The 140,657-nt window shown below is 49.6% G+C and overlaps 7 protein-coding genes across 14 annotated transcripts; 2 read left to right on the top strand and 5 right to left on the bottom strand.

Annotated features, from left to right (window-relative positions):
* Nucleotides 1-13,619: 13,619 nt before the first annotated feature.
* On the top strand, nt 13,620-29,621 carry PLXNA3 (plexin A3; the record flags this gene model as incomplete). Of its 2 annotated transcripts, none has more annotated exons than XM_080719061.1 (32): nt 13,620-14,216; nt 14,602-15,141; nt 15,846-16,028; nt 17,239-17,367; nt 17,438-17,538; nt 17,815-17,938; nt 18,024-18,180; nt 18,272-18,371; nt 18,631-18,745; nt 18,890-19,090; nt 19,313-19,409; nt 19,549-19,739; nt 19,824-19,969; nt 20,039-20,159; nt 20,261-20,397; nt 20,510-20,680; nt 20,868-20,961; nt 21,035-21,043; nt 21,365-21,508; nt 21,588-21,822; nt 21,910-22,052; nt 22,131-22,387; nt 22,499-22,565; nt 22,659-22,805; nt 22,890-23,049; nt 23,187-23,290; nt 23,516-23,612; nt 23,831-24,021; nt 24,287-24,456; nt 24,941-25,153; nt 25,303-25,453; nt 29,526-29,621. In XM_080719061.1, the coding sequence occupies 32 exons, from the start codon at nt 13,620-13,622 to the stop codon at nt 29,619-29,621; spliced, it is 5,388 nt and encodes a 1,795-aa protein (XP_080575187.1). The 2 variants fall into 2 exon arrangements, with proteins under 2 accessions (XP_080575187.1, XP_080575186.1); XM_080719060.1 differs by having other exon boundaries at nt 21,035-21,274.
* Nucleotides 29,622-34,541: 4,920 nt separating this feature from the next.
* LAGE3 (L antigen family member 3) lies at nt 34,542-35,431 on the bottom strand (the record flags this gene model as incomplete). Its single annotated transcript, XM_080718889.1, has 3 exons — nt 34,542-34,656; nt 34,793-34,921; nt 35,262-35,431. 3 exons carry the CDS (start codon nt 35,429-35,431, stop codon nt 34,542-34,544), a joined length of 414 nt encoding a protein of 137 aa, XP_080575015.1.
* Nucleotides 35,432-44,268: 8,837 nt separating this feature from the next.
* On the bottom strand, nt 44,269-45,271 carry UBL4A (ubiquitin like 4A; the record flags this gene model as incomplete). Its single annotated transcript, XM_080718527.1, has 4 exons — nt 44,269-44,379; nt 44,493-44,701; nt 44,945-45,050; nt 45,224-45,271. The coding sequence occupies 4 exons, from the start codon at nt 45,269-45,271 to the stop codon at nt 44,269-44,271; spliced, it is 474 nt and encodes a 157-aa protein (XP_080574653.1).
* An 893-nt stretch (nt 45,272-46,164) lies between these two features.
* Nucleotides 46,165-47,598, bottom strand: SLC10A3 (solute carrier family 10 member 3; the record flags this gene model as incomplete). The annotated part of the gene is made up of 1 exon (XM_080718475.1): nt 46,165-47,598. The coding sequence occupies one exon, from the start codon at nt 47,596-47,598 to the stop codon at nt 46,165-46,167; it is 1,434 nt and encodes a 477-aa protein (XP_080574601.1).
* Nucleotides 47,599-54,130: 6,532 nt separating this feature from the next.
* FAM3A (FAM3 metabolism regulating signaling molecule A) lies at nt 54,131-64,767 on the bottom strand (the record flags this gene model as incomplete). The annotated part of the gene is made up of 8 exons (XM_080718888.1): nt 54,131-54,226; nt 55,787-55,913; nt 55,995-56,079; nt 56,627-56,677; nt 57,046-57,104; nt 57,234-57,357; nt 64,024-64,047; nt 64,635-64,767. The coding sequence occupies 8 exons, from the start codon at nt 64,765-64,767 to the stop codon at nt 54,131-54,133; spliced, it is 699 nt and encodes a 232-aa protein (XP_080575014.1).
* A 28,456-nt stretch (nt 64,768-93,223) lies between these two features.
* Nucleotides 93,224-112,158, bottom strand: G6PD (glucose-6-phosphate dehydrogenase; the record flags this gene model as incomplete). Its single annotated transcript, XM_080719260.1, has 13 exons — nt 93,224-93,314; nt 93,422-93,514; nt 93,618-93,694; nt 93,793-94,028; nt 94,141-94,327; nt 94,424-94,517; nt 94,783-94,908; nt 95,151-95,309; nt 97,259-97,476; nt 98,756-98,864; nt 98,952-98,989; nt 111,345-111,472; nt 112,077-112,158. 13 exons carry the CDS (start codon nt 112,156-112,158, stop codon nt 93,224-93,226), a joined length of 1,638 nt encoding a protein of 545 aa, XP_080575386.1.
* Nucleotides 112,159-118,763: 6,605 nt separating this feature from the next.
* IKBKG (inhibitor of nuclear factor kappa B kinase regulatory subunit gamma) lies at nt 118,764-132,079 on the top strand (the record flags this gene model as incomplete). Of its 7 annotated transcripts, none has more annotated exons than XM_080719125.1 (9): nt 118,764-118,950; nt 121,504-121,715; nt 126,667-126,782; nt 129,106-129,258; nt 129,795-129,870; nt 130,866-131,009; nt 131,274-131,416; nt 131,617-131,678; nt 131,937-132,079. In XM_080719125.1, 9 exons carry the CDS (start codon nt 118,764-118,766, stop codon nt 132,077-132,079), a joined length of 1,236 nt encoding a protein of 411 aa, XP_080575251.1. The 7 variants fall into 7 exon arrangements, with proteins under 7 accessions (XP_080575251.1, XP_080575249.1, XP_080575250.1 ...); XM_080719123.1 differs by having other exon boundaries at nt 129,795-129,891; XM_080719124.1 differs by having other exon boundaries at nt 126,664-126,782.
* Between the last annotated feature and the right edge of the window lie 8,578 nt (nt 132,080-140,657).

Below are 140,657 nucleotides of genomic sequence, written 5' to 3'. Positions count from 1 at the left end.
AAATTAATTTATTCATTTTTTGCGGGTCTGGGGATGGAACTCAGGGGCATTCTACCTCTGAGCTACAACCTCTGCCCTATTTCTTACCCTTTATTTTGAAACAGGGTTCTCACGGAGTTGCAGAGGGCCTCACTAAGTAGCTGAGGCTGTCTGCAAACTGTCTCAGCCTTCCAAATGCTGGGATTACAAGTGTGCGCCACCACGCCCAGCTTAAAAATAAAATTTTAAAAAAGCTTTAAAACGGGTCTTAACAAGATCATGCTGATCCATAAGTACTTTAACTGCCTGCCAAAGTTTTTTTTTTGTGTGTGTGTGTGTGTGGTACTAGGAATTGAACCCAGGGACATTCTACCTCTGAGCTACACTCCCAGTCCTACTTTTTAAATTAATTATTAATTTATTTTGTGGTACTGGGGATGGAACCCCAGGGGCATTCTAACTCCGAGCCACACCCCCGCAACCCTGTTTTTTTTGTTTTTTTTTTTTTTTTTTTTTTTGCAGTACTGGAGATGGAACCCAGGGGCATTGTACCTCTGAGCTACACCCCCAGCCCTATTTTTAGCTTATTTATTTATTTATTTATTTATTTATTTATTTATTTATTGTGGTACTGGGGATGGAACCCAGGGGCCTTACACCTCCATGCTACACCTCCAGACATATTTTATATTTTATTTTTTCACTAAGTTGCTGACAGTCTCCTTAAGCTGCTGAGACTGGCTTCGAACCTATAATCCTCCTATCTCAGCCTCCCAAGTACTGGGATTACAAGCGTGTGCCACCAAGCCTGGCTAGCCTTTTTATTTTTGAAACCTAGTCTCACTGAGTTGCGAAGGGCCTCCCTAAGTAGCTAAGGCTGCTGGCAAAACTGTGATCCTCCAGTCTGCCTCCCGAATGCTGGGATAACAAGCATGTATCACCACAGCTGGCCCCTAACCCTCTATTCTTTATTTTGAAACAGGGTCTCACTGAGTTGCAAAGGGCCTCACTAAGTAGCTGAGGCTGTCCGCAAACCGTGATCCTCCTTTCTCAGCCTCCCAAATGCAGGGATTACAAGTGTGTGCCACCATACCTGGTTTATTCTTTTTTTAAATTAATTTATTATTTTTTAATACAATTTTTTTGGTGGTACTGGGAGTGGAACCCAGAGACTTTCTACCTCCGGGCTACACTCCCAGACCTATTTTCTATTTTATTTGGAAACAGGGTCTCACTAAGTTGCTGAGAGCCTCACTAAGTAGCTGAGGCTGGCTTTGAACCTGTGCGATCCTCCTGTCTCAGCCTCCCAAGCACAGGGATTACAAGTGTACGCCACCACGCCCGGCTTAATACAAATTTTTTATTGAACATAAACGGTATGCATTTAAACTATACTTGGTTCCCTCTCCCCCCCGCCCCCATTTTCCCTTCCCCCCTCCCACCAATGATTGTCCAGGGTAACCATGCCATATTCATACTTTTACACATATTCAGATGTAGGCCCTCATTAATCAAGTTCAGCCTTCCTCCTCTCCTATCTTTCCATTCAAACTTTGCTGAGATTTCCCCTCCATTATCTGGAGTCCCTCTGGTATCCCTAATGGTCCCTAGTTTGGTCACATTAGAAGAAACATATGTCCCTTCTCCTGTGCTTGGCTGATCTCACTTAACATAATGCTCTCCAGGACTTTCCATCTTCTTGCAAATAACATGATTTTGTTCTTCTTTATAGCTGAATAGAATTCCATTGTGTGTATTTTCCATAATTTTGCAATCCATTCAGTTGACAGAGACCTGGGTTGGTTCCATATTTTGGCTATTATGAATTGTGCTGCTATGAACATAGGTTTTTTTTTTTTTTTTTTGCGGGTCTGGGGATGGAACCCAGGGGCATTTGACCTCAGAGCTACACCCCCTGCCATATTTTTTGTTCTTTGTTTTGAAACAGGGTCTCACTGAGTTGCAAAGGGCCTCTCTAAGTAGCTGAGGCTGGCCGCAAATTCAGCCTCTCAAATGCTGGGATTACAGGTGTGTGCCACCACGCCTGGCTTTATTCTTTTTTTTTTTTTTTTTTTTTTTGGTGGTACTGGGGTTCCTGGAAGCCCTTCAACCTCCGGGCTACACTCCCAGACCTATTTTTATACTTTTTTATTTTGAAAACAGGGTCTCTTAAGCCAGCGCAGCTGGCTTCGAACCTGCTCGATCTTCCTATCTCCGCCTCCCAAGCACGGGGATTACAAGCGTGCACAACCACACCCGGCTAGTCTTTATTTTTGAAACAAGGTTTCACTAAATTACAGAAAGCCTCAGGAAGTAGTTGAGGCTGGCTGCAAGCCTGTGATCCTCCTGTCTCAGCCTCCCAAGTACTGGGATTATAAGCATGAGGCAACATGCCCTGATTCAACAAGGTGAAATGAAAGCATAAAGATCAGAAAGGAGTCAAACTATCTCTATTCTCACACGACATGATCTTGTAAATAAAAAAATCTTAGCTGGGTGTGGTGGCATCTGCCTGTAATTCCAGTACATTAGTACTTTAAAGCCAGCTTTAAAAATTTAGGGAAACCTGTAATCAGTACTTAGTAATATGAGATAAGAAGATTGCAGGTTTGAGGACAGCTTCAGCAAGTAATGAGACTCTCATCAACCTAGTGAGACCCTGTTTAAAAATAACAATAAGCCGGACGTGGTGGCGCACGCTTGTAATCCCTGCGCTTGGGAGGTAGAGACAGGAGGATCGCGCAGGTTTGAAGCCAGCCGTACTGGCTTGAGAGACCCTGTTTCCAAATAAAAATATATAAAATAGGTCTGGGAGTGTAGCCCAGAAGTAGAAGGGTTTCCAGGAACCCTAGTACCACCAAAAAATAAAAAAATAAAAAAAATAAAAACGGGTGTAGAGGCACACACTTGTAATCCCAGCATTTGGAGGCTGAGATGGGAGGATCACAGTTAACAGACAGCCTCAGCTACTTAGTGAGGTCCCTTGTAACTCAGTGAGAACCTGTTTCAAAATAAAGAATAAAAAGCAGGGCTGGAAAGCCAGACATGGTGGTGCATGCTTGTAATCCCTGCATTTGGGAGGCTGAGACAGGAAGATTACTGTTCACAGACAGCCTCAGCTACTTAGTGAGGCCCTTTGCAACTCAGTGAGACCCTGTTTCCAAATAAATAATTAAAAAATTAGGACTGGGGGTGTATCTTGGAGGTAGAATGCCCCTGGGTTTCATCCCTGGTAGTGCAAAAATAAATAAATAAATAAAAAATAAAACTGGGAGCCTGGTGTAGTGGCACATGCTTATAATCCCAGTACTTGGGAGGCTGAGACAGGAGGATAGCGATTCATGAACACCCTTAGCTACTTAGGCCTTTTGCAATTTAGTGAGACCTTGTTTCTTTCTATTTATTTATTTATTTATTTATTTATTTATTTATTTATTTTTTGCGGGTTTGAGGATGAAACCCAGGGGCATTTGACCTCCGAGATATACCTCCTGCCCTAGTTTTTTTTTTTTTTGAGGGTTTGGGGATGGAACCCAGAGGCATTTGACCTCCAAGCTACACCCCCAGCCCTATTTTTTATTCTTTATTTTGAAACAGGGTCTCACTAAGTTGCAGAGGGCCTTACTAAATAGCTGAGGCTGTCCACGAACCGCGATCCTCCAGTCTCAGCCTCCCAGATGCTGGGATTACAAGTGTGCGCCACCACGCCCGACTCCTGCCCTATTTTTTTATTCTTTATTTTGAAACCAGGTCTCACTGAGTTGCAGAGGGCCTCACTAAGTAGCTGAGGCTGTCCACGAACCTTGATCCTCTGGTCTCAGCCTCCTGAATGCTGGGATTACAAGCGTGCGCTACCACGCCCGAGAAGAGACCTTGTTTCAAAATAAAGAATAAAAAATAGGGCTAGGGATGTCACTCAGAGGTAGAATGCCCCTGGGTTCCATCCCCAGTACCACACACACACACACACACACACACACACACACACACACACACAGAGGCTGAGAGTGTAGTTTAGAGGTAGAATGCTTCTGGATTCAATCCTCAGTACAACAAAAAATAAAATAGGGCTGGGGGTGTGGCTCAGAGGCAGAACACCTCTGGATTCAATCCCCATTATGAAAAAATAATTAAAAATAAAAAAGCTAGCCATAGTGGTACACACTTTAATATCAGTACTTGAGAAACTAAGACAGGAAGATCACAGGTTCAGACAGGAGGATTGTAGGTTTGTGGCCAGCCTCAGCTACTTACGCCCTCTGCAATTTAGTGAGACTCTATTTCAAAATAAAGAATAGAAAATAGGTCTGGAAGCCTGGTATACATGCTTGTAATCCCAGTGCTTGGGAGGCTGAGATAGAAGGATCAAGGTTCACGGCCAGCCGCAGCTACTTATACCCTCTGCAACTTAGTGAGAGCTTGTTTCAAAATAAAAAATAAAAAATAGGGTTGAGGGGTGTAGCTCGGAGGTAGAATGCCCCTGGGTTCCATCTCCAGTGCCGTAAAATAAAATAAAATAGGGCTGGGGATGTAGCTTGGAGGCAGAGGGCCCTGGGTTTAATCCCCAGTACAAAAAAAAAAAAAAAGCTGGGTGTAGTGGTGCACACCTGTAATTCCAGTACTTGGCAGTCTGAGAGGAGAATCACAGGTTTGAGGCCAGCCTAAGCAATTCAGCAAGACTCTCAGAAATTCGGTGAGATCTTGTTTCAAAATAAAAAGGGTTAGATGTATAGCTCAGAGGTAGAAAGCCCTTGGGTTCAATCCTCAGTACCAAAGGGGGGACATTATGTTTCTATACACTAGAAATGAACAATCCAAATGAAATGAAGACAACAATCCCATTTACAAGTGTGTCATAAAGAATAAAATGCTTAGGAATTAATTTAACAAATAAGTGCAAGTCTCAAACACTGAAAACTACAAAACATCATTAAATGAAATTAAAGAATCTGGGCATGGTGGCACATGTCTATAATTCCAGTACTTGGGAGTCTGAGACAGGAGGATTGAAGGTTCCAAATTTAACAAGGTGTGTGTGTGTGTGTGTGTGTGTGTGTGTGTGTGTGTGTGTGTATTACTAGGGATTGAACCCATGGGCATTCTACCTCCTAGCTACAACTCCAGACCTATTTTTTATTCTTTATTTTGAAATAGGGTCTCACTAAATAGTAGAGGGCCTCACTAAGTAGCAGAGACTGGCCGCAAACCTGCAATCCTCCTGCCTCAGCCACCCAAGTACTGGGATTATAAGCATGTACCACCATGCCCAGTTTTTTTATTTTGAAACAGAGTCTCACTAAATTGCTAAGCCTGGCCATGAACCTGGGGTCCTCCTATCTCAGCCTCTGAAGTACTGGGATTACAGGTGTATGCCACCATGCCTGGCTTATTTTTTCTTATTTGGAAACAGGGTCTCATCTCACTAAGTTGAGGAGGGCCTAAGTTGCTGACGCTGGCTGCAAACCTGAGATCCTTCTGTCTCAGCCTCCCAATTACTTGGATTACAAGAACGTGCCACCACTCTGAGTTAAGGAGACCCTTTCAAAATAAAAAATAATGGGAAGCCGGGCGTGGTGGTGCACACTCGTAATCCCAGCATTTGGGAGGCTGAGACAGGAGGATTCGGGTTCGCGAACAGACTCAGCTACTTAGACCCTTTGCAACTCAGTGAGACCCTGTTTCAAAATAAAGAATAAACAAGTTGGGCTAGGGGTGTAGCTCGGAGGTAGAATGCCCCTGGGTTCCATCTCCCAGTACCACAAAATAATGATGATGATGATGATGATGATGGGATGTGCTCAGAACAGGAGGCCAAAGAATGACTCCTGTGTTTATAACACATCCAACAGGAGTCTGGGACCTTTGTGATGAGGGGCACAATCTTCATGGTCTCCCTATGAGCAGATGTCCTACATGTGTCCTCTCAGGCAATCCTTAGAAGAAGGTGGTGGAGAGGAAGAGGTGATGGGGTATACTGGAGAGTGAAATTGATCAAATTGTGTTCTTATGTATGTGAATATGACACACTGAAACGCAGCATTCTGTATAGTTGAGATGCATCAATACAAATAAAATAACAAAGTAAAAAATAAAATAAGGTTGGGATGTAGCTCAGAGGTAGAAACCTCCTGGATCCAAAACCTAGTACCAAGCTGGGCATGGTGGTACACGCTTATAATTCCAGCATTTGGCAGGCTGAGACAGGAGGATTATGAATTCTCGACCAGCTTTGGCTACTTAGTGAGGCCCTTCGCAACTTAGTGAGACCCTGTTTCAAAATAAATAATAAAAACCAGAGCTGGGAGTGTAGCTTGGAGGTAAAATACCCCTGGGTTCAATCCCCACTACTGCCAAAAAAAAAATCCGAGAAGATGGCTATTGTTTAAATATCCCCTCCCAGAGCCATGTTAATTTCCATGTGAGGGTATTAAGAGGTGGGAATTAGCCAGGCGTGGTAGCACATGCTTGTAATCCCAGCATTCGGAAGGCTGAGACAGAAGGATTGGGGTTCACCCACAGCTTCAGCTACTTAGTGAGGCCCTCTGCAACTTAGTGAGACCCTGTTTCAAAATAAATAATAAAAAATAGGGCAGGGGGTGTAGCTCAGAGATAGAATGCCCCTCCTGGGTTCCATCCCCAGACCCACAAAAAAAAAAGTTAATTTTCATGTGGTGGTATTAAAAAGTGGGAACTAGTCGAGTGTGGTGGCATGTACTTGTAATCCCAGTACTTGGGAGGCTGAGACAGGAGGATTGCATAGGTTTGAAGCCAGCCTCAGCTACTTAGTGAGGTTCTTAGAAACTTAGTGAGACCCTGTTCCCAAATAAAATATAAAATAGGTTTGGGAGTGTAGCCCAGAGGTAGAAAACCCCTGGGTTTCCTTTCCAGTATCACACACATACACACATACACAAAAAAAGAGGTGGGAATTTACTGGGTATGGTGGCGCAGGCTTGTAATCCCAGTACTTGGAAGGCTAAGACAGGAGGATCGCAGGTTTGTGGCCAGCCTCAGCTACTTAGTGAGGCCCTCTGCAATTTAGTGAGACCCAATTTCAAAAGAAAAGAGCCGGGTGTGGGTGGCGCATGCTTGTAATCCCAGCATTTGGAGGCTGAGAAAGGAGGACCATGCAGGTTCGAAGCCAGCCTCAGCTACTTAGTGAGGCTCTTTACAACTCAGTGAGACCCTGTTTCAAAAAATAAAGAATAAAAATAGGGCTGGGAGTGTCGCTCAGAGGTTGAATGTCCCTAGGTTCCATCCCCGGTACCAAAAAAAAAAAAAAAAAGTATAAAAAATAGGGCTGGGGGATGTAGCTAAGAGGTAAAATGCCCTTGGGAAACTTCACTGGGTGTGGTGGCGCACACTTGTAATCCCCGCGCTTGGGAGGCTGAGACAGAAGGATCGTATAGGTTCGAAGCCAGCCTCAGCTACTTAGTGAGGCTCTCAGCAACTTAGTGAGACCCTGTTTCCATATAAAATATAAAATAGGTCTGGGAGTGTAGCCCGGAGGTAGAAGGTCCCTGGGTTCCATCCCCTGTACCATCAAAAAAAAAAAAAAAAGGAATGCCTTTGGGTTCAATCCCAAGAACAACAAACAAACAAAAACAAAATAAGAAAAAATAGAGCTGGTGGTATAGCTGGGAGGTAGAATATCCCTGGGTTCAGTTTCTGATATGGCTAAAAAATGTCATAATTGAAATAATGCTATGAATATATACAAAATTACCAATTCTCTTTTTTAAATCTTTATTTTTTTGGTGGTACTGGGGATGGAACCCAGAGGCGTTCTTCCTCCGGGCTATACTCCCAGACCTTTTTTTAATATTTTATTTGGAAACAGGGTCTCACTAAGTTGCTGAAAGCCTCACTAAGTAGCTGAGGCTGGCTTCAAACCTGTGCGATCCTCCTGTCTCAGCCTCCCAATCACGGGGATTACAAGCGTGCGCCACCATGCCTGGCAAAATTTACCAATTCTAATCTCAAAGAAATGCATAGGGAAGGGGAAAGAGAGGGGATAGACCCAGTAGGGAGGTCACCAAGAGCTGTGTGCATGTATTTTTCTGACACTACACCTCAATATGATATAAAGTTACAATGCACCCCCCAAAATGGTGATTAGGTTAGCCAGGCATGGTGGCACACACTTGTAATTCCAGCATTTGGGAGGCAGAGACAGGAAGATCACGGTTCGCAGATAGCCTCAGCTACTTAATCAGGCCCTTTGCAACTCAGTGAGATCCTGTTTAATAAAAAAAAATAGGGTTGGGGTAGCTCAGAGATAGAATGTCTCTGGGTCCCATCCCCAGACCACAAAAAGAAAAAAGAAGGGGTCTTGAAGACTTTCCCATCGCCAATGGATTAATGCGATTATCGTGGGCTCCCTAATAAAAGGCTAAATTTGAGCCAGGGCATGGTGGCGCATTCTTGTAATCCCAGTATTTGGGAGGCTGAGACAGAAGGATCCCAGGTTCCCAGCCAGCCCCAGCTACTTAGTGAGGCCCTTAGCAACTAAGTGAGACCTTGTTTTAAAATAAAGAATAAAAGCCAGGTGTGGTGGCGCACGCTTGTAATCCCAGCATTTGGGAGGCTGAGACAGGAGGATCCAGATTCGTGGACAGCCTCAGCTACTTAGTGAGGCTCTTTGCAATGCGATGAGAACCTGTTTCAAAATAAAGAATAAAAAGTATTGCTGGGCTGGGCATGGTGGCGCACGCTTGTAATCCTCGCGCTTGGGAGGCAGAGACAGGAGGATCACGCAGGTTTGAAGCCAGCCTCAGCTGGCCTAAGAGACCCTGTTTCCAAATAAAATATAAAATATGTCTGGGAGTATAGCCTAGAGGTAGAAGGTCCCTGGGTTCCATCCCCAGTACCACCAAAAAAAAAAAAAAGTGGGGTACGGTGTAGCTTGGAGGTAGAATGTCTCTGGGTTCCATCCCCAGCACCACAATACATACATACATACATACATACATACATACATACATATATACATACATAATAAAGCTGGCCATGATGGCTCACACTTGTAATCCCAGCACTTGGGTGGCTCATACAGGTTCGAAGCCAGCCTCAGCTACTTAGTGAGGCTCTCGGCAACTTAGTGAGACCCTGTTTCCAAATAAAGTATAAAATAGGTCTGGGAGTATAGCCTAGAGGTAGAAAAGCCCCTGGATCCCAACCCCAGTACCACACACACACAAAAAAAAATCGGGTTGGAGCCGGGCGTGGTGGCGCACGCTTGTAATCCCTGTGCTTGGGAGGCTGAGGCAGGAGGATCGCACAGGTTCGAAACCAGCCTCAGCTACGTAGTGAGGCTCTCAGCAATTCAGTGAAACCCTGTTTCCAAATAAAATATAAGATAGGTTTGGGAGTATAACCTGGAGGTAGAAAGCCCTTGGGTTCCACCCGCAGTGCCACAAAAAATGTAAAACAAAAACAAAAACAAAAACAAATCGGGTTGGGGTTGTAGCTAAGAAGTAGAATACCCCTGGGTTCCATCCCCACCAAAATAAATAAATATATTAACTAATTAATAATTAAAAACTGGGGCTAGGGGTACAGCTTGAAGGTAGGATGCCCCTGGGTTCCATTCTCAGTACCACAACAAAGAATAAATTTGGCCCTCTCTCTCTCTCCCCCCTCTCTTTCACATATATATACACATATGTGCTCTCTTGCTACATGATGCCTGCCTTCATGTTATGACATAGCAAGAAGGCCCTCACCAGCTTCGACCCTTCTTCACTCTTGGACTTCCCAATTTACAAAACCACGAGCCAGCCAGGCGTGGTGGCGTACGCTTGTAATCCCTGCACTTGGGAGGCTGAGACGGGAGGATCACACAGGTTCGAAGCCAGCCTCAGCTACTTAGTGAGGCTCTCAGCAACTTAGTGAGACCCTGTTTCCAAGAATAGGTCTGGGAGTATAGCCCGGAGGTAGAAAGCCTCTGGGTTCCACCCCTAGTACCACAAAAAAACAAACAAAGAAACAAAAAACCCCAAAATACCATGAGCTAAAGAAACAAATATTGTTTATGAATTAACTAGTCTCAGATAATCTATTATGGCATCAGAAAACAGGCTAAGACAAGGATCTCAAAGATTTAAATAAACATATAGACATCTATATTAGTCATGATTCTCCAGAGAAACCGAAGCAATAGGACACACACAATTTAAGAATCTGGTTCACACAATTATTGGGTCTGGCAAGTTGGCAAGTATAAAGTTTGAAAGACACACCCAAAAACTAAAAATCCAGGCAGGATTTCTCTGTTACAGTCTTGAGGCATAGTTTTTACTTTTTTTTTTTTTTTTTTTTTTTTTTGGCGTACTGGGGATGGAACCCAGGGACATTCTACCTCAAGATACACCCCCAGCCCTACTTTTTTATTCTTTATTTTAAAACAGGGTCTCACTGAGTTGCAGAGGGCCTAAGTAGCTGAGGCTGGCTGCGAACCCAGATCCTCCGGTCTCAGCCTCCCAAATGCTGGGATTACAAGCGTGTGCCACCCTGCCCAGCTAGTTTTTACTTTTCTGGGAAACCTTACCTCTTGCTCTTAAAGCCTTCCACTTCACCACCTCCCTGTCATGGTGGTGTACAGTTGTAATCCCAGTACTTGGGATGCTCAGTTGGGAGGATTGCAGGTTCCCAGCCAGCCTCAGCAACTTGGAGAGGCCCTCTGCATCTTAATGAGACCCTGTTTCAGAATAAAACATAAAGTAGGGTTGGGGGTATAGCTTGGAGGTAGAATGTCCCTGGCTTCAATCTCTAGTACTAACACACACACACACACACACACACACACACACACGACAAGACAAGAAAAAGAAAAAAGTATATGAATAATGAATAGTTGGTAGGCCTGAGGGAGAGAGGGAGAACATGGAGTGACTTCTTCATGGTATGAGGTTTCTTTCTGGAGTAATAAAAATGTTCTGGAATGAGATAGTGGTGATGTTTGCACAACTCTATGAATATACTAAAAGCCACTGAATTTTATAATTAAATGAATGACTTATATGATAGATGAATTATGTCTCAATAAAGCTGCTTGAAAAGAAAAGGAAAAATAAAGCAAAGGAATACAAATCCCTGATTCAGGGTCATGGTTGCTGGTTAGGGAAGCATCCAGGTGTTAAAGGCTGTAAGTGGTGTGCTGCGCACTTGCACGTTACCAACTTGAAGGCCCTACAGGTTATGGACCATTACGGGAGTCTGAGCTAGGACTTTGAGTTTTCTGCTGGTGTGCACCTGACCGGCCAGGACAAGGGAGACCTTGGTGACTGCAGCAGGTGGCTCCTGGGCGCGTCCTCGAGCTCCCGGGCGGGGCTGGCGCGCACCCCGGCCCAAGGGGGGTGTGGCGCGGGCGCGCGCAGGTTCCAGGTTGCCCGAGGCAGCTGGCGAGAAGTTGGGGGGGCGGGAGGCGCGCGCCGCGGACGCAGCCATTGAGCGAAGGGGGTCGGCCCTCAGGGAGGGATACCCAGCGGGTCACCAGGAGTTGGCGCTGCGCTTTGGGGTCCCCATCCCGGAGAGGAGAGGCCCAGTTCCTGCGCGCCCCGCTGCTCCTGAGCCCCCGCCCGGCCCTCCCTCTGCGCCCCCGCCCAGCACGGTGGTACGGTCCGGGTTTAAAAGGCCCGGGCGGCCGCGGGCTGGCCCAGTGTGTGGGCGGCGGCGACGCGCGCGGGGCGCAGGGCGAGGCAGCGGGGGCGCGCGAGTGGGGCTGGTGCGGGACACCGGGACGCGTCCACGTGGCCGGCGGGCGGCCACCCGGAGCCTACGGCGGCAGAGGGACAGGTAGGTGGCTGCCAACCCCCGTTGACCGTACCGGGACAGCCTACTCGGTGGCCTGTGGTTTGTGCAGCCTGGGGGTCCAGTTTGTCTTTTCGAGGATCAGATCCTGCCCCTTCCTCTTGAGGACCGGCCTGCCAGGTCCTCTGTGTCCTGCATGGGGAGGGACAGCCAACCTGAGCCCAGCCCCCTTGCCCTATAGGACCCTTTGTAGTGGGGTTTACTGCAGAACCTCCATTGACTAAGGTCCCCTCCGGGCTGCCGAGGGTTGCCCCTGGAGGGGGCAGGGCATTGGGGAGTGGGTGATAGAGCCCCTGTCTGTGCATGAGGCTGTCCCCATCATTGGGATCTCAGCTTGCAGGGCTATCGTGCAGGGCTGGGTGTGCCTGTGATGCCCAGTAGCCACTTACAGGTGGGGGCTGGGGTGGGGTCTTGGGCTGCAAGTCCTGCTTCTCCACATCTCCCTTCCTACCTGTCTCTGGTTGGATCCTACACTCTGGATCCTACACTCGTCTTCCAGCAGGGTGTAGAGAAGGTGAGGGCAGCCTCTCTCCTCTGTCGCCTTCCTTTCTTCTGTGGGTTGTTGCATTAGGGGTCCAGGATGCAGACCTGACAATAGAATCCCAGAGAGATGATCAATCTGAGTGGAAACTTTACAGTTTCTAGCTGGGCCTGCTCCTTGTTCTATCAGATACAGTTTTTTCTTTTCTCTTTTCTGTCCCTCCTTGGTTTGATTTCCTGCAACCCCCCCCCCACACACACACACACATTGCTGGGTACCTCCTCTCTCCCTGGGGGCTTGGTCACTGAGAGAGTAGCGCTGAGCTCAGCCACACTGGCTGCCACGACACTGCTCTGCTGTCTTTGCAGCCTGGGGCTGGCTGGGTGTGGCCTGGGGGCGAGGCGCCAGCCCTGGCACTAGCCCTGTGGCCCCCACCCCATCTCCCCAAAGCCTCAGCTATATTTTGGGGCTTTTGCTTCCCATTCACAGGGCCCCTAGGACTCTCAAAAGTGGTCCCCCTCAAGAGAATCCCCTCTCCCTCCCTCCTGCACACATCTCCTTCTCCAGCTAACCTCTGGATCTGCAGGGAAAGCCACGCAGGGCTGCCTGGGCATCTGTCTGGCTGTTGCCTGAGTAAAGGTTGACTTATGTCTGTCTCAGCGCGTGGCTGTGGGGGCAGGCGGAGAACTCGGCTTTGTGTTGCAAGGAGGCCAGACAACAGGCTCCTGGACAGCCAGCCTAGGCCCCGGGGCGGTGGGGAGGGGGAGAGGCAGCTGGGGCCTTGAGCGGGAGCTGGTGGCGGCACTGAAGGCAGCTTCAGGCCTTGATTCCCCAGAGCTCTGTCCCAAGGCTGCTGGTGGCAGTGCCTTTCTGGGGTGACAACCCCTCCCCTCTCCCGGCTTGTGATTGTTCTCTCCTGGATTTCTCCTCTCCCCAGCTCAGACACAGGGTATCTGTGGCCTAGTGTTTCCCCATGGTTGCTCTCCCATGGGGCTGGCTGCCCTCAGATCTGGGACATGGGGTTTAGGGTCTCAGTTCCAGGAGGGCCTTGTGCCCTGTCTTTCCAAGCATCTGACTGTGCTCCCCCCTTGGGTGTGGCCCAGCTGAGAGGAGGCCTCCTGGCTCCTTTCCAGCATAGGGGGGTGGGGAATGATTGATGGCCCCCAAGCCCGCCTGTGCTGGGCTGCTTGCTCTGTGCCCTGCTGGAGGCCCCTCCTCTTTCTCAGCTGTGGTCACCATCTGGGGTTCTGGTATGGTGGTGGGTGAGTGGCCCAGACAGCCTGGGCCTGTGGCCTCTGACTTCTAGTTCCGTCTCTCCTCAGGCTCGTCCCCGGCGCAGCTGCCGGCCATGCCCACTGTTTGCCTACTCCCACTGCTCTTCCTCACCGTGGGTGGGGGTCTGGGCAGCAGCAGGCCCTTCCGTGCCTTTGTGGTGACAGACACTACACTCACCCACCTGGCTGTGCACCGAGTGACCGGGGAGGTGTTTGTGGGTGCAGTGAACCGAGTCTTCAAGCTGGCCCCCAACCTGACGGAGCTGCGGGCCCACGTCACAGGGCCTGTCGAGGACAACGCTCGCTGCTACCCGCCCCCCAGCATGCGTGTGTGTGCCCACCGCCTGGTGCCCATGGACAATGTGAACAAGCTGCTGCTCATAGACTATGCAGCCCGGCGCCTGGTGGCCTGTGGCAGCATCTGGCAGGGCATCTGTCAGTTCTTGCGCCTGGATGACCTCTTCAAGCTGGGTGAACCTCACCACCGAAAGGAGCACTACCTGTCGGGCGCCCAGGAGCCTGACTCTATGGCTGGAGTCATCGTGGAGCAGGGCCAGGGGCCTAGTAAACTGTTCGTGGGCACCGCAGTTGACGGCAAGTCAGAGTACTTCCCCACCCTGAGCTCCCGGAAGCTCACAGGTGATGAGGACAGCGCTGACATGTTCAGTCTGGTGGGTGAGCCGCACTTGGCCCTTCCTCTTTCTTTCCCCTGCCTCTCATGAGCCCAGCCCCTGCCCCCTCCTTCTTTCTCTCATTCTTGGCTTTGCCTCATCTGAGAACTGTTGGTCCTTCACTGTCAAGGAGATGCAGACAGACTGCTGAGGATGGGGGGACAGGCTGAGCCCTCCTAGGGGGTCCCTGTCTGTAGGGAAGCTAGTCATGCTGGCCTCTGTGGCCTTTCTGGCCTGGGTTCCTGCATTATCTGGGTAGAGCAGGTGGGGCTCGTGAGGGAAGCCCCTGGTGGACAGCGTTTGTTGGGTCAGCGCTGGGAGGGGAATGTGGGGTGAGTAGTGGGCCTGGGTTTCCTCCTGTGCTTATACTTCGGCTCACTTCCAGGTGTACCAGGATGAATTTGTCTCCTCTCAGATCAAGATCCCCTCTGACACGCTGTCCTTGTACCCTGCCTTTGACATCTATTACATATACGGCTTTGTCAGCGCCTCCTTCGTGTACTTCCTGACGCTGCAGCTAGACACCCAGCAGACTTTGTTGGACACAGCAGGCGAGAAATTCTTCACGTCTAAGATCGTGCGCATGTGTGCAGGGGACTCAGAGTTCTACTCCTATGTGGAGTTCCCCATCGGCTGCTCCTGGCGAGGCGTAGAGTACCGCTTGGTGCAGAGTGCCCACCTGGCCAAACCCGGCCTGCTGCTTGCCCAGGCCCTGGGGGTACCAGCTGACGAGGACGTCCTCTTCACCATCTTCTCTCAGGGCCAGAAGAACAGGGCCAGCCCTCCTCGGCAGACCATCCTCTGCCTCTTTACCCTCAGCAATATCAACGCCCACATCCGGCGCCGCATCCAGTCCTGCTACCGCGGGGAGGGCACACTGGCCTTGCCCTGGCTGCTGAACAAGGAGCTGCCCTGCATCAACACCGTGAGCCCCTTGCCCACCTCACAATGTCCCCAGGCTGGGCTTGGCAGCTCTGCTGGCCCTTTGCTCCTTTCCTGGGCCATATGTCCGGTCTCAAGCTTGGCATTTAACCCTAACACCCATTTCTTCCTTTGGGGGACTCCCTTCCTCTCTCTCCTTTTTGCCCCTCCTTTTTCCTATTGTCATTTTTTTTTTTTTTGGTGGTACTGGGGGTAGAACCCAGAGGCTTTCTACTTCTGGGCTATACTCCCAGACCTATTTTATATTTTATTTGGAAACAGGGTCTCACTAGGTTGCTGAGAGCCTCACTAAGTAGCTGAGGCTGGCTTCGAACCCGTGCGATCCTCCTATCTCAGCCTCCCAAGCGCAGGGATTACAAGCATGCGCAACCACGCCCGGCTCCTACTGTCATTCTTTTGCCAGGTGTTTTCTGTTTAGTAGACTGCCGCCTTCCTCTTCTTGCCCCCCCTCATTCCCAGCTTGTTTCTCCTTGCCCCATCTCAAGTCAGTGACAGTCTTCCAGCCTGGCCCCCTCTTGCAGGCCCGCCCAAGCTTCTCCCCCTATCCTTGCTCTCTCTCGTTGGCTCGTAGTTTCCCATGGGGGCTTGGCTGGAAGGCTGTGGCTTCAGATCCTTCTCCCTGGCAGAACATGGGATCTCATGGCCTCTGTCTGTCTGGACTCTCACATACCTCTCCCATTTCACCAGCCCATGCAGATCAATGGAAACTTCTGTGGGTTGGTATTGAACCAGCCACTGGGTGGCCTGCATGTGATCGAGGGGCTGCCCCTGTTGGCTGACAGCACGGATGGCATGGCCAGTGTGGCTGCCTACACCTACCACCAGCACTCTGTGGTCTTTATTGGCACACGCAGTGGCAGTCTGAAGAAGGTGGGCCCTGGAACCCTTGGCATGTAGGGGTCGGGGTGGTCTCTGAGTCCTGGGAGACCCTGGACAGGGCAGGGTGACTTCCCCTGCTAGACCCCAGGAGCCTAGCCCTGCTCCTTGAGTGGTTTCTCAGCCACCTACCCTCACTGGTACTAGCCCTGTGCCTCTCAGGACAGAGACCACACGTTTTATGGGGGCTCTCTGCCACAAGAGCAGGGGTTAAGGCCACCCTGTCATTGCTGCGTCCTTGCGCTCTGCCCCTTGAGCCTCCTGCTCTCTCCCTGGTTTATTCTGCCTCATCCTTTTGTTCTCACCCCAAATGTTGCCTTCCTGGAAGGGGCTTCTAGACCCCCCATTCCTGCCCCTACATTCTGTCCCTCGTGGGCACTGTGGCTGCAGTGGTGCCCAGGAGAGATTAGATCAGGTCACAGTCTCTTCCAGAATTAGGGTGGTTCAGCACGAAGGAACTGGAGTCAAAGTGACCAGTGTTCTCATACCACAAGGCTGTCCCTGGGAAATGGACAAATCAGTCTGGAGTAGGGTTTGGGAAGAGCGGCACTGAGATTTTGGGGGCTTAGTGTGCTTCACTATCAGGACCCTTTTTTCATTTGTAGTGGATTTATTGAACTATAATATACATGCTGTATAATTTGCTCCCTTCCTTTTTGGTGCTGGCGATGGAACCCAGGGACATTCTGCCCTCAAGCTACACTCCCAGCCCTATTTCAATCTTTATTTTGAAACAGGGTCTCATTACATGGCTGACGGCCTCACTAAGTTGCTGAGGCTGGCTTCAAAATCCTCCTGTCTCAGCCTCCCAAGTACTGAGATTACAGATATGCACCTCCATGTACACCTCAATGTGCCCCTTTGCAGCATACAATTCAGTGGTTTTTAGAATATTTGCAGAGTTATGCAAATATCTCTGCATAACTCTGCAAATAACTACATCACCACTGCCTCACTCCAGGACATTTCCATCACCCCCAAAATGCCATATTATTTAGCTATCACCCCTGCCTTTCTCCAGTCTGGGGGCTGTGGGCAAGGGTGCCATGGCATACAGGCCAAGTCTTGAGCCCAAGCAGGCTCTGGGTTCAGCTCAGCCACAAGATAGGAAGTTCCCAGCTCCAGAAGAGGATGCCCTGGGGGCGGGGGCCTGCAGAGGCATCAGGCCGGCATGTCATCCCTCTGCCCTGGTCTTGTGGCTCAGGTGAGGGTTGATGGCTCCCAGGATGCCTACCTGTATGAGACAGTCCCCGTGGTGGACGGTAGCCCCATACTCCGAGACCTGCTCTTCAGCCCTGATCACCAGCATATCTACCTCCTGAGTGAGAAGCAGGTGGGCCCACGGTGGGTGGCGGTGGCGGGTGGGGTGGGGACAGGCTGGGTGTTGACACAGCTCTTCCCAGGTGAGCCAGCTCCCGGTGGAAACCTGTGAGCAGTATCCGAGTTGTGCAGCCTGCCTAGGCTCCGGGGACCCACACTGCGGCTGGTGTGTGCTGCAGCATAGGTGAGGGCTCGGGGAGGAGGCAATGGCTTTGCTGGATTTCACCAACCTGCCTGTTTCTCCCTGGCCATACCCTCCCTTTTCCATTTTCCCCAGCTAATGAGTGGAGCTTCCACCCTGAGTGACGTCCCTTGGTTCCTAGGGGACGAGGCTGAGGCATGCGGTTGCCTGGCATTGGAAGGCAGGCAGTCTGTCCCCTGTTCCCCCAGCTTCCCACTGCACCCCGACCTGGGCCCTCTGGGGCAGCAGTAGGACCGGCTCTGGCCCCTCCCTCTACAGGTGCTGCCGTGAAGGGGCTTGTCCAGGTGCCTCTGCCCCTCGTGGCTTTGCAGAGGAACTGAGCAAATGTGTACAGGTGCGGGTCTGGCCCAACAACGTGTCAGTGACGTCGCCCGGGGTGCAGGTGAGTGGCGTGGAGGGGACTTGGGCCCATGTGCGCTGCACTGGGGCAGGGGGCATGCCCTGCCCTGAGCCCTCTGCCTCCCCAGCTGACTGTAGCCATGCGCAACGTGCCAGACCTCAGTGCGGGCGTGAGCTGCGCCTTTGAGGAGGTGACAGAGAGCGAAGCTGTTCTGCTGCCCTCCGGCGAGCTGCGCTGTCCCTCGCCCTCTCTTCAGGAGCTCCAGGCTCTTACCAGGGGGCACGGTCAGTGCGCTGGGGCTGCCTGGGGCTGCGGGTGGGATGGGGCCAATTCCCTGTTCCTGGCTGGTTCATGGCTACCCCGGGTTTGCTGCAGGGGCCACCCGAACCGTGCAGCTGCAGCTGCTCTCCAAGGAGACTGGTGTGAGGTTTGCTGGGGCTGACTTTGTTTTCTACAACTGCAGTGTCCTCCAGTCGTGAGTACCTGGTCTAGTGCCTGTCTCTAGCCCTGGGGACAGAAGGGAGTTCTGGGGTAGGCAAGACCCACAGAGTGGCTGTTTTGTGGGGGCCTCAGGGTTGGCTGTCCTCATCTCTGTTTCCATGTCTCTCTGCCACCGATGCAAGTAAGGTTCAGGCCCTGGCTGCCTTCTTCCTTTATTCCCAGCGTCTCCTGTGGGAGGGCAGTACAGGGCAGCACAGCCTTTTTATTTCTGAAGCCACGCTTCTCCCCACCAGGTGCATGTCCTGTGTTGGCAGCCCTTACCCCTGCCACTGGTGTAAGTACCGCCACGTGTGTACCAGCCACCCCCACGAGTGCTCCTTCCAGGAGGGCAGGGTCCACAGCCCCGAGGTGAGGCGGGTGCCGCGTGCTGTGTAAGGGGGCTGGCCTTTGGCTCTTCTGTGTTTGATCTCTCGAGTTTCTTTGGGCCTGGAGAAGGGTAGAGGGGAGAAGTGTAGAGGCCCAGTGTGCCACTAACAGCTGCTCTCCCCCCAGGGCTGTCCTGAGATCCTACCTCGTGGGGACCTCCTGATCCCTGTGGGTGTCATGCAGCCTCTCACCCTGCGGGCCAAGAACCTGCCACAGCCCCAGTCAGGCCAGAAGAACTATGAGTGTGTGATCCGGGTGCAGGGGCGGCAGCAGCGGGTGCCAGCTGTGCTCTTCAACAGCAGCAGTGTGCAGTGCCAGAACGCCTCGGTGAGGCCCTGCCATCCCTCCTCTGCAAGTCCAGGCCAAGTGTAGGGATGGGTTTTTTCTGTACTCAACTTGCTCGTCTGGAAGCCTCAGGTGGCCATGGTGGGGAACCTTCTAAGTCTTCTGCTGGGGATTCCTGAGTTGGTAAGGGGTGGATGGCAAGAATCCTGGGAGGGGGAGTTTCTGCTCATCTTACCTGGGGACATGTGGGCCTATTTTCCCCAGTACTCCTATGAAGGTGATGAGTATGGCGACACGGAGCTGGACTTTTCTGTGGTCTGGGATGGAGATTTCCCCATCGACAAGCCTCCCAGCTTCCGAGGTGAGGGGGTGACATGGGGCTGAAGACCTGCATCCCAGGGCAGGGTAGGCACCACTGAAAGCAGATCTGGGGGTGGTCCTGGTGCTTTCCACTTCTTTGCCACTGCCTGCCCCATCAGCAGTGCCCCCTATGCCTACAGCCCTCCTGTACAAGTGCTGGGCTCAGCGACCCAACTGCGGTCTCTGCCTCAAGGCCGATCCCCGCTTCAACTGTGGCTGGTGCATCTCGGAGCACAGATGCCAGTTGCAGGCCCACTGTCCAGCCCCCAAGACCAACTGGATGCACCCGAGCCAGAAGGGTATCCGGTGCAGCCACCCCCGCATCACTCAGGTTTGCCTCCTCCGTCACCTGCACCCTTCCCATTCAGCACCCTGACAGTGGGCTGACCCCTTCGCCTTTTGTCCTGCTCTGCAGATCCACCCACTCATGGGGCCCAAGGAGGGAGGCACCCGGATCACCATCGTGGGTGAGAACCTGGGCCTTGCCTCCCGAGAGGTGGGCCTGCGAGTGGCTGGTGTGCGTTGCAACTCTATCTCCACTGAGTATGTCAGTGCTGAGAGGTGAGCCTGGCCCTGTGGGTGCCCTGTCCCTGTCCACCATGGCATGTTCTGACCTTCTCTGACCTCTAGGATTGTTTGTGAGATGGAGGAGTCGCTGGTGCCCAGCCCACAGCCAGGGCCTGCAGAGCTCTGTGTCGGTGACTGCTCTGCTGACTTCCGCACGCAGTCTGAGCAGCTCTACAGCTTTGTGGTGGGTGGCCCACTGGCCCCTTTCCCCTACTGGCCTCTCCCTTCCCCATCCCAGGTGCACAGGCTGGCTTTTCCCTCACCTCAGGGCTGCTTCTTCTGCAGACCCCGACGTTTGACCGTGTAAGTCCCACTCGGGGCCCAGCTTCAGGGGGCACGCGGCTCACCATCTCTGGCAGCTCTCTGGATGCCGGCAGCAGGGTCACGGTTACCGTGAGAGATGGCGAGTGCCAGTTTGTGAGGTGAGCTAGGGCCCTGCAAGGCTTGGGCTGAGCCTGGGGTGAGGGGTCTATAGGGGCAGGCTGTCTGAAGACCCCAGGTTGCCTGCTTCAAGCGCCTTGCTTGTCCACGTAGAAGAGATGCTGAGACGATCGTGTGTATCTCGCCTGTCTCCACCCTGGGCCCCAGCCAGGCCCCTATCACTCTTGCCATTGACCGTGCTAACATCTCCAGTCCTGGAGTCATCTACACCTATACTCAGGACCCCACCGTCACTCACCTTGAGCCCACCTGGAGCATCATCAAGTAAGAACTCAGGGAGAATGGGCTCAGGAACAGGATAGAGGGGGCAGGGTTGCCCTGATGACACAGTGCCTGGCACCCACTGGGTGACCCAGAGTCAGAGAGGCTGGGGGCTCTCACGGCAGGCGGTCGTGATGACTCTGCAGGGCTGGGTGGGGAAGATGCCTGAGGTCCCTTACCCCTGTCTCAGTGGAAGCACTGCCATCACTGTGAGTGGGACCCACCTGCTGACGGTCCAGGAGCCTCGGGTCCGGGCCAAGTACCGTGGCATCGAGACTACCAATGTGAGTACTGGCTGCCCCCCACCCCTGGTGCCTGTGACTTCACGCACTGGGCTGTCCACCCTTGTTCTTACAGACGTGCCAAGTGATCAATGACACGGCAATGCTGTGTAAGGCTCCTGGCATTTTCCTTGGGCGGCCCCAACCGCGGGCCCAAGGCGAGCACCCTGATGAATTTGGCTTCCTGCTGGATCATGTACAGACAGCCCGTTCCCTCAACCGCTCCTCCTTCACCTACTACCCTGACCCCAGTTTTGAGCCGCTCGGGCCCTCTGGTGTCCTAGATGTCAAACCTGGCTCCCACGTGGTGCTGAAGGTGATGGCAGGAGGGCCGGGAGGGGATGGAAGAGGGAGAGAGAGGTAGGGAGTTGAGGAGCCCTGTGCTGACCTCGTCCCCTACCTTTAGGGCAAGAACTTGATCCCTGCAGCAGCAGGAAGCTCCCGCCTCAACTACACAGTGCTGATCGGAGGCCAGCCTTGCGCGCTCACTGTCTCAGACACACAGCTCCTGTGTGACTCTCCCAGCCAGACCGGCCGGCAGCCCGTTATGGTGGGTAAGGGATGAGGAGGCCTCCTGTTCAGCCCGGCATGGGTATGGGGGCTGACTCACCTTGGGCTCCTCCCTACAGGTGCTGGTTGGCGGCCTGGAGTTCTGGCTGGGCACCCTGCATATCACAGCTGAGCGGGCGCTGACCCTGCCAGCCATGGTGGGGCTGGCAGTGGGGGGCGGGCTCCTGCTGCTGGCCATCACTGCCGTGCTGGTTGCCTACAAACGCAAGACCCAGGATGCAGACCGCACCCTCAAGCGGCTCCAGCTGCAGATGGACAACCTGGAGTCCCGTGTGGCCCTGGAGTGCAAGGAAGGTACTTGAGGCAGGGGCTATAGTGCAGCCTGCAGGGACTCCACTCTGCTCCCCACTCAGCTCCTTGCCTTGTCCCACCTCTCTCCAGCTTTTGCAGAACTGCAGACTGACATCAATGAGCTGACAAACCACATGGATGGGGTACAGATCCCTTTTCTGGACTATCGGACCTATGCTGTGCGTGTGCTCTTCCCTGGCATTGAGGCCCACCCGGTGCTCAAGGAGTTGGATGTGAGTGTCCCCTCCCCATAGCCTGCCCATCCCCTGTTCCCTCTGCCCCCACCCTCTGAGACTCCCTGCTCCCCACAGACTCCCCCCAATGTCGAGAAGGCCTTGCGCTTATTCGGGCAGCTGCTGCATAGCCGCGCCTTTGTGCTCACCTTCATCCACACACTGGAGGCCCAGAGCAGCTTTTCCATGCGTGACCGCGGCACCGTGGCCTCGCTCACCATGGTGGCCCTGCAGAGCCGGCTCGACTATGCCACCGGGCTGCTCAAGCAACTGCTGGCTGACCTCATAGAGAAAAACCTGGAGAGCAAAAATCACCCAAAGCTGCTGTTGCGCAGGTCTGTACTGTCCTGCCTGCCCCCTCCCATCTAAGTCACAGCCTGCTTCTGCCCCTTGCCAAAGCCCTGCCCTTGCCAGGCCAGGGACCGAGCATCCTTCTCCTGCCCTAGGACCGAGTCAGTGGCTGAGAAGATGCTTACCAACTGGTTCACATTCTTGCTGCATAAATTTCTGAAGGTGTGCTTGGGGGGCCGGGTAGCCAGGGAGGTGCTGTTAGGGCCCAGCTGGCTAGGGGATGGGCAGTGAACCTTGCACCTGACCCGGCTGCAGGAGTGCGCCGGAGAGCCGCTCTTCCTACTCTACTGTGCCATCAAGCAGCAGATGGAGAAGGGCCCCATTGATGCCATCACGGGTGAAGCGCGCTACTCCCTGAGTGAGGACAAGCTCATCCGGCAGCAGATCGACTACAAGACATTGGTGAGCATGGGGACAAGTGTGCAGGAGATGTGGCTGTGGGAGAGCCAGGTCTCGCACTGACACTGGCGTTGCCTTTATTCTTAGACCTTGTACTGTGTGTGCCCGGAGAGTGAGGGCGGCACCCAGGTCCCAGTGAAGGTTCTCAACTGTGACAGCATTACCCAGGCCAAAGACAAACTGCTGGACACTGTCTACAAGGGCATCCCGTATTCCCAGCGCCCCAAAGCAGAGGACATGGACCTGGGTAAGGTCCCTCCTCCTCCCGGACCCCACCCAGACCTCCAGAGGGGGATCTCCTGCTCCCCCCTGAGCTCTGTTCTCTTAGAGAAGCAGGTCCAGGGTGTCAGGGGCAGGGCCCTAAGGGCTGACTGTGGCCCACAGAATGGCGCCAGGGCCGCATGGCCCGCATCATCCTTCAGGATGAGGACGTCACTACCAAGATCGAGTGTGACTGGAAACGGGTCAACTCGTTGGCCCACTACCAGGTGAGAGGCTGGGAGCACAGTCCCCATGGGGCCACCTGGGAGCTAGGGCCCTGCCCCGAGCCACAGCAGGACACAGGAGCAGTGGCCCTGGCTCCTCACAGCCTTTGTACCCTAACCCTTACACTCACTGGCCTTGGAGTCACCTATGTGCATGCTAAAGTGTTTGGGTGGGTGGTGGTCCCTTGGAGTCCTGCACTGCCCCATTTCTGTCTTTGGGACCTCCAGGTAACAGACGGTTCCTTAGTAGCACTGGTGCCCAAACAAGTATCTGCTTATAACATGGCCAACTCCTTCACCTTCACCCGCTCCCTCAGCCGCTACGGTAGGTGTCCTGCTGGGCCTGTGCCCTTTGAGGCTGCATAGGGCACCCTGGGGGGTCCTGAGCAGCTGAGGCCTCTAGTTTTGTAGTGTCTAGGAGGAGGGTGGGTGAGCAAGAGCAGATAGGTCTCCTGCAGGCTGCTGGGCTCCTGGAAGAGAGTGGGGTAGGAAGCTGGGTGATGGCCCCGGTAGCCTAAGGGCCATGCCTGTCCTCTGCCCCAGAGAGCTTGCTCCGTACTGCCAGCAGCCCTGATAGCCTCCGCTCACGGGCACCCATGATCACGCCTGACCAGGAGACAGGCACCAAGCTGTGGCACCTGGTGAAGAATCACGACCATGCTGACCACCGAGAGGGGGACCGAGGCAGCAAGATGGTGTCAGAGATCTACCTAACACGACTGCTGGCCACCAAGGTGTGGGTCTGCCCTGTGCCACCTTAACCTTTGCACCAACATCTTTGAGCCCAGCTTTGGCCCCAAGGCCAACCTGGCCTTCCCTGGTGGGGGCCACTTTCTTAGGGCCTTTGGGATACTGGGCCTGAGGTAGAGGCTAGGCACATCTTAGGGGTACTGGCCCTGTGTGGGGGGATGCCCCTCACCTTTCTGTCCTCATTTTCTGGGCTCTGGGAACATTCTGACCTGGGATCCTCCTGGCATGTGCCCTCGCTGTCACCCATAGGGTACACTGCAGAAGTTTGTGGATGACCTCTTTGAAACGGTGTTCAGCACAGCCCACCGGGGTTCAGCCCTCCCCTTGGCCATCAAGTACATGTTCGACTTCCTGGACGAGCAGGCCGACCAGCGGCAGATCAGTGATCCTGATGTGCGCCATACCTGGAAGAGCAACTGGTACCACTCCATGACTGGCTGATGCTGGTCCCTCTGGGGATGGGTGGGCAGAAGAGGCTAGCAGCTTTGCCAAGACCTTGAGCCCATGGAGGCAGGAGAGGATGGTGGCTTGTCCTGGAGCTGAGGATGAGTCTAAGGGTGGCTATTGCCAGGTGTTTGGAGGTGGGATGTGGTCCTTGGCCCTCCGTGGCCTTGTACAGGATAGAGATGCTGATAGCTTGTCACAGATGGTGAGAGTCATGGCAGTGGATGCTGCAGAGCTGGCTGAGACCTGCTGAGGGCAAAGGGGCCATTTTCTCTTATTTCTCACTACCTGAGGTCCCCAGAAATTTAAAGCAAAGGCCACTTTTCCTAGATGTGTCTCTCTTGCCACCTCAGGATGAGACGGGATCTGGCCAGACAGAAGCAGGATGTGAAGAGGGCAGTGATGGGAGGGGGCCCACGGGGCCACGAGGGAGCCTTGGATGTATGTCCCTCTGTTCAGCCTGCCTCTGCGCTTCTGGGTGAATGTGATCAAGAACCCGCAGTTCGTGTTTGACATCCACAAGAGCAGTATCACAGATGCCTGCCTGTCAGTGGTGGCCCAGACCTTCATGGACTCCTGCTCCACTTCTGAGCACCGCCTGGGCAAGGACTCACCCTCCAACAAGCTGCTCTATGCCAAGGACATACCCAACTACAAGAGCTGGGTGGAGAGGTGGGCCCTGAGAGGAAAGTTCTGTGGGAAGCAGGCAGCCTATCTGAGGCAGGCCACCTGCAGGACCAGGCCCCAGAGGCTGGCCAGACAAGGCCGAGGGTTTTGGTTCTTATGCCTCTGCTCAATTGACTTACTCAGGGTCCCAACAGGTACTACCGAGACATTGCAAAGATGACCTCCATCAGTGACCAGGACATGGATGCCTACCTGGTGGAGCAGTCCCGCCTCCACGCCAGTGATTTCAATGTTCTCAGCGCACTCAGTGAGCTCTACTTTTACGTCACCAAGTATCGCCAAGAGGTGCGTGGCACACCCCATAAGTCCCAAGTTATTCAGCACTGAAGGTGCAGCCAGAGGGGTTGATGGGGACTGGGGAGCGCTACGAGCAGGTATACAGGACAGAGGGAACACAGAGCTCATCTCTTAGATTGGTTATGATCCCTCCCCTGACCAGGCCACAGGGCCATGGCAGATGATACTCTCCCTAGATGCTGGCATTTGAGGGCCACAGGAGAGAAGCCACTGGCGACAGCACAGAGTTACCACTGGGCAAGAGATAAGGGGCTGAGCCAAGGGAGGTAGCTAAGACAGTAGCATTGCAAGTTCAAAGCCAGCTTCAGCAATTTAGCAGGAACCTCAGCAATTTAGACCCTGTTTCAGCCGGGCATGGTAGCACACGCTTGTAATCCCAGCATTCGGGAGGCTGAGACCGGAGCATCCCGGTTCGCAGACAGCCTCAGCTACTTAGCGAGGCCCTCTGCAACTCAGTGAGACCCGGTTCCAAAATAAAGAATAAAAAAATAGGGCAGGGGATGTATCTCGGAGGTCAAATGCCCCTGGGTTCCAACCCCAGACCCATCCCCCCCAAAAAAAAAATTAGACTCTGTTTCAAAATCAAAAGAAAGAAAAGGACTGGGGGTATAGCTTGGAGGTAGAATGCTCCTGGTTTCAATCCCCAATACTGCAAGGCAGGGGCACTTGAGCTCCAGAAGGGAGGGGTTGAGGGGTGCTGGGTAGGATTAGAGGTATGTATGTAGAGCCACCTATCTGCAGGACCTGTGGGATTTGTGGGGTTTTTTGTTTTGTTTTGTTTTTTGTTTCGGTACTGGGGATTGAACCCAGGGACATTCTGCCTCCAAGCTAAACCCCCAGCCCTATTTTTTTCTTTATTTTGAAACAGGGTCTCACTAAGTTGTGGAGGGCCTCACTAAGTAGCTGAGTCTGGCCTTGAATCTGTGATCCTCCTGTCTCAGCCTCCCAAGTACTAGGATTACAAGCGTGTGCCACCATGCCTGGCTGCCTGTGGGATTTGTGATTGGACATGTCAGTAGGCAGAGGAATGTAAAGGTGTGGACTTCAGGATTTATTCTTGAGTGAAGAATTGAATGTGGGCCAGGAGAGAGAGAAACCAAGGATGACTGCAGGGTTTTTGCCTCAGCAACTGGCAGATGAGTTCTACTGTCATCAGCATAGGTTGGAAGACTGTGGGTGGAATAGTCTCATGGGGTTAGGGCACAGAGATCAGGAGTTCTCCAGAAACGAACAGACCTTCCATAGAAAATCAGAATGCAAAGCTGGGCGTGGTGGCGCACGCTTGTAATCTCTGTGCTTGAGAGGCTGAGACAGGAGGATGGCACAGGTTCGAAGCCAGCCTCAGCTACTTAGTGAGGCTCTCAGCAACTGAGTGAGACCCTGTTTCCAAATAAAATATAAAATAGGTCTGGGAGTATAGCCTGGAGGTAGAAGGCCCCTGGGTTCCGCCCCAGTACCACCAAAAAAAAAAAAAAAATCAGAATGCAGCAGGGGATGGTGGTGCATGCTTGTAATCCCAGCATTTGGGAGCTGAGACAAGAAGATTGCCGTTCATGGACAGCCTCAGCTACTTAGGTCCTTTGCAACTCAGTGAGACTCTGTTTCAAAATAAAGAATAGAGCTGGGCATGGTGGCGCACGCTTGTAATCCCCGTACTTGGGAGACTGAGACAGGAGGATCGCAGGTTCAAAGCCAGCCTCAGCAGCTTAGTGAGGCTCTCAGCAACTTAGCGAAAACCTGTTTCCAAATAAAATTAAAAAATAGGTCTGGAGGTGCAGCATGGAGGTAGAAGGCCCCTCGGTTCCATCCCCAGTACCACAAAAAATAAAAAATAAAGAATAAGCCGGGCGTGGTGGCACATGCTTGAATTCCCAGCATTCAGGAGCCTGAGACCGGAGGATTGCAGTTCGCAGACAGCCTCAGCTACTTAGTGAGGCCCTCTGCAACTCAGTGAGACCCGGTTTCAAAATAAAGAATAAAAACTTGGGGGCAGGGGGTGTAACTTGGAGGTCGAATGCCCCTGGGTTCCATCCCCAGACCTGCAAGAGAGAGAGAGGGGGGGGGAAGGGAGGGAGGGAGGGAGGGAGGAAGGAAGAAAGAAAGAAAGAAAAAAAGAAAAGAGCCAGGCATGGTGGGGGACGCTTGCAATCCCAGCATATGGGAGGCTGAGACAAGAAGATTATGGTTCACAGACAGCCTCAGCTACTTAGTGAGGCCCTTTGCAACTCAGTGAGACCCTTTTCAAAATAAAGAAAAAATAGGGCTGGGAGTGTAGCTTAAAGGTAGAATGCCCTTGGGTTCTATTCCCCAGTACCACACACGTAAAAAAGAATAAAAAATAGGGCTATGGGTATAGCTTAGAGGGAGAGTGCCCCTGGGTTCCATCCCCAGTACCATAAAAAAAGTCAGAATGCCTGCTGGGCATGGTGGCATACACCTGTAATCCCAGTACTTGGGAAACTGAGACAGGAGGATTGCAGGTTTACAGTCAGCCTCAGCAACTTGGTGAGGCCTGCCACAAGTTAGTGAGACCCTGTTTCAAAATAAAAATAAAAGCCAGGCATGGTGGCAACACTTGTAATCCCAGTACCCGGCTGAGATAGGAGGATTGCACAGGTTCGAATCCAGCCTCAGCTACTCAGTGAGGCTCTCAGCAACTTAGTGAGACCCTTTTCCCAAATAAAAAATAGGTTGGGGGTGTCACCTGGAGGTAGAAAGCCCCCGGGTTCCATCTCCAGTACCACAAAAATAAATAAATAAATAAATAAATAAATAAATAAATAAAGCTGTGGCTGTAGCTCAGAGGCAGAATGCCTCTGGGTTCAATCACCAGCCCTACAACCAAAGATAGTTGAAAAGCACTGAGGAATTTCAGAGCCCTCTTGGGAAGGGTGGGTGGATTGGTGCCCAGATAGACTGGATTGGACTCAGAAAGTTGAGCTCAAGTCCAATTCTACAGCCAAGCAGACTTCAAATGGATATAGGTGTCTGGAGTTTAGGGCAAGTCAGGGATGAGATACATTGTTGTGGGCCAGTAAATGGCATTTAAAGCTCTGAACCCTCTGGGTGTGGTGGCACACGCTTGTAATCCCAGTACTTGGGAGGCTGAGACAGGAGGATCGCAGGTTTGCGACCAGCCTGATTTACTTAAGGCCTCCAACATTTAGTAAGACCTTGTTTCAAAATTAGCGAATACAGCCAGGCATGGTGGCACACACTGTGTAATCTAAGCATTTGGGAGGCTGAGACAGGAGGATGATGGTTTGTGGCCAGCTTCACCTACTTAGCCCTTTGCAACTCAGTGAGTTTCAAAATAAAGAATAAAAAACAGGGCTGGGGGGTGTAGCTCAGAGGTAGAATGCCCCTGGGTTCTATCTCCAGTGCCACATAAAAAGGGGAGGAGGCTGGGGAATGTAGCTTGGAGGTAGAATGCTTCTGGGTCCAATTCCAAGTACCAAGAAATAAAAAAAAGCCCTGAACGCGGGTGGCTGGTTGGCCTCACTGAGGGAAGTCTTAAGGGGTGGAGGGGGAGGCATGGCTCAAGATCTGAGCCTAGGGCTCTGGGCTACTCAGAGGTCAGAGAGGAGAAGAGGAGCTGGGGCTGTGGGACAGAACCCAAGAGGGCCTTGTGGAGTCCTGCAGCCCCAGTGAGAGCCCCTTACAGGTCAAGGAGGAGGGCGTGGCTAGCTCCGCAGCTTCCTGTCAAGGGAGATGGAGACCAGCTCCAAATGGACACCCGGACCAGAGGGCTTGGGAGGAGGAGGTGGGAGCTAAGGAGAGAATGGGAAGGGGCAACTGATTGGGACAGTGAATACAGGGCACTTTTGGGAAAGACTGCATGCCAACCACGGAGAGAAGAAAGTTCAGTAACTGCAGAGTGTTGGGAGAGGCCAGTGGATTTGCTCATTGGGGAAGCTTTGAACTGTGAGCTGTACATGGGGGCTGTGGCTGTGGTGTGTGGAAGAGAGAGGCCAGCTGGGAAGTGGGGTGGGGGCAGCGGTGCACAGGAGGAGCTGGGCTCTCCAGCCTACTGCAGCTCCAGGGCCCCCTTCTCCTCCAGATTCTCACCGCCCTGGACAGAGACGCCTCTTGTCGGAAGCACAAGTTGCGCCAGAAGTTAGAGCAGATCATCAGCCTCGTATCCAGCAACAGCTGAGGGTGGCGGAGTCGGTGAGGAGGGGGCTTGCAGTACTGAGCCAAGCTGTCCTCCTTCAAGGACAGTGACTGGTTCCAGCCTGGGTCCCTGGGGCCCAGCCCCAGACCGGGTGTCATGGGGGAGGTCACCGGGCCAAGACGCCCCTGGCACACCTGGGCCCCCTTCCTTAGTGCCTTGCTTTGGGCCCTGCAGGGGGAGGGGGTGATAGGACCAAGCCCCCACCCTAGCAGCAGCAATACCCCCACCCTCCTGCCCTCACGGCCACCCAATGGGATAGCCCTACCCTCCTAGCTATTTATATCCCAACCACCTATTTATTAAATTTAACTTCACCTCAATCGCCATCTGTAAATATGTGTCCCCATGGGATGTTGACAACCTCACTGACCTTCCTCCCCTTGAGTTGTTCTGGGTTTACCACCTGTCCTGGCTCCTTTGTGGCATTGCCAGACCTGGCCCTGTGTCTGGCACCTCATCCTTGCAGTGGCTGGTCCATCCATCCCAAGAAGGTCTTGGTGCCAGCCAACTGGGGGGAGATGATGTACGTGGCTGTGCTGAGCCAGGCCACAGCATCCTTCTCAAAGCAACTTAGGATCAGTCTTCGTTCTCACAGGAACCTGTTCTGAGCATCTGTAGAACTGTGACCAGGCTTGTGCTGGGCCTGACCTGGGCCTGGGCACTCTGGAACACTCCTTCCCACCCCACTGCCAAATTTCCTCAGTGTTGTCTGTGCCCTGGACTTCCTCAGCCTCAGCTGTCCTGTCGTGTGCCCGCCCCGAGGGGCCGAGGCAGCAGTGCCTTACTGCTTCGTGTCTTCTGCCTCCTCTCACAGTCCCAGACCCCCAGTTCTCTTCCCTTTTGTTGCATGAGGTTTTCTTTGTTCATGTCATACTTTTTCCTAATTAAATGTCAGAAAAAATGGGGTTTGTGTGCGGCATTGTCTTTAGGGTGGGTGGGTAGACCCGTTATGGGAAAAGAGGTAACTCCTTACAGGGTTTCTGAGGATTCAAGGAGGTCTAGGGCCATGACCAATCTATTGACCAATCTGATGGCTCCAGCTTCAAGATATATTCAGCAGCTGTGTGTGGTGGCACATACCTGTAATCCCAGTACTTGGGAGACTGAGACAGGAGGATCACAGGTTCAAGACCAGCCTTGGCAACTTAGTAAGACTCATAGCAACCTAGCAAGACCCTGTTTCAATAAAAGAATAAAAAGGGCTGGAGGTTTGGGAGGCTGAGACAGGAGGATCGTACAGGTTTAAAGCCAGTCTTAGATACTTAGGCTCTCAGCAACTTAATGAGACACTATTTCCAAATAAAATATAAAAATAGGTCTGGGAGTGTAACTCAGAGGTAGAAAAGCCCCTGAATTCCATCCCCAGTACCGCAAAAAAAAGGGCTGGGGGTGTAACTCAGAGGTAGAATGCCCCTGGGCTCAATCTCCAGAACCACACACACAGATGTATTCAGAATCAGCTCCTTTCTCCTTGCCTCCGTTGCCCCCACCCACCAGATGTAAGGCTTTTGACTGGATGCCATCCTCCTTCTTCTGACCTGACTACCTTCAGCCCATTAATAGTGTGGGAGGCAGAGAGGTGATGTTAAGATAAAGGCAGATAATGTCTGTACCATGGTCAAAAGCCTCAGTGGCTTCAACTGTACTTAAACTCCTTAAAATCTGGGTACTCCTTACTGTTTTGGCTGTAACTCCCATTGTGGTACCTACCTATGTCTCATCCCCTACACCTGTTAAGTGATGCAGGCGGGGAGAAGCGAGGATGCCTTTTTTGTTTTTGTGAAACTGGGGATTGAACCCTGGGGCATCTACCTCACTGAGTTGTCTAGTACCTCACTAAGTAAGCTGAGTCAGGCCACGAACCTGTGACGTCCTGTCTCAGTCTTCAAAACCTATGCCACCACACCCAGTTTGAAAGGATGCGATTTTAAAGTAGGTGGCCAGGAACCAATTTGGTGGAACATGCCTGTAATCCCAGTACTTGTGGCAGATTTTAGGCCAGCTTCAGCAACTTAGTGAGACCCTGCTTCAAAATAAAGAATAAAAAATAGGGCTGGGGGTGTAGCTTGGAGGTAGAATGTCCCTGGGTTCCATCTCCAGTACTGCAAAAAACAAACAAAAAAAAAACCCAAATAAAAATTAGAGTTGGGCATGGTGGCACACCCTTGTAATTTTGGTATTTGAGAGGCTGAGACAGGAGGATCCCTGGCCCAAGTACAGCCTCAGCAATTTCAATTTAGTGAGGCCCTCTGCAACTTAGTGAGATTCTGTTTCAAAATAAAAAGTAAAATAGGATGGGGGTTATGGCTCAGAGGTAGAATGTCCCTGGGTTCAACTACTAGTACCACACACACAAAATACATAAAATAAGCCAGGTGTGGTGGCCCATATTTGTAACCCCAGTATTTGGGAGGCTGAGACAGGAGAATTGCAGGTTTGTGGCTAGCCTCAGCTACTTAAGCTCTCTGCAACTTAGTGAGGTCCTGTTTCAAAATAAATAATAAAAAATAGGGTTGGGGGTATAGTTCAGAGGTAGAATGCCCCTGGGTTCAATACCCAGTACTGCAAGCAAACACACACACACACACACACACACACACACACACACACACACACACGATAGAGCACAATATGCAGAATTGGGATTCTGGGTCAGAACATAAGCCTGTCCCAGGATGTCACCTATGCAATGTATCAGCCTAGAAGGAACCAGCCTGACAGAGGAAAGAGATGGTTTAAAATATTACCCTGGAAGCTGGGTGTGGTGGTGCACGCTTGTAATCCCAGCATTCGGGAGGCTGAGACTGGAGGATCGTGGTTCGCGGACAGCCTCAGCTTCTTAGTGAGGCCCTTTGCAACTCAGACCCTGCTTCAAAATAAAGAATAAAAAACAGGGCAGGGGGTGTAGCTCGGAGGTCAAATGCCTCTGGGTTCCATCCCCAGACTCGCAAAAAAAAAAAAAAAAAAAAAAAAAAAAAAGGGCTGGAAGCGTAGGTTGGTGGTAGAATGCCCCTTAGTACCGCAAAAAAAAAAAAAAAAAAAAAAAAATTACCCTTGAGCTGGGCATGGTGGCACATGTCTGTAGTCTCGTACTTGGGAGGCTGAGATAGGACGATCACAGTTTGGAGGTCTGTCTCAGCAGTTTAGTGAGATCCTCAGCAAACTAGAAAGACCCTGTTTCAAAATAAAAAATAAAATAGGGCTGAACATGTAGCTCAGAGGGTGACTGCCCCTGGGTTAAGTCTCCAGTAACAGAAAAAAATATATATTGGGGAGTGGTGAGTTGGCCCAGGCCACCCTCTCGAGCCCTCATGCCATTTTGGCATGGGGCTGTAACTGTTTTCTGTATTTCTATCTTTTTAATAAACTTCTTTAAATCTTCAAAATATATATATATATATTTACCCTTCTAAGGGGACACAGTGGCATATGCCTGTAATCCCTGTACTTGGGAGGCTGAGACAAGAGGAGAGCAGGTTTAGGAACAGCCTCAGAAACTTAGTAAGACCCTGTTTCAAAATAAGAAATAGCAGGGCATGGTGGCACATGCTTTTAATCCCAGTATTTGGGAGGCTGAGACAGGAGGATCAAGGGTTGGGGCCAGCCTCAGCTACTTAATGAAGCCCTTTGTAACTCAGTGAGACCGTTTCGAAATAAAGAATAAAAAATAGGGTTGGGAGTGTAGCTCAGATGTAGAATGCCCCTGGGTTCTAACCCCAGTACTACAAAATAAATAAATAAAAATAGCCAGGCATGGTGAGATACACTTGTAATCCCAACATTCGGGAGGCAGAGACAGGAGGATCACGGTTCGTGGACAACCTCATCTACTTAGTGAGGCCCTTTGCAACTCAGTGAGACCCTGTTTCAAAAATAAAAGACTAGCCGGGCGTGGTGGCGCACGCTTGTAATCCCCGAGCTTGGGAGGCAGAGAAAGGAGGATCGCGCAGGTTCGAAGCCAGCCGCGCACGCTGGCTTAGGAGACCCTGTTTCCAAATAAAAATGTAAAAATAGGTCTAGGAGTGTAGCCCAGAGGTAGAAGGGCTTCCAGGAACCCCAGTACTACCAATAAAATAATAAATAAATAAATAAATAAATAAATAATAGGACTGGGGTGTAGCTTGGAGGTAGAATGCCCCTGAGTTCCATCCCTAGTACTGCAAATAAATAAATAAAAATAAAGCTGGTCATGATGATGCATGCCTGTCATTCCAGTACTTGGGAAGCTGAGACCAGCCTCAGCAACCTAACGACCCTGTTTCAAAACAAAACAAAATGCTGGGGATGTAGCTCAGATGTAGATTGTCTCTGGATTCAATCGACAGTACAAAAAAGAAAGCAAAAATAAAAATAAAAAAGGCTGGGAGATCGCTGGGTATGGTGGCACATGCTTGTAATCCCAGCATTTGGGAAGCTGAGACAGGAGTATCTGGGTTTGTAGCCAGCCCCAGCTATTTAGTGAGGCCCTCTGCAACTCAGTGAGACCTTGTTTCAAAATAAAGAATAAAAAATAGGGATGGGAGTATAGCTCGGTGGTAGAACGCCCCTGGGTTTCATCCCCAGTACTGAGAAAAAAAAAGAGAAAAGAAAGGCTGGAAGAGTAACTCAGTGGTAGAGCTCAGTTCAACCTCCAGAACCAGAGAGAGAGAGAGAGAGAGAGAGAGAGAGAGAGAGAGAGAGAGACTCAGATGCAGATTAGTAGCTCAATTTTATTTTCTGCACGAACAAACATGTAAGCAGCAAACAAAACAAGTGGAATTTAGGAGCCTGAGGGTCAATTCAGGTAATTCCTTGGGCTCCAATGGTTAAGTAGCCACTACTTCAGGAATCATTCCCCTAGGAATGATCACTACCTAGGAGAGGACATAAGGTTAAATGCGGGCCCTTTTTCCAGTCTTAGATTTAGCGGGAGACAGGGGGCCCAAAGCGCTGGATGGTCCGCACCACCAGAGAAAGCTGTTCCAGAAAGGTGATAACGGAAATTCGGAGGAGGCGAGGGTCTTCAGCAGTCCAGTGTCTAAAAGTGGAGAAAAAGAAAATCAAGCTGAAAGTGGGAACTCTTGCCTTTTTTGCTCTGTTCCCTCAGGCACCCTTCACACCAAACTACCTGCCATACCGCCTACCCCACACTGCCATCCCCTTCTATGACTTACATGGCCAGGGTGCTGCCGCGGACTGTAAGCTCCTTCCCAACCACTCCCTGGTGCGGTTCAGCATCTGGAGCCAGGGACCTATGGGCGATTTCTGCCTCCAAAGGAGTCGGGAACGGCACGCTGAGATCGCTGGTGGAGTCAGTTAAAGGTACCGCCTGATATTGAATTGCTTGCGCCAGGCCTCCTGGGTCCTCTGAAGACATCCACAATCCTCTCCGGCATCCTGACTAATCTATCCGCACTTAAGTCCTCCATGACCCCCAACCCCTCGCAGCCGCTCCTGTTCCTTCCAGTTCTCATCGCACCCAGTCCGCATCCCCAGCCCTTATACCCCCAATAGCAGGTTTCCCTTAACGTCCTCCCACAGGATCCCCGCGGTCCCCCTTCTTTCCCTCCCCCACCCAGACCACCCCTACCCTCGCCATAGGCGGCCCCAGCCAGATCCTCGCTGTGCCCTGAAATAGGATACAATCTGTGTGGTCGGATTCCAGGCCTTTTGGCTGCTGACGCAGCATCTCTGACCGAACCTGGGGACTGAGGTGCATATGAAACACGGTGAGCTCCACCAGCTGCAGATACCACTGTGTCAACACCACCCGCGGCGCTCTCCGCGCCTGCGTCTGCGTCCCCAGCCGGCATGGCCGCCTCTACTCCACCTTCCGCTCCACCCCGGCAAGCAGCGCAGATTCAACCGCCAGTCCTCTCCACTGGCTGAAGAGAGAAGGCGGGTTTTCCTGAAACTCCGCCCCTCTCTCCTGACCCTCCCCCCGGCGCGCGCGCCTGCGCAAACAGGCTTCTGGGGAGATTGCCTGGACCCTGGTCAGTTCCCACCGCGACGGTTCTGCTGGGAGTCTTTGTTGATTTAGTTAGTGAGGTCCAAGCCACACATGTTGCCATGAAGCCCTGGGGAGACTGAGGTTCCCTCTCCAAGCATCATCCAGAAAAGCAGGAGGAGGCTTGGGCTTCCCAGAATGGCCACCTAAATGGTCAAACAAGCCTCGTAGGATTCCAGTGGGCACACGACTACTTCCCACCCAAATGGCCTTGTTGATGGTCCTGAAAACCCCCTTTGAAGCCGGGCATGATGGTGCACGCTTGTAATCCCAGCATTTGGGAGGCTGAGACAGGAGGGGCGCACAGTTTCGAGAACAGCCTCAACTTCTTAGTGAGGCTCTTAGCAACTTAGTGAGTTCCTGTTTACAAATAAAGTTGCCCTTTACAACTCAGTGAGACACTATTTCAAAATAAAGATTGAAGAATGGAAGCTGGGTGTGGTGACGCACGCTTGTAATCCCAGCGCTTGGGAGTCTGAGACAGGAGGTTCGCACAGATTCGAAGCCAGCCTCAGCTACTTAGTGAGGCTCTCAGCAATTTAGTGAGATCCTGTTTCCAAATAAAGTATAAAATAGGTCTGAGAGTATAGCCCGGAGGTAGAAAAGTCCCTGGGTTCCATCCCCAGTACCACACACAAAAATAGGGCTGAGGATTTAGCTTATGGGCAGAATGCCCCCAGGTTCCATCCTCAGTTCCGCAAAAACAAACAAACAAACAAACAAACAAAAAAACAAAAATCACCCTTGGCACACGCTTGTAATCCCAGTACTTGAGAGGCTGAGATGGGAGGATCAATCGCAGGTTCCTGGCCAGCCTGCAACTTAATGAAGCCCTTTGCAATTTAGTATGACTCTGTATCAGAATAAAAGATAAAAACGGCTGGGGTGTGGCTTGAAGGGGGGAGAGAAGAGAGAGGAAGGATATATATATATATATATATATATATATATATATATATATGTATATATATGTATATATGTATGTATATATGTATATATGTATATACAAAGTTACTATAATAAGTTTGGTAATAAAAAAGCTATTGGATACAATGTCTATACCCATCAACAATGAATGGAAAAATAAATAGGGAGTGGTGGCACACTCCTGTAATTGTAATCCCAGTACTTGGGAGGCTGAGAGAGGAGGATCACAGGTTTGAGAAAAGCCTCAACAAGTGGTGAGATTCTCATTAACCTAGTGAGACCCTGTTTCAAAATAAAAAGAAAATAGGGCTGGGGTGTAGCTCAGAGGTAGGATGCCCCTGGGTTCAATTCCCCATACCCCAAAAAATAAAAGGAAAAATAAAGTTGGGCATGATGGCCCAATGCCTGTAATTCCAGCACTTGGGAAGCTGAGACAGTAGGATAGCAGGTTCAGGGATAGTCTCAGCAACATAGGGAGACTTTCACAACCTAGTGAGACCTTGTTTCAAATCAACAACAAAGCCAGGCAATGGTGGCACTTGCTTGTAATCTCAGCATTAGGGAGGCTGAGACCGTAGGATTGTTAGCAGACAATCTCAGCTACTTAGTGAGGCGCTTTGCAACTTAGTGACATTTTGTTTCAAAATAAAGAATAAAAAAATAGGGCCAGGGGTGTAGCTTGGAGGTAGAATGCCCTTGGGTTCCATCCTCAGTGCCTTAAAAAAAAGAAAGAAAGAAAACAACAACAAAGGTATGGTGGCCCATACTTGTAATCCAGCATTTGGGAGGCTGAGAGAGGAGGATTGAAGGTTCGAGGACAGCCTCAGCTACTTAGTAAGGCCCTTTGCAACTCAGTGAGACTCTGTTTCAAAATAAAGAATAAAAATAGGGCTGGGATGTAGCTCAGAGGTAGAATGTCCCTGGGTTTCACCCCAAGTACTGCAACAAACAAACAAACAAACAAAAAAAAACCAACAACAAAAATAAAAAGGGGCTGGAATATGGTTCAGTGGTAGAATGTTCCTTGATTCAATCCCCAGTACCACACAAAAGACATGAAAACAGTATTTCTATGCATGCAGCAACAAAAAAGAATCAAAGTTTCTAATAAAAATATAATTAAACTGGCCATGGGGCACATGTCTGCAACCCCAGTACTTGGGAGGCTGAGATAGAATGATTATAAGTTTGTGGCCAGCCTCAGCAATGTAGTGAACCTTTCAGCAACCTAGGGAGACCCTGTTCCAAACAACAACAACAAATAAATAAATAAATAAATAAATAAATAAATAAATAAAAAAAAAGGGCTGGGGGTGTAGATCAGAGATAGAATGCCCTTAGGTGCAATCCCCAGTAAACACACACACACACACACACACACACACACACACACACACACACATACACACATTATTTATTTATTTGTTTGTTTATTTATTTATTGGTGGTACTGCAGGTGGAACCCAAGGGCTTTTCTGCATCCGGGCTATACTCCCAGACCTATTTTATACTTTATTTGGGAACAGGGTCTCATTAAATAGCTGAGGCTGGCTCGAACCTGAATTACAAGAGTGCGCCACCATGCCCAGCTCACACACACAAATTAAATGAGGGGCTGGAGATGTAGTTCAGTGATAGAGTGCTGTTTAATGTGCACAAGTCCAAGCACTGCAAAAAATATTTCTTGAATAAATTGTTATGTGAAAAAGGCAGTGTGAAAGAACACACAAGCATGCATTCTTATTGGGAAAAAATGTAGGATGAGGCTGGGCATGTTGGTGCAGGTTTGTAATCCCAGGATTTGGGAGGCGGAGACCAGAGGATCGTGGTTTGGGGACAGCCTCATCTACTTAGTGAGGCCCTTCACAACTCAGTGAGATCCTGTTTCAAAAAAAAAAAAAGACTAAAAACTAAGGCTGAAGGTGTAGCTCAGTACAATGCCCTGGGTTCCATTCTTGGTACTGCAAAACAAAAACAAAAAGGTAGGATAAACCGGGCGTGGTGGTGCACGCTAGTAATCCCCATACTTGGGAGGCTGAGACAGGAGGATCGGACAGGTTCGAAGCCAGCCTCAGCTACTTAGTGAGGCTCTCAACAGCTTAGTAAGACACTGTTTCCAAATAAAAATATAAAATAGGTCTGGGAGTATAGCCCGGAGGTAGAAAGCCCCTGGGTTCCATCCCCAGTACCACACACACACACACACACACACACCAAAAAAGGTTGCCTATAGGATGCTAATTAGCATGGGTAAGGAATATCTTGACATATGTCTTTTTATGTATTTTTCACCTTTGAACCATGTAAATATTTTGCATGTTTAAAAATAAATTTGAGCTGGGCATGATGGCGCATTCTTGCAATCCCAGCATTTGGGAGGCCGAGACTGGAGGATCGTGGTTCTCGGACAGCCTCAGCTAGTTAGTGAGGCCCTCTGCAACTCAGTGAGACCTGGTTTCAAAATAAAGAATAAAAAAAAATAGGGCGGGGGGTATAGCTCGGAGGTCGAATGCCACTGGGTTCTATCCCCAGACCTGCAAAAATAAAATAAAGTAAAATAAATAAAAATAAATAAATTTGAGCTGGGTACTGTGGTGCATACTTGTAATCCCAGTACTTGGGAAGCTGAGGCAGGAGGATCAGAAGTTTGAGGCCAAACTGAGTAATTTAGTGAGGCCCTCCACAACTTAATGGGACCCTGTTTCAAAATAAAAAAAATAAAATAGGGCTGGGGGTGTAGCTGAGAGGTAGAAGGCCTCTGGGTTCTATCCCCAGTAACCCCCCCACAAATTAAAATAGTGAAAAAAAGCCGGGTGTGGTGGCGCACGCTTATAATCCCTGCGCTTGGGAGGCTGAGACAGGAGGATCGCACAGGTTCGAAGCCAGCCTCAGCTACTGAGTGAGGCTCTCAGCAACTTAGTGACACCCTGTTTCCAAATAAAATATAAAAAAGGTCTGGGAGTATAGCCCAGGGGTAGAAAGCCCCTGGGTTCCACCCCCAGTACCACCAAATAAAAAATTAAAAAATTAAAAAATAGTGAAAAAAGAAAATACTATAATTAAATATGAACAAAATCAAATGAACCTTTATGACAAAACCATATGGAGAAGAAAATTCAGTCCCTTTTAAGCTCAGATCTTAGTGTACTCCCTTTATGGAATATATTCTAAAGACAAAAAGAATTGGCTTTACTCTTTGCATATTTGTTGTTGACGATGGTAGGAATGAGGTGAGGGAGTGTGAAGTTATTTTGAGCATACTTTAAGATAGACTCTATCTGGTAGAGCAAATGAGTAAATGTATCAATGTTGTCAGAAACCAGAATTCTCACTGTGGAAAGAGGAAGGTGTGAAAGAACTGTGATGCAGGATTGTAACTGGAAGTTGCAATACGAACTTGTGAATTCTTAAAAATATATGTTTCTAGCCGGGTGTGATGGTGCTTGTCTGTAATTCCAGGTCTTGGGAGGCTGAGTCAGGAGGATGGCAGGTTCATGGCCAGCATCAGCAACTTAGCAAAGCTCTGCGATTTAGCGAGACTTATTTTTTTTGGGGGGGGCAGGGGGATGGAACCCAGTAGTATTCTACCTCTGAGTGACACACCCAGTCCTATTTTTTTTTATTCTTTATTTTGAAACAGGGTCTCACTGAGAGTACTACCAAAAAAAGATGCAATAGGTCCAGACAAGGAGGATTATTATCTGAGACTCAAAACTTGATGTGCGCTGTGTGTGTGTGTGTGTGTGTGTGTGTGTGTGTGTGTAGTGTTAGTTACTGAGCATTGAATCCAGGGGCATTCCACCTCTGAGCTACACCCTAGCCCTATTTATTTATTTATTTATTTATTTATTTATTCATTCATTCATTCATCCATTCATTCATTTATTTATTTTAAGTGTAGTGCTGGGAATTGAACCCAGAGGCATTCTACCTCTGAGCTGCACCCCCAGCCCAATTTTTTATTCTTTATTTTGAAACAGGGTCTCATTGAGTTGCAAAGGGCCTCCTCACTAAGTAGCTGAGACTGTCCGTGAACCTAGATCTTCCTGTCTCAGCCTCCCAAGTCCTGGAATTACAAGTGTGCACCACCACACTCGGCTTCATTTATTCATTTATTTATCTATTTTTGCAATGCTGGGGATAGAACCCAGGGACATTCTACCACTGAGCTATACCCCCAGGCCTATTTTTTATTCTTTATTTGGAAACAGGGTCTCACTAAGTTGTGGAGGGCCTAAGTAGCCCAACTAAGTAGATGAGGTTGCCCACGAACCATGATCCTCGTGTCTTAGCCTCCCAAGTACTGGGATTACAAGTGTGCGCCACCATGTCCAGCTTTTATTTTTTATTTTGAAACAGGGTCTCAGTGAGTTGCAAAGGTCCTCACTAAGTAGCTGAGGCTGTCCACGAACCATGATCCTTTTGTCTCAGCCTCTTGAATGCTGGGATCACAAGCGTGTGCCACCATGCTTGGCTGAATTTAGGGTTATTCTAACTCTAAGCTATACCCCCAGTACCATGAAAACAAAAACAAAAAGGGGTATTTTACCTCTGAGTTACACCACAGCTCTTTTAAAAAACAGGGTCTCACTAGGTTGATGAGAGTATCATTACTTGCTGAGACTATTTTTGAACCTGCAATCAATCCTTTTGTCTCAGCTCCCCAAGTACTGGTATTACAGGCATGTACCACTATGACTGGCATTATTATTATTATTATTATTATTATTATTATTATTATTACTACTACTACTACAGTACTGGAGATTGAACCCAGGCACATTCTACCTCCAAGCTACACACTCAGCCCATTCTTTTTTATTCTTTATTTTGAAACAGGGTCTCACTAAGTTGCAGAGGCCCTCACTAAGTAGCTGAGGCAGACCATGAACCTATGATCCTCCTGTGTCAGCCTCCTAAGTACTGGGATTACAAGTGTGTGCCACCACGCCTGGACAGGCCTTTTTTTTTCTTTTTTTTTTTTTTTTGGTGGTACTGGGGTTCCTGGAAGCCCTTCTACCTCCAGGCTACACTCCCAGACCTATTTTATACTTTTATATTTGGAAACAGGGTCACTTAAGCCAGCGCAGCTGGCTTCGAACCTGCGTGATCCTCCTGTCTCCGCCTCCCAAGTGCGGGGATTACAAGCGTGTGTCACCATGCCTGGCTGGACAGGCCTTATTTTTAATTTTTAAACGGTTAAGTAAGTTGCTGTGGCTGGTCTCAAACCTACAATCCTACTTCCTCAGCCTCTCAAGTACTGGGATCATAAGGGCGCATCAGCACACCCAGCTTACTCCTGACTTTTTTTTTGAGGTGTTTTTTTGGTGGTACTCTTGGTGGAACCCAGGGGCTTTTCTACCTCTGGGCTATACTCTCAGACCTATTTTATACTTTATTTGGAAACAGGGTCTCATTAAGTTGCTGAGAGCCTCACTGAGTAGCTGAGGCTGGCTTCGAACCTGTGTGACCCTCCTGTCTCAGCCCCCCAAGCACTCGGATTACAAACAAGCATGTGCCACCATGCCTGGCTTTTGAGGTACTTTGATGGAACACAGGGGCATTCTACCTCTGAGCTACACCCCTAGCCCTATTTTTTATTCTTTATTTTGAAATAGGCCCTCACTAAGTAGCTGAGGCTGGCTGCAAACCTGTGATCCTCCTGTCTCAGCCTCTCACATGCTGGGATTACAAGCGTCCGCCACCATGCCCATTTACGCCTGATCTTTCTGACAGCACATGTTCCTGCAGTGGACAGTTGCTGTTTGTAGCCACCATTCAGGCCATCCATTTCCCCCTCCCTTAGAACCCCCCAGGATCTTGTGCAGCTCATGTGTGTCCAGGGAAGTAGTCCCCACACCTAGGTCCAGGGTCCTGGCCTTGATGAGCAATTAACACTCCCAAGCCCTCACCCCAGCGAAAATGATTAGACACATGAAACTCAGTTCTGACCAATGAAACAATAGTGTTTATTTCCTGGGAGCATATGAGACAGAAGCTAAACTACAGTGAGAAGGTGCTCCTCGCTGGCTATGAACGAAGAGTTCCAGAAAACTGCAGGCAGCTACCTTTTGTTCCTTGGAGGTGGTGGCCTGGGATGAAGCAGATACAGAAGAATGCAAAGGGAGGCAGGAAGAAACAGGATATCTGGTCATATTGTTCATCCACTGCCAGTACACCTGGACTTATCAGTTTCCTTTGCCCTGAAGTTGCCTTTATTGTTAAACCAATTATCGGAAATCAAAAGCAGCCTAATTAATACAATTCATTTTGGATAAATCTCACACACACACCATTAGTTTGACTTAATTTTCCATATACATTCCCTGACTCAAAATAGACGAGAGCATTGGTGAGGTTATCATCTGAGCTGGCAGACCACAGATGCTCCTAAGCAGGTCCCTGCCATGTGATATCTATCCCCAGCGCTCAGGGAGGGCCAAGGACTATTCCCTTGCTCTTCACCTTCGGGCCTCTGATCATCCTTCCAGAATGGGGATCCAGTGCTTACCCCATAAGGACTGGGCAAGAGGGCCTCCAGAAAGGAAGGCAGGTACAGTCCTGACCATACCGAATGTGGCTCCCTTGGTGAGAGCAGAGGGGCAGGAGCAGCATCCTCCTATACATGGCTGTCTTCCAGTCTCTGCCATCCCTGGGGGCCTCCTCCAGGAAGCAGGTACTTAAATGACCTCTAGCACCTATGTACAGGGCAGGGTGGAAGGGGAACTACTGCCACCCAGCTCATGCTTCTGCCCTTCTTCCAGCACCCTGAGGATTTCTCTCAAGCAATGAGGTGCATGCAAAGTATAAGCCCCTATATATAGGTGGCAGGGAAGCATCCATTTTCCACTGTGGGTAAGCACCATGTGCAAAGGCTGAGGTGGAGGCCTAGCTGGGACACCGCCTCACTGAGTCACCTGTCTGTTCTAATGGGTGAGAACTAACCACCCACTTCGAGGAGGAGTCAAACAGAAAGGGTGCAATGGCTAGGACACCCCACCTCTGACCCATGCTTGGCTATCACTTCACTTTTGGCTTCAGTTTATTGAACACAAGGTGGAGGAGCCCTGTTGAGCCCCCCTACCCTAGGCTGGGGGAGGGAGGAAGGAAATTGATTCAGGTCAGAGGAGTAGCCCTCACTATACAAACTCAATGGTTGGGGAACAAATCACAGAAACTTGTCCCAAGTCACACCACAGAGCTGGAGTCACTTTCTGACTCCTTGGCCCCTAACCTGATTTTCCTTCAAGAGCACACTGGCTGCAGCAACCGAGGGGACCTGGGGCTGGCTGTCACTTAGCCTCCTGTGGAGGTCTGCTGAGGGCTATGCCAGACTCAACAGAGGTCAGGTGACAGGACTGGGCAGCAGAGGCCAGCTGCTTCCCCTTTCAGGCTCAGGAGGGAGTCGCTCAAGGGTTTATTCTCAGTGGGCTGAACATGAAAGTCAAAAGCCCATCCCTCCAAGCGGCCCCTTTCTCCTTCTCCCACTGAGGCACTTCTAGAAGCTGGCTAGACTCGGATTCTGGCTCTCATGTCATTGCTAGGTACCTCCACTGTACTGCCTCACCCTTCTTTGAGGGGTGCTTAGCACGTAGCAAGAGCTAGGCACACACCAGCTAGTAGTAGTATTAGGAACCAAACTGCAACATGAGAACACATTTAATGCAACATGCAGCTGTGGTCTAGTCTTGGGCCCCACCCCATAATCCAAGAATGCTATTTGGAGAATCCCTTCTCCATAGCCTCAGTCACTTCAGGGTGCAGGAAGCGGCTAGCCAAGCGTTCGATGTCATCCAGCGTCAGGCGGCTCAGGGACCTGTCATAATCCTAAGGAGAGAAGGCCAGGAGGATTTAGGGGGTGCCAGTGGGGAAGGGGATGTCATAGCAGAGGTGGAGGCTGGGAGCAGCTGGGACTGGCTGTCCAGGTTTACCCTTCTCACCCTCTGCAGTTGTTCTAGGACCCTGCTGGCATCTGCTGCGCTGAAGTGGCGAGCCAGGACTTTGGAGATCAGCTGCCAGACAGGAGGAGGTGGAGAGTCAGTCAGTCTCCGGGTAGAGCCTTCTTCCAGTAACACCTTCTCCAGAGGTTTAACCACTAGGTTGAGCTTGGAATTGGGCCCAATACTGTAATCTGACAGTCGTTTCCCATCTGCCAAAGAGAGGTTGGTGGCGGTCCTTACCCACAGCTGTGGGGGTGGTTGCCCCGGAAGCAGGCGGCTCCATGTGGCCGGAGTAGAGTGTGGCGGCATCTGGTAGTGGTTGAATGGGGCGGCCACCTTCCCCAGGGTCAAACAGGCACCCCAATCCATCACCCTGTTGCTAGGGCTCAGCCAGTCCACCCCATCCCCCGACTTCCTGCGGGATTCCCTGGGTGTCTCCTGTCCCTGGTTACCTGCCAGGGCCTTGCCCTTGAACAGCAGCCGCTGCTGGCGCACAGGGACATTCAGCTTCTCAGAGACCAGCTGCTTCAGCGTGGACACCAGCTCGTCCTCTGGCACCTGACCCGGCCGAGGGTGGGAGGCACTGCTGAGTCCATGGCCTCTCCGGTAGCGACCACCTCCCGTCCCCTCCCAGAGCCGTTTTGCAGGCCTCCCAGGCCCCGCCGCCTGGTCTCTGCCTCCGCCTCCGCCTCCGTCCCCGTTCCCGTCCAGGAGTGCCTTGGCGACCCTACCTGCAGGCTGCACTCTCGGCCCTGGAGCGCCTTCACGGTCAACTGCATGGCGGCCGCGACGGCGTTCACTAGGGCCTGTGCGAGCTGCAACGGAACCCCGCCGCGCGTCGCCGCCCTAGGCGCGCGCTGGAACCACTCGCTGCCGCCGCCGCCTCCTCCGCCTCCGCGGCCGGAAGCCCACGCCCCTCGGGCCCGCCCCTGGCCGCCACCCAGAAAGAGGGGTCGCCTGAAGCTTCTCCACCCAATGCAACTGTGCGAAGAAGTGGTGGCGCAACCGGCCCTCCAGGTTGGGGAGGAGGGAAGGGCCAGGAAGTCCACTCGCCCCTGCAGATGGCCTGGCCCGCCCAAAGTTTTCAGCCTACTACTGGTCGGGCAGGTCAGTGCCAACCCCGATTGTGTCGAAGTGACAGTAATGGCTCAGCCGGCCCCAATGTCCCTTGGCTTTTGGCCTTTCCTTTCTAGTCTGGCTGCATAAAACCCAGCTGAGCTTGGGAGCAGAGAGGGGAGCCAGGCCCCAGCCCTCATCCTCCCATCTGGCATTCTCCCACAGAGAGGTCCATCTCTCACAAGTAGGGGGTATGGATGGAGAAAGCCTGTTCAGGGGTCATTGTACACACTTAAGCTAGGCCTCCACTCTGGCCCACACCTCTGCAGGCACTCTTCCTACCTACCTGCTACATCCCAAGGGCCAAAGACTGCAAGGGACCCAAGCTTGTTTTTCTCTTTTATTGAAATATATTTTCTGGGCACTGCCAACCTGCCTAATTCAGCATGGCCTCTTTGGCACCGAAAGCTGGAGAATAAAAAACCAGTAAAAAAAATAAGCCTGGATTTGTCTGTGTGCATAGTGCATGAGAACTAAAGGCCTTTGGTACACAAGAAATGTGGGGAGAGTGGGTGGAGTGTAGGGCTTGGGGTGATGAAATCTTGACCCCAGGGCTTCATGAAACTGGGAACAGGTTGCTGTAGATGAATTGGCCGATGACCAAGGCCAGCATCTCAGAGGTACCACTCAGTGCCACAATGAAGGGGGCCTGGGAGGCATAGTCTGCTTGAAGGCGGCGGAGCGACAGCTGCAGCATGGCCAGGGCTAGCAGGCTGTTTTGCACCCCTACCTCAATGCTGACTGTCCGGCGCTGGGCCACTGGCAGCTTCAGGCATGTGGCCAGGCAATAGCCCACCAAGAGGCCAAACAGGGGGACTGTGAAGCCCACCAGTACAATAGGTAGCCTGACTCCCGCCAGGATGAAGACCCCCATGCGATAGGCCAGGAAGAGGCCACCCATGAGGAGCACAAAGCTGAAAGGCTTGATGACCTGCAGCAGCAGCTGGGAGAACTTGGGGAGTTTGGACTTGATGACCACACCTGCTGCTATGGGGATGGCAATGAACAGCAAGGTCCCCAGGATCTTGGAGATGGGCACATGGAGTGTCTCGTGGATGCTGAGCAGGCGACTGTAGATGACCGAGGACAGTGGCAGGAAACCAGTGGCAGCTAACGTGGAGATGAAAGTCATGGATATGGCCAGGGTGACGTCCCCTCCAAGAAGGAGGCTAAAGAGGTAGCTCCCCCCACCGCCAGGCGACGAGCAGGTAATGATGAGGCCCAGAGCCAGGGCATTGGGCAGCATGAAGACTTTGGCCATGAGGAAAGCATAGAAGGGCATGACCAGAAACTGGCCTAAGAGGCCCAGCAGCATGGGCTGGGGGCTCTGCAGAAGCCCCTTCAGAACATCCAGTTCCACTTTGCACCCAAATGAACACTTATTGACAAATATAAGAGGCAGGAGCATGTAGAGTATAGGGTTCTCTGAGAAATGGGCCAGGTTGTTGTTGACGGTGGCGGGGGTGTCTTCAGCAGGCAAGACCTTGATGCAGAAATCTCTCCGCTCCTCGATCAGCATGGGTGAAGCTTCATGGGGGTCCATGAGCTGGATGTGGAGTGGAGCCAGCCCAGCAAGGCCTGAGTGGATGCTGACCACAAAGCCACTCCCACCACCCCAGTGTATGGCACTCACATTCTTGATGGTCAGTACCTCTGTGTCTAGGGATGTGACCTTTAGCACAGGGTCATGCCCTGTCCCATTGGCCTGGCCTGGGTACTGGCTCGAGATGACGATGATGCCCTCACTATCCTCAGGGAACTCAAATTCCATTACAGAGCCATCCCCGATGCTCAAGTAGTGACCCCCTGTTAGTGGCACAGCATGGTCCAGAGCAGTGCTGACGTTGGTACTGGCCATCCCTTGCACCCCCCATGATAGGCTGATGAGCAGCAAGGCAGTTCCGAGCATGCCTAGGAGATCTGTGCCACCACCCACCCCTCCCAGGCTAGGCCGCTGCTGGGAGCTGCTCCTGCCCCCCTTGAACATCATGGCTTTTCCAGAACGATGGTGTGCCCGGGATCTCTGGCTCAGAAAAGCAGCCCTGCTGTCAAGTTGTCCTGAGAGCGGTTCATGGGCAGGTCTTGGTCCTGTGCTGCCTTCTCGATGGTAGTGCTCTCCCTGAGGAGGAAAAGGATACAGAGAGGTGGTTGGTGAGGGTGAGCAGCTGTGAGCTCAGGAGCATAGGGACCTGGAAGTTTTGGAAGACTCAGTGGGATTCCTCACCCCAAGCTGGAAAGGAAAGGCAGTACCTAGTGCCTTCCCCTTCCCCAGCACAGCTGTCTCAAGTTTCCAGTTCATCTAGAGGGGCCACATGCAGATAGGAATTCCCATTCAGTCTGCTGATAACCTGCTGATTTCCCTGGGCTTGCCCCAACAGTATCCTTGCAGAGATGTCCTGATACCAAGTGACTCAGGACAGTTGCTTCCAGCCCAGAAACCATTAGCCTGTTTCTCACTGGTTGCAAGCAGGAGTACAAGTAATACCACGGTGGGGATGAAATTTTCAAAAGCACTTCTGGAAGCCGGGAGTGGTGGCGCACGCTTGTAATCCCAGCATTTGGGAGGCTGAGACCAGAGGATCGTGGTTCGGGACAGCCTCAGCTACTTAGTGAGGCCCTTTGCAACTCAGTGAGACCCGGTTTCAAAATAAAGAATAAGCCGGGTGTGGTGGCGCACGCTTGTAATCCCCGCACTTTGGAGGAGGAGACAGGTGGATCGCGCAGGTTCAAAGTCAGCCAGTTGTCCTGGCTTAGGAGACCCTGTTTCCAAATAAAAAAGTATAAAATAGGTCTGGGGATGTAGCCTGGAAGTAGAAGCGTTTCCAGGAACCCCAGTACCACAAAAAAAAAGAATAAAAAAATAGGGCAGGGGGTGTAGCTTGGAGGTTGAATGCCCCTGGGTTCCATCCACAGACCCTCAAAGAAAAAAAAAAAAGCTCTCCTGGAGGTGACAAGATCAGGTGGATACAAATAAAGGGTGCCTATGGGAGACATTGGCTTGGGCCTGATCTGAGAAGCATTTAGAGTAGGTGAGGGGGACTGAGTGCCACCTGTCAGGCATAATGTGGCAGCAAAGTGGTGTGGGCAATGGGTGACTGACTACCATGTCCAAGGTCCCAGGGGCTGTCTGCCACTGGCATGCAGTTGGGAGCACTGCTGCTGTGGCTACCTGCCTACAGTGCCAAGATGGGGGTCCTGGTAGGAAGCAGGTCTCCCTTTCCCAGGGAAGTTGCCAGAAAGAGCAGCAGGAGTAGGTCAGAAAGAGCCACATGAAGCCGGGCATGGTGGCGCATGCTTGTAATCCCAGCATTTGGGAGGCTGAGACAGGAGGATCGTGGTTTGCGGCCAGCCTCAGCTACTTAGTGAGGCCCTCAGCAACTTAGTGAGACCCTGTTTCAAAATAAAAAATAAAAAATAGGGCTGGGGTGTAGCTTGGAGGTAGAATGTCCCTGGGTTCCATCCCCAGTACAGCAAAAAAAAAAAAAAAAAAAAAAAAAGCCATATGTCCACTGGAGGGGGGGCGCTCCCCCTCCTGTCAGAACTCTTGCTTTTCTGACAGTTCCAGAATTGGAGCTCTAGAGTTGCTGCATGACATCTGAGAGACTCTGCTCAAAGTCCCAGGACTCTCCCACAAGTGTCCCTATCAGAGCTTCAAACTTCCAGTTGGACTTGAGTATTTCGAGAGGGCGGGGTGCCTCAGGGTGAAAGAAGGAGGTCCAATTTCCCTCCACTATTCAATTGGGGCGGCCACCATCCTAGTATCACACCATCTCCTAGAACTGGGGCAACCAGGATAGTTGCCTCATGCCCTGAAGTGTCCCAGTGACCTCTCTGAATCCTAACTGGTCCTTGGTCTTACCCCACCCCACTCCAACTCCCACCTAAAGTTGAGGAAAAAGAAAAGTGGAGGTGGAAGGTTTAGCCTGGGGGAAATCTCCCGCCCCCACCTCAGGATCAAATGGCCCCTGCTGGCTTGGAATTTGGATCACTTACCCTGAAGGCCTCGGTCCAGCCTCGTGTTTCACCGCTGACGAGGCAGGATAACCAGAGTGGGGTGGGAAAAGTCAAGTGGAAGGGAAAAGGTGCAAGCACCAGGATGGTGAGAACCAGTTCCGAAGGCGGAGGCTCAGGGCCATCCACCCCACGCCCATCCCTCCAGCAGGTCAGGCAGGCAGCCTTGAGTCAGCAAGAGGGGCTTGGCGCGGATTCCACACCGTTTTGGCTTCGAGACTGGAAGAGTTTGAACAGATGCACCCTAAGGTAGGCGAGGTGATCCCAGCCTTGGTGCTTTATTCCACAGTGGCAGTGTTCGGGGGTTAGGGTAATTGGTAGCGCTAACCCGGGTTCCTCCCCACCTGGAAGTCGGAAGTTGTCAGGTGGGGCACAAGCAGAGCTCGGGTGAGAACTAGGCGGGGGACAGAAGGAAGAGCGCACAACCTGGCCAAACGGTCTCCAGGAGCCCTCAGGGGTCCCGCCAGGCCTCGCAAATACGCGGTGCCCTTCCCTGCCCGTTCTAACGGCCGGGTCCAGGGTGCTTGAGTGGGCGATCGAGGAATAGGAACTGGGTTTGAGGCCGCCTCCCGCCCAGCCCTTCCCAGTCAAAAGCTCTCACCTACCGCCTAGGTCGCGGAGCTCGGCACCAGCATTAGCCGGGCCGGCGGACGCCCGCGAACTCGGCCAGCTAGGGCCCCGCCTCGCGCATAAAACCCGCCCACTCCCACCGAAGCTCCACCCGCGCGCCAGAACCCCGCCCCCGAGCCGCCCGCTCACCTCCGCCGGTCTCCTCCTGGTTCCGACCGGAAGTGACGTTTCTGTGAGCGACGAGCCGGCGGGGAGTGCGGGCTGTTTCCTGGATTACAGCTGGGTGGCGCGGAGCGCGGTGGGAGCGCCCTTTTTCTGGGATTGCTAAATTGGGACCTCTACCTTTGCCCCCTACCCCACTCTTGGGTGAAGAGAGCTTATTGGAAAATAAAGCAGAAACACGGAAGCAGAACCAAGGATGGGAGAAACTCTATGTCCAGCCGAGGCGATTGGAGTTAGAACCACCCAGGTGCTTTGGGGTCCGTTAAAGAAAAGTACCTTCCACCGCTTTTTCTCTTTTTTTGGTACTCAGGGGCAATCGACCTCCAAGCTACACCTCCAGCCTCTTTTATTTTTATTTTGAAACGGGCTCACTAAGTTACCGCACTCTGGCTTCGAACTTGTGATCCTTCTGTCTCAGCCTCCCAAGTTCTGGGTTAACAGGCACTTGTCACCCCGCCTGGCCAGCTTTTTATTTATTTATTTTTGTGGTACTGGGGGGTGGAACCCAGGGGCTTTCTACCTCCGGGCTATACTCCCAGACCTATTTTATATCTTATTTGGAAACAGGGTCTCACTAAGTTGCTGAGAGCCTCACTAAGTAGCTAAGGCTGGTTTCTAACCTGCATGATCCTCCTGCCTCAGTCTCCCAAGTGCAGGGATTACAAGCCTGGACACCACGCCCGGCTCCAGCTTTTAAATCTTACATCAGTTTCAGTTTGGGTTCTGGCACTTGTGACTGAAGATGTCCTAACTGCTAAAGGGTAGTCTTGGCCGGTGTGCGTGGGGTGGGGGGGCATGGCACCCTGGAAAAGGACTGCAGGAAAGTCAGCCAGGCTGTGCTCACCACTGTGTTCCAAGCATGTATGTAGCACAGTTACTGGGCCAGTACAGGCACTCAGTGAATATTTTGTGAACTGTGAATGAATGAGGTCAGATTGGACAATCAGCAGTTAGGGAGGCACAATGGGGTCTGTGCCCTTTATAGCCTTACACTGTGTACACTCAATACCATTCAGTTTCATCTGGGTGCCAGCTTCTAACCTGTGGGATCGTAATGATCTAGCTTCTAACCTCCAGACTCCATTGTAACTCTTCTAAACTCAGCATAGTCTTTTACCTCTTTCTTTTTTTTTTTTTTTGTGGTATTGGGGATGAAACCCAGGGGCCTTCTGCCTTCAGGCTACACCCCTGACCTATATTTTTATATTTTATTTGGAAATAGGGACTCACTAAGTTGCTGAGAGCCTCACTAAATAGCTGAGCCTGGCTTGGAACCTGCGCGATCCTCCTGTCTCAGCCTCCCAAGTACTTGGATTACAAGCGTGCATTGCCACACCTGGCTTCCTTTACCTCTTTCTATACAAAGAGGACAATGGATAGGTTTGCTAGGGTTGTGTGAACCATGTAGGTAACTCGTGTATGTATAACTGAAATATTAATGGTATAACCAAGACAAAATTTGCTTCAACCTACAGGGAGTACAGGGGTGCAAATGAGACAAAATTGGATATATGTTGATCACCATGGAAGCCAGGTGAAGTGTACAGTGGATTTGATTATATTATTCTATTTTTGGAGATGTTTGCAAACTTCTATAATAAAAAATTTAAGAAATGAATATGTTTGAACTGGGCGTGGTGGCTCACACTTGTAATCCCTGCATTTAGGAGGCTGAGACAGGAGGATGGCACAGGTTCGAAGCCAGCCTCAGCTACTGAGTGAAGCTCTCAGCAACTTCGTGAGACCTTGTTTCCAAATAAAGTATAAAATAAGTCTGTGAGTATAGCCCGGAGGTAGAAAGCCTCTGGGTTCCACCCCCAGTACCACACACACACACACACACACACACACACACACACACACACAAGAAATGAATATGTTTTATAATGTTAGACACATATCATTACACAATTCTGGCAAAACTCAGAATGTACAACACTTGAGTGAATCCTAATGTAAATTAATGTAGGTTCATCAATTTTTTATTTGGTGGTACTGGGGTTCCTGGAAACCCTCTACCTCCGGGCTACACTCCCAGACCTACTTTATATTTTTATTTGGAAACAGGGTCTCTTAAGCCAGAGAGGCTGGCTTCGAACTTGCACGATCCTCCTGTCTCCGCCTCCCAAGCACGGGGATTACAAGTGTGCACCACCACACCTAATTTTAACAAATGGAGAATGGGAAGAGAATGTCTAACGGAACTCTATACTTTTCATTAAATTTTGCTGTGACCCTATAGTGACTGTAAAAGTCTCCTGTAAAAAGGAACACACTGTAAAGGGCTTGGCACAGACCCCGTCCTGGGCACCCTCACATCTATAAAGTGACACTTGCCTGCTCATGAAATAACCTTGATTTCTTGAGGTTTGCTTTGCACTCAGCACTTTCCCTGGGCCTGGCAGCACGTACTGACTTGGAGTCAAAGGCTTGGGAAGCCTGTTGTCAGAGCAGGATTTCTTTTTGTCTGTGAGTGGCACTGGGGATTGAATCCAAAGGTATTCTATCTCTGAGCTACACTCCCAGCCCTATTTAGAGTCTTTCTAGGTTGATGAGTGTCTCACTATTTGCTGAGGCTATTCTTGAAACTGAGATCCTCCTGTCTTAGCCTTTCAAGTACTGGGATTACAGGCATGCACCACCAAGCCTGGCTAGAGCAAAACATCTAAGTCTATTGCCCAACTGGCCTCTCAAATTGCCCCAATTTCTCCCATCAGGAAAGTTCAAGATGCCTTCTTTCTTTTTTCCCAACCCAGATTGCTTTTGCACCCCCCAGATTTGACATTTCAGTATTTGGGCTGATCTTAATTCCTACACTTGTTCCTACAGGCCCATGCTGGGTCAGAGGGAGTTGGCAAGTTTCCTTGGGCCCTAGAGGGCAGAATCATCTCTCCTGGTCCAGGCCCTAAGTGATACCAACTGGGGAGCCTCTCTACTCACTATTTGAGATGCAGCCACGGGGGGTCTGTTGATGGCAAGAGCCGTACTGACAAAGCTGTTTGCCAAGGCTGTGGGGGCAGGATGGCTGAGCTCCAGGTCTTATCCCCTTCACACACATAGAACATCAGCACCCCTGACTCCACTGAGGACAACATTGGAATACACTTCATTCCATCAGGGGCCATCAATTTATTAAGAGGTCACTAGAAGGCAGGCCCTCTGACAAACCACACATTGCCACATGCTCCCTCGCTACCCAAGGCCAGACTGCTCCAAGGGGCCCCATACTGCTGAGAGGGAGGCGGGAGGCAGGAGGCAGGAGGCAGTCAGGCAGGAGGAAGTGGCAACTAGGTTTGACTCACTGAAAGGAATCACGCTGTAAACAAGTTTGGCCTGCAGTACAGTGAGTGGCTCTGGAAGGGAGAAGTTCTGGGAGATGCCCCAACCTGCCAGGTGCCTACTACAAGTGAGGAGAGTAAACAGAGCCTTTGCAGCCAGGGGCACTAGGGACTTGGGAAGGAGATAGAGTGAGTGGAGGAGGAAAGGGCTGAGTGGGGGTTGACCATGGGTCCAACGTTAGGAGAAGGAGATGGGTACCTGGGCTCCCATGCCAAAGTGTGGTGGGCCAGCCCCACAGTCCTCCTGAGGCCATCTGATCACCACCTCGAAGTCACGATGTGTTGGGGCTAGAGAGCCTCTTGTCTGGGCATGGAGCAAGGCCCCCGCTACACACTGGTACCACACAGCCTTCCACGGCCTGGTCCAGACACTCAGCCCTGCTAGCTGGCCATACTCCTCCGTGGGATGCAGCCTTCCATCTCCAGTGCCTCAGGCCAGCCCTCGTACTTGTTGGTGTGCTTACTGTTCTTCACATGCTGTGAGGTATAGGGAATAGGAAGTCATAACCTGACCCTCAGGGACAGAAGTGGCCCAGAACTCAGGCCCTTGTACTGAGTAACCGCCCCTGTGCTCTCTAGGCACTGGCTTCCACCCTCTGACCCAGGGAAAAGTGGCAAGAGTGGCTCTGACCTATGCCCCACAGTCAGGCAGACGAGGGGATGATCTTCCAGTTACTTACGTGGGCTTGGCATGAACCGAGATGTTAGTGTGGAGGGGAGGGAGTATGTGTGTCCCTAGCCACAGGAAGCTTTTGGAAACTGTGCAGAGAGCAAGGCCAGAGAAGGAGGAAGCTATTTGGAGGAGTCAGCTTGAACTGCTTTTTATTTATTTATTTTTTGTGGTATTAGGGATTGAACCCAGGGGCATTCTGAATTATACTTCCAGCCCTATTTTAATTATTTCATTTCATTTTTTATTATTTTTTAGTACTGGGGATTGAACCCAGAGACATTCGCCATCTGAGCTACACCTCACTACGAGTTGAACCCAGGGAATTCTACCTCTGAACTATATCCCAGTCACTGTGGTGTGTGTGTGTGTGTGTGTGTGTGTGTGTGTGTGTGTGTGTGTGACTGGAAATTAAACCAACCCAGGGGCATTCTACCTCTGAGTTATAGCCCTGGCCCTATTTTTATTCTTTATCTTGAAACAGGGTCCTACTAAGTTGTGGAGGGCCTCACTAAGTAGCTGAGGCTGGCTATGAACCTGTGATCCTCTTTTCTCAGTTTCCCAAGCACTGGGATTACAAGTGTGTGCCACCATATCTGGCTTTTCTTTTATATTTTGAAACAGGGCCTCCCCAAGTTGTTGGGGCTGGCAACAAACCTGTGATCCTGCAGTCTCAGCCTCCCAAGTAATGGGATTACAAGCACATGCCACCACACCTGGCTGCCTTCTAGAAATTAGTGTTGTGGAGAGCAGGGCTCAGGGGTGCCGAGGTTTTAGCAGGGCCTGACATGTGTGGCCCAAGAGGGCAGACAGGGCAGTTGGCAGGATGGCATGTGTTGTGGATTGGGACACTGGGTTTTGAGATGACAAGGATAGGACTGAGTATTTTAAAGATGTTTGAGAGGAAGGTTTCTTAGGTGTGAATCTTGCTGGTGTGGATTTAAAGATCCTTTAGGGTGAAACATATATAGGACAAGGAAGGACAAAATTATTGCCTCTTCCCTGTGCAGATGATAAGGGGGCCAGGCAGAGGACAGGGCTGCTGCTTGTCTGCTCCTGGCACTGCTGCAAAGATTTGGGGTAGTGAGCAGAAAGGATGGCTGGGACCTAGAGGGGGATGGGGGGGGAGGAAATTCCATAAAGTATATGATGTACATTCATAAACATATCAAAGTTAATCAATAAGCCAAACTTCAGAAGGAGGGAAGGGGAGGGAATGGGGAGGGATTGAGGAAGGGCTAATTGAGTGATGTGTGCATGTATGCCTCTACCATCTTGTACCCATTAAGATGTATGACTACAATGCACCAATAAAAAAATTTAAAAAAAAGAAAGGGTGGCTGGGCTGCCAGGGTTCCCTGCCGTACCTGCTCAAAGGGGCTCTTGTTCTGTACTCCCTTGGCCCCCACAAACACCCAGCTGTCACGAAAGGCCAGCTCCTTGGCATTCTTGCTTCCCAGCTCACTGAAGAGCTTCCTGGTCTCTTCATTCATCCTGTGCACAGAAGGAAGAGATGTGAGCTGTGAGCTATCACTGTAGAAGGGCGAGGCTGAGACTGGCTTTAGAGTCACTTACTTTGTGGCTGGGTCATCATAGGATGCCACAAACACCAGGGTGCCTTCGTGCAGTGGCCGAATGAACTTCAACAGATCGTTGACATCTAGAGGGTGGGGGAGGACAAGGCCCATGGAACACAGAGCTTCACTAACCACCAACCCTTGTTTTTCAAATGAAGAAAGCAGAGTAGGGTTTGAGCTGCTGGCACATGAACAATCTGGCAAGGAACCTGAGCGTGTCCTGTCTCAAAACCCAGCTGTGAGACAGATCTGGCAGTCTTTCTTTTCCTCCTGCCTTTGGGGAACCCAGGGAAGCACCTGCGAAGCCTGAGCACAGGGACACAGAGGGTAGTGTTTCAGGGGAGATAGTCCTGTTATTTTTCAGTGGTCAAAAGGCAGGAAGCAGGCCAGGCGTGGTGGCGCACGCTTGTAATCCCCACGCTTGGGAGGCTGAGACAGGAGGATCGCACGGGTTCGAAGCCAGCTTCAGCTACTTAGTGAGGCTCTCAGCAACTTAGTGAGACCCTGTTTCCAAATAAAATATAAAAAAAAGGTCTGGGAGTATAGCCCGGAGGTAGAAAGCCTCTGGGTTCTACCCCCAGTAGCACCAAACAACAAAAAAAAAGGCAGGAAGCTGTGGCTGTGACTCACCCCCAGCCCACATGTCGAAGGCTCGGGCCTCAATGAGCTCCCCGCTGACCCCTGTGTTGAGAGAAGAGAAAGAGTCGGCCTGGGTGAGCTAGCAGAGCCACCTTGGTCCCACATGGGGCTCAGAGCCTGCTGGGTGTGGGATGGCAACTGGATATAGCCCTTCTGCAAGCTTCTCAAACATGCTCCATGATCATCCCCTGGATCGGATAGCTGCAGCCCACTCAAAACTTCAGAGCCTCAGCTCAGAGTGTGAGACCCTCAACGATCTCCCATGACGTACCCTCCAACTTCCTGAAACCTTTTAGTTCTTTGCTGCTATCATGCTTTTGCTCCCTGGGAGTTCCTGGAGGGGAGAGGCAGCCCAGGTCATAGCATAGCTTCCAGAGTCAGAACTCTGAGCCCACAACATAGGAACTCACCATTCACCAGAGCTATGTTCAGCCCACGGCCTACATTGTCCTTGACGCTGCTCATGAGCCTAGCAGAGGGATGAAAGACCTGTCATGAGCACATCTATTCCATTCTTCCTTGCATGGACCTTAGCCCTTGAAACCCCATCTCAAGACCCCCTTCCACTTTCCAACCCCATGCACCCCAAAAAGCTCACATCTTGTCCTCGAGGCAGATCTTGGGCCCGATGACATTGGCAGCCCCGCTGACCATGCGGAAGGCCAGATGCTCCTCAGGACATGGCTGGGGCAGGCCGCACTTGTACTTCCTAGCCCGTGGTTCTGAGCAGGGACAGCAGGTGTAACCCATGGGTCTGGCCCCGGGGTCCCCTGAGATCTGAGAGGGGAGGTCAGGGCCAGCTATAGGTTGGAACAAGTGACCATAAAGCAGGGAACCCAGTGGGGGGCATGGCTCAGGCCAAGGCCAGAAGACACTTCCACAAACACTTTGTATTCTGCTGGTGAGCCGGCAGGAACCATGATGGTTTTTTTTCTGCTACTGGGGTAAGAAAAGGGGCCAAGGCCCAGGGCCCTTTCTTTTCTATTCTGGTATTGGGATTAAACTCAGAGGCATTTTGCCTCTGAGCTACACCTTCTAGCCCTTATTATTTTTATTTTTGTGTGTGTATGTGTGGCATTGGGGATTGAACTCAGGAGCATTCTGCCTCTGAGCTACACCCCCAGCTCTATTTCTTTTCTTTTTTAAATTTTGAAACAGGCTCTCACTAGGTTGGTAAGTCTCACTAGTTGCTGAGACTCTCCTCAAACCTGTGATCCCCCTGTTTCAGCCTCCTAAGTACTGGGTTTACAAGCATGTGCCTCCACACCTGGCTACCCTTTTTATTTTGAAACAGGGCCTTAATCTGGGTGTGGTGGCACACACTTGCAATCCTAGTACTTGGGAGGCAGAGACAGGAGGATCGTAGGTTCGTGGCTAGCCTCCGTAACTTAGTGAGACCCTGTTTCAAAATAAAGAATAAAATATCAGGCTGGGAGCCAGGTGTGGTGGTGCATGTTTATAATCTCAGTACTTGGGAGGCTGAGACAAGAGGATCGCGCAGGTTTGAAGCCAGCCTCAGCTACTTAGTGTGGCTCTCAGCAACTTAGTAAGACCCTGTTTCCAAATAAAATATAAAATAGGTCTGGGAGTGTAGCCCAGAGGTAGAAGGTCTCTGGGTTCCATCCCCAGTACCACACACAAAACAAAAACAAATAAAAGAACAAAAAACAAATCAGGCTGGGAGTGGAGCTCAGAGGTAGAATGCCCCTGGGTTCTATTCTTGGTATCACAAAATTTTAAAAAAAACCAAACAAGTCAGGCGTGGTGGAGCACACTTGTAATCCCCACGCTTGGGAGGCCGAGACAGGAGGATCGCGCAGGTTCAAAGCCAGCCTCAGCTACTTAGTGAGGCTCTCAGCAACTTAGTGAGACCCTATTTCAAAAATAAAATAGAAAATAGGGCTGGGAGTATAGCCCGGAGGTAGAAAGCCTCTGGGTTCCACCCTCAGTACCACACACACACACAAAAAAACAAAAAACAAAAAACAAGCTGGGTATGATGGCAGCTGTAATCTTAGCACAGGAGGATCAGTTCCCCGACAGCCTGAGCTGCTTAATGAGGCCCTTTGCAACTCAGTGAGACCCTGTTTCAAAATATAGAATAAAAAGTAGGGCTGGGGGTGTCGCTCAGAGGTAGAATGCCCCTGGGTTCCATCCCCAGTACTGGAAAAACAAAAACAAAAACAAAAACAAATCCCAGGGTTTTGCTAAGATGCTGAGGCTGGCCTCAAAACTATGATCCTCCTGTCTCTGCCTCTCAAGTGCTAGGATTATAGGCATGTGTCACCATGCCCAACTTCTAGGGCACTGCCATAGGCAGGAACAAAGCAGGGATGCAGAAAGTCAGGCTGGGGTCTAAATACAGAGAAGGCACACAGTCAGACTAGAGGAACCACAGCAGGTGAGACCATGGGGCTCCGCTAGGTTCCTGATTTCCACAGGGGTTGAAACAGGAGAACAGCTTCTGTTATAGGTTGCATCCTCACAAAAGGTATGTTTGAGCTAGCCAGGCGTGGTGGCGCACGCTTGTAATCCCAGCATTTGGGAGGCTGAGACCTGAGGATCGCGGTTCTTGGACAGCCTCAGCTACTTAGTGAGGCCCTCTGCAACTTAGTGAGACCCTGTTTCAAAAAAATAAAGAATAAAAAAATAGGGCAGGGGGTGTACTCAGAGGTCGAATGTCCCTGGGTTCCATCCCCAGACCCGCAAAAAAAAAAAAAAAAAAAAAAAAAAAAGGTATGTTGGATCTGGGTGTAGTGGCACATATTTATAATTTCAGTACTTAGGAAGCTGAGATGGGAGGATCTCGAGTTTGAGGCCAGCCTCAGCAACTTAGTGAGACTCTCATCAACCTAGCAAGACTGTTTCAGAACAAAACCAAACCTTGGGCTGGGGTTCAATCCCCAGTAACTACCTAATGAACACACACACACACACACACACACACACACACACACACAGATATGTTGGTGGTCTAACTCCCAATATCTCAGGATGTGGCCTTGTATAGAAACTGGGTCTTTGTAGAGCTGGGCACGGTGGTACATGCCTGTAATTCTAATACTTGAGAGGCTGAGACAGGAGGATTGCAGTTTTGAGACCAGCCTCAGTGACTTAGTGAGGCCCTCAGCAACTGAGACCTTATTTCCAAATAAAAATAAAATAGGGCTGAGGATGAGGTTTAGAGGTAAAATGCCTCTGAGTTAAATCCCCAGCACCACCAACACAAAAAAAAAAAAAAAAAAAAGAAAAAGAAAGTTGGGAGCACCAGCCCCGCCACACGCTGTTATGCCTTCTGGCTTCACAGACCCAAGAGCATGCGCCATATCTGGCTCCTTCAGCATTACCACTATGAAGAAAGTGGCTCAGCAGATCTGGCTGGAGGCTGGGGGCTCAATCGTGTGAAGGTTTCCCAGGCAGCTCCAGACTTGAGACAGCTCTGTCTGCAGAATGTTCAACATGATGCCCTGCTGACTGGCGTATCTTCAAGCACAAACCCCTTCAGATCCCAGAAAGTCTGTTCCTTTTTGTAATCAAACAAATCGTTCAGAGATTTCCCAAACCACTTCTCACGAACCAGTGAATATTCAAGAACTAAATTTGAAGCCTGCACAAAAACTTCCCTTTAACACATGTGTCATAATATCCAAACTTCCGCTTTTGTCACTCTTTACCATCTACCTCTGAATTTTCCTGAATTTCTATTTCGCAAGGGTAATTACTTTATATACACTGGCAGCAGCATACAATAAAACAGTATAGATATAAAAAAAGAAATAGGACTGGGTGTGGTAGTGCATGCTTGTAATCCCAGTACTTGGGAGGCTGACACAGGAAGGAGGATTGCAGGTTTGAAACCTGTCTCAGCAACTTAGTGAGGCCCTCTGCAATTTAGTGAGACCCTGTTTCAAAAATAAAGAATAAAAAATGGGGCTGGGGGTATAGCTTTGAAGTAGAATGCCCCTGGGCGCAATCCTCAGTACTGCAAAAAAAAAAAAAAAAAAAAAAAAAAAAAAAAAAAGGAAAGGAAAAGAAAGAAAAGAACAAGAAAGAGGGTCTTTGCAGATGAGTTAGTTAAGACCAGATCATGCTGGAGAAGAGAGAGAGAGTGAGACAGCCATGTGACAGTGGAGGCAGAGATCAGAGTGATGCAGCTACAAGCCAAAGTGCACCTTGGGTACCAGAATCTGGGGAAGTCAAGGAAGGATCCTCCCCTAGCATCCTCCCCTAGGGCTTTCAAAGGGAGCACGACTCAACTGATAACTTGATTTCAGATTTCTGGCTCCCAGAACTGTGAGAAAATAAATTCCTGTTGTTTAAGCAACCCATCTGGTGATACTTTGTTATTGCAGCCCCAGGAAACTGATACAGATTTTATTTTGTGATTCTGGAGATTGAACCCAGGGACATTCTACCTCTGAGCTCTACCACCATCCCTATTTTATTTTTATTTTGAAACAGGGTCTCACTAGGTTGGTGAGTCTCACTACTTGCTGAGTCTGTTCTCGAATCTGCAATAGATTCTGGTACCGGGAAGCAGAGTGCTTATGTAAAAAACACCTAAAAGTATAGAAATAGTTTTGGAACTGGGTGATGGATAGATACTCTAGAATTTTGAGGTGTATGGTAGAAAGGACCTAGATTGTCTTGAAGAGACTGCTGACTGTTAAAACCAGGTGTAGTGGCACATGCCTGTAATTCCAGTACTTGGGAGACTAAGACAGGAGGATGGAAGGTCCAAAGCCAATTTCAGCAACTTAGTGAGACTCTCAGCAACTTAACAAGTTTCTATTTCAAAATAAAAATAAAGCCAAGCGTGGTGGCACATGCTAGTAATCCCAGTACTTGGGAGGCTGAGACAGGAGGATGGAGGTTCATGGACAGCCTCAGCTACTTAGTGAGGCCTTCTGCAACATAGTGAGAACTTGTTTCAAAATAAAAAATAAAAAAATAGGGCTGGGGGTATAGCTTGATGGTAGAATGTGCTGGATTCCATCCCCAGTCCGCAAAATAAATAAATAAATAAATAAATAAATAAATAAATAAATATAAAAATAAAAAATAAAAATAAAAATTGGGCTAGGGGTGTAGTTCTGAGATAGAATGCCCCTGGATTCCATCCCTAGTACTGCAAATAAATAAATAAATAAAAATAAATAAATAAAATAGGGCTGAGGGTCTGGCTCAAAGGCAGAACACCCCTGAGTTAAATCCCTAGGACTAAAAAAAAAAGAGCCAAGTGTGGTGGTGGCGCACGCTTGTAATCCCAGTGCTTGGGAGGCCGAGACAGGAGGATCGCACAGGTTCGAAGCCAGCCTCAGTTACTGAGTGAGGCTCTCAGCAACTTAGTGAGACCCTGTTTCCAAATAAAGTATAAAATAGGTCTGGGAGTATAGCCCGGAGGTAGAAAAGCCCCTGGGTTCCACCCCCAGTACCACAAAACAAAATAAAATAAAATAAGAAAAAAAAAGGGCATGATGGTGCATGCCTTTAACTCCAGGACTTAAGAGGCTGAGACAGGAGGATCACAGATTTGAAGCCAGTGTTAGCAACTTCAGGAGACTTTCAGCAACTTAGTGAGAGCTTGTTTCAAATAAAAAAAAAAAAAAAACGAAGCTGGGCATGGTGGCACACACTGCATTTGGGAAGCTGAGACAGGTTCACAGCCAGCTTCAGCTACTTAGTGAGCTGCTTTGCAACTCAGTGAGACCCTGTTTCAAAATAAAGAGTAAAGGCAGGGCGTGGTAGTGCATGCTTGTAATCCCAACACTTGGAGACTGAGACAGGAGGATCACGCAGGTTCGAAGCCAGCCTCAGCTACTTAGTGAGGCTCTCAGCAACTTAGTGAGACTGTGTTTCCAAATAAAATGTAAAAAATAGGTCTGGGAGTATAGCCCTGGAATAGAAAGTCCCTGGGTTCCATCCCTAGTACCACAAAAAAGGGGGGAGGACTAGCCGGGTGTGGTGGCACAGGCTTGTAATCCTAGTACTTGGGAGGCTGAAACAGGAGGATTGCAGGTTTGAGGCCAGTCTCAGCTATTTCATGAGGCTCTCCACCATTTAGTGAGACCCTGTTTCAAAATAAAGAATAAAGAATTGGGCTGGGGGTGTATCTTGGAAGTAGAATATTCCTGGGTTCAATCCTCAGTACTGCAAAAAAAAAAATAGTGTTAGGGGTAAAGCCTGGTGGTAAAACACCCCTGGGTTCCATCCCTAGTGAGAGAGAGAGAGAGAGAGAGAGAGAGAGAGAGAGAGAGAGAGAGAGAGGAGAAGAGAAGAGAAGAGAAGAGAAGAGAAGAGAAGAGGAGAGGAGAGGAGAGGAGAGGAGAGGAGAGGCATCCTCTATTGAGGATACAAAAGGTGTGGCTGGCTAAGTATTTGCTAGAGATGAGGTATGTGACTTGTGTGGGTACACTCCACCTTCTCAGAAGGTGGGACTTGAGATGAGGTTATCCAGATAGGATATGTGGAGAACTCTTTTGCCAAACTTGGAACCTCATAAATTGCACAAAAGACCAACAACGTTTGTTTGTGTGTATGCATTTGGTACTGGGGATTGAACCCAGGGTGTGGTACATCTGAGCTACAGCACCAGGCCTTTTATTTTTTATTTTGAACTTGGGTCTTGCTAAATTTCTGGCCTTGAGTGTGGGATCCTCTGATCCTCCTGTCTCAGCCTTCCCAGTACTGGGATTACAGGCAGGCATCCAGTCCAACAAAGTTTTTGCTATAATTTTATATACTAGTAAAAAAAATCATTGGACTGAAAGAAACAGGGATAAGACAGAAGGAAGGAACAATGATTTTGAGGACTGAACCATTGGTGCAGAGGGTAGAGAGGAGCTGGGTGTGGTGGCGCACACTTGTAATCCCTGCGCTTGGGAGTCTGAGATAGGAGGATAGCACAGGTTCAAAGCCAGCCTTGGCTACTTAGTGAGACCCTGTTTCCAAATAAAATATAAAATAGGTCTGGGAGTATAGCCCGGAGGTAGAAAGCCTCTGGGTTCCACCCCCAGTACCACCAAAAAAACCCCAAAAATAACAGAGGGTAGAGAGGGCATGGGTGAAAATGCCTCCTGTTCCAGAGGGTGGTGTCACCCAGCAGACCAGCAGAGAGGAGACCATCAGGCCACAGAGAAGTCTTCTCATTCATGAAAGGGAGATGAAAATCTCCCTTTTGGAGTGAGAATGTCTATTCTAGGCCTGTCCCAGCATTGCATTCTGGCATCAGGTAACTTATTTTCTAGGTTCAAAGGCCAGCAGGCTGTGATAGCTTGCTTGGGGTGGGGTAGATAGAGAACAGAAATCCTGTGAGTAGGCAGGGGTATCATGAAGACAGTGTGAGGGGCAGGCACAGGGAAGAAGCAGGGAGGTGACGAGAACCTTACCTGAAGTCACAGAGCTCTCTGGGCCTGTGGGTACAGAGAGTTGTTTTTTGTTAGCGTGGACCCCTCAGGGGCCTGCAGCAGGGCAGTGAGCTCAGTGGTCAGGGGGTAAGCCAGGCTGCCTTGGCATGCTCCCTGCTCACATCTAAATGATATTCCTATGCAAAGCTGAACATCATTTTTTCTGCTCTGGAAAAAAGAGTGAATTGAAATTGTAGATACATAAGTGAACTATCACCAATCCCAAGGTATAGAGTCCCATCTCCATGTTAGACAGAGCTCAGTGGAAAGCCTGCAGGAGTCACCAGGGTCCCATTCCCAACACTCAGCAGAAGCTCTCCCACCCCTTAACTTCCTCTTCTGCCCCTACTGACTTCCACTCGCTTATTACACAGTTGTAATTAGGGAATGTTGCTTTCTTGGCCAGAATACCCAGGTGGTAGGGACGTGGTCATACTCTGTGCCAGGAGACAGGTGGAGGGTAGCCAGAGAAAGCCTGCCAGGGAGGGGATATAGAACCCAAACCAGCCCCACACCACCCTGGGCATCAGCCCCAGGCCCCCAGGCCACCCTGGAGATCTGTGCGGTGAGGCAAGGGAGGGTTCCACACTCACTGAGGAAGAGCTGCTGGATGCGAGGAAAGCCACCGCCAGGCCCACCCAGGAGGATGCTGATTAGGATCCAGGTGAGGCCCACAGTGACAACTAGGGCCACGATGCGGAGGGGGCCTGGAGGCAGGACAGACATGAGGCAGGTCCACTTCAGATGGCGGTGAACTCCAGAGTGACCCGTGGCCTCTCAGGACCGCATCTCCTCTTCCACTTGGGAAGAAGCGATGGGGGATGGAAAGGTGGGGGATGTCACCATCCACCAAGCGGGAGAAGGAGACTTGCACTCCTTGGTAGGTGGATTAGGAAACCGATTCAGACTCCAGTTTGAAGGCTGCCAGTAGGGGCTTCTCTGGCAGGATTGGAGGGGCCTTGCAGAACTCACTCTTCCAGGAGGGATCTGGGGTTCCTCTTGGGGAGATATCCCTCCACTTCCTGCCTCTGAGACCATCGATGCTTTTTTTTGTCCCCACCCACTCACCCTCCCTCCTCCCCTTTCTGCAGGTCTGGGGATGGAACCCAGGGGTATTCAACCTCTGAGCTACACTCCCTGCCCTATTTTTTATTCTTTATTTTGAAATCGGGTCTCACTGAGTTGCAAAGGGCCTCAATAAGTAGCTGAGGCTGTCTACGAACTGCAATCCTCCAGTCTCAGCCTCCCAAATGCTGGCATTACAAGCGTGTGCCACCACGCCCGGCTTCCTTTCCCCTTTTTGGTAAAGGATTCCTACCCTTTTTCCCCTCTCCTCTCAGATTTCTGGTAATCAGGATCCTTTTTTTCCCTTTCTCTCCTCCCCCCATATCATCAATATCCTCCATAAGAAATAGAGGTAGCCGGGCATGGTGGCACACGCTTGTAATCCCTGCGCTTGGGAGGCTGAGACAGGAGGATCGCACAGGTTCGAAGCCAGCCTCAGCTACTTAGTGAGGCTTTCAGAAACTTAGTGAGACCCTGTTTCCAAATAAAATATAAAAAAGGTCTGGGAGTATAGCCCGGAGGTAGAAAGCTTCTGGGTTCCACCCCCAGTACCAAAAAAAAAAAAAAAGAAAGAAAAGAAAATAGAGGTAAAAAAGCTCTCCTCCTAAGCCACATTCCCATCTTCTCCCCTCTCCTTCCTGTCCCCATCAAACTCTTTAGAAATCATCTCCACTCACCCGTACATCATCTCACCTCTCACTCCCTCCCCAGCCTGCTTGTCCCCAGCACCCTAACTGAATGTCTCATGGTGGTCCATGACCTTCCTTATAGCAGCTCAGCTCTGATCGTCCTTGACCTTTAGGTGGGCTGCCCATGCCTGCCTGATGGAAACGTTGGACTGTGCATTCCAGGACAGTGCATTCTCCTGACCTCCAGGCACTGCTCCTTCCTCTACCCTCCCCTTAAAAGCTGGACAGAAGCCAGGTGTGGTGGTGCACACTTGTAATCCCAGCATTTGGGAGGCTGAGACAGGAGGATCACGGTTCTCGGCCAGCCCTCAGCTAGTGAGGCCCTTTGCAACTCAGTGAGACCCTGTTTCAAAATAAAGAATATAAAATAGGGCTGGGGATGTAGCTTGGTGGTAGAGTGCCCCTGGGTTCCATCCCCAGTAGTGCAAAATAAAATAAAATAAAATAAAATACTGGACAGAAGCAAGCTTCCCTACCTGGCTGCCTTTTGGTCTCTTCCTATACTCTGTTTTGGCAACTGAATTTATTACCACATGGCAAGACTTCTTATTTTCTAGCTCCATCCATGGCCTCTGTGGGACCTGCACCCTTCCAATTAGTTCCTCACCACCCAGCTTCACTGGGTTATGTCAGCAAAGCTGCTACATTAGTGGATATCAGGTCCAATTCTTGGGGTCCTACTCTGTACCTCATCTCAGTCTGCCCCTCCACAAGGTGTCTTCATCTAAGCTGTGCAGCTGATGCGGAGCTATCATCAGATTCAAGCCTACTGGCCCCTAAGACCACACACACCTCGCCATCTCAACTCCTTCCCTCCTCTGTACCCAGCTGCCAAGTTCCCAGGAGTCTGTCTCCCAACTCACTTCCCCAAAAGCAGCTGGCCTGAGTAGAGTGAAACTGATTATACCGGTTACTCTCTTTCCCAGGAGTCTGTCTCCCAACTCACTTCCCCAAAAGCAGCTGGCCTGAGTAGAGTGAAACTGATTATACCGGTTACTCTCTTTCCGGGACTATCCCTCCTTTGTGGGGGGAGCTGTTTTTGTTTTCCTTCCTTGACTTAAAATAAATCTTTATATCCCTATACCCACCCTTCGGTTAAAAAAGAAAGAAATACACTCTACTAATCCTCATCTCATAGTCCTCAGAGGAGAGAGGATTTGTTCAAGATCACAGGATGAGTGTTTGTGCACAGTCCTCCACTTTCAAAACCAAACTCATGGTCCTCCCCGGCCCCTCCTGACACAGACGTCGGGCATCCTGTTCGCTACGGGAGCCACCCACCTGCCAACCTCATGTCCACTTCTCCAGCTGGGCGGGGTCGCCGGCAGGTGCACTGCTTGGGGACCGTGAGCTCTGGGGGGAACAAAGGAGAAGAGCAGCTCTGGGGGGGTCGGGGCCAGCCTGTCCCGGGCCCCTGCTGGTGTAGGGGGGCGAGCTGTGCTACCAGTTGTTCCTCCAACAGCTCGAGAATGCGGAGAAGCCCTGCCTGGCCAGGAAGGGTCTCAGGAACTCGTTGGCTCACGCTTGGGCCAATAGACGCCTCCAGGACTGGAACTCAGAAGTGGTTCCCCCTTACTCGGACCACTCCCGTGGGACGCCGGAGCTCAGGCCGTTCCTCCAGAGGCTGGCGACGGCGACCGGGCTGGCCTGGAACTTGCCTGCCAGTGGGGAGTCGCGGGCTCTATCAGGGGGTCCCCTGTCGGCCCATCACCCCCTCTACCGGATGAGGCAAGGGAGTTGCGCAGAGCAGCTAAGCAGGCCGGCAATGGCGGTCGGAGGAGGGGCCACAGCCTGCCGGCACAGCTTGCCACTGACGCCGCCGCGGGGCCACCAAGCCGGTGCAGGCCCCACCTCCAGGCCCGCCTCCGCCGTAGCTCCGGGACCCGATGGCAGGGGCGGGTCTGGCCCGCCTCTACCACGCGCACAGGCAACGGGATCCAGGACGCTTGAGTGGGAGGGGCTCGCATCGACCCACCCCCTATCTCGCGTATGCGCCGCCCCTGGGACTCTTCCCAGGGGAAATCCAACTTTCCTAGTGTTGAGCTCACCTGTGCGCTGGGATCAGGGTCTTGTTGAAATCAAGAATGACATCACAGCCGGGCGTGGTGGCGCACGCCTGTCATCCCAGTCTTTTGGAGGCTGAGACAGGAGGATCGTAGGTTTGTGGACTGTCTCAGCAAGTTAGGCTCTCAGCAACTTAGTAAGACTCTGTTTCCAAATAAAAAATAAAATAGGGGCTGGGGGTGTAGCTTGGAGGTCGAAGACCCCTGGTATCAATCCCCAGTAACACACACACACACACACACACACACACACACACACACACACCACAGAATGAGAGTATGGACAATGAACACACACACACACCACAGAATGAGCATGGACAATGAAGTGCAGCTCTCAGAGAAAGATTCTATTTAGCAAGCAATATCATTTGAAGTGTCAGCAAGCAAAAGCACAAAGCCCTCAACAAAGAGGGGGCACCTCGAGCCAGAGCCTCCACTCTCTCTAGTCAGGGCTTTTTAACCAGCTATAAACCTTTGAAGTCACTCACACCCTTTTTTCACATGTGGATTTGTTTAACTTTTTCTTCTTTCATCTCAAGGCTGATTTATGGATGACCTTGGAATGTCTCCTTCCTTGCGTTGACTAACTCCTCACTAGGCTTGGTGCGCTGGAGCTCAGCTTGTGCCTGGAGGTCAGATATCTGAGGCCTGGGAAGTGGTGGCTTGATCTGGAAGTAGAATTAGAAATGGTCCTAATGAGCTGTTTTAAGTTGGATGGCCTTATTACCTCTCAATCATGTCTCACAAATATTGTGCAAAAACTATACTTAAAGGTTCGAGGACTAGGAGTATACAGGAGGTTATTTGTTGTATGTTCAAGTTTACTTGAGTTTAAGATATAGGTCATCCATCATTCTTAGACACACTTGTTGCAGAAAGTTTGCTAGTAGTAAAATGACATCATTACTAACCCCCCAAAAAAACTATTAACATGTAGTTTCTGAAGTCTCTTCATTGTTACATTTCCAAAAATATTTTTAATTAGCATGTTATTTAAAAAATCAAGTATAATTACTTTAATGCAATCTAATACAATCAAATGACCCAGTTGCCTTACCTCATGGGAAGAGTTACTTTTATAGATTTTAAAAGCTGAGTAGCATGCTGGTTACTTGGTTTCAAATTGACTTTTCTTTTATTGTTAATACTGTTGAAACTTAAGTATTTGGTGGAGATTGAAAACAGTTGCTCCTTTTGCAAGTTAATGAAGCCTGGTTTGATTATGAAGTTGCTTAATCATCTTCATGTGTTCATAATTACTATGTTTTTTTGTCACTGTGTACATTAAAATTTTGGAAAATGCTTTACTATGTAAAGTATAGGTGGTCATTTTAATCATTCAACCACATACGGTTGGCTGGTAAGCAGCTTATTCTGATACAAGAATGCCTGGGTATATATGGAAAGACTGAAAGAGTGTGTCTTGCATCAACAGCTGTCTTATTTATGATATGTAAGTAGAATAGAGCAAACGTTTGAATCTTTGTTATTTTTAGTACCATTTCTTTAATAAAGCTAAGTATTTTAGAGGGGAAAAAAGAAATGGTCCTAATGTTGATATATGTGCCATTGAGGAACATGGAAGGTCCAGAAGCACATATCGGGAAAATAGCAGAATCCAGTGCCAGAGCCAGAGCTAGCCAGGGTGAGGCTTTGGCTGCCTTGCCTCGAAGTCTGGGTTCTGTCATATGTTCAAAACAGATTTTAGGGGAGCCACAAATAAAAACTCATGAAGTCAAAAGTAACTTGGCAAGGCAATTTGCTTCTATGCAGAGCGGTGCATGAGCCACCATAAAACCAATACAGGTAGCACACTGGGGGTGTAGATCACTCAGCCTTTGATTTCCTAACTCGAAGGCCAATGGCCCTGTCCCTCACTGGCTGGAGTAAGGCTTTTTACAATCTAAAGTTTGCTAGTTTTCACTAGGCAAGAGACAGAAGGAGAAACATGAAACCAGTAGTCCTGGAAGCGAACACATAGACACCTTCACAAAAGTTACAAAATGTATACCTAAGTTACAGTCGTAAAAGGAAGCCTGCCAGTTTCTGTGTCATCTTGGAACTTTTATAGAAAAGATTGCTTTCCTTTCTTATACATAGAGGCTTGTTCATTTTTCAAGTATGAGTTGGTGGGAGGAGGCTTCTGAAATGCTATTTTGATACACCTGAAAGTTTTTGCCTGCTTTTGCCTGAACTCTCTGTACCCAAGCGCACCCTAACTACTATACTGGACTGGGAAGCTTGGGGCCACCTGTCCGCTACACCCTTCTCTCTGTTGCAGCAGCCAGGCAGAACCAGAGCAATATTCCTGTATTTTTGTTTTGTTTTGTTTTGTTTTACCGGGGAATGAACCCAAGGATGTTCTACCTCTGAGCTATACCTCCAGCCCTTTAAATTTTTTATTTTGAAACAGTCTAAGTCGCTGAAAGACTCATCAAGTTGCTGAGGTTAGCCTGGAACCTGCAAAACCTTTGATCCTCCGTTTTCATCCTCCCAAGGACTTGGGGTGACAGGCACATGCCACCAAGCCTGGCTACACGGGTAATTCTTAGAGGGCAGTGTTTACACCTAGCTCACAGCAGTCAGGGAAATGTTGGTTTAATGAGTCCCCCTGAGGGTCCAGAGACAACATGCCCTTCCCCAGGGGCACCACACAAGCGATCAGAGGCCTGGGAGTCAGTTCCAGGTCTTCGGTGCCTCATGGGACAGCCTTGCACAAGGCCCTTATTTTCTCAAGGACTTTTGATTTGGTGTTGGGATTAAACCCAGGGCATGGGTGTTTGCTAGGCACATGCTGTCCCACTGAGAAACACTGCTGGGACTGTTTTCTGATGTGGGCACAGAGAGGATTAGACTGGAACCCCACAGCTCTTCAACCTGTCCACCTTGCTTGGAGCCTGCTCAGTGTTGGGGAGTATTCTCCTGCTATTGGGGTCGATGATTTGAAGAACACTGTCATTTTTTACGATAGGCCAGCACTCGGCTCAAGGCAGCTTCAGCAGTTGTCAGGGGGTGCGTAGTCCTGTGAAAGGCATCTCCACCTGGTAGGACACCCCAGGTGCTTCTCAGTCAATTTTCTGGAGTAGGAAAAATCCATATGCACACTTAAATGTACATTGAAGGAGCACCCACTTGGATAAACGTGCAGGGATATAAATGAAGAGAGGGCTGAAGCCTCCACCAAAGATAGTATACTTATTTTTTGTGGTACTGGGGATGGAACCAAGGGGACTTCTACCTCCAGGCTATACTCCCAGACCTATTTTATATTTTATTTGGAGACAGGGTGTCACTAAGTTGCTGAGAGCCTCACTAAGTAGCTGAGGCTGGCTTCGAACCTGTGTGATCCTCCTGTCTCAGCCTCCCAAGCACTGGGATTATAAGTGTGCACCACCACACCCAGCTACTTTTTGTTTTTGTTGTTGTTAGGGCTGGAGATCAAACCAGAGACCTTGTGCATGTTAAGCACGTACTCTACCACTGAGCTACATCCCCAGCTCTTAGCTTTTTTGGGCGGGAGGGACTGGGCATTGAACCCAGGGGTATTCTACCTCTGTCCTACATCCTTAGCCCATTTTTAATTTTTTCCTTTAGAAACAGGGTCTTGCTAGGTTGCTGAGAGTCTCGCTAAGTTGGCAAGGCTGATCTCAAACCTGTGATCCTCCTGTCTCAGCCTCACAAATACTGGGATTATAGGCATGCACCTCCATGCCTAGTTTAGCTATTTTATTTTATTTTTTGTGGTACTAAGGATGGAACCCAGGAGGATTCTACCTTGGAGCTATACTCCCAGTCCTATTTTATTCTTTATTTTTGAAACAGGATCTTGCTAAATTGTGAAGGACCTAAGTTGCTGAGACCACCCTTGAACCTGTGATCTTCCTGTATCAGCTTCCCAAGGACTGGAATTATAAGCATGCTCCACCATGCCTGCCTCATAGCCTAGCTATTTTAAATGTACAATTCAATGGCATTAAATATATTCATAATGTATAACCACTTCAGTATCTGTTTTTGTATGTGTATCCATAGATATACACATTTATATCTTTGTTCTTTTATGAGCATATAAATTGTTCTTTTAATGAGACCCTTGCATACATATGCCCATAAAGATATAAAGAGAATGCATGTTAAACTCATAGCAGTAATGACGATTAGAGTGGGGGAGAAGTGAATGAAATTTGGGGTTATGGCTGTAACTCAGTGGTAGATTGCTTGCCTAGCATGTGAAAGGCCCTGGCTCAATCCCCAGCACCACACCCCCCCACACACATAAATTACACACAGAAATTGTTCTAGCTGGGTGCAGTGGCAGACGCCTATAATCTCAGTACTTGGGAGGCTGGTATAGGAGGATCACAGATTCAAAACCAGCCTTAGTAATACAGCGAGACACTCAGCAATTTAGTAAGACACTGTTTCAAAACAAAAAAATTAAAAAAGGGGAGCCTGAGGGTATAGCTCAGAGGTAAAATGCACCTGGGTTCAACCCCCAGTACCCCAAACAAACAAACAAACAAAAAGGAATTTGTTCTGTGTATTTATTGAGAAGTAAATACAATAAAAATAATGACCAAAAATATTTTTGTGGTGCTGAAGATTGAACCCAGGGACATTCTACCTCTGAGTTGTACCCTTATCCCGATTTTTAATTCTTTATTTTGAAACAGGGTCTCACTAAGTTGTGGAAGGCCTCATTAAGTAGCTGAGGCTGCCCTTGAACTACAATCCTTCTTTCTCAGCCTCCCAAGTACTGGGATTACAAGCATGAGCAATCACGCCTGCCCCACCCAATTTTTTTTTTTTTTGCCATACTGGGGATGGAATCCAGGGGCATTCTACCCCTGAGCTACACCCCCAACCCTATTTTTTATTCTTTATTTTGAAACAGTGTCTCACTGAGTTGCAAAGGGCCTCACTAAGTAGTAGCTGAGGCTGTCCTCGAATCACAATCCTCCTTTCTCAGCCTCCCAAATGCTGGGATTACAAGCGTGTGCCATCACATCTGGCTAATTTTTTATTTTTTGTTTATTTTTTCTCGTGGTACTGGGGATTGAAATCAGAGGATGAAACAGGAGGATTGTGCAGTCTTGAAACCAGCCTCGGCTATCTAGTGAGGCTCTCGTGCAGGCTTGAAACTAGCCTCAGCTACTTAGTGAGGCTCTCAGCAACTTAGTGAGACCCTGTTTCCAAATAATATATAAAATATATCTGGGAGTGTAGCCCAGAGGTAGAAAGCCCCTGGGTTCCATCCCCAATACCACACACACACACACACAACACACACACACACACACACACACCAATAGGGGTAGGAGTGTAGCCTGGAGGTAGAGCGCCCCTGGATTCAATCCCAAGTACTCCCCCCCAAAAAATCCAAATTCTGGCATTATTCAGAAAAATTTAACAGTTTATTTATAGTTGTTATAAAGTTGAATTGCTGAAACTTGTTTACTGAAACATTTTGACTTGCATAATGCTTTGTATCCCTGCATTTATATTAAAAATTCACACACAAATGAAAATGGAAAAACTGCCAATACCTGATTTCTGTCCCCAATTTTTCCACTCACAATCATATACTTAGGAACCTTTTGACCCCATGGAAAAAATAGCTAACGTTTAGAACTACCAATAGAGAAAAAAAATTTTCAGAATGAAATGTTTCCCATTATAGTGATGTAACGTTGAAATTGAGTCGGGGGTCACAAAAGAGTCAAATACCAGCCAAATTATTAAAGGATTCTTTAATCAACTGGCACCTTTGGGTGAGATCTGCCGATGATGGGGAAAGGGACCGATAACCGAGCAGCAGAGCCACACGGTCAGCAGAGCCATGGCCAGTTGGCAGTCACATGGTCAGAAAGGAAGTACTAATATTTATGTGGCCAGTGTCTTGGGGTAGAGCAGGCAGCCGTTCCTCTCGCAACATCCGGAATCTAGCGGCACCTGAAGTCTGTCTCACGATGTCTGGAGTCTCGTGACATCTCTGCTTCTGGTTTCTGGTGTTCTGCCTCCTGTGGGGGAAGGGAGAGACCTGACCTATCATCCCAGTCTTTTGGTGATATTGGGCGACAACCGAGTCTATAATGACTTCCTGCTGACAGGCGCCTTTGTAGGGGGGCCCTTGGCCAGGAGAGGTCGGGTCCTTTGGAAGTGGGCAAGTGGGAGTGTGGCTTCAGCGGGAGTTGATTGGAGATTACCCTGGACAGCTCGGTAATGCGTGTTTGAATAAACTTTAACAGACGAGGAACTGGGCTATCTGGCATCCAGAGAGGGAGAGCACAGTACTATATAAACAAGTGGATCTGCTGGAATAAAAGCATTGAAGAGAATTATGCCGAGAAAAACAGTGGGCCCCAACACTTTACAGGAGAATTTGTCACAAAGTTGCTGTAATGGAGCCCTTTTTAGCTGAGTAGGATGATGCCAGGTGGGACCCGACCTATCAAGTGGATTTTTTTTTCTGGTCTGAGGGTGGAACCCAGGGGTATTTGACCTCTGAGCTACACCCCCTGCCCTATTTTTTTATTCTTTAATTTGAAACAGGGTCTAAGATGTGGAGGGCCTCACTAAGTAGCTGAGGTCTTAGCCTCCAGAATGCTGGGATTACAAGCATGCGCTACCATGCCCAGGTCTCAAGTAGATTCTTAAGCACATTCTCTATGTATGCAAGTGATAGCTAGGTGTCTTTTGGCATAATTGTTACACTTTTGGTATGGATAGCACACAGGACTCTTCAAAGAGTCCAACCAGATATGCCTTACTTGCCTCCTGCAAAGCACCAATAGCACCACTATGGAAACACAGATCTGTTTTAAAGTCCTGAGCAATTTCTCATGTCAGATGTTGGAAGGGGGGTTTGCGAATCAGAAGTTCAGTGGAAGCTAGGCGTGGTGGTACATGCTTGTAATCCCAGCATTTGCAAGGCTGAGACAGGAAGATCTGGGTTCTCAGCCAGCCTCAGCTACTTAGTGAGAGGCCTTGGAACTCAATGAGACCCTGTTTCAAAACAATTAATAAAAAATGGGGCTGGGGATGTAGCTTGGAGGTAGTATGCCCCCTGGGTTCCATCCCCAGTACCTCAAAAATAAAAAAGAAGTTCAGTGGACTTTTGATGACACAGTGCCAGAGTACCAGGTCCGTAATGATGAGGTTTCTTCACCCCTCCAGTAGGGGGCGCACTCTTTCATCTTTCAAGAGGCTTTTGTAGTCAGTTGTTTCCTGGCAGTTTGCTAAGTAAAAGCCACAGTAGAAAGATCTCCTTACTTACCCTCTTTTCCTTCAGCGGGAGCTCAGAGAGGCAGTGACGGAGTTAGAGAGTGACTGCGGCGCCATGGCGCTGCGAATGCCCCTAGCTCTATTTTATTTTGAAACAGTCTCACTAAGTTGTGAAGGACCTTGCTAGGTAGCTAAGGCTGGTTGCGAACCTGCGATCCTCCTGTCTCACCCTCCCAAGTGCACCACCATGCCTGGTTTGTTTGTTTTGTTTGTTTATTTCTGGTACTGGGGATGAAACCTAGGGGCCTTCTACCTCTGGGCTACACTCCCAGACCGTTTTTTTTTTTTCAGTTTTGGCAAGTGATGTTTATTTATTTATTTTTAAAATTAATTTATTTTTTAAATTGGTGCATTGTAGTCATATATCAATCACATTGGAGTACAAGACTTGAGAGGATATACAAGCACACATCATCCAATTAGCCCTCCTCCAGCCCCCATCCCATTCCCTCCCCCTCCCTCCGTCCCACACTTCTTTGGTGATTTACTTTGATACATTTGTTTATGTACCTCCTGCGTTTTAAAGAGGCTCCGTCCTCCAGTATTACATACCCTCTGATTGGTCACATTAGTTGCTTCACTATAGGGCCCTTTCTATAGCTCAACCTCTTCCTGTTGCCCTTTTCCTCCTAGTTATTGCTGATTAAGAGAAGCGTCTGATTTATATTTTCTGCGATATTTCTCTGTGCATGCTGCGTTGCAAGTACCGATCCCACTCTTGATGGTCCCAGTAGTGGCCTGGCTACTCAGTGGACTGATCCAGACCTCGCTGGCTCAAGCAGCGGCCTTGCCTCATGGGAGGCCCCAGTTCTGGTCTCGCTGGCCCCTGAACCGGTCTAACTCCTAAGCTGGCTTTGGTCCCTACCTTGGAGGCCGCAGGAGTGAACTTGCCTCACGCCAGGCTCCGATGCTGGCCATTGGCCCCTGCACCGGTCTAACCCCTTGGCAGGATTCCAATCCTGGCCTCGGAGGCCCCAGCACCGGACTAGCCTCATGGCAGGCTCCAATGCCGGCCTCGTTGGCCCCAGCACCAGCCTAACCCCTCGGCAGGCTCCGATCCCGGCCTCGGAGGCCCCAGCACTGGTCATGCCTCAAGGCAGGCTCCGATGCCGGCCTCACTGGCCCCAGCACCGGCCTAAGCCCTCGGCAGGCTCCGATCCCGGCCTCGGAGGCCCCAGCACTGGTCATGCCTCAAGGCAGGCTCTTATCCTGGCCTTGAGGCCCCAGTACTGGCCTTGCCTCAAGGCAGGCTCCGATGCCGGCCTCGCTGGCCCCAGCACTGGCCTAACCCCTCGGCAGGCTCTTATCCTGGCCTCAGAGGCCCCAGTACTGGCCTTGCCTCAAGGCAGGGTCCGATGCTGGCCTCGCTGGCCCCAGCACCGGCCTAACCCCTCGGCAGGCTCCGATCACGGATTTGGAGGCGCCAGTACCGGCCTTGCCTCAAGGCAGGCTCCGATGCCGGCCTCACTGGCCCCAGCACCAGCCTAACCCCTCGGCAGGCTCCGATCCCAGCCTCGGAGGCCCCAACACTGGTCATGCCTCACGGCAGGCTCCGATGCTGGCCTCACTGGCCCTAGCACCGGCCTAACCCCTCGACAGGCTCTTATCCTGGCCTCAGAGGCCCCAGTACCGGCCTTGCCTCAAGGCAGGCTCCGATGCCGGCCTCACTGGCCCCAGCACCGGCCTAAGCCCTCGGCAGGCTCCGATCCCGGCCTCGGAGGCCCCAGCACTGGTCATGCCTCAAGGCAGGCTCTTATCCTGGCCTTGAGGCCCCAGTACTGGCCTTGCCTCAAGGCAGGCTCCGATGCCGGCCTCACTGGCCCCAGCACCGGCCTAACCCCTTGGCAGGCTCCGATCCCAGCCTCAGAGGCCCCAGTACCAGCCTTGCCTCAAGGCAGGCTCCGATGCCGGCCTCGCTGGTCCCAGCACCGGCCTAACCCCTCAGCAGGCTCTTATCCTGGCCTCAGAGGCCCCAGTACTGGCCTTGCCTCACGGCAGGCTCCGATGCCGGCCTCGCTGGCCCCAGCACCGGCCTAACCCCTCGGCAGGCTCCGATCCCGGCCTCGGAGGCCCCAGCACTGGTCATGCCTCAAGGCAGGCTCCGATGCCGACCTCGCTGGCCCCAGCACCGGCCTAACCCCTCGGCAGGCTCTTATCCTGGCCTCGAGGCCCCAGTACCGGCCTTGCCTCAAGGCAGGCTCCGATGCTGGCCTCGCTGGCCCCAGCACCGGCCTAAACCCTCGGCAGGCTCTTATCCTGGCCTCGAGGCCCCAGTACCGGCCTTGCCTCACGGCAGGCTCCGATGCCGGCCTTGCTGGCCCCAGCACCGTCCTAACCCCTCGGCAGGCTCCGATCCCGGCCTCGGAGGCCCCAGCACTGGTCATGCCTCAAGGCAGGCTCCGATGCCGGCCTCGCTGGCCCCAGCACCGGCCTAACCCCTCGACAGGCTCTTATCCTGGCCTCGGAGGCCCCAGTACCGGCCTTGCCTCACGGCAGGCTCCGATGCCGGCCTCACTGGCCCCAGCACCGGTTAAGCCCTCGGCAGGCTCCGATCCCGGCCTCGGAGGCCCCAGCACTGGTCATGACTCAAGGCAGGCTCCGATGCCGGCCTCACCGGCCCCAGCACCGGCCTAACCCCTCGGCAGGCTCTTATCCTGGCCTCGGAGGCCCAAGTACCGGCCTTGCCTCATGGCAGGCTCTGATGCCAGCCTCACTGGCCCCAGCACCGGCCTAACCTCTCAGCAGGCTCCGGTCCCGTCCTCGGGGGCCCCAACACTGGCCTTGCCTCACGGCAGGCTCCGATGCCAGCCTCGCTGACCCCAGCACCGGCCTAACCCCTCAGCAAGTTCCGGACCCGACCTCGGAGGCCCTAGAACAAGCCTTGCATCATGGCAGGCTCCAATGCCGGCCTCGCTGGTCCCAGCATCGGTCTAACCCCTCTGCAGGTTCCAATCCCGGCCACGGAGGCCTCAGTAGTGGCCTTGCCTCACAGCAAGCTCCGATGTCGGCCACTGGCCCCAGCGCCCGCCTAACCCCTCAGCAGGTTCCGGTCACTGTCTCTGTGGTTATTATTACAAAGGTTCCAGTTGTAATGTATCAGATCTCTGCCTCCCCCGAATATTGGCCACTGGCATTGCCACTGCCTCCACCGTTTCAAATCCTTCCCAGGCTCTTTTTCCGCTCTGAATGTTGTCCAGTGTTCCTAAGCATGCGTGATGGTAGCATTCGACATTTGGTGTAATTTCTCCAAAAAAATAAAGTTGGTAAGATCCGGTTTCTGCTTCTCCTGAATACAAGTCTTCACCACCATCGCGGAGAACTCTTTCAACACCGCATTTCTCCTTGGTCTCCGCTAAACTCTCTCCTTATATGTGATGTCTGAGATTCTTAACAATATAGAGAAATAACAGTCCTCTTTCACGGCGAATTTTTCCATAAGTTCCAGTGCATTTAGATAAGTTTTGTCTGCATCTCCAGTGTCCTGGCATCCATAACGGCTTTCTTACCACCTCTCCGATATTTTTCTTTATCTTTTTCTGTTCTGGGCCCGGTTTCTCCAGGGGTCTGGCGTGCTACTCGCAGTTCGGCCCGGGGCCCAGAGTCCCGCGACCCGGGCCCCAGCTGGCGTGCCCCGCGCGCGACCCCTGCCCAGAACCCAGCATCTTACTGGGCCTGGTTTCTCCAGGGGTCTGGCGTGCTACTCGCAGTTCTGCCTGGGGCCCAGAGTCCCGCGACCCGGGCCCCATCTGGCATGCCAAGCCCGCGACCCCGACCCAGAACCCAGCGTCTTACTGGGCCTGGTTTCTCCAGGGGTCTGGCATGCTATGCGCAGTTCGGCCGGGACCCAGAGTCCCGCGACCCGGGCCCCAGCTGGCGTGCCCTGTGCTCGACCCCCGCCCAGAACCCAGCGTCTTACTGGGCCTGGTTTCTCCAGGGGTCTGGCGTGCTACTCGCAGTTCGGCCTGGGGCCCAGAGTCCCGCGACCCGGGCCCCATCTGGCGTGCCCAGCCCGCGACCCCCGCCCTCCCAGACCGTTTTTATATTTTGTTTGGAAACAGGGTCTCACTGAGTTGCTGAGAGCCTCACTAGGTAGTTGAGGCTGGCTTTGAACTTGCACAATCCTCCTGTCTCAGCCTCCCACGTGCGGGGATTAAAAGCATGTGCCACCACGCCCAGCTTGGTCTATTATTTTTTAAAAATTATTATTATTATTTTTTTTGCGGGTCCAAGCTACACCCCCTGCCCAATGTTTTTATTCTTTATTTTGAAACCAGGTCTCACTGAGTTGCAGAGGGCCTCACTAAGTAGCTGAGGCTGTCCAAGAACCGCGATCCTCAGGTCTCAGCCTCCCAAATGCTGGGATTACAAGCGTGCGCCACCACACCCGGCTTTTTAAAATTTTTTATTGGTGCATTATATTCATACATCATATTGGGGTAAAAAACTTGTGTGTACATACATGTACACATCATTGATTTAACCCCTACCCAATTCACACCCCATTCCCTCCCCGTCCCTCTCTCCCTTGCTTGGCTTAGTGGTTGACTTCGATATGTTTAAGTACATAGTATTTTGAACCAGGGTCTCCCTAAGTTGCTGAAGGTCTCACTAAGTTTTGGAGGCTGTCCTCAAACCTGCAACCCTCCTGTCTCAGCCAAGTACTGGGATTACAGGCATGTACCACCAGGCCAAATTATTGGTTTTATTTCAATTGAAGAATTGTGCAACACTTCATTTCATAAAATAGAATAAGTTCTCATGAGTCAAAAAGAGGTTGGTTTTATAGACAGAAAAGGGACGAGGAAAGCAAAACCAAAGTAAATTGGTCGTTTCAAAGTTATTTTCCTTGTAAGGTAGGAACAGGGAGACAGAAATAGAAAAATACCTGATTGGTTAACATCGGGTTAGTTTTTGGCAAGGATGAAAGCATAGGGAACATCATTATTATGCTGATTGAAACTGACCAGTTTGTGAAATCTTTTATCTCTCTAATCCTGATTTAACTTTATAGTAGGCCTGACATACAACATAGGTATAGCTTGGTGATGGGGAACTTTAACATCAGTGAATCCTTTTTTTATTTTATTTTTTTATGGTACTGGGGTTCCTGGAAACCCTTCTACCTCCGGGCTACACTCTCAGACCTATTTTTATGTTTTTTTATTTGAAAACAGGGTCTCTTAAGCCAGCAAAGCTGGCTTCAAACCTGCGCGATCCTCCTGTCTTCGCCTCCTAAGCACCAGGATTACAGGTGTGCGCTACCATGCCCGGCAATCCATTTTTATTTATTAATTAATTTATTTATTTGTGGTACTGGGGTTCCTGGAAGCCCTTCTACCTGCGGGCTACACTCCCAAACCTATTTTTACATTTTTATTTGGAAACAGGGTCTCCTAAGCCTGCGCACGGGGCTGGCTTTGAACCTGCGCGATCCTCCTGTCTCTGCCTCCCAAGCGCGGGGATTACAAGCGTGCGCCACCACGCCCGGCAATCCATTTTTATTTTAAGTCTGATCTGTTAGGGCTCAGAACAGGAGCTTAGTCTAAAACTAACTTAATTAATTAATTAATTAATTAATTAATTTATAGTGCTAGGAATTGAACACAGGGGCCCCCTACCGTTGAGCTACACTACCATATGATTATAGAGTGACCACCAGAGAAGACCACTCAGACTTAGTTTAAGCTGATTAGAAAGGCTTTATTAGCCAGCCAGCAACCACACTGCAGGGTATTTAGTCCTGAGTGCAGCCCTGAGCCATTTCTCAGGGCTCCTTTTATACGTCAAAATCACAAACAAGCTCAGGAGTGAAGAGTTTAGGTTCACATAGATATGAACAGTCCCCAGCGTTTTTTTTTTTTTTCCAGTGGGTGTGCAAGTCAAGCGGAAAGTGCAGAAGCCAGGAACAGTGCTGTGCAAGAGCTCAGAAACCCATGTTGATCTCTTCTATTATCTACCTTTTAATTGTTTTAAGGGTAGAAAGTTGAAATTTCCTAGCAGTCTTTGTTTCTCTGCAGGCGCAAGCTAAGCAGGAGTTACAGAAGCCAAACAAGCAGTTATGTGTGACTAGCAAGGGACCTGGTGACCCTTTTGCCATGTTGATGAACATTAGTGCCTTGGGGTCACTTAGGGTAACATCATAGCATTACTGGGGCTAAGGCCTAGGCTCACTTTATCAATATCTTTATTATTATTATTATTATTAATTTTGAAATAGGGCCTCAGAGGCTGAGTTGGGAGGATCACAGGTTCTCAGCCAGCCTTAGCACCTTAGTGAGAGGATCTGCAACTTGGTAAGACCCTGATTCATTTATTTATTTATTTATTTATTTATTTATTTATTTATTTATTTATTTTGTGGTACTGGGGTGGAACCCAGAGGCTTTCTACATCCGGGCTATACTCCTAGCCCTATTTTCTATTTTATTTGGGAACAGGGTCTTACTAAGTTGCTGAGAGCCTCACTAAGTAGCTGAGGCTGGCTTCGAACCTGTGTGATCCTCCTGTCTCAGCCTCTCAAGTGCAGGGATTACAAGCGTGCGCCACCACACACGGCGAAGACCCTGTTTCAAAATAAAAGTATAAGCCAGTCATGGTGGTACACACTTGTAACCTAGTACTTAGGAGGTTGAGCCAGAGGATCGCAGGTTCCTGGATAGCCTCAGCTACTTAGTGAGGCCCCCTGCAACTTAGTGAGACCCATTTCAAATTAAGAATTAAAAAAAAAATAGAAGCCGGGTATAATGGTGCATGCTTCTAATCCTAGTACTTGGGAGGCTGAGACAGGAGAATTATGGGTATGTGGCCAGCCTCAACTACTTAGTGTGTCCCACCGCAATTTAGTGAGACGCTGTTTTAAGAATAAATAATAAAAAAAAATAGAGCTGGGGATGTAGCTTGAAGGTAGAATGCCCCTGGATTCAATCCCTAGAACTGAAAAAAAAAAACCATAGGGCTCAGGGTGGGCATGGTGGCGCACACTTGTAATTCTAGCATTTGGGAGGCTGAGACAGAAGGATTAAGGTTCACAGACAGCCTCAGCTGCTACTTAGTGAGTCCCTTTTCAACTCAGTGAGACCCTGTTTCAAAATAAAGAATAAAAAATAGGGCTGGGGATGTAGCCTGGAGGTAGAATGCCCCTGGGTTCCATCCCCAAGATAGCAAAAAAAAAAAAAAAAAAAAAAAAATTAGGGCTCAGGATGTAGCTTAGAGGTAGAATGCCCCTGGGTTCCATCCTCAGTACCACAGATAAAATAAAAGAATAAAATAGGGCTGGAGGTGCAGCTTGGAGACAGAATGCTCCTGGGTTCCATCCCCAGTACCACAAAATAAATAAATAAATAAATAAATAAATAAATAAATAAATAAATAAGGTCTCAGCCAAGGGTGGTGGCACATACCTGTAATCCCAGTACTTGGGAGGCTGAGACAGGAGGATCGTAGATTCAAGGACAGTCTCAGCGAGTAGTGAGACTTTCATCAACTTAATGAGACCCTGTTTTCAGATAAAAATAAAATAGGGCTGGGGGTGTTGCTCGAAGATAAATGCCCCTGGGTTAAAGCCCCACTGCCACAAAATAAACAAACAAAATAAAATTTATTTCTTGACTTTTTTTTTTTTGGTGGTACTGGGGATGGAAGCCAGAGGCCTTCTACCTCTGGGCTACACTCTCAGACCTATTTTATATTTTTTATTTGGAAACAGGGTCTCTTAAGCCAGCTGAGGCTGGCTTCGAACCTGTGCGATCCTCCTGTCTCAGCCTCCCAAGCGCGGGTATTATAAGTGTGCGCCACCACGCCTGGCTTAACAAAATAAAATTTAAAGGCTGGAGGTTGCCAGGCATGGTGGCCCACGCTTGTAAAACCAGTACATGAGAGGTTGAGACAGGAGGATTTCAGGTTCTCAGCCAGCTTCAGGTATTTAGGCCCCTCTGCAATTTAGTGAGACCCTATTTCAAAATAAAGAGTAATGCTGGGCATGGTGGCACACACTTGTCATCCCAGTACTTGGAAGGCTGAGACGGGAGGATTGCAGGTTCACAGCCAGCCTCAGCTACTTAGTGTGGCCCTCCACAACTTAGTGAGACCCTGTTTCAAAAATAAAGAATAAGAGCCAGGTGTGGTGGTGCATGCTTGGAATCCCAGCATTCAGGAGGCTGAGACCAGAGGATTGTGGTTCACTGACAGCCTCAGCTACTTAGTGAGGCCTTCCATAACTTAGTGAGACCATGTTTCAATATAAAGAATAAAAAATAGGGCAGGGGGTATAGCTTGGAGGTAGAATACCCCTGCGTTCCATTCCCAGACCCGCAAAAAAAAAAAAAAAAGAATAAAAAATAGGGCTGGGGATATAGTTCAAAGGTAGAATGCCCTTGGGTTCCATCCTTCTACTGCAAAATAAATAAATAAATAAATAAATAAATAAATAAATAATAAAAATAAAAAATAAATAAGTAAAATAAATAAAGAATAAGCCGGGCGTGGTGGTGCATGCTTGTAATCCCAGCATTTGGGAGGCTGAGACAGGAGGATTGCGGTTCGAGGACAGCCTCAGCTACTACTTAGTGAGGCCCTTTGCAACTTAGTGAGACCCTGTTTCAAAATAAAGAATAAAAAATAGGACTGGGGGCGTAGCTCAGAGGTAGAATGTCCCTGGGCTTCATCCCCAGTACCACTAAAGAAAGAAAGAAAAAAAGAAAAAATAAAAATTTGGGCCAGGGGCCAGGTGTGGTGGTACACGTTTGTAATCCCAGCATTTGGGAAGCAGAGACTGGAGATCGCAGTTTGTGGACAGTCTCAGCTACTTAGCGAGGCCCTTCGCAACTCAGTGAGACTCTATTTCAAAAAATAAAAAGACTAAAAAGCCGGGCGTGGTGGTGCATGCTTGTAATCCTAGCTCTTGGGAGGCTGACAGGAGGATCACACAGGTTTGAAGCCAGCCTTAGCTACTGAGTGAGGCTCTCAGCAATTTAGTGAGACCCTGTTTCCAAATAAAGTATAAAAATAGGTCTGGAGCCGGGCATGGTGGTGCACGCTTGTAATCCCAGCATTCGGGAGGCTGAGACCTGAGGATCGCAGTTCATGGACAGCCTCAGCTACTTAGTGAGGCCCTCTGCAACTCAGTGAGACCCTGTTTCAAAATAAAGAATAAAAAATAGGGCAGGGGGTGTAGCTCGAAGGTTAAATGCCTCTGGGTTCCATCCTCAGACCCGCAAAAAAAAAAAATTAAAAATAGGTCTGGGAGTATATTCTGGAGGTAGAAAAGCCCCTGGGTTCCACCCCAAGTACCACACACACACAAAATAAAATAAAAAGATTAAAAAATAGGGCTGGGGGGTGTAGCTTGGAGGTAGAATACCCCTGGGTTCCATCCCCAGTGCCGCAAAAATCAATTAACTAATAAATAAAATAAAGAGCAAAAATACAGCTCTTTGTTGTAGCTCAAAGGTAGAATGTCTCTGTGTTCAATTCCCAGTAGCCCCCCCAAAACAAAAAGGCTCCCATTAATCTCTCCCTGTTGGTACCTCTTCCTCTTCTTCCTCCCCTCCTTTTTGCTCCTTGGGGTGAGGTGTGCAGAGACCCTCTCCACCTCTCTGATTTAGCAGCAGTTGGCCAGATTGGGATGGAGGGAGCAGGAGAGAATTTTTTGTTTTGTCTCACCATGTTGCTATAGCAAGTGCTGCTACTGGCATGCTGTCTTTACCGATTCAGTGTGAAAAGGTCAAGGTCGGTTTGAAATTCTCATCCAGCTCAGTGTGGGCTGAAGCTCTGAGCACTTGTCTGGGGCAGGGGCAGGCAGGGGTCTAGCAGGAGGGGCTGTCTAGCTCCCACCCATCTCTGCATGGGATGTAGCCTTGCAAGATGAGACACCAGGCCAGGGCCTTGGAAGCTGAGTGTTGACATTAGAGAGAAGGTTGGAAGCTAATATAGGCCTGTAATCTCAGTACTTGGGAGGCTGACACAAGAGGATTGCAGGTTCAAGGACAGCCTCAGAAGGTAGTGAGACTCTCATCAACCTAGTGAGACCCTGTTTCAAAAGAAAAACCAGCCGGGCATGGTGGCACACACTTGAAATCCCAGTATTTGAGAGGCTGATAAAGGAGAATCGTGGTTTGTGCCCCTGGGTTCCACCCCTAGTAACACACACACACACACACACACACACACACACACACACACACACACACACAAGGCAGGTTATATCCTACTTGTTGGTGGGGGGTTGGGAGGCCAGAGGAACATGTGACTGCCTTGTGGACAGGCCAGGGTGGATTGGTATTAATTCCTGTGGGCTGCTCACACAGCGCAAAGCTCCTAAGAACTCTGGAAGGCTCTTGAGGTCCACTTTCTTTCTTTTTTCTTCTTTGCGGTACTGGGGATGGAACCCAGGGGCATACTACCTCTGAGCTATACACCCAGCCCTATTTTTTATTCTTTATTTTTTTATTTTTTATTTTTTTGCGGGTCTGGGGATGGGACCCTGGGGCATTCGACCTCCGAGCTACACGCTCTGCTCTATTTTTTATTCTTTATTTTGAAACCAGGTCTCACTGAGTTGCAGAGGGCCTCACAAGTAGCTGAGGCTGTCCCTGAACCGCGATTCTCCGGCCTCAGCCTCCCGAATGCTGGGATTACAAGTGTGCACCACCACGCCCGGCTTATTCTTTATTTTGAAACAGGGTCTCACTGAGTTACAAAGGCCCTCACATGGACAGCTGAGGCTGTCCATGAACTGCGATCCTCAGGTCTCCGCCTCCCGAATGATGGGATTACAGGTGTGCGCCACCATGCCCAGCTTTTTTTTTTTTTTTTTCTGTACTGAGGATGGAACCCAGGGACATTGTATCTCCGAGCCACACCCCCAGCCCTAATTTTTAGTCTCTATTTTTGAAACAGGGTTTCATGGAGTTACAAAGGGCCTTGCGATCCTCAGGTCTCCGCCTCCCGAATGCTGGGATTATAAAAGAGCGCCACCACGCCTGGCCTGAGGCCACTTTCTTGCTCAAGGAGCAAGGAGAGCCTTATAATGTTGGTGTCTTCACAGTGACCTGCAGAGTCCCCAGAGCCCTGTGCACTTGATATGATGTTCTGCTGTCAACATCTAGAAATCAAGAGTGATTATATCTGTAATCTTGTTGGGTAAGTGCAGTCTGACGGGGCATTGCAGCGCGTGTGTGTGTGTGTGTGATTACATGAGCAGCCACTGGTCAGCATCGTCACCAGCATGCAATGGCAGCCATGCTCCATGGGAATGTCACCAGACCTGGGATCTGCAAATTAGATTCTAAGGGGTAGATGGTAAGTGGTTTAGTCTTTTTTTTGTGTGTGTGTGTGTGTGTGGTACTGGGGATTGAACTCAGGGACATTCGACCTCCAAGCTACATCCCCAGACCTATTTTATTTTTATTTGGAAACAGGGTCTTGCTAGGTTCATGAGAGCCTCACTTCTTGCTGGGACTATACTTGAACCTGTGATCCTCCTGTCTCAGTCTCCCAATTATTGGGATTACAGGTATGCACACACCACCCGCCCGGCTTTTATTTATTTATTTTATTCTGAAACAAGGTCTCACTAAGTTGCTGAGGAGCTTGCTAAATTGCTAAGGCTGGCTGAGAATCTGCGATCCTCCTGTCTCAGCCTTTCAAGTACTGGGATTACAGGTGTGTGCCACCATGTCCAGCCCCCAGCCTTATTTTATTATTTCTTCTCCTCCTTCTCCTTTTCTCCTTCCTCCTTTCTCCTCCTCCTCCTCCTCCTCCTCCTCCTCCTCCTCCTCCTCCTCCTCCTCCTCCTCCTTCTTCTTCTTCTTCTTCTTCTTCTTCTTCTTCTTCTTCTTCTTCTTCTTCTTCGTGGTACTGGGGATGGAACCCATGGGCCTTCTTCTATCTCTGGGCTACACCCAGACCTATTTTATTTTTTATTTGGAAACTGGTCTTGTTAATTGCTGAGATCCTCACTAAATTGCTGAGGCTGGCTTTGAACTTGTGATCCTCGTGTTTCAGCCTCCCAAGTACTGGGATTACAAGCATGCAGCACCACACCTGGCTTTATTTTTCATTTGAAATAGGGTCTCGCTAGTTTGATGAGTCTCACAACTTGCTGAGGCTGTCCTTGAACTTGTGATCCTCCTGTCTTAGCCTCCCAAGTATTGAGATTAAAGGTATGTACCACCATCAAGACTTTTTTTTTTCAGTACTGGGAGTGGAACCCAGGGGCATTCTATCTCTGAGCTACACCCTCAGCACTATTTTTTATTCTTTATTTTGAATCGAGGTCTCACTAAGTTGCGGAGGGCCTCACTAAGTAGCTGCGGCTGTCTGCAAACCGTGATCCTCCTGTCTCAGCCTCCTGAATGCTGGGATTACAAATGTGTGCCACCACGCCCGGCTTACCATCAAGTTTTTTAGTGTGGAATACACCAAGCATAATAGCGCACACCTGTAATTCCAACTACTCAAGAGGCTTAAGCAGGAAGATTGCAAGTTTGAGGCCAGCCTGGGCAACTTAGCAAGACTCTATTTCAAAGTGAAAATAGGAGTTGGGGATTTAGCTCAGCGCCAGAGCACATTCCTAGCACCAGCAAAGCCCTAGGTTTGATTCTTGGTCCTATAAACAAACAAACAAACAAACAAACAAACAACACAATAGCTACTACACCTGGTTTATTATTTCTTATCAGTTTATTTACCCATTTTTTGTGGCACTGGGGATTGAACCCAGGGACATTCTACCTCTGAGCTACACCTCCAGCCTTTTGTTTTTTGGTATTAGGGATTGAACCCAGGGGAATTCTACCTCTGTGAGATCCTCCCTTAGTCCTTTTTATTTTGAAACAGGGTCTCACTAGTTGCCGAGGCTGGCTTTAAACCTGGGATCCAGCCGGGTGTAGTGGCGCACGCTTGTAATCTCCGCGCTTGGGAGGCAGAGACAGGAGGATCGCGCAGGTTCGAAGCCAGCCACCGCCGGCTTAGGAGACCCTGTTTCCAAATAAAAATGTAAAAATAGGTCTGGGAGTGTAGCCTGGAGGTAGAAGGGCTTCCAGGAACCCCAGTACCACCAAAAAACAAAACAAAACAAAACAAAACAAAAACCCCAAAAAACAAAAAACAAAAACAAAACAAAACAAAAAAACAAACCTGGGATCCTTCTGTCTCAGCCTTCTCAGTATTGGGATCATCACAGGTAGAAGATAGCCTACCCAGCCCTTTTTGTGTATGTGTGTAATTACTGGGGATCGAACCCAGGGGCATTCTACCTCCAAGCTGCACCTCCAGCCCAAATTTATTTTTGTGGTACTAGGGATTGAACCCAGGGGCATTCTACCTCTGAGCTATACCCTCAGCCCCCCATTTTTTGCAGTACTGGGAATGGAACCCCATCCCCCCATTTTTTGCAGTACTGGGAATGGAACCCAGGGGCATTCTACCTTCGAGCTGCCCCCTATTTTTTATTCTTTATTTTGAAACAGGTCTCACTAAGTTGCAGAGGGCCTCACTAAGTAGCTGAGTCTGGCCACGACCCACGATCCTCCTGTCTCAGCCTCCCAAGTACTGGGATTACAAGCATGCACCACCATGCCCAGACCCCAGCCCTTTTTATTTTTTGTTTTGAAACAGGGTCTCTATAGGTTGATGAGAGTCTCATTACTTGCTGAGGCTGTCCTTGAACCTGCAATCCTCCCATCTCAGCCTTCCAAGTACTGGGATTATAAGCATGTGCCACCATGCCCGGCTCAAATTTACTTTTGATTTGAAACAGCCTAAGCAAGTTGCCAAGGCTGGCTGTGAATCTGTGATCCTACTGTCTCAGCCTCCCAAGTACTAGAATTCTAGGCATTTGCCACTGCACCTGCCCCTCATTCTCCTAGTTTCTAACCTTGGCACCAAGATTTGTGCCTTCAGATGACTGTGCTCCCCTGGGCCCGCATGTCTCTGTCCTGGTGCATGAAGTTATAATTGATGGCCTCAATGGGACCCTCATATCTTTGTTTGGTGTTGGCACCAGTGTTGAGGTCACAGTCAAGTGTCCACACCTCTTCCTCATTGATCCTGATGTAAGCACTGGACGCTGGGGACGTGGCTCAGTAATAGAGCACTTGCCTTGTAGGTTTGAGACCCTGAATTCAATTCCTAGTATCAAAAATTAAATCAATACCACTGTAAGTAGCAGAGCTCGGGGCCAGTTAATTGTCCTTACCTGAGACTTTTTCTCTCCCAGTATAAACAAGATCTCAGCTGACAGCTAACATTCTTTTTTTTTTTTTTTTTTTTTTTTTTTTTTGCAGGTCTAGGGATGGAACTCAGGGGCATTTGAGCTCTGAGCTACACCCCCTGCCCTATTTTTTAGTCTTTATTTTGAAACTGGGTCTCACTAAGTTGAGGAGGGCCTCACTAAGTAGCTGAGGCTGTCCACGAACCGTGATCCTCAGGTCTCAGCCGACAATTGACATTCTTAATCTGGACTCTTCCAAAGTTTAATGACCCATAGTTGAAGTGACCTGACCCAATCTCTCATTCTTTCCAGGGACCAAGATCTGGGCTTTAGTTGAAAGCTATTACTGAACTCACATCTTTGAGGTGGCATTAGGGTGCCCTCTGCTGGCTCCTATCCCTAACTATTGGAGTATTGTGTCTGGAGAAATCTGGACCTAAGGCCTCTAACTCAGCACAGGGACCCACTGCTTAGGTGACAGTTGACTGTCCTCAGTCTGGATCACCCCATCTCTATTCCAGTGTAAATACACAGAAAATTCAGTGTGAGTTAAAAGCCCTGGCTTTGGCCTCTTACCTCAGCACCAGTATCAGCACCCAGAACTAAGGTGATAGGTGATTTTTCTCACTGTATCTGTCATCCTTGTTCCTCAGTGTGAGCTCCCAGAGCTTAGGTGTCACCGTTCTCAACTCAGTGAGACCTAGCCTGGGCCAGGTTGGGGTGACCACAGACTGTCCTTGCCTCAATGAAGGAACACAGGGCTGGGTCATAGAATTGAGATGACAGTTAACCGTCCTCATCAGTATTCTCACTTTTTTCCCCTTATAGATGCCCAAAGGCCAGGTGCTAGTTGGATGTCCTAGGCACTTAGAGCAGAAGCCATCAGGAGGTCCCACACAGCCTACTGTGTTGAGGGCCTGGGGTGGAGCTGGGTCCCTCTTGCACTTTCTGTTCCCTCTACGGCTCTTACTTGGGAGCCTCCACCTCAGTGATACCAGGTCCCCCACAGTCCGTAAAAGTCTGGGTGCTAGCTAGACGTGGTGGTGCATGCTTTTAATCTCGGTACGTAGGACACCGAGTCAGGAGGATCCCAGGTTTGAGGCCAGCCCGGGTAACTTAGCGAGACTCTCAGCAATTAAAGGAGATCTTGTTTCCAAATAAAAAGAAAATTGGGCTAGGGATGTAGTTCAGAGATAGAATGTTCCTGGGTTCAATATCCAGTTCCCCCAAAAGTCGGGGTGCTGTCCTAGGGGCTTTGCAATGGAGCTAAGAGTAGGAAGATCCCCCGCGGGGTCAGGACTGGCCCTAGCGCCTGTGCTGTTTTTTTCTTTCTCGGGCGTTCCTGGGGCCCTACTCTGAAGCTTTGAAGACGAGGCACCGCCTACTAAGGCGGTGCCGTACTTTGCTGGCTCTTTCTGGGGAGCAGACTTGGAGGATGGCGCCCTCTGGCGGACCGCAAGGGATGCGTTGACGCATTTTGGGGCGGGCTCTGCCCGATTCCGCCATTTTAGGGTTCTTCTGTTTCGCGTGATGCGTGTCTTTCGCAAAGACTCCTCTGCCCATCGCATCGGCACCACGGGAATCAACCGCACCGCACACCCTCTGTAGCCACTTGAGGGTTACGGAGTAAAAAGGGCGCCGCGTGACGCCCTGCCTAACATAGCTGGCCCTGTGATATTAATGAGGCTCAGTTGTAGCTCCCCTGCGGCTCCTGGCTGCCAGTCAGCCTTTGCTGTAGTACCTCCACTAGCAGGCCCAGACCTGGCCTGGGAGGGACACTTGAGGGCCTGTGACACGTCCCTGTCCCCTATCAAGCTCCCTCATTCCCTAATCCGGCTCCTCACAACTGGCAGCACCTCTCTTTTATAGGGGAGAGACAGGCCGGTTTGCAGGCAGTGAGGATGGGTGGGGGGAGTGATGCACCATTCTAGTTTATGGGACAGAAATGGGCCCATCTAACACTGGAGTTTCCTATGTATTTTTCTTGCAGGATTCTGGGCAGGAGCCTCAGCACCTTCTCTTTGGGGCTCTACCTCTCATCCCTATTCTAACCTGGTGAGGGCAGCTGGTTCTCAGAGGCAGGCTAAGGAGGGGCTCTGAGGGCTCAAGCTGGAGGGTGGCTTGAGCCCAGGAATGTAGGGCCAGTCTGGGCGACATAGTGCAACCCCATCTCAAAACAGAAACAAAAAGCCCAAAAAGAATCCTAGACAATGAATTGTCTTCTCACGTGGCGGTGCTGGGGTGCCAAAGGGCTGCTGAGCCTCAACTGGCTTCACCCCCAGCCTCCCACTAACTGCCTTGAGGGCTTGGCCCTGATATACAGACCTGGCCAAGGGCCTCCTCTGTCTTGGAACACTGAGGGCCCCAGTGAGTCTCATCTCCACCTGGAGTAGACTGTTCCCCACCTGGTCATTTTCTGGGTCATTAATCTGTTTACTCCAGAAAAGATTCTGTCCTCTGATCATCGTACCTTGCCAGCCTCATCTGCTTACACCCATGCCATGAGTGCAGGGCCTGTGGTTTCAGTCCCTGCCATCTTCCTGAGGGCAGGACAGATGCTGAGCAGAGAAGTAAGGAGGTGCTGTCTTTGTTGACGGAAGGGGAGTGGGTTGAACCACATTCATGTACACTTGGAGCCTCAGAATGTGACCTTATTTGGAGATGGGGTGTTTTCAGGTTTAATTAGTTGAGGTAGGATGAGATCATGCTGGAGCAAGCTGGCCCCTGTTCCTGTGAGACAGTTGTTTTTTGTAGGAGGGAGACAGACACACAGGGTAGAAGGCCCTGTTGCTCCAACAGAGCCACAAGCCAAGGAATATGTAGAGCCCCTGCCAAAGCTGGAAGAGGCAGCCTCCAGCAGCATGGCCCTGCTCATACCTTGCTTTTGGCATTCAGAATGGTGAGAATGCACTTCTGCTTCTGAAGTACCCACTGTGGGACCGACTTGTCTTTGTACCTCAATCTGGTCACAAGGACAAACACCCTGGAGTGGAGCTGGTAAGTGGAAAATGGATGTGGGGAGATGTGGGAGGTGGCCCAAGTAGGCAGGCAGACCAGGAACTGGTTCCAGGGAAGATTGGTGGGTGATACTGGGCGTGGGTACGCGACAGGTCTGTGTGTTCCCAGGTAGCAGGAGGAAATGACACAGGGACAGGTGGAGTTGTTGGAGGATTTAATGGCAGGGGTCGAGGCAGAGGTCCCAGCTGCTGCCTCTCCCTTTCCTGTGATAAAGGGCTGCCTTGAGGTGCGTTGGGGGCAGCCATGGAGTGCACAGTGGTAAGAAGGGGACACTGCTGGGCAGCAGGAGGTCCCTTCCAGCTGGGGACCAGGAATGTCGAGTGGCATTGAGCCTGTTGTGGCCATGGGCAGGTCCTCTCACATGGACACACTTGGCCATTTCTCTAAGTTCTGAGGAGCCTGCCCATAGTCACTAGGGAGTGTGGTTCGGCCACTGCGTCACTGAGCCTCCCACCCTGCTCTTCCCATTGTCCTTAACTCCTGTCCTAGGCCATTTCTGCCCTGAGGAGTCTTGGGACAGACTGTTAGATCACTCTTCTTCTTCCTTCTGTGGGGGCTGGAGTGAGGGCAGGTGACTGAGGTCCGGTGGAGAAACTGGCGGCTCAGACAGGGCCTGCATGCCCCAGAACAGTTGTGGCTAGAGTTGAGGAATGTAGCTGGGCCCAGGGAGTGGGAGTGGGAGCAGCAGCAAGGGGCAGATGCTGGTGGCCCGAGCCCGGGGCCAGGAATGTGAGGCTGTGGCTTATGGTCCCAATGTCTTTCCAACATGAGGCTGGGTGACAGGATGGTGGGAAGGACAGACAGATGGGGTAGCCAAGGCAGGGTGGGGCATGGGTGGGCACCCGGGCTCAGAGTTTGTGGGGGTTCACCCACTTGTAGGTGCCCTCGTACTGGAAGCCCACTCTCTTCATCAGCTCATCCGCCTCCACGGGGCCTCGGCTGGAAGCAGGACAGGCAGGGGGAGAGGTGAGGGATCCCGCTTCAGGGTATCCCTGCTGCCCTGCCCTGTCCAGCTCAGACTGCTCCCTGGCCCAGCCTTCCCTCACCTGCCATAGACATAAGGGATGGGCTGCGGCTTCTCACGCTCAATCTTATGCAGCAGCGGTGTGAAGATTCGCCAGGCCTCCCGGAGCTCATCGCTGAGGGAACGCAGTGGAACTTTAGTAGCTAGTGGGGCCCACAGGGAGGGCGCAGGCCACACTGCCACAGGGCATCCAGGGCCAGGGCACCTGGGACACTCACCTGCGCACGAAGTGCATCTGGCTCCCACAGAAGACATCCAGGATGAGGCGCTCGTAGGCATCAGGGAGCTTCACGTTCTGTAGAGGGAGGGGTCTTGCTGACACCACTGTGCATGGCCGCCCAGGCTGCCACCAGCCCCTTGGGGCCTTTTCCAGCTGGCTGTCCCCATAGGTACCTTGTATCTGTTGCCGTAGGTCAGGTCCAGCTCTGATTCCTCAGGATTGAAGAACATGCCAGGCTTCTTGGTCATCATCTTGGTGTACACGGCCTCATTGGGCTGCACACGGATCACCAGCTCATTACGCTTGCACTGTTGGTGGAAGATGTCGCCTGCCACGTCTCGGAACTGCAGCCTCACCTCAGCCTTGCGCTCGTTCAGGGCTTTGCCACAGCGTAGGATAAAGGGCACCCCTAGGTGGGGCAGGGCTGGCCTGAGGACTGGCTTTCCCAGAGTGCAGGGTCACAGGCCTTTCCCCTCCAGGTCCCACTCCACCAAGAAGGGTTTCTATGAGGTTTCTCCTACCATCCCACCGCTCGTTTTCCACGTAGAGGACAACAGCTGCAAAGGTCGCAGTGGTGGACCCACGGGGCACCGTAGGGTCATCCAGATATCCCTTGGTAGCCTCACCCTCTCCACTGGGGTTCCCCACGTACTGGCCCAGGACCATGTTGTCAGCCTGTGCCTCTGAGATACACTTCAACACCTTGACCTGAGAGAAAGGCAGGGAGAGCAGATCCCTTGGGTAAGAAGATGAGATGCAAGGTGGCAGGCGTGGGATGACCTGCTAGTGGGCACCGCCACCCACCTTCTCATCACGGACATCGTCAGAGTCAGTGGAGGCGGGCTTTTCCATGGCCACCAGGCACAGCATCTGCAGCAGGTGGTTCTGCATCACATCCCTAGCAGCAGAAGAAGCCAAAGCTCAGGTTGGGGCACTCTTCCTGTTGGCCAGGTTCCAGTGAGCCTGGGATCCCCAAGCAAGGCTTTCTAGTGATAAGCTAAGCTTCCTGAGTCCCAGTGTCTTCCGGGTTCCCTAAAGGTGAGAAGGTAGACAGTGACGCTGTCACTGGCCCAGAAAACCCTAATCTTTTTGCCCTGTGTGACACTCAGAACAGGGAGGGTGGCCCTGCAGGACGGTCATACTGTGTTCCAATGAGCTCTCACCGGATGATCCCGAATTCATCAAAGTAGCCCCCACGGCCCTCAGTGCCAAAGGGCTCCTTGAAGGTAAGGATGACGCAGGCGATGTTGTCCCGGTTCCAGATGGGACCGAAGATCCTGTTGGCGAACCTGTGGGGAGGTGTGGGGCAGAGGCTGGCACTAAAGAGGTAGAAGAGTCCCTGTGACCTGACCTTGGGGTCTGCACACAGTGGCCACACGCCAGGCTTACAGCCCAGCACCTTTGCCCATGTCCTGGAGGAATTGGCCCTTGGGGCAGCAACAGGAGAGTTGGGGCTCCCAAATACCCGCCCCTGACCTGGTCCCCTTCTCCCCTGTCCCATGCAGGGCCTGGGCCAGGGCTCAGCCCCCACCTTAGCACCATGAGGTTCTGGACCATCTCCTTGCCCAGGTAGTGGTCGATGCGGTAGATCTGGTCCTCACGGAACAGGGAGGAGATGTGGTTGGACAGCTGGTCAGAGCTCTGGAGGTCTTTCCCAAAGGGCTTCTCCACAATGACACGGTTCCAGCCTCTGCCAGGAGTCCAAAGCCATATTACCCTCATGAGTCCCTCCTCAGTGTGGGGGGCTTAGCGCCATGTCACCTTGACCTCCTCCCAGGCAAGTTCTGCTAGGCTGGCCCTTCTCAGCACAGAGTCTTCTCACACCCAAGGATGCATTCTGTTTCTCCTGGTCCTCAAGGCCAGGCTTAATTCCTTCTCAGAAGCCTGCCTACCAACCTGCTGGTGACTGGAACAGCTCCCAGGCCTGCCCATCCTGGGTGCTAGGGTAGCACATTCCTGGGTATCTCTGTTCCCTTCTGCCCGGTCCTCAGCAGGTCAGGAGTGGCCTAGTGGTGTAGGGGGAAGGGGCAAAAATGGCAAGCCTCCCTTGCTAGTCTTCTTAAAAATTTTGACAGGGTCTGGCTATGTAGCCCAGGTTGGCTTTGAACTCCTGGGCTCCAGCAATCCTCTCATCTCAGCCTCCTCAGTAGCTGGGACTATTGGCATATACCAGGTTCCATTCATTTTGTGTATACATGGTACTGGGGATTGAACCCAGGGGCATTATTCTACCTCTGAGCTGTATCTCCAACCCTAGTTTATTTTTTATGGTTTTGGGGATTTTTTGTGTGTGATTGAACTCAGGGAGTTTTACCTCTGACCTCCATACCCCCAGCCTATTTTATTTTTTATCTCAAAACAAGGGCCAGTAAGTTGCTGAGGGCCTCATTAAGTTGCTGATGCTGGCCTTGAACCTGTGATCTTCCCATTGTCTCAATCTCTCTAGTACTGGGATCACTGGTGTGCACCACCACACCTGGCTCCCATGCATTTTAGGAGAAAAGGAGTCGGGTGTGGTGGTGTAGGCCAGTAATCCCAGTACTTGGGAAGCTGAGACAGGAGGATCCCAGGTTCGAGGACAGTTTCAGAAATATAGAGAAACTCTCAGAAACCTAGGGAGATTGTTTCAAAATTAAAAAAGGGCTGGGGGTGTAGCTTGGAGGTAAAATGCCCCTGGGTTAAATCCTCAGTACCAAGAGAAAAAAAAAATAAAGCTGGTCATGTTGGTGCGTGCCTGTAATCCCAATACTTGGAAAGTTGAGATGAGAGGATTGCATGTTCATGACCAACTTCAGCAACTTAGTGACTTAGTCAGAAAATAGGGCTGGAGGTATAGTTCAGAGATAGAATGCTTCAATCTCCAACACCCTACACACACAAAATAAACAAAAAAGTAAAAGGAGAAAAGTTCCTTTCCTATATCCCAGAGTATTAATATGGTTTTCTTCATTCAAACCAGGACACAGAGAGATGGTGATGGGCCAGCAGTGGCTTCTCCTAGAACAACACTACTTGCCTGTGGCCCTGGCAGGGACAAAATACCAGAGAATGAATGAATGTTTCATGAAGCGACATTGCCATCTTATGGCCCTGGTGGGAACTGCTGCCAGAGACCACTGATTTTGTAGTGAGGGTCTTTAAGGCTGCACTCAAGCACTTGAGCCATAAGTATGGTGGTAGCATGTTCAGTAAAGGCTGTTAGAAAACTGCTGCTTTTTTTTTTTTTTACAGCCTATTCCCTTCTTTTTTGTGTGGTACTGGGGATTGAACCCAGGGGCATTCTATCTCTGCCCTATTTTATTTTTAATTTTAAACAGGGTTTTGCTAGGTTGATGAGTGTCTCACTACTTGCTGAGGCTGTCCTTGAGCCTGCAATCATGTCTCAGTCTCCCTAAAACTGGGATTATAAGCATGTATCACCATGCCTGGCTCTATTTTCTTCTTTGCAGAGAATAAATGGGCCATCCATCTTTTCAGACTGTATAGACTGGGTTGACCTGAGCACTGTTTGGAGCAGTGGAGAGCATTCCTCCCTCTCCCTGGCTTCCAAGGCCAGTGATGGATCTGTGGCCAGGGCAAGCAGGACCAAGGCAAGTCAAACAGAGGAGGTAGGAAGGAAGAGCAAAGGATAGGCCTTACGTCTGGCTCATGCAGTTCTCGTGGATATTCTTGGTGACAGCCTCGTAGACGGTGGGGGGCAAGGCCAGGTAGAAGAGGCGGTTGGCCTGTGTCCCCTGGTGGAGAGCATTCATATGACTATTGAGGTGTTTGTAGGAGGCTGGGTCATTGTACTGGCCAGCCACATAGGAGTTGCGAGCAAAGAACTCTTCAAGCTTGGGCCTCTCCTCTGGGGTGGCCTGGGAGAGACAGACAGACAGATGTCAGCACCTTTATTCCCCCTCCCCCAGAGTATATGCCTGCTTTGCTCCAGGGAGTGGAGGGTCTCCTTAGTGCACACTTTCTCTTTCGTCCCATTGCTGGGATGGGCTTCGCTGGAGGCCCAAGGAGGGCTCCCTTAGAAGTCCAATGTCAGGCCAGGCGTGGTGGCGCACGCTTGTAATTCCCGTGCTTGGGAGGCTGAGACAGGAGGATCACACAGGTTCGAAGCCAGCCTCAGCTACTTAGTGAGGCTCTCAGCAACTTAGTGAGACCCTGTTTCCAAATAAAATAGAAAATAGGTCTGGGAGTATAGCCCAAAGGTAGAAAGCCTCTGGGTTCCACCCCCAGTACTACCAAAAAAAAAAAAAAAAAAAAAAAAAAAAAGAAGTCTGCTATCCTGGCCCGGCATGGTGGCAGACACTTATAATCTCAGTACGTGGGAGCCCAGGAGCCCCGTACTTGGGAGACAGGGGGATTGCAGGTTCGTGGCCAGCCTCAGCTACTTAGTGAGCCCTTCCACAATTAGTGAACCCCTGTTTCAAGATAAGGAATAAAAAATAAGGCTGGGATGTAGCTTGGAGGTAGAATGCCCCTGAGTTCAATCCCCAATGCCACTAAAAAGTAAACTAACTATATAAGAAAAGTCCACTGTCCTTGCTGCACACAGAGCTCACCACCTCAGCAGGTCTGAGCACCCACGGGGAGGGAAGATGAGGAAGGCAGCAGGCCAATAACCGGTCTAGCTACCTCTGTACATCCCTGGGGACCTTGTGCCCTAAGACAGAAGTCAGATTCCAGGAAAGTTTAACATAGGAGAAATACAAATGGAGAAATCTCTTTCCAAAACCATAATACCAAACTACAGTTTGATGAGAAAATTCTGATCTGTATGACTTCTCGTGAGGAATCCTTTCCGTAGCTCCTACCAGGTCCCAACATGGTCCCAGGACACAACAGGGTGGAATCAGTGAATCTGGGTCAGAGGGAGGCTAGGAAATGTAGTCTCAGGCTGGAAGGACCCCTCTCCCTGCCCTGTGCTCAGAGTCTTTCCTGTCAAGGGCAGGTGGGCAGAGCTCTGGGGAGGGGTGAAGAGGGGGAGGATGCAAGAGCTGGGGTGCTCCAGGAGCTGTCCCAAGACAGCACTGCAGCTCTGTCTATCAAGTGAAGGTGGGGAGGGAAGGGGGTCGCCTGGGGCTGGCTTGTTGGGGGCTGGAGAGAAGGCAGAACAAGGGTGAGGGAGACCCTAATGCCACTCACTCTGAAGAAAGGCTCACTCTGCTTACGGATGTCAGCCACTGTGAGGTTGGAGCGGGCATAGCCCACAATGTAGGTCTCTTCAGGCAGAAGGCCATCCCGGAACAGCCACCTGATGGCGAAGGGCAGCGGTGAACAGGCTGGGGAGGGCAGGGCCAGGCCTGTCCCTGGTGGGGATGCTGTGGGGGTATACACTTACCAGATGGTGGGATAGATCTTCTTCTTAGCCAGGTCGCCCTGTGGCAGAGGGAATTGGTATGGTCAGAAGCTGGGATGTGACCTAGATGATCTCCCGCCCTTGGTAACCTGGACACTCACACAGGGTCACCACTCAGCCACAAGCCTATGTGTTTTGTCTCCATGTATTGTCAGGAGCTGAGATGTGAGCCCACTGTGACTCTAAAGCTCTCATCTTAGCCGGGCGTGGTGGCGCACGCTTGTCATCCCTGCGCTTGGGAGGCTGAGACAGGAGGATCGCACAGGTTCGAAGCCAGCCTCAGCTACTTAGTGACACCCTGTTTCCAAATAAAATATAAAAAAGGTCTGGGAGTATAGCCTGGAGGTAGAAAGCCTCTGGGTTCCACCCCCAGTACTATCAAAAAATAAATAAATAAAGCTCTCATCTGGCATAAATCTCTCTCTCTCTCAAGAAGAAAACCTGGAGATTTATTTTGTTTGAACGGAATGACAATGGAGGTACCATGTATCAAAACTATTGCACTATGACCTTAAATCTCACAGTAGCAAAAGTGAGGCTTGAAAATGAGCTATCCATTGGATTTACCAAGTTAGAAAAAGGAAAACAGAATATTTTTCTTTTTGTGGTACTGGGATTGAACCCAGAGACATTCTACCTTTGAGCTATACTTCCAGCCTGTTTTTATTTATTTGGAAACGGGGTCTCACTAGGTTGATGAGAGTCTCGCTCCATGCTGAGGCTGTCCTCAAACCTGCCATCCTCCTGCCTCAGCCTCCCACATACAGGGATTACAGGCATGTGTCACCACACCTGGCTGGAAAGCAGAATTTTTTAACTAAATATATATGAAATAATGAAAAAAACTAATAAAATGGAAAACTAATTAAAGGAAAAGGTCAACAACGCCAGAGCTGATGTTTGAAAAAGACTAATAAAAGCCGGCATGGTGGCACATGCCTGTAATCCCAGTACTTGGTAGCCTGAAACTGGAGGATTGCAGGTTTGAGGCCAGCCTCAACAAAGAAGCAAGACTCTCATCAACCTAGCAAGACCCTATTTCAGAAGAAAAAACAGGCCATAAGTGTAGTTTGCAGGTAGATGCCCCTGGGTTCAGCCCCTCGTAAAACACACACACACACACACACACACTATAAAGCTGGAAAATCTATGGCATGGTGGCTTTATATTTTTATTTTTTTGTGGCACTAGGGATTGAGCCTAGAGGTGTTCTACATTTGAACTATACCCCCAGACCCATTTTATTTCTTATTTGGAAACAGGATCTTCTCTTGATGAGAGTTTCATTACTTCTGAGGCTGTCCTTGAGCCTGCAATCCTCCTGTCTCAGCCTTCCAAGTACTGGGATTACAGGCAGCACCACCATGCCTGGAAGCATGGTAGCTTTTTAAACAGGTATAAGAAATGGAGGTACAATGGGATGAGGCTACAAAGAGGAAACATAGAATTGGGTTTTCTGAGCAACTTTATTCTGTGGCTAATAGATGAGGTGGACAAGCTTCTAGAAAAATCTACTAAAACAGAGCAAGGGATTTGAGTGGGGCAATGGCCAAAACCTTCTCACTAAGACAAGCTCTGGCACACACAACAGTGCCTGTGGGTTCTACTGATTCCAGGAAGAGTGAATTTCATCTGAAGCAAACTCCCTCTGCAGATAAAAGGGGAACACTCCCAAAGTCACTTTCTGGGGCTCACAAAAACTCCATACTGAAATCTGATGAGAGAGGCATGTGGGAAAACCCCTTAGCCTGTCTCAATCATGCATACATGTGCAGATGCAAAATTTTCCACAGCAAACTGAATCCCACAATGTTAAAAAATAACACATTAGAACCAAGGTGAGTTTATCTGAGAAATAAAACTGGTTTGATAGAAAGAAAAAGAAAGCTGGATGTGGTAGCACACGCCTGTAATCCCAGTACTTGGGAGGCTAAGACAGGAGAAGGTAGGTTCAAAGCCAGCCTCAGCAACTTAGCAAGGTTCTCAACAATTTAGCAAGACTCTGTTTCAAAATAAAGAATAAAATAGGGCTGGGATGTCACTCAGAGGTAGAATGTCCCTGGGTTCAATCCCTGGCACCACACACACAATATAACTAAGTAAATGAAAATCAGTCAGTGAAAATCACCACATTAAGAGATAAAAGAAGCTGGGCATGGTGGCGGGTGCTTGTAATCCCAGTACTTGGGAAGCTGAGACAGGAGGATCGCACAGGTTCAAAGCCAACCTCAGCAACTTAGTGAGGCTCTCGGCAACTTAGTGAGACCCTGTTTCCAAATAAAGTATAAAATAGGTCTGGGAGTATAACCCAGAGGTAGAAAAGCTCCTGGGTTCCACCCCCAGTACCACACACACACACACACACACACACACACACAAGAATACTTGCTACTTCCTCTTTAGTTAGTGCTGACCTAGAGGCTCAAGCCAGTTCAGTAAGGCAAGAAAATGAAAATGGCTTTAGGTTTGGAACAGAAGAAACAAATATACAAACATTATTTGTAGATTATAGTTTGGTGGTACTGGGGTTCCTGGAAACCTTTCTACCTCCAGGCTACACTCCCAGACCTATTTTTATATTTTTTATTTGGAAACAGGGTCTCCTAAGCCAGCAAGGCTGGGTTCGAACCTGCGCGATCCTCCTATCTCCGCCTCCCAAGCACGGGGATTAAAAGCATGCACCACCGCCTGGCTATAGTTTGTCTATAAAAAAAAAAACAAAACACCCAAACCTTATGAGCTGGGCATGGTGATGCATGCCTGTAATCCCAGTACTTGTTGTGGTCTCACAACTTAGTGAGACCCTGTTTCAAAATAAAGAATAAAAAATAAGGTCGGGCGTGGTGGTGCACACTTGTCATCCCAGCATTTGGGAGTCTGAGACAGGAGGATCGCTGTTTGTGGACAGCCTCAGCTATTTAGTGGGGCCCTCCACAACTCAGTGAGACCCTGTTTCAAAATAAAGAATAAAAAATAGGGCAGGGGGTGTGGCTCACAGGTTGAATGCTCCTGGGTTCCATCCCCAGACCCCCCCACCAAAAAAATAGGGCTTAGAGGCAGAATGCTACTGGGTTCAATCCCCAGTACCACACACACACACACACACACACACACACACACACACACACACACACATGGGCTGGGGGTTGCCAGATGTGGTGGCACACACTGGTAATCCTAGTAGTTGGGAGGTTTCTACAGGAGGATCACGGGTTCATGGCCAGCCTCAGCAACTTAGTGAGACCCTGTTTCAAAATAAAACATAAAATAAGGCTGGGAGTATATATGAGAGGTAGAATGCTTCTAAGTTCAATAGCCAGTATCATACACACAACACAAAAAAGGCCCAAGGTTGTATCTCTAGCACACATACACACAAAAAAAGATAAGCAACAGAGATAGTATTCAACAAAGTTATCTATATCCAAAATATACAAGCAACTTCTATGACACAACAGAAAACAGCCCAATTAAAAATGGGTAAGAGGCTTGGCCAGATTTACAAGGAAGAGAAATGAATGGGAAAGTTTCAAGATTGTTGTCAGAAAAATGCAATTGAGATACCATTTCATACTCATTAGCATGGCTGTGAGTCAAAAGTTTGACACTATCTAGTGTTAGTGTAGAACTCACAGATGTTGTGAATGGAAAAAGGATAGATAGTCCAGGCACTTTCTTTTCTTTCCTTTTTTTTTGATGGTACTGGGGTTCCTGGAAGCCCTTCTACCTCCGTGCTAAACTCCCAGACCTATTTTTTTTATATATTTTTTGGAAACAGGGTCTCTTAAGCCAGCGCAGTTGGCTTTGAACCTGCACAATCCTCCTGTCTCTGCCTCCAGAGCGTGGGGATTACAAACATTCTATCTCCAAACTACACCCTCAGTCCTATTTTTTAGTCTTTATTTTGAAACAGGGTTTCATTGAGTTGCAAAGGGCCTCCTTAAAAACTGTGATCATCCTGTCTCAGCCTCCCAAATGCTGGGATTATGAGTGTGTGTCACCACGCCTAGTGGTCCAGGCACTTTCTAAGACAGCTTGGCAGCCTCTTGTCAAGAGAGGCACATATACCTACCATATGACCTGCCATTCTACTCCTAGCTACTGCCTCAGGGAAGTGACAGCAGGTGATCACAGACAGATCAGTGTGAGTGTTCACAGCAGCCTTAATTCAAAAGAGCTCCAAAAGGAAAGACCCCACATACTCAGATGAATCAGGCGAATGGACAAACTTTATACTCATATAATGGGTTACTATTCAGCAACAGAGAAACTTAGTATCCACACATCACTGGCAAATCTCAAAAATATGCTGAGCTAAAGAACTCAGTCATAAGAGACAAAATACTCATATGAGTTCACTTAAGTCCCAGAATAGACAATACCCACTTACTGTGGGAAAAATTAGATCACTGGTTGCTCACAGCAGGGATGGACTGCCTGGAAAGGGGCACCCAGTACCTTTCTGGGGAGACAGAATTGTTTGCATCATGTAATCTCTTGCACAGTTACTCTCTGTGCATTGTAATGTACACCAAAAAAGATGGTGAAAAGCTGGGCGTGGTGGCGCATGCTTATAATCCCAGTAATTTGGAGGCTGAGACAGGAGGATCGCACAGTTTTGAAGCCAGCCTCAGCTACTTAGTGAGGCTCTCAGAAACTTAATGAGACCCTGTTTCCAAAAAATTATAAAAAAATAGGTCTGGTCCGGTGCGTGGTGGCGCACGCTTGTAATCCCTGCGCTTGGGAGGCGGAGACAGGAGGATTGCGCTGGTTTGGAGCCAGTCTCGCTGGCTTAAGAGACCCTGTTTCCAAATATAAAATAGGTCTGGAAGTGTAGTCTGGAGGTAGAAGGGCTTCCAGGAACCCCAGTACCACCAAATAAATAAATAAATAAATAAATAAATAAAGGTCTGGGAGTTTAGCCCAGAGGTAGAATGCCCCTGGGTTCCACCCCCAGTATCACCAAAAAAAAAAAAAAAAGATGGTGAAAAAACAACAATTGAGCAGAGGGTGGGGTATAAATTAGCCTTGGGGGAACAATGACTACAAGTGGGGGGGGGTTCTTCTTGGGTATGGATAATGTTCTGTTTCTTGATCTGGGAAAAGCATATGTTGGTGTGCTGAGCATTATAAAAAGTGATCAAGATGTACCCTTATAGTTCTTTTCAATGTACATTCCAATAAAACACCATAAAGACTAATAGACACAAGTCAATTGTCTTCATACTCACTAGCAAAAAGTGGTTGAAGAAAAAAAGCATTTTAAAACAAAACCACTCAGAAAAGTAACATTATAAAGAACACAGAAATAAATGCAATGAAACATATGTGTGGGTCTACTACAGAGGTAGAAAACCCCTGGGTTCCATCCCAGTACCCCCCACCCCACAAAGACAACCTACATGGAGACCTAGAGCTCTCAGGCAGTAGAGCTCTGCACAGACTTTCCCTGTCCGTCTTCACCTAGTCATCATCAACAGCCCAATGTTCTTTAATTTAACCTGATTTATTAGGTGGCAAGAATGGCTAGCAAGCTCCTGGAGAGTGAAGCAGGGCACTTACTTTCATCTCATATCCTATAATTAAGAGCGTGCGATGGGCCAGGCTCTGAGTCCACGCTTTACAGGGCACTGGCACTCAGTCTGGAGAGTTGAACAAGTGGCACAGGCACGGGACACTGGCCAACCTGGATCCTGACCCAATCCAGACAGAAAAACCAGCTGGTTACAGTGGTACATGCCTATAGTCACAGTACTTGGGAGGCTGAAATAGGAGGCTCTTAGGTTCATGGCCAGCCTCAGCAACTTAGACTTTCAGCAACCTAGCCAAACCCTGTTTCAAAATAAAAAAGAAAAGCCAGGCATAGTGGCACAGTCTTGTAATTCCAGTACTTGGGAGGCTGAGACAGAAGGATTGCAGGTTCGCAGCTAGCCTCAGAAACTTAGTGAGGCACTCTGCAACTTAGTGAGAGCCTGTTTCAAAATAAAGAATTAAAAATTAGGGCTGGGGTTATAGCTTGGAGGTAGAATGCCCCTGGGCTCAATCCCCAGCACTACTAAAATAAAATAAAATAGGGCTAGGGTATGGCTCAGAGGTAAATGATCCTGGGTTTAATTTCTAGTACAAAATGTGTATGTGCACGCGCACACACACGCCCATGGCTGGGGTGTAAATGGGAGATAGAATGCCCCTGGGTTCAATCTCGAGCACCCAAAACAAAACAAAAACCAACTTCAGGGGTTAAGGGCCTAAATATTCATGCAAACATAATTTGTAGCAACATTCCTGTAGATATATCTCGCTCAAAAAATCAAAATACTACATCTAACAAGGTATTTTGGACCCATTTTTCCAGATTTGGGGAGATTTTACAGATGGAGCCAGTTTGGACAGCCTGAACATGCTGAGCTCAAACAAACTGTACAAAAGGCAGGCAGAATGCTGTTCCTTGCCTTGGCCTGGTGTTACCTGTGAAGGGGTTGTGCTCTAAGCACTGGAGACCCTCAGAAGGTGAAGCAACCTGCTGTTCCCTTTTACAGCCCTAAAAGGCAACTGACTGCCATCAGAAGTAAAGTTCTATACTATGACCCAACTCACATGAAGTAGCCTTTTATATTTTTGTGGTACTATGGATTGAACCCAATGGTGTTCTAATTCTGTGCTATATCCCTAGCCCTTTAAAAATTTTATTTTGAAACAGGGTCTCACTAAGCTATGTAGAGGCTAACCTCAAAGCTGCAATCCTCCTGTCTCAGCCTCCCAAGTACTGGGATTACAGGAATGTACCATCACACCTGGCTCAGACTAGCCTTTTAAAAATGGAGAGGTAAGTAATGCTACCTTAGGACATAAGCTTTTTTTTGTGGCACTGGGGATTGAATCCAGAGGCATTCTACCTCTGAGCTAAACCTCCAGCCCAATTTTATTTATTTAGAAACAGGGTCTAAGTTGAGGAGGACCTTGCTAAGTTATCAAAGCTGGCTTTGAACCTGCAATCCTCCTGTTTCAGTCTCCCAAGTACTGGGATTACAAGCATGCACCACAATGCCTGGCTAGGGCATAAAGTTCTAAAATGATCAGGCAAGATGGGGTGTGGTGGCACATACTTGGAGTTTCTTGGGAAGCTGAGGCTTGAGGATTGCGAGTTTGAGGCCAGCCTGGACAATTTAGTGAGACCTTATCTCAAAATAAAATAAAAAAAGTGTGAGGCTTGGTGGTACACACTTGTAAGCCTAGTACTTGGAAGGCTGAGACAGGAGGATTGCAGGTTCATGGCCAGCCTCAGCTACTTGGTGAGGCCCTCTGCAACTTAGTGAGACCCTGTTTAAAAAAAAAGAATAAAAAATAGGGCTGGGAGTGGAGCTCGGAGGTAGAATGCCACTGGGTTCAATCCCTGGTACTGCAAATAATAATAATAAAAAGTACTGGAGAGTTAGCTTAATGGTGGAACATGTAGCATGTGCAAGGTCCTAGGTTCAGTTCCTAGTACTGCAAAAAAAAAAAAAAGAAGGAAAAAGTTCATTCTACAAACAATTAAAAAGGGAAGTCATATAACTAGAACTACTTGGGCAGCGGAGCTAGGGGAGAGGGTGCTCAAAGGTTCCTGGTGCCTTGAATGTGCATTTCAGCTAGTTTGCTGAGCACTAGGCACATGAAGGCAAGTGTCTGCTAGTCAACTCTACCGGGACTCCAAAACTTCCACAGCAGGCTGTTCCCAAACTAGGGTGCCCTGTGTTGGCCCTGGGGACCAGTTCCCTCCATCTTTTGTCCATGCCTGCTAACTGCTCACAATCGATCTCCTGAGCACTCTGGAGTGGGCTCTGAAAGCCTGTGCATACAACCTCCTCATCTCATGTGCATATCCATCAGTGCCCTGGCTGATGCCAGTCCCCTGGCCTTCTCTGCTGCTCCCTGAAGCCATTCAGTCCTATGGCATTAACTGACTGCCCTTGCTGGTGCCGGGGACATGCTCCCCCACCACAGCCCTCAGCGGCTCAGCACACCGTCAATGCCTGCCTCTGGCTTCTTCGCCCTGCAGGACTGGGGGGAGATGACACTGCCCAAGTCTGGGTGGCTCACTGTTGGCCCTGCACATTGCAGAAAGGAGCAGCTTGCTGGGAACTAGAACCCAGGAGAGACAACCAGAATCCTGGCCTAAAAAAACTCTAAGCAGGCAATGTTTGCTTATGACCAAATTCCAACAGATCGGGAAGAAGTAGGATGGACTCCAGGCAATGTATTGGTGGCAGGGGACTGGACTGCTGAGTCACAGTCGCCCCACACCCCAAGCTGTTTGCTTCTGCTGCTCCCTTTGGGATTAACTAGAGATAGAACCTGCTCGCCTTGTTTCGGCTCCGTCCCTGCAACTGGCAGTCTGCTGGGCTCCAGGTCACCCAAGGGAGAGGCGAGGTAGGACCAAGAAGAGTGGGGGAAGGGTGGGGGCAGCCGCTCTCCTCCGGGCTGGGTTAGGCCCTGCCGTCCCTGCTATTCTGCCAGGTTCTTGCCAGACTCCTCTGGGCAAGGAATACAGGAAGATCTGAAACCTAAACATGTTCTTTGTGGGGAGGGGGCAATTAGTGAAGCAGCAAGAAGCCTCTCGTCTTTGTCGCCCCCTCACTCTGCCCAGAGGCCAGGGCGGGGAAGGGATCTACCCCAGGACACATATGGCTCAGCAGAGGTAGGATGGGGCTACCTGCCTGTGCTCACCTGAAGTCCAGCCTCTGCTTAGTCCCATGCTTCATAAACCTGAATCTCAGCAACCCTTTGTCTTGGTGTGAGGGCTTTAGAGGAGAGGCATGGACATGGACAGCTATACTGTCCTAAGCCACTTGGATCCAGGGGCCATCCAGCCTCCCGAGGTAGAGCCCTGGGCCTTGGCAGAAGCCCAGCTGGTCTGGACACTGGGGTGAGAAAACCTGGGGGGCTGCTAAGGTAAGTTTGAAAAACTAACCAAAAAGTCTCCCTCTTACAATCTGGGGCTTGTGAGTCACCAGGCCTTTGGGGAAATGCCAATGTCATCATGATACAGCAAGAATTTTATCGGCCCAAGGGGAAAGTCAGCCTTGAACTGTCCCAAGAAGAGGTGGGGCTGCCAGGTCATTCTTCACGCAACACGGTCATTGCAATGAATACTGAGCACCCATCAAGCCCATGGCTATCATGGTCTGGTGGGAAACTGAGGCCCAGTAAGCTGAAGACTCTGCAATGAATTATTCCAACTACATGGGCTCTCAGTTGTTTCCCCTTGCCCTTGTCCTTTCGTGGGGAGAGTGACTCTCCAGTTTCAGCAAGGTCCTATCAGGTGGAAGAGGATGCCCTTGCAGGCCCAAAATTCCTTCTCCCCAGGACTGCTGATCTAGGCCAGGGCTTTCTGAGAGAGAGGAAGTACCAAAGCTCCCTTCCTGGGAGGGGGGTGTAAGTCCCAGGAAGAGGGGGAGTGGCCACAGCCCATTTGGTAACTCTGTGTGGCAGTGTCAGGATGGCCTCAGGAAGGAAGCTGGGCATGTGGGTGAGGGTTGGGTAAGCCTGCCAGAAAGGAAGGGGCAGAGGATGGCCACTTGGGCCCAGCTTGCCTGGGTTCTTGGCTTGCCAGCTACTGGCTTCCTTTTGATTTCTAGATCACATTGAGCTAGTTTCTGATTTAGGGCTTTGGACATTTGTTCTCTCTTTTTTTGGGGGGGTACTGGTGATTGAACTCAGGGGCATTCCACCTCTGAGCTAAACCACCAGCCCTATTTATTTTTATTTTGAAAAAGGATCTTATTAAGTTTGAGAGCCTAAGTTGCAGAGTCTGTCTTCAAACCTGTGTTCCTCCTGTCTCAGCCTCCCGAGTACTGGGATGACAGGTGTGTGCTACCATGCCCAGTGAAGGCACTTTTTCTTTTATGTGGGATGTCCTGTTGGCCCTCAACTTCAAGTCTCACTCTCCAGGCCCCTTTTTGTGAGACCAGTGTGTTGTCAGGGACTGAGACATAATCTACTTGTGACTTCTGTCACAGGAGCCCCTCTGAACTCTTACTTTTTGTGGTACTGAGGAAATGAACCCAGGGGCAGTTTGTCTTGAAGGTACACCTCCAGATCCTTTTATTTTGAAACAGGGTCTAAGTTGCTGAGAGTCTTGCTATGCTGCTGGGGCTGTCCTTGAACCTGCAATCCTTGTATCTCAGCCTCTAAAGTACTGGGATTACAGGTGTGCACTACAACACCTGGCTAAACTCCTTTTTAAAGTCATTTTATTGGTACATTATAATTAGACATAATAGCTGGGTTTGTTGTTACTTACATGCACATGCACATCCCTCTGAACTCTTGTTGGTCTGCTCATTCCTTTTGAGCCCCTGGCTTCCCACAGTAAGTACACAGGCCTCTGAAAGAGCTACTCCATTGCTAAGTGTTGAATTAATTAATGAAGAGTTGACTGTTTCCCCAGAGCAGCTGGTACCCTGCCTAATTCACGTAGCAAGTGAGGTGTCAAGTGTGGAAGAAGGCCTATGGGTGGGAGCTGTTCTGGGTGCTGCCTGGGCACAGGCACCCTCACGCTCAGCTTCCTTCTCAGAAGGGGTAGGGAAGGAGAAACAGACAATGATGCTCTTCAGAAGATCCCTTGTCCTCCCCCACTCTCCTCTGCTGGAGCCAGCATTTCCCAGTTTTGTTCTGGAAGCCTCTGGTTCTCACTCCCAGAGCAGAGGAGAGCAAAGGGGAACTTTTTGATTGCAATGATATAAAGTTGCCTAACCCGACACTAGGGAGAACTCCTACAAATAGACCAGTGCAAAGCCTGAGGCTTCATAGCACTAGTTTCAAAAGCCCTCATTTGCTAGGTGGAAACACAGAGGTTTAGAGAAAGACACTTGCTCCAGGTCACATGGCAAACTGGATGCTTTCACTGAGGTGTCCACGAGTTGAGGGCCTGGAGTTGTAATTTCTCACTGTGGTCTGGGTTACTGTTGGTATGCACTTGTGACAGCATGGGATGGGGATGGGGAAGGGAGAATTCCAGTTATATTTTTCCTCCAGTCTGCTCCTTGGACTGAGGGCCTAATTTTCAGAGGCCAAGGTGCTAGAATTTATGACTGATGCAGGTATGGCTCCTCTAAGGGGACCAGGCTGTGGCTGGGCCTTCAACTGGGTACCTCTCCTGGGTCTTAGAGTTACCAGGGGTCAGAGGACAGTGCTTGGGAGTGGCAGAGCCCTTCTCTGCTCTCCTCCTCATTCCTTTTCCATGTTTCCTTTTCTCAGTTCTGTTTAGAAATACAAAGGTAGACCTGGGCAAGGTGGTACACACCTGTAATCCCAGTGACTTGGGAAACATAGGTAGGAGAATTGTAAGCTTGAGGCCAGCCTTGGAAATTTAGTGAGATCCTGTCTCAAAATAACAAAATAAAAAGGGCTGGGATCTAGCTCAGGGATAGAGAGCCACTGGGTAATCTCCGGTACCCAAAACAAACCAATGAGCAACAAAAAAATGAAAGTGGCAAGAAGCAGGTTTAGCAACAGGGGTGGCATGAGCTGTATGAAAAGAGAACTAGAGTTCCTTTGGCACCGAGGGGCCCACAATGAGGAAGGTGCCAAGCCAGGGTCTACCGTGTCAAGCACTAACTAGTTCTGATGGAGCTCTTGCTCAAGATTACACAATCAGTTAATGGTGAAGCTGGTCATACAATGTCGACCTGATTTCTGGGCACATCTGGTGCCATCAGTCCCTGTACATGACTTGCTGCCACCAGCAGACAAGGAGGGTGCTTTAATCCCACCCACCTTGTGTTGTCAATGTGCTTACACCTCTGCCTTTGCTTCTTTGTCCTTTCCTGTCTGAGCAAACTGGCAGTTGCACCAGCCAGACAACTGGGGCCAGGTTGGGTGGGCAGAGCTCCTCAGGAGGCTTTGAAAGGTGTGGCAAAGGGGGAGTATTCAAGGAAAGGCTCAGGGTTGGTCTCCAGGGAACTTCATGAAGTAGAGAAAGAAGCGGCAGAGACAGGGCCTCTGATCCTGCTTCAGTAACTGAATGGATGACATTTGTTAAATCACAGACAGGTTTGAAAAAATATAGAAGGAATAGTATTCCCTGTTTGCATCTCAGTTTTCTCCACTATGGAAGAAGTCCAACTAGATGGTCCCCCGGGACATGGCAGCTACAGTGCTCTGGTCTACATTCAACGTGTGACCAGATTTCAGAAATGCTTTGAAAATTATGTACACCAGGTAGTGCCGGGATGATAATGCCTCAGAGGTGGGAGCAAAAGTCAGTGCTCAACCTAACAGAGCCCACATAACCAACAATCAGTTGGGAAAGCTGAGGCATGGAGTGAAGAGTGCCTTGTACAATGCCATATTCAAAGTCTGACTTTTCAGATCTGGGGCTCGGGGCAAACTCACCGATGCACCCATGATGATGAATATGTGTGTGTCAGCCTGGTGGAAAGCATCACCCTGGTACAGCTCTTCCCGTAGGATCCCGCACACCTGGGTCCGGCTCAGGGCCACCTGCTCTGCCATGCTGCTCTCTGGGGAAAGAAAGGCTGGTTGACAAGGTAGGAGAACAGAAGGGCATTGATAAGCTGGACTTCTTCTGGAGAGGTCCTTTGGGCTCTCCCGGGACTGATGGTTGATTATCACTCACTGGGGACGACCAGGGATTGGTGGGTTACAAACTGCTGCCTCTAGGCTCCAGCCTTACTCTACCATGCTACCTTCTGGCAGGGTATACATTACAAAATCCCTCAAGGCGTTAATGGATCTTGGTTACAACATCGATTCTGGGCAACCAACTAAAACCCTGCCAGGGTTCTGCACTACATGACCAGGACCTGCGGCTCACCCCCTATTCCGCTGGAAACTACAATGAACTGGAGCTTAATAGATTGTGAGATGGGATTCAGCTACAGCCCTCCCCCTGCTAAGTTCGATGACCCCGGCAAGTCCCGGCCTCTCTCAGCTTCTCGCCCTCCTGGGCTCAACCGCGAAGGTGCGGGTTACAAAGGGATCCATCGGGTTAGATCCTCTCGACCCGGCTCGGTTCCCAAGCATCGCAAACAGCGCGAGTTAAAATGCCACCCGGTGAAGCGGCAGCACACCCCCCGCCGGAGCGGCACCTGCCCGCGCGGTTACCTGCGCCTCTTCGCCGCCGCCCGCCGCGCTCACAGCCTCGGAGTGTACGGCCGTTTCCGGGGGCCTTGCCCCGGCGGCCCATTTAACCGGCGGGGGCGGGCGCCGAGGCTGAGCAGACCGGCCTCAGGCGAGACGCGCGGGGCGGGGCCTCGCCGGCCCTTGCGAGCCGGAGAGTGAGGCGAAGGCAGCTGCGCGCGCATCCCCGGCCAGCCACACGTGGGAGCCGTCCCTCCCCTCGGACACCTGCGTGGACAGCTAGTCGGTACGCCGCCTGTCGTCTCCGCTGCCGCTGGCCCACAGTCGCGATGGGTGGCGGGCACGAATGCAGCTCCACGTAGTTCCCCTGCGTCCCCATCGCCAGCCGGCCTCACCCTAAGGTCTGGCCTTTCACTTCCGCTGGCAGCGTGGCTACGCCTCCAGAGCCCACCTTTGGCTTTTCAGCGGGGCCGTCTGCAGCCCTAGTCCAGGCTCCTCGGGTGGCAGGGGCGGCCGAGCACCCCGCGGCTGGGTGCCGCCGCCGTCCGAGAGACTAGAGACAGTGTAGGGGACGGCGCCTTGGGAAGTGAAGACTGGGGCTTATTGCTCAGGAGCGCCCCGGAGGCTAGCCGAGGCTGGCGGGCTCGGGTTTCCATCTGGGGCAGGAAGCCCTGGCCTCGCACCTCTGGTCAGCAGTCCCCTTGGGGTCGGAACTGGTATATTTTACTTCCGGGTCCGATGATTACGTCACCGGAAGCAGGAAGCGGGGCTTTCCACGGTGGAGGAGAGAAGGGCGACTGCTGGACTGGGGCTTTCTGGAAGCGCCGAGGCCATAGGAGCTCTCGCAGCCCGTTATTGCAGCCTTTCTCAAGTGTGATCGGCTCTGCTGACAGGTGTGGTTCTCTTCTCCCAAGACAGGGCTCCGTCGGCTGGCGTTCCGCTGCCTCCGAGACTCCTCCTGACGGCCAGGTTCCCCACTCCTATTGGGCCCTAGTCTGGGGCTGCCGCGCCCTTCTAGAGCACTGGCCCAGGCCGCCTGATTATGGACCCAGGTGACTTGGGCGGCTAGTGGGACTGATTCTGCCCTCTCACCTCTGACACCGTCGTCTCAGGGTATGAGGCGTGAGAATTCTTCTAGTTTGGAAACGTTTCCTGTTCATCAAACTCGTGGGCACTTGGAGTCTTTGGTCTCAAGTGTATAGCTTCGCAGCTAAATTTATCCACCTGCTCTCTTTTATGCCATTTTTGAGACCTGATAATGAATGGACCGTCCTGGTATATTCTATGAACAGCAAGGAGCACACTCTAACTAGAGCAGAGAGAGAGGGCAGAACAGTTAGGGAGGAAGGACTGGGGGACCAGATGGTATAGGGCCTTTGTAGGGAGTTTGGCTCTTAGATTGAGAGTGATGGGGGAGTCATAGGGCTCATGAAAGAGGAAGGATGTGATCCGAATGACCTTCTAGACTGATAGTTCTGCCTGCCGTGGGGACAGTTGACTATAGTAGGCCAGGGTAGAAGCAGGGTAAGAGGTTATTGTAAGAGGTTATTGCAATAATCCAGGAGAGAGACAATGGTGCTATGAGCATTTTACTAGCGAAAACCTTAAAAATGTACAAAAGTCAAAAGATTAGTATCCATTTCTTAGCTTTCAACAATTACCAGCTTGTGACTAATTTTAATTTCTACCCCTCATAATCCTCTCCCATTATTTCCAATAACAGCTGTTTTGAGATCAAATTGGAAGCTACACAATTCACCTAAAAGTGTAGAATGGTTTTTCATATATTCACAGAGGTTTGCAACCATCATCACTAATTCCAGAACATTTTCATCATCCCAGCAAGAAACTCTGTGCCCTTTCACTATCATCCCTATTCACCTCATCTCCCTTAGTAGCTTCTAAACTACTTTGTGTGTCTAGGGGTTTGCCTATTTTGGACATGCCTTATAAATGGAACCATACACTATGTTGTGGTCTTTTGTGACTCGTTTTTTTTAGCATAGTGTTGGGAGATTTGTTCCTGTTTGTAGCATGTGGCTGTACCAAATTTTGTTTATTCATCAGTTGATGGACATTTGGGTTGTTTCCACTTTTTGGCTGCTTTGAGTAATGCCAATCTGAGCATTATTTGTGGACATGTGTTTTCATTTCTTTTGGGTATGTACTTAGGAGTTTCCCTTATTTGGAGGTGAATTTCAGACATCATATTTCTCTCTGAGAAAGGACTGACTTTTTTGTGGTATTTGGGATTGAACCCAAGGACATTTTACCCCTGAGGTATATATACCCCTAGCCTGACTTTATTTTGAAACAGGATCTTAGCTGTGCATGGTGGCGCACACTTGTAATCCCAGTACTTGGGAGACTGAGACAGGAGGATCACAGGTTTGCAGCCAGCCACAGCTACTTAGTGAGGGACCTCTGCAACTTAGTGAGACCCTCCTTGTTTCCAAATAAAGAATAAAAATAGGGCTTGAGGGTATAGCTCAGAGGTAGAATGCTACTGGGTTCAATCCCCAGTTCAGAAAAACAAACAAACAAACAACAACAACAAACCCCCAGATCTTGCTAAGTTTCTGAGATTGGCCTCAAACTTGCGATCCTCCTATCTCAGCCTCCTGAGAACTGGGATTACAGGCATGTGCTACTGTGTCTGGTTTGAGAAAGGGCTTTAAGAAACACAGCCATAGTACCATTTCCACACCTAAAACAGTGTTATAGAATTTAGGTGTAAGGAGGGGGGTAGAGAAGGAGAGAGAAATGTTAAGGACTCCTAAATTTTTGTCCTGTTGACTGGCAGATGGATTTGCCTTCACCTGATAATAAAGAAAGCTTTGGTTAGAACTGGCTTTTGGAAGGCCAGGCATGGTGGCGCACGCTTGTAATCCCCATGCTTGGGAGGCAGAGACAGGAGGATCATTCAGGTTCGAAGCCAGCCGCACTGGTTTAAGAGACCCTGTTTCAAAAATATGTGTGTGTGTGTGTGTGTGTGTGTGTGTGTGTGTGTGTGTAGCCCAGAGGTAGAAGGGTTTCCAGTACTACCACCAGAAAAAAAAGAACTGGCTTTTGGAGACTGTTAGGAGTTTTAGAGTAGTTTTTCTTTTTTGTGGTGCTGAGGATTGAACCCAGGGCCTTATGCATATGGAGCTAGTACTCTAACATTGAGCCACACCCTCTGCTCTAAGAAGTTAGTTTTGGGAGGACTACTAGATATCCAAGTAGGTATGGTGAGTTTGATATGTTAGTCAGGAGTTCAGGAAGGAGGTCTGTTTTGGGATGTTTGCATTCATCAGCATTCTTGCAGCCATAATCTAAAAATCTGACATAACTTAGAGGAAAGAAGATTTATTTTCTTATGATTTGGGACTCAGTCCATGTGAGGCCAGGGACCACTGATCTCAGGGCATGGCATCAGGAAGTTGAGAGAGGAAGAGCAGATGGGTTCTACTCACATCACGGAGGCCAGAAGCAAGAGAATGAGCAAGGGAGGGGATCCTCAATGCCTCACCCCTGGGGACCACCTCCAGCCTCACCCTACGGACCTACCAGGTAAATCCATTATAATGGATGTATCTGCTTCTGGAATTACGATCCTTATGACTCAGTTACATCAGCTCAAAACATTAATAAATGAGATCTTCAGGGAACATTTTATATCTAACTATAACAGTGTTATTGGCGTTAAGGTTGGGTGTTAAAGCCCTGAGACTGGATAGAATTACTTCAGGAGTGAATGTAGTTAGAAAAGAGAAGAGGTCCCAGGACAGAGCCCTGGGCACTCCAACAGGAAGGGGTGAAACCCAGTGAAAGGGCCTTAACAGGATCAGCCTGTGAGGTAGGAAATGACATCAGGAGAGTAGACTGTTCTGGAAGCCAAGAGAGGAGAGTATATGAAGGAAGAGGGAGGGCTTAGCTGGGTCAGCTGCTGTGGATGGGTCAATGGGATATTAGTGGGACATTGGCAGTGCTAATATTAAAAAAGGCCAAATTTATTCTCAGTGTTAAAATCACACTTTCTCACCTCAGGCCTGCTGCTGGAAACTTGCATTGTGATTGGCCTCCTTCTCTTGGTAGTCAAGTCTTCTTGGGCAGTGTTTAGAAGGGCTTCAGGCTGGTGCTGTCCCACATGTCTATATTGTCTTCTCATACTGCACATTTTCTCACTAATTGGGCTATTTATCACAAATACAGTTGTTCTTTAAAAAGCAGAAGAATGCTGGATTATTTTTCTCCATTACTAAATTGCAAGGATCAGCCTTTTTTTGCTGTCCCAAAGTTCATAGGTGAACACAAGCAGCTCAGCGGTCTCTGTTCTGTTGTCTCAGGCTGACAACCCAGCTCTTTCACTTTTTTTTGTGGTACTGGGAATGAAACCCAGAGGCATTCTACCTCCGAGCTACACCCCGGCCCTATTTTTTTATTCTTTATTTGGAAACAGGGTCTCACTGAGTTGCAAAGGACCTCACTAAGTATCTGAGGCTGTCTACAAACTACGATCCTCCTGTCTCAGCCTCCCAAATGCTGGGATTACAAGCATGTGCCACCACACTTTCTTTCTTTTACTTTATTTAGTTTTTTTGTTTTTTGGTGGTACTGGGGTTCCTGGAAACCCTTCTATCTCCGGGCTACATTCCCAGACCTATTTTTTATATTTTTATTTGGAGACAGGGTCTTTTAAGCCAGCAAGGCTGGCTTTGAACCTGCATAATCCTACTGTCTCTGCCTCCCAAGCGCGGGGATTACAAGCGTGTGCCACCAGGCCGGCTCTATTTAGTTATTATTTTTTTAAATTTGCAACAGGATCTTGCAAAATTGCTGAGGGTCTTGCTAAGCTTCTGGCCTCAAACCCCCAATGTACCTGTCTTAGCCTTCCAAGTACTGGGATTGCAGGTATGTACCACCTCTCCTGACTCCAGCTCATTCTTTCTGATTTCTCATTACATGTTGGACATCAGTGGTCTCTCTTTCACTCTATTTCCCCAGCTCCAGGTAACATCCTCCGGCCTGGCATGGTCTTCTTGATGCTCCTCTTACATGTATGAGTTTCTTGTGTCTGCCTAAAGAAATGACTACAAGTTTGGTGGCTTAAAACAACAAGAATTTAACCTCTCAGTTCTGGAGGCTGGAAGTTCAAAATCAGAGGCCATATTCCCTCTGCGGGCTCTAGAAGAGGATCCTCCCTTGTCCTTTCCAGCTACTGGTAAGTCAGTTGTTCCTTGACTTGTGGTTGCATAACTCATAGTCTCTGCCCCGTCTTCACATGACCTTCTCCCTCTTGTTTCCTCTTGTTTCCCTCTTGTTTCCTCTCCCTTTCTTTCTTTCCTTCTTTCTTTCTCTTTCTTACTCTCTACGTATTTTTTCTTTTTTGTGGTACTGGGAATTAAACTCTGTTATTCTACAGAGCTACATCCTTAGCCCTATTGTTTTATTTTGAATCAGGGTCTTGCTGAGTTGCTGAGGCAGTCCTTGAACCTATGATCCTCCTGTCCCAGCCTCCCAAGTACTGGGATTAAGGCATGTGCTATCACGCCCAGCTCTCTCTTTTATCTCTTCTAAGGACACTTGTTATTGGTGTTAGGGCCCACCTATGTAACCAGGATGAGCTCATGCTGGGAGCTTTAATTTAACTATATCTGCAAAGACTCTTTGTCCAAATAAAGATACAAATTTATAGGTTTCAGGAGTTAGGACATAGGCATATCTTTTGTTTTGGGCCACTCAGCTCACTATACTAGGTGGTAGGCCAGGACTCTCTACTTCTCCTTAGAGGTATATAGAAGGGGTAGGATTCCCAGCACACTGACATTTCCCTTTAGAGATTGAAGGGATTGAACCCAGAGGCATTCTTCCTCCAAGCTACACCCTAGCCTGATTTTATTTCTTATTTGGAAACAGGGTCTCACTAGGTTGCTGAGAACCTCACTGTTGCCAAGGTTGTCCTTGAACCTGTAATCCTTCTGTTTTAGCCTCCTAAATACTGGAATTATAAGCATGTGTCACCATGCCCAGGTTGACATTTCTGTATGTATGTATGTATGTATGTATGTATGTATGTATGTATTTTGCGGTACTGGGGATGGAACCCTAGGGCATTCTACCTTCGAGCTACACCCCAGCCTTACTTTTCTTTCTTTCTTTCTTTCTTTCTTTCTTTCTTTCTTTCTTTCTTTCTTTCTTTCTTTCTTTCTTTCTTTCTTTCTTTCTTTCTTTCTTGGTGGTACTGGGGTTCCTGGAAGCCCTTCTACCTCCGGGCTATACTCCCAGACCTATTTTTACATTTTTATTTGGAAACAGGGTCTCCTAAACCAGCCCGCGCGGCTGGCTTCGAACCTGCGCGATCCTCCTGTCTCTGCCTCCCAAGCGCGGGGATTACAAGCGTGTGCCACCACACCCGGCCTTTATTCTTTATTTTGAAACAGGGTCTCACCAAGTTGCAAAGGGCCTCACTAAGTAGTAGCTGAGGCTGTCCACAAACCGCGATCCTCCCTTCTCAAGCCTCCCAAATGCTGGGATTACAAGCATGCGCCACCATGCCTGGCCCAAACCCCTATTTTAGCATCCCATTACAATTGACAAAGTGGTCATCATTCTGCTGCAAATGTGTGCCCAGACTTTCTGCACAGAGGAAATACCTCATCCTCCTGGGGAAGAGATTTTGTATCTTTTCCTCTGATGCCTGCCTTTCTCTTACAGACATCGACTTGTTGGATGAGTAGGCACCTCTGGAAGAATCAGCAGTGTGAGATGGTGCAGCCCAGTGGCGGCCCGACAGGCGACCAGGACGTGCCGGGTGAAGAGTCTTCTCTAGGAAAGCCAGCCATGCTGCATCTGCACTCAGAGCAGGGCACCCCTGAGACTCTCCATCGTTGTCTGGAGGAGAATCAAGAGCTCCGAGGTGAGGACAGTGGTTAGAGGGAGTAAGAGGGAGTAAGTTAGGAGGTCAAAGCTGGGAAGATCATAGGTTCATGGCCAGCCTTAGCAACTTAGTGAGACACTGTTTCCAAATAAGAAAAATTAGGGCTGGGGTAGAGCACTTGCTTAGCATGTACAAGGCCTCGGATTTGATCCCTAGCACCACAGACACAGTAGGTAAATTTAAAAAAATAAGAAAAAATAAAACAGAGCTGGGGGCATAGCTCAGACGCAGAATGCCTCTGGGTTCAATCTCCTATAACACACACACACACACACACACACACGCACACACGCATGCACACACACACGCGCACACACACGTCCAGCCCTGCTGAGAGGAAGGCTTATTCTCACTTGGATCTTTGTGTTTGACATCTGGGTTGGAGAATTCTCTGTGGTGTGTCTGGCCTTGGCATAAACTGGAGTGTTGTACAGCATCCATGGCCTCGAGCCACCAGAAGCCACTAACACTCTTCCAGATGAGACAACTAACATTGTCCCCAGACATTGCCAAATGTTCCCTGGGTGACATGATTTTCCCCAGGTAAGACCCACTATAGTGAAGCTTTCAGAACAGTAACACCCATGCCCATAGAGCTGGCAGTCAGGTCAGAGGCCTCTGTTCTTTCCCAGGAGAGTGCTCTGTCAAGGGGGACCTGGGGTCGAGTGTGTTACAGGTCAGCTGTACAGGGACCATGGTATGCTATGTAGTGTCCCTGGCTTCCTCCCAGGTCGTGTATTCAGCACTGCAGCTTTACTTGGGTTCCAGCAGCAGGTAGAAGCCTCCAGGCTGTGTACTTTCACCTGCAAAGCTGGACCTGTGCTTAGTAGGTGACATGTGAAACCTCCAGGGGATCCAAAGATGGCTGAGCCTCAAGATGCTCCTGATTGCTGGGCATGGTGGCATACCCCTGTAATCCTGGTACTTGGGAGGTTGAGATAGGAGGATCACAGGTTCAAGGACAGCCTCAGAAACCTACTGAAGAGGCTGTGTTTTAGAATAAAAAGGCTGAGTATGTAGCTCAGAGGTATAATCTGAGCCCCTGAGTTCAATGCCTAGCATCAAAAAATTTGTTTTCTCCTGATTGTGTTTGCAGAGGAGGCTATGAGAGCCAGATGAGAGACAGGGAGGGTATGGCCTTTGCTTGTAGCATATGAGGAGAAACTTAATGGGAGAAGTTGTATTTATGTAGTGTATGATTTCATTTTTGATATGTCTGATGGAGGCACATACCCTGAGATGGGGCAGATGAGAGGGTGACAGGGGCTAGGGAAAGAGAATGCGGAGATACTGCTCATGATTGTGGGTTTCCTTTTGGAGTCCTGGAAATGTTCTGGACTTATATAGTGCTGACCATTATACAACATTATAGATAGACTTCAAACACTGAATTACTATCTCCCTTAACATAACTACAGTGATGGTAGGTGGATTTTTCTTCAATTAAAAGTATAAAAAGAATTTGTACATGGGCTGAGCCTTGGGTAGATTAGCAAGATTTCTATAGGGTGGGGCAGATAGTGCACCCCTCAGCAGGCAGTAGTTAGCTAGTCCAGGGTTTGGGCCGCCAATGACATGAAGCTGCTGCCTGCCCCCATTTTATAGAGCTGTGTAATTGCATGTGGCTGATGGCTTTTGTCATCGTGATGGCTCCTTTACTACCTAGGGGGGGTGAGCCTTGGGTGTATGGGTGTTTTTCCCCTGGTCTTTCTCACTGCCTGACAGTGGCCCATGCTGTCTGGCAGAGTCTGTCAAGAGGAGGACTTGGCTGCTCTTTGAGTTTGTCTTCTACACTTAGTTCCCTGTCTGCTTCTCATGTCACTTTCCTCATTTTGTGACAGATGCTACTGTGTTGAGGGTACAGATTCAGATGTTGAGGATTTGCCCTGTCTGTGCTTTCTGGGCCTCCCAGACTATATTCAACAGGGGCACAGTGAAGTTTGCCCTGGTGGCTGTCCCCGGCCTCCTCCTAGTTTACAGACATATTAGGAACTCATGGTCTCCAAGACAGCAGAGATACAGGCCTGGGAGGTCCAGGATCAAGTGCCCTAGGGCAGGCATGCCATGGACTCACTCACCAAAATACAAATGAATTCCAGAGTCACAAAGAAAGTAGCATTCAACATGTCCTTTTAAGTGAGACCAGGACCAAGTGCCCTAGGGCAGGCATGCCTCAGACTCACTTACCAGATATAAATGAATTCCAGAGTTGCAAGTTGCAAAGAAAGTAGCATTCAACATGTCCTTTTAAGTGAGGATGATATTATTAGTATTGTGGTGCAGAAACTTTGGGTAATTCATTAGGGTAATTGATTTTGGAAGTGTTTGAAGAAATGAAAAACAGTGTATATAAGCCATCCATCTTAGAGAGAGTCTGCCTAGAATTACTAGGAGAGTATTGTGATAGGTGGACCAGTTTCAGGCCTTGGGCCTCATGGGTCTTAAGCTGGTGTGGGCTCAGGCAGGGGCTGGTGGTCCAGGCTGCACAGCTATCAGGATTCCAATTCCCTTTGCTATCTCTTCTGCCACCAGATGCCATCAGGCAGAGCAACCAGATGCTACGGGAGCGCTGTGAGGAGCTGTTGCATTTCCAAGTCAGCCAAAGGGAAGAGAAGGAGTTCCTCATGTGCAAATTCCAGGAGGCCAGAAAGCTGGTGGAGAGACTGAATCTGGAGAAGCTCGACTTAAGGAGACAGAGGGAACAGGCCCTGCAGGAAGTGGATCAACTGAAGAAATGCCAGCAGGTAGCTGACAGGCAGGGCAGGCTCTTTCCCAGTAACTCAGTGCTCTAGCCCCACCTGTATTCTAAAAACTGCAGGGATACTAGCATTTCCATAGGGAGCCTGTGGCCAGAGGTCACTGAGAGTACCAAGGCTTGACGTGCTGGGAGGACTCACGGAACTGTGGGAAACTGTTATACTCTTACGGTTAATTAGCACAAAAGGCTAGCTAGCAGGGGCCAGGAGAGGCCAGGTGTGAACTTCCAGGTGCCTTTCCAGGGACACGCTGCATACTTGCCTCTCCCATCAATGATGTGGGACAGTGTGACAGTGTGTGTGGACTGTTGTCAGCCAGGAAGCTCACTTGGTCCCTGGGCTCCAGGGTTTTTACTGTCAGGTTTGTAGGATGGAGGACCCAAGTTGCTGACCTGGGTTGCTTGGGCCTGGCCACCCAGAGTTCTAGGTGGTGCCATGTGGCCCAAGGCTCCCACCTGTAGCATGGTGTCAGCACTGACTGCCTGGCAGGGCCCTAGGCCCCTGGTAAGCCAGGCCATTCTCCTGTTGTGAGATATTCCTGGGACTTAGAGGCTAGCCTCCAGGAGCCTGGCACAGCCCAGACCTGCCTTTGGAAGGTTCAGGCTGTGGCCCCCAGACCTGTAAATTGGTCTGCGTCTCACTGTCCCCAAAGGACATCATGCTTAAGTCCTTAAGTCTCAGGGCTTTCTGGCTTGGGTGAACCTTAATGATAGTAGTTGGGCAAGGGATGCACTTTCTGGGAGGGGCAAGGTGGGAGAAAGGGTGGGCAGGACCTGCTGAAGCCAGGCTTGGGCACTGGAAGAAAGGTGTATTCTCTGGGGCTAAGGAGCCAGTGTGCCTCACTGTTGACAGTGCCTGGCTCAAGGCATTTGTTTTCCATTTGGGGAGTTTCTGTGTGAGTTTGCTATGGCTGCTGAAACAAAGTACCATACACTGAGGATTTAAATAGCACCCATATCGTACCCCAGTTCTAGAAGCCACAGGTTGGAGATCAAGGCATGGGCAGGTTTGGTTCTTTCTGAGGGCTGTGAGGGAGAATCATTCCAGGCCCCTCTTCCATCATCTGGCGGCTCCCAGCAATCCTTGGTGCTCCATGGCTGGCAGCTGCATTTCTCTAGTCTTTGCCTCCGTCATTATGTGGATTCCTCCATGTTGTTTTCTTCTCTTTTTATAAGGACTCTAGCATGGTGGCACATGCCTGTCATCCCAGAATTAGGGAAGCTGAGACAGGAAGAATGCAGGTTTGAGGCCAGACTCAGCAACTTAGGCCCTGATTCAAAATAAAATAGGGGATAGGGGCATAGCTCAGAGGTAGAACGCCCTTGGGTTTAATTCCCAGTACCCTCCACCAAAAATTATGTATAAGGATACCAGTATTAAGTGTAAACAAAGGTGGACATTCATTAAAGCTGTAACTTTAATGACTTTAGTAACTACTGATGGTAAGGGAAAGAGCCGAGCTCCATGCTGATCTGCAGAGGTGACTGGGTATTTTAAAGGAGAATTGGGTTGGGGGTTAGGCTCAGTGGCAGAGAACATGCTTAGTATGCACAAGGCCCAGAGTTTGATCCCTAGCACTGAAAGGGAGGGAGAGAGAGAGAAGAGAGGATGAGGATGAGAATGAATGAATTAGGGAGTAAGGCAGAGGAAAGAGCTCAAATGAAAAATGACAGAGTGTCAGTGTCCATGTGATGAGGCTAGCATGTCTGTAAGCTGGCAGGTATTAAAGTTAGGATTCTCCTTCAAAGGAGACTAGGATACTGAGGTTCTGTCCTTCCTAATGATTTCATTTCAAAGGAATAGCTCTCAAGGCCCTGAGCCAGATACTGCCAGGCTGTAGGAAGTACACAGATATATCTCATGGACAGAGGAAGGATTCATAATTGACAGTCCTTTTCATAAGTGTTCCAAAAAAGATCAAGGGCCTGTGTCAGCTGTATTAGCTAGAATAGATAATTCCTTTTTTGTGGTCCTAGGGATTGAACTCTAAGGCACTCTATCTTTTAGCTTCATCCCTCAGCCGGTTTTTTTTTTTTTTTTTTTTTTTTTTGGTACTGGGGATGGAACCCAGGGACATTCTACCTCAGAGCTACACCTCAGCTTGATTTTTTAATTGTTTATTTTGAAAAAGGGTCTTACTATGTTGCAAAGGGCTTCACTAAGTAGCTGAGGCTGTCTGAACCTGTGATCCTCCTGTCTCAGTCTCCCAAAGTACTGGGATTACAAGTATGTGTTACCATGCCCAGCATCCCCGGGCCCTTTATATTTTTTATTTTGTGATAGATTCTCACTAAGATGCTGAGGCTGGCCTTAAACTTGCCATCTTCCTGCCTTAGCCTCTCAAGTCACTGGTATCATGTCCATAGCCCTGTTGTGCCAGGGCAGTAGTGTAGGTTGTGGACAGGCCAAAGTTAATGCCCAAAGACAGCATGTGAGGCATATGATTTATTGAAGGCATGTTGAGGGCATGAGAGATCAGTGACTGCTCTGAGAAGAGTTCCATGTACCTCCAGCCCTCAACGTGCCTTCAATCTCCCAGTGGCAGTTGGCTGGACAAGTAACACGTATTCTTTCTATAGTGCCCTCAGTTTGGCCCTGGTCACCACTGAGAGGGTTTTGTATGTTAGGCTGCAGAAGCAGTGACATCATCCACACCAGTTTACCTAGTTTGTTTGTCTGACCAGCATCTCATGGAGCAACTGTCCTGGCATACTTCAAAAGTAGCTTTCTGCTGGACATGATGGCGCACGCTTGTAATCCCAGCGCTTGGAAGGCAGAGACAGGAGGATCGTACAGGTTTGAAGCCAGCCTCAGCTACTTAGGCTCTCAGCAACTTAGTGATACCCTGTTTCCAAATAAAGTATAAAATAGGTCTGGGATTATAGCCTGGAGGTAGAAAAGCCCCTGGGTTTCACCTTCAGTACCACACAAAAAAGTAGCTTTCGCTGGGCGTGTTGGTGCACGCTTGTATCCCCGCACTTGGGAGGCGGAGACAGGAGGATCGCGCACATTCGAAGCCAGCCTTGCTGGCTTAAGAGACCCTGTTTCCAAATAAAAATATAAAATAAGTCTGGGAGTGTAGCCTGGAGGTAGAAGGGTTTCCAGGAACCCCAGTACCATAAAAAAAAAATAGCTTTCTATAGATGACAGCACCTTGACCTAGTACCCAGTGTGCAGAAGATAAAGTCAGTGGCCTTCAAGATAATATGTTTGTATCTAAACTTTCTGGCCAAGCCTTGATTTCATTATTTCCTTAAATTGGATAGGTTTTAGGAATAAAGATAGGGAACTTAGGAACTTTTTTTAATGTTTTAAGTCAGCTTTTTCATCACTGTGACCAAAATACCCAACAAGAATAACATAGAGGAGGAAAGTTTTACTCAGGCTCGTGGTTTCAGAGATTCAGTCCATGGTCAACAAGCTCCAAGGCAGAAACATCATGTGGGAGGTGTGGCAGAGAAAAAGCTGCTCAATTCATGGTGGCAAGAAGCAAAGGGAGAGTAAGAGAAGGGTATCAGGGACAGATAGGTGTCCCAAGGCCATGCCAACGGTGACCCATCTCCTCCAGTCATGTACTGCCTCTGAACTTTGCTGCACTGGGGACATGCTCTCCACATATGAGCTTTTGGGGGGGCAATCCAAACCCAAAGCCCAACATTTACCACTCCCTTTCCTTTGTGGAGGATCATTGGGTGTGCTGTGCTGCCACTGCATCCTCCCCAGACCAGACAGTCTTGTAAGACTTCAGTGTTTCCATATAGAAACTGGGAAGCAGCTTGGGCATGCCAGGAGCATAGATAGCTGTAGGATGCAAGAAGCCAAATGTTTAGCCAGGTTTCTCTTTTTGAGGTACTGGAGAGTGAATCCAGGGCCTCTCGTTTGCTAGGCAAGTATTCTACTACTGAGCTACGTCCCTAGCCCCCCCCCCTTTTTTCTGGTACTGGGGGTGGAATCCGGGGGGCTTTCTACCTCCGGGCTATCCTCCCAGACCTATTTTATACTTTATTTGGTAACAGGGTCTCACTAAGTTGCTGAGAGCCTCGCTAAGTAGCTGAGACTGGCTTTGAACCTGTGTGATCTTCTTGTCTCTGCCTCCCAAGCACTGGGATTACATGCGTGTGCCATCTGGCTTCCCCAGCCCTTTTTATTTTACTTTTTAATTTTGAGACAGGGTGTCACCCAGTTATTCATTCTGGCTTTGAACTTGTGGTCCCCCTGCCTCAATTTCTCAAGTAGTGTTAAGTCTCTTAATATAGGGGTTTGAATTGAGTGTTTCTGCAATTCTCAGTATTAAAAAAGATTCAGTTTCCACTCTTGTTTTGAGACTTCTCACCTCCTGGTGTCCCCCTGGCCTAGGGACAAGGCTGTGTATTATGTTGCTGTCTTTAAGTCTCACCTCCTTTTGCATTGAACCTCCAAGAAGCTAAGATGAATTCCTTTCTGGGCCACAGCTGCATAGCCTCCAGCTATAGCCATTGTGGTCTGGATATCCGGGCAGTGGCTGAGCTGTCAGAAGCTACACAAGACTATAGGCATCTCTATGCTCCTGCATTCCTTTGGGATCTCATGTCACCCCATCTGTAGGGTTGAGGAGGGGGAGCCTGAAGCATGAATTCTTGGAACTTGACCCCTTTCCATGGCCTCCATTTCCTTGCTGGGTTTGGGCAGCTGTCGGAGCTGAAGGATGAGATGGCCCTGTGAAGCAGGGGTGGAAGGAGACTGGGAAATGTATGTCAGCTAGTGTGAAGGTCAAGGTGAGCCACTGGGTCAGGTGGCCATTTGGCTTCTGAGGCCCTGAGGCATCTGGATTTGGGGGTGCTGAGGGAAGGGTACACATGCCTCAATTGCTTGCAGGGTGCCCTGGGGCCTGGGGATGCTAGGAGTGGGCAGCTGGTGAGGAAGCAGCACTGACAGGAAGTATCCTTTTCTCCTGCAGCAGATGGCCGAGGACAAGGCCTCTGTGAAAGCCCAGGTGACTTCCTTGCTGGGGGAGCTCCAGGAGAGCCAGAGTCGTTTGGAGGTGGCCACCAAGGAACGGCAGGCTTTGGAGGCCAGGTGAGGAGGGTGGAAAGTCAGTCCTGGAGGCCATTTCCAGGTTTTCAAATGAGGTGTATAGAGTACTCCAGGGCTTCTTCTCTCAGTGGGTGGTCTGGCTTTTAGGGCAGGGTTGGGAGAGCTCTGGACTGGGTCTCAGTTGTTGCTTCTGTGACTCTTTGCTGGATTTTGGGTTATTTCCCTAGGAGGCATTTCCAGGGCTTCCAAGAGTATACTGTGATGGGTGATTTTCTGCCAGCTCTCCTAGCCCCCGAATGCAGCTGGCCTCCTGGCTGAAGTTTATCACGAGATGAGCATGTGGTGAGATCCAGCAGTACATGAGCCCTGGGTGAAGACTGGAGGGTCCCACCTGAGGTTCTCCTGGCCCCGATGTGGGACACAGAGAGAAATGATTTTCATGAGGCCCATTTATGTCCAGGGACACCTACTAATGAATGACTCTGTCCAAGTTTCAGCTAGGGGATGTTCACATTGGTACCCTCTGCAGGCCTATACCAGAATGCCTCACTCCTGGAAGAAAAGTGGGTGCTCACCTTAGTCTGCATTGTTCATACAAACAGTACAGGGAAGGGACCACCCTTGTTGGCAGGGAAAGTGTCATAGCAGTGCAGGGAACCTGCACCAGCCGAGGGCTGACCTTGCAAGCTTGCAGCCTCTCAAGCTAGCCAGTCACTTGTTTCTGCAAAGGAGGTTTGGTCACTGTAAGTGGGATTACTGTGTTAAAAGACAGGGATGCTAGCTCTTCCTACCCACCTCCTTCTGGAAACAGGAGGTCTGTCACTCACCTGGACCGGGGATTAAAGGGGACTGGAAAGCCTCGACATGCTGCTGCTTTATACCCTCAATCTTTTGAAAACAGAAACTGTCCAATTTATGCTCACACTGTTCTGCTTCTGTCCTCCAGGCATACGGGTTCAGGTGACAGGTGGCCCTAGCCCTGTTAGCACAGTAGGTCATCGCGGTGCATGTGGGGTAGTTGTCAGGGGTGCCTTCCTCCAGAAGAGCAGGCTCAGAGAGAAGGGGGGCCAAGGCAGAAGGGGAGAGGACTCTACAATCCAGGCCTTCCTTATTGGATTTGGGGTGACCTACAGCCGGAGGCCACCTCTGGGCCACATGGAAGCACCCACAGTGGCTTCTGCAGTAGGGGCTGTGCAAGGCCTTGGGGCAGCAGGATAAGAAGGCTGGAGCCTGGCAACTGAAAAGTAAGGGAGCTATGGAGTGCTGTGGGCCTGGATCAGGACATTTGGGGGTTATGGGGTGATCCAGCTGAGACCACCTGAGCTGTCATAATGACAAAGATAGAGAAATTCTGTCTCTGCCAGGGCCCTTGATGTCATATCTTATTCCTGAAGTTCCTATGCCTCAGGCATGGGAACTGACTGAACCCGCAAGCAGAGCTTGAGTTGAGCCCCATCTCTTTCTTTCTTTTTTTTCAGTACTGGGGATGGAACCCAGGGGTATTCTACCTCCAAGCTACATTGCTGGTCCTATATTTTAGTCTTTTTATTATTTATTTATTTATTTATTTACTTATTTATTTTTGCAGGTCTGGGAATGGAACCCAGGGGCATTCTACCTCCAAGCTACACCCCTGCCCTATTTTTTATTCTTTATTTTGAAACAGGGTCTCACTAAGTTGCGGAGGGCCTCACTAAGTAGCTGAGGCCGTCCACAATTTGTGATCCTCCGGTCTCAGCCTCCTGAATGCTGGGATTACAAGCATGCCCCACAATGCCCAGCTAGTCTTTTTATTTTTTGAATCAGGGTCTCACTGAGTTGCGAAGGGCCTCACTAAGTAGCTGAGGCTGCCCATGAGCTGCGATCATCTGGTCTCCGCCTCCCAAATGCTGAGATTACAATTGTGTGTCACCATGCCTGGCTCCCATCTGTTCTTGAGCTCAGTGCTCACATGTCCAAGTGGGCAGTCTCCTTGCTGCTTCAAGAAAAGCCTTTCCTGACACCTCTCCACTAAGGTCCTAGCACCTTCCTGGGGACTTCTCTTACCTGGTCCCGGCAGTGAGCTTGGGATGCAGGTACCCCATCCTTTTCTCAGTCCACTTCCTTCTCTTGCTTCCAGGTCCCCTTGCCATCTGTACTTGGTAGCCTTCTAGGTGTTGCTCTGCCCTGGAGTAAATACATTTCAGGTGGAGCTTTTTATCTTCTGTGTTCTACCTGGCTCTGCATTTTTACCTGTATTTGGTGGTAGTGCCTCCCTTCTGCCACCCAGCATCAGCCTGAGGTCACAGGATGTTCAGAACCCAACACCTTCCCCACAGTGCCTTGCTTGCAGTTCCCTCAGTGTGTCCTCTGTCCTCTGTGCCAGGGTTCGGGCTACCAGTGAGCAGGTCAGGCAGCTGGAAAGTGAGCAGGAGGCGCTGCAGCAGCAGCACAGCGTGCAAGTGGACCAGCTGCGCATGCAGAGCCAGAGTGTGGAGGCTGCGCTACGCATGGAGCGCCAGGCTGCCTCGGAGGAGAAGTGAGTTGGTGGGAACGGCAGTGCTGGGGGATACAGTGCCTTCTAGGAAGCCCTTGTAGGGACTTGCTGTGGGTGAGGGCTGGCTCTTTAACCTTGCTAATAGTAGAGTGGACCATTCTCATACCTAAATAATTTGACTTAAGAGTATTATCTCTGATCCAGTTTATGTTCATATTTCACTGTGTGTCCTTGCACATGTTCTTGTTAGCCCTTCTTCTGGCATCTGGCCAGGATCCCAAATTCCTTTCCTTGGCCTTTTGAGTCTTCTTTAATCTAGACCAGATTCTCTGTCTTTCTGTGCTTTTCAAGAAGTTGACATTTTTGGAGAGTACAGAACAATTCCATTTTATTACAGACGTTTTACTTTCTTTTTGGTGCTGGGGATGGAACCCAGGGCCTTGCACACTCCAGGCAAGTGCTCTGCCAATAAACTACACCCCACCCCTTATTATAAACATTTTAAATTGTTGTCTTTAAGAAAATGTTATGAACTATTTTGCAACCAAGTCAGTGGTAGCGACAGCTCTTCTTTGCAGGCGGAAGCTGGCCCAGTTGCAGGTGGCCTATCATCAGCTCTTCCAAGACTATGACAACCACATCAAGAACAGCATGGTGAGCAGTGAGCGCAAGCGAGTGAGTATGGCCAGCCCTGGCTGTCTTCCTTTCCTGAGTCCCCAGAGACAGGGAAGAGCACAGTTCTTGAGACCTGATGGGATTGGCTTTTGGAGGGATACTTGACTTGCCTAGAATTTTTTCAGGGCTGCAGCTGTGACAGTTGAGGGAAGGCCCTGAGGAGATGAGGTTCATCAGCAACCCTGGAATGGGCTGGGCTAAGGTCTTGGGATGCTCTTTTCACAGGGCTATGGACACACTTGTCTCCATGGCCATTCCCTCCTGTCAGCCATCACCAGGGTTTTCCCTAAGCCTTAGGAAGCCCCAGTAGCCTTTTTATCCCAGCATGGAAGGGTGGCTTAAACCCGGTCCAGTTTCTAGCATTTTAAGAAGGGCATTGTTGATCATGAATGTACCCAGAGGAGATTTATAAGGATTAAGTCTGAAACCAGGTCACAGGAGGAATAGTTACAAAAATGGCTACTTAATCTCCAGAGGAAAGTCTTGGCAGAGTGTGTGCATGCTTTTGTGTGGTGTGTATGTGGGGGTGGTGTGTTTGTGTGTGATGAGCAGACTTTTGACCAGGTGGCAGAGTGGAAGGACCAATGGTTTGAGGCTCAGCTGTGCACGTGGTGGGCCTGCAGTCGTTAGAGTGCATTGGACCTGCTCACTGCAGATTGGGTGACCTCTGTCTTTGCAGGGCTGGAAGATTCTGTGAAGGGAATGATTGCCCACGTGGGAGATGATCTCAGAGATCCACCCAGTCCTGAGATCCTTATATGTTCTAGAAAAACCCTCAGCATTTCTGCCCTCTGCGGTTGTACTGGGATGGAGCCTCCCCCTGCACACATTGAGATCTTGTGATTGACCTTGAAGCCAAGGGGCTGGTAGTGCCCCACCTTTGGCTAGACAGGGCCCCCTTTTGTCCCTCTCAGTTCTCACTCAGAGCAGTGGCTTGCCCAGGAGGCTCTGTCAACCCTCTTGCCCTTCTCTAGGGAATGCAGCTGGAGGACCTCAGGCAGCAGCTCCAACAGGCAGAAGAGGCCCTGGTGGCCAAGCAGGAAGTGATTGACAAGCTGAAGGAGGAGGCTGAGCAGCACAAGATTGTAATGGAGACTGTGCCTGTCCTGAAGGCCCAGGTAAGGGCTCTTCTCTGTGGTCTGCATATGATGTGAGCAGCCTGGCCCACCCTGGCCCAGGGATCTGTGCTTCTTCAGCACTGTTTTGCCGTGGCCACCTATAGGCTGCCCCAATTACTGGCATTGTTCCTTGACCTCTTGGTACCCTTAAGGTCATTGCTCCCTCCATGCTGCTGGGGGTTCCTAGAGGTCAGGAGAGGGCTTTGCTTTGTTCTCCTGGGGCCTGCCATAGAGTTGGGCATGTCCCTCTCTTGGGTTTGCTAGGCGGATATCTACAAGGCGGACTTCCAGGCTGAGAGGCAGGCCCGGGAGAAGCTGGCTGAAAAGAAGGAGCTTCTGCAGGAGCAGTTGGAGCAGCTTCAGCGGGAGTACAACAAACTGAAGGCCAGCTGCCAGGAGTCAGCCAGGTGGGCCTCTGAGAGTGTGCTTGCTCTAGGCAGTGACCAGCAGGAACTGTGGGAGAATGATGGCTCCTGGCTTTTAGATTGGTTCCCTGCACTCCTCTCTCCTCTGTCTCTGCCCTGTTCTTCCCATGGCCTTTCCTGCTGGTTTAGCTAGGAGTGCTGCAGAAATGCATGCATTGATTGGATGGTTTCTGTTTTCAAAGGATTGAGGATATGAGGAAGCGGCATGTTGAGGCCTCGCAGCCACCTTTAGCCCCTGCCCCAGGTGAGTGAGGGTGCCTTCTGCTTCCAGGAAGAGGTGGCTGGGGAGGGCAGGGTACTGTGCCATCCCCCATTAGTAGCCCACCCCTGCCTGGAATCGTGGGGAGAATGTGTGGCTTCTGGTCACACAGGGATAGCAACCCTTGTTGTTAGATCTAACTGTTCCATCAGGTCTCGGCACCTCACCATCTCTCCCTGCCCTTCAGTTTGTACCTGGTTTGTACACCAGATCCACTAACTGGCACCTGTTCTCTTTTCTCAGCTCATCCCTCCTTTCACCTGCCCCTGCCCAACCAGAGGAGGAGCCCTCCTGAGGAGCCACCTGACTTCTGTTGTCCCAAATGCCAGTATCAGGCTCCTGATATGGACACCCTACAGATCCACGTTATGGAGTGTATCGAATAGGGCCAGTGGATGCCAGGCTGGTTGCCTGTAGATGGTGTGTGTAGGACAATGCAATCAATGTGTTTTTCTCTCCCACCTGCCTAGTCCACAATTAAGGCTTGGTGCCAAAGAGTGGACTGGAGCTAGCTGCAGGGTCTGCCAGTCCACCTCTTTCTGAGTAGACAGAGCCTGAGTCAGGCCTGATGTTCTGTTCTTTTCCTTCCATTCTATTTCCCTGAACTGCTTGACTCTGGTACCTAGTCCCTTCCTCTTCTCCCACCCCCTAAGAGGCTAGAATGGAGGCCAGGAGCTCTAAGGGAGAAGCCTGTCCCCAGGCAGTGCTGGGTGCCATTCTACCTTCTGTTGGCTTCTGACTTGCCTGTCCTGAGCTCCAGGCTTTCCCCCTGGGCCATGTGGCACTCTACTTTGCAGCTGTACCACAGTGTTAGCCATTTGCCACTGATGGACATTTAGGTTGTTTCCAGTCTTTGTGCAGTGAGAATATTGTGTACTAATCAAGTGTGCCTTTGGGACAGATGCTTAGAAACACACAGGGATGGGGTGGGCAGACCTTTGGATTCTGTCATATGCTAGGTATGCTGTTTTCGCTGAAGGGAGCTGTAATTATCTTCTGAAGGGTATGGGCCCTTTGCAATTTCTGTTTTGTGCAATTATTTTTCCATTTTACCAGTTTTATTAGGTTGTTATTTTTGTTGCTTTTTTTTTTTTAAGGATTGAACCCAGGGGCATTCTACCTCCAAGCTACACTCCCAGCCCCGTTTTATTTTTATTTGGAAAACAGGGTCTTGCTAGGTTGCTGAGAGTCTCAGTACTTGCTGAGACTGTCCTTGAGCCGGTGATCTTCCTGTCTTAGGATGACAGGCCTGTGCCACTATGCCAGGCTGTTCCTTGTTTTTTTAGAAGCTCTTTTGTCATTAGCTAGATAAGCACTTGCCAGTGACAGGAAGTATAAAGATCTTTTCCCACTTTGGTTTTTTTTTTTTTTTTTTTTTTTTTTTTTTGGTGGTACTGGGGTTCCTGGAAGCTGGAAGCCCTTCTACCTCCGGGCTACACTCCCAGATCTACACTCCCAGATCTATTTTATATTTTTGAAACAGGGTCTCTTACGCAAGCGCGGCTGGCTTTGAACCTGTGCGATCCTCCTGTCTCTGCCTCCCAAGTGTGGGGATTACAAGTGTGCTCCACCACGCCTGGCCCACTTTGGTTTACTAAGGATTTTTGGCCTTAAATAATTTTTTTTATCTTTATATAGTTACATTTATCCATTTCCCTCTTTCACTGCTTTGGGTTTGGAGGTTGGAGGATGCTTTACACATTTATATTTTCTTTTTTTGTGGTACTGGGGATGGAATCCAGGGGCATTCTACCTCCAAGTGACACCCCAGACCTACTTTTTTATTCTTATTTTGAAACAGGGTCTCAGTGAGTTGAAAAGAGCCTCACTGAGTAGCTGAGGCTGTTCATGAACCTTGATCCTCCCGTCTCAGCCTCCCAAATGCTGAAATACCACGCCTGGTTTGGTATTTTCTTTTTCTAATACCCAAGTGTGCTCTTGTCTTTGCCAAGTATATTATCTACCACATAGTGAGCAGTGGTGGCCATGGTTATTCACTTTTCAGAAGTTTGTGATCCCATACCCTACACCGGCCCCAAATGCCCTGGCCTTGTGAATGGAAACCAGTTGGCAATGATCGGCAGATAGGAACAAGGGACTCTTTACTTTTTTTTTTTTTGGTGGTACTGGGTATGGAACCCAGGGGCTTTCTACCTCTAGGCTACACTCCCAGACCTATTTTATATTTTTTAAATTTGGAAACAGGGTCTCTTAAGCCAGCGAGGCTGGCTTCGAACCTGCATGATCCTCCTGTCTCAGCCTCCCAAGTGCGGGGATTACAAGCGTGCGCCACCACGCCAGGCTTCTTCACTTGTTTTGCAAGTTTCTAGACATTTCCTAGGAGAACAAAACCATAATCATTAATCTTGTAATTCTAAGAAAGGAAAAGAAGTTGGAATTTAGGAAGAGTGCAGCTCGTGCACATCACTGGCTTCTCAGGCTCAAGCCTCCTTCTTGCCCTCCTCCAAGTTCCCTTGCTTAGAAATGGGATGCTGGGAATCCAAACCTGGGCTTTGTCATAGGCTGCCTGCTATTTGATAGTGAAAGAGTTGACTAGAAGTAAGATATAAGACCCTTTAAAATAAGTCTGAGCTAGCCGGGCGTGGTGGCGCATGCTTGTAATCCCCGCGCTTGGGAGGCAGAGACAGGAGGATCGCGCAGGTTCGAAGCCAGCCGCACTGGTTTAAGTAGACCCTGTTTCCAAAATATAAAATAGGTCTGGGAGTGTAGCCCGGAGGTAGAAGGGCTTCCAGGAAACCCAGCCACAAAAAAATAAATAAATTAAAATAAAATAAGTCTGAGCTGGGGGCTTTCTCAGCATCTATGGGAGCCAGAGAGTAACTTTTCCATTTCCTAAAGGGGAAATGTTAAAAGCGCAGACAGATTCTCTGCTCACAGGCACTGCATTTAAATTCTAATCCTGTAATTTTTATTTGGGGGCACTATTGATTTTGTTTCCATTTGGGATGGTGCATGAGTTTCCGGTGGCTGCTGTAACAAATAACCACAAACTTGGTGGCATGAAACAACAACAAAAAAATCATTCTTTGATGTCTTGGAAGCCTGCAGCCTGAAGTCCAGTTGTTTTTTCTGAAGCTGCTTGTGCTTGCTGGCATGTAGACCCATTGCTCTGATCTCTGCCTCTGTGTCACATGGCCTCCTTTTCCTTTGTGTTTTCTGTCTCTTACAAGGACACCAGATATTAGATGTGGGATCCCCTTGGATTACCCAGGATGATCTCATCTTCACATCCCTACCTTCACACCTTCCAAGACAGTTTTCCCATATAAAGTCATGTTCAGAAATTCTGGGCTTTCAGACCCGCACATATCCTTTTGGGGCCATCCAACTCAGTATGGTCACATGTGATTCCGAGCCTAAAATTAGGGCCAATACAGCTCAAAGGCAGGTGATATAAGAACTGCAAGTGTGCTAGCAGGATTTGGTTCCCAGGATGGCTTCCAGGCTGCAGAGTTCAGTGTAGGGCAGGTGTGGTGACATCATGTTTCCAGGTAGATGCTGCTGCCTGGGCTAGTGGACATGGGTGGGAGAGGCAGGTGTAAGGTAGGTTGCAGTAGGACAGAGCTCTTGGACCACCTATGCCATGTGTACAGGTGGTTACAGGGCATGTAAGGGTGGCTTTTGTGATTCTTGGGAGGATGAACAGAGGTGCATAGGAGCTCCTTCCTGACTAGTACCTCTTCTGAAAGGGGTTTAGAAGGTGAGACCCAAGGCATAGACTCTTTGTGATATCTCCTTTTGGAGGGGGCTGTTTAGTGAGATGGAGTGAGTACTTCAGAAGCATCCTTGGCCTTCTTCACCCCAAGATGGTTGGGTACTCATAACTTTTGCCCTGGAGAGGTGCTTGCAGCACTATCATCTGTAGCTACCAAAGGCCATGGTGGAACAGGAGGCCAGGTAACTGATAACACTGGTCTATACAACCAGAATTTTGAACACTTGTCACATCACATGGATCCTGCTTTGTAGTATGTTGGTACAAAAAAGCCACGGGATAAAATTATGTATAAAGTGTGAAATAAAGTAAAAGCTGAACATGTGCACCATGCTATCATTTGAATGGATGTGATGCAATTATCAGTAATGAAAAGTTTTCCTTGTATACTTAGGTTTTTTTCTTGCAGTACTGAGGATTGAACTCAGGGGCATTCAACCCTTGAGCTATACCCTCAGCCCTGTTTTTATTCTTTATTTTGAAACAAGGTCTCACTAAGTTTAGGAGGGCCTAAGTAGCTGAGGCTGGCCGCGAACCTGCAATCCTCGTCTCAGCCTCCCAAGTGCTGGGCTTATGCCTATAATTTATATGTATTACTTTTTTTGGTGTGTGGTATTTACAGATATTACTTTTTTTGGTGTGTGGTATTGGGGGATTGAACCCAGGGGCATTCTACCTCTGAGCCATCCCCCTCCCAGCCTAATTTTATTTTATTTTTTTTTTTGTTTTGAAACAGGGTCTCACTAGGTTATTGAGAGTCTCACTATATTGCTGAGGCTGTCCTCAAACCTGTGACCCTCCTGTCTCAGCCTCCCAAGTACTGGGATTACAAGTGTGTACCACCATGCCCAATTTACATATATTACTTTGATACATAGGAAATATGTTACTGCAGTCAGGCATAGTGGCACATACCTGTAATTCCAGTACTTGAGAGGCTTGAGACAGGAGGACTGTAGGCTTGAGGCCAGCCTCAGCAACTTAGTAAGACTCTCAGCAACTTAGCAAGACCCTGTCTCAAAAAAATTTAAAGTTCTGGGGTGTAACTCGGAGGTAAAATGCCTGTGGGTTCAATCATATGCGCACATACACACACACAAGTTACTGTAAAGATATTATGCCTGGTATCACCAGGTGAAGTGGCGCATACTTGTAATCCTAGTATTTGGAAGACTGAGATGGGGTTTGCAGATTCAAGGCCAGCCTCAACTACTTAGCGAGATGTTGTTTCAAAATTAAAAATAGAAAGAGAAGTCAGGTATGGTGGTGCATGCTTGTAATCCCAGGATTGGGAGGCTGAGACGAGGATCACAGGTTCGTGGCCAGCTTCAGCTATTAGTGGAATCCGCCACAACTTTGTGAGACCCTGTTTGAAAATAAAGAATAAAAAATAGGGCTGGAGGTGTAGCTCAGAGGTAGAATGCCCATGGGTTCTATCCCCAGTACCACAAAAAAGGGGGGCTGGGGTGTAGCTCAGAGGTAGGCTTCCCCTGGTGTTTCACCTGGTGTTCACATAGTTGGTGTTTTGTCAGTGTCCATGGCTACGAGAGCTTGCTGTTCAGGTGACTGTCAAGAAATGGTACAAGTGAGCAACTTAGTACTTATGTTTCCTGCATTTCTTGTGGCTTCTGCAGTGAAGTTCCACACCCTGGAGGCAAAAACAACAGAAATATTGCCCCCAATTGTAGAGGCCAGAGATCCTAGATCAAGGTGTGGGCAGAATGGGTTCCTACTGAGGGCTGCACAGGGAAACCCATTCCAGGTCCCGGGGCCAGCATCTGGTGGTTCCAGGCAACCCTTGGCACTCCTTGGCTGGAAGCTGCATCTCTGCCTTTGTTGTCACATGGTCTTTGCCATGTGAGTCTTTCTCTTCTTTTAGGGACACCAGTGTCTCAGAGACAAAGGGAGACATTTATTAAAGCTCTGGAAACATTTTGTTCAGTAACTGCTGACAAGGGAAAGAGCCAAGCTCTGTGTTGGTGCGCATAGGTGACTGAGCATGGAGCTAGAGCACACAAGATGGCTGATGTAAGACAGAGCAAGGGTGACTCCTAGACTTAGGGTTTAAGCAGCTGGGTACATCAGGCTGTCTACCAAGATCAGGACCAGGGAAAGGGAAGGGCAGAGTTGGGGAGGGGTTCAGAGTTCAGGTGGTTTGGTCAGGTTCAGTGTGAGATGTCCTCCTGAGACACTTCATCTTTTGCCTGGACTGTTCCGGTATCTCTTTACTGGTTTCACACAAGACCACAGGCTCTCTGTAACAGCCAGAGGGGATTAGTCAACCTGCATTTGTCCTTTGTTGAATGCCCTTTAGTGGCTATTCATTGGGACTAAACTCCATCTCTAGCCTCTTGCCCTTTGGACCTCACTTCCTGTCCAGCGCCTTCTGGCCCTGCCACACCACACTCCCTATATCCCCTTCCTCAAACATCCAGCACTTCCTCAATCCCAGTCTGTGCCTGGAAGGCCCTGTCCCTTTATTTTTGTATTTTTTTTTCTTTTTTGTGGTAGTGGGGATGGAACCCAGGGGCATTCTACCTCTGAGCTACACCCCAGCCCTATTTTTAATTCTTTATTTTGAAACAGGGTCTCCCTGAGTTGCAGAGGGCCTAAGTAGTAGAGGCTGACTGCAAACCTGTGATCCTCCTGTCTCAGCCGCCCAAGTACTGGGATTACAAGCATGAGCCACCACGTCCGGCTCATGGTTGTCTGCTTTTTGTCATTCTTTATTTTTTTTGTAGTACTGGGGATTAAGCCTAGAGGCATTCTACCTCCAAGATACACCCTCAGCCCAATTTTATTTTTTATTTGGAAACAAGGTCTCACTAGGTTGCAGAGAGCCTGGCTAAGTTGCTGAGGCTAGCTTCAAACCTATGAAATTTCTGTCTCAGCCTCCCAAGTACTGGGGTTACTGGTATGTGCCACTGTCCTGACTTTTTTTGCCATTCTGCTTTAAGTAAACAGCACCTCCTCCTGAAGTCTTCACCCTAAATCGCATTGCCGGTGTTAATTCCCTGCAGGACAGTTAGAATGACCTAATTTTTCCTGTCTCATTTTCACTCTCCCTCCACTAGAGGGAGAGCAGAAGCCATATCTATCCTAATTGTGCAGAACTGTCTAGAACAGTCAGTGCTTAGCAGAATGACAGTAAATATTCCCAGATGGCATGAGCTTGTCTCAAAGGGCCATCAGGATTCTTCTGTTAATATTTTTGCAGACATCACTCTGTCTTAATCAATGGTGGTTGCCATAAGTTACTGTATTTTGATAGAGGTGCTGGGTGTGATGGCATGTACCTGTAATTGCCCCTGGGTTCAATCCTCATTACCCTCCAACCCCCAAAAAGAGATGATAGCACCAAAAACCTATTTCTGGGACTTTGGTAATTAAACTTGGAGGGACTTCTTATTATAAAGCATTTTTTAGTTCTATGGATTTAACCCAGGGGTGTTCTACCTCTGAGCTACACCCTTAGCCCGCTCATTCATTCATTCATTTATGTGCTAGAGAATTGAACCCAGGGACATTCTACCTGTGAGCTACATCTCCAGCCTGTTTAATTTTTTTTTTTTTTTTTTTTTTGGTGGTACTGGTGGGTAGCTACACTCCCAGACCTATTTTTTTTTAATTTTTATTTTTATTTGGAAACGGTCTCTTATGCCAGCACTGCTGGCTTTGAACCTGAGCGATCCTCCTGTCTCCGCCTCCCAAGTGCGGGAATTATTAGCGTGTGCCACCATGCCTGGCTCCAGCCTGTTTAAATTTTTTTTTTTTTGGGTGGCACTGGGGGTGGAACCCAGAGGCTTTCTACCTCCGGGCTATACTCCCAGACCCATTTATATTTTATTTGGAAACAGGGTCTCACTAAGTTGCTGAAAGCCTCACTAAGTAGCTGAGGCTGGCTTCGAACCTGCGCGATCCTCCTGTCTCAGCCTCCCAAGCGCAGGGATTACAAGCATGCGCCACCATGCCCGGCTAGCCTGTTTAATTTTAAAACAGGGTCTTGCTAAATTGCTGAGGCTGACTTCGAACCTGTGGTCTTCCTGTCTCAGTCTCCCAAGTACTAAATTACAGGCATGTGCCACCACACTTCTCATTTTTTTTTTTTTTTTTTGGTGGTACTTGGGGTGGGACCCAGAGGCTTTCTACCTCCGGGCTATATTCCCAGAACTTTCTTCTATTTTATTTGGAAACAGAGTCTTACTAAGTTGCTGAGAGCCTCACTAAGTAGCTGAGGCTGGCTTCGAACCTGTGCGATCCTCCTGTCTCAGCCTCCCAAGCGTGAGGATTACAAGCGTGCGCCACCACGCCTGGCTCACACTTCTCATTTTTATTTTGAAATAGTCTTACTAATTTGCTGAGGGTCTCCCTAAGTTGTTGAGGCTGGCCTCAAACCTGCTATCCTCCTGTCTTTGCCTCCTAAATACTGGGATTACAAGCATAAGCCACTGTGCCAGGCTAGCATTTAAAAAAAATATATTTAGTTGAAGTCTGCCTGGGCAACTTTTAGAGACTTGTTTTACACACACACACACACACACACACACACACACACACACACACACACAGAGTGGGGTCACATGGACAAGTCCAATGTTACCCCTCAATCTCTCTGAATCCTGGTTTCCCCAACTGTGAAATGGGCAGAATGCTGTCTGTTGCTGATGGGGTGATCCGTGTAATGCACTTAGGATGGTGCAGACCCAAGAGAGGAGGGAGAACTATAAAAGCAACTAGTTTAAAAGATTTCCAAAGGTGGATATGCCATTAGATTATGATTACTGTAAGGGTTTAAGTATCTTAAGGAAATTCCATCGATGATTGTCTGGTGCTAGAAGAGCTGGGGAGAAATGGAGAGTGATTGGTAATGGTATTGTGTATAGGGTTTGTTTTTGGGGTGATGAGCATGTTCTGAAATTGGTCACATTGATGGTTGCACATATCTGTGGATATGCTACAAACCACTGAATTGTACACTTTAAGGTATTGATTTCTGGGCACTGGGGATTGAACCCAGGGACATCCTACCTCTGAGCTATACCTCCAGGCCTATTTTTACTTTTTTGATTTTTTTTTTGATGGAGATGCTTCATTTATGTAACACATTTACAATTTACAAAGGATTTTTGCTGACATTTCATTTTTACTCTTAGAACAAGGTACAGTGCAGACATGTCACATTTCACAAGTCAGGAACTGCTGCTCACCTTTGGCAGTACTTCCTTGGG

The sequence above is a fragment of the Muscardinus avellanarius genome (assembly GCF_963383645.1).
Source record: "Muscardinus avellanarius genome assembly, chromosome: X".
In the NCBI taxonomy this organism is placed as follows: domain Eukaryota; kingdom Metazoa; phylum Chordata; class Mammalia; order Rodentia; family Gliridae; genus Muscardinus; species Muscardinus avellanarius.
Note: the sequence above shows the minus strand (reverse complement) of the source record. Positions and strands in the feature narration are given on the sequence as shown.